Source organism: Musa acuminata, chromosome BXJ3-5 (genome assembly GCF_036884655.1).
Source record: "Musa acuminata AAA Group cultivar baxijiao chromosome BXJ3-5, Cavendish_Baxijiao_AAA, whole genome shotgun sequence".
Classification (NCBI taxonomy): Eukaryota; Viridiplantae; Streptophyta; class Magnoliopsida; order Zingiberales; family Musaceae; genus Musa; species Musa acuminata.
Genome location: NC_088353.1, coordinates 11,529,068 through 11,667,500, shown reverse-complemented (window position 1 = coordinate 11,667,500; position 138,433 = coordinate 11,529,068). Strand labels below are relative to the sequence as shown.

The 138,433-nt window shown below is 39.7% G+C and overlaps 3 protein-coding genes across 4 annotated transcripts; all 3 read left to right on the top strand.

Moving 5' to 3' along the window:
* Positions 1–40,102: 40,102 nt before the first annotated feature.
* LOC103973978 (alpha-mannosidase) lies at positions 40,103–81,152 on the top strand. 2 transcript variants are annotated; one of them, XM_009388683.3, is made up of 29 exons: positions 40,106–40,411; positions 40,698–40,781; positions 46,627–46,715; positions 46,793–46,967; positions 47,356–47,475; positions 47,550–47,636; positions 47,720–47,791; positions 47,974–48,087; positions 49,412–49,512; positions 49,596–49,689; positions 49,779–49,946; positions 50,047–50,130; positions 53,627–53,692; positions 53,792–53,848; positions 54,403–54,622; positions 54,877–55,013; positions 68,965–69,030; positions 69,118–69,177; positions 69,262–69,333; positions 70,643–70,690; positions 70,806–70,925; positions 77,317–77,382; positions 78,222–78,334; positions 78,432–78,516; positions 79,653–79,763; positions 79,835–79,930; positions 80,007–80,054; positions 80,120–80,188; positions 80,814–81,152. In XM_009388683.3, the coding sequence occupies exons 1-29, from the start codon at positions 40,196–40,198 to the stop codon at positions 81,003–81,005; spliced, it is 3,030 nt and encodes a 1,009-aa protein (XP_009386958.2). In that variant the 5' UTR covers positions 40,106–40,195; the 3' UTR covers positions 81,006–81,152. The 2 variants fall into 2 exon arrangements, with proteins under 2 accessions (XP_065008115.1, XP_009386958.2); XM_065152043.1 differs by lacking the exons at positions 78,222–78,334; positions 78,432–78,516 and having other exon boundaries at positions 40,103–40,411.
* Positions 81,153–96,844: 15,692 nt separating this feature from the next.
* LOC135639218 (uncharacterized) lies at positions 96,845–98,659 on the top strand. The gene has a single exon (XM_065153018.1). The coding sequence runs from the start codon at positions 96,845–96,847 to the stop codon at positions 98,657–98,659; it is 1,815 nt and encodes a 604-aa protein (XP_065009090.1).
* Positions 98,660–98,662: 3 nt separating this feature from the next.
* LOC135639214 (uncharacterized) lies at positions 98,663–101,500 on the top strand. Its single transcript, XM_065153015.1, has 2 exons — positions 98,663–100,438; positions 100,544–101,500. Exons 1-2 carry the CDS (start codon positions 98,663–98,665, stop codon positions 101,498–101,500), a joined length of 2,733 nt encoding a protein of 910 aa, XP_065009087.1.
* The last annotated feature ends 36,933 nt before the right edge of the window (positions 101,501–138,433 follow it).

Sequence of the window (138,433 nt, the reverse complement as noted above, 5' to 3'; positions counted from 1 at the left end):
CTAGGCCCATGTAAGAACTATGTTGGGCCCAATAATAGGCCCAAATAGTGCCCCAAAAAGTCTCATCGTCGTGGCATAATCTTCGAGATTGTGTTAGGCGGTGGTACCGCTACTCTGGGCAGTTGTACCGCCCCTAGCAGGGTGCCAAGCGGTGGTACTGTTAGTATGGGCGGTGCTACCACCCAGCACTGCCCCCCAAGCGGTGGTACTGCCAGACTGGGTGGTGGTACCACCTAGGGCAGTGTTAGTGTAAGACTGACACTGGGCAGTGGTACCGCCCAACGCAAGCGGTGGTATCGCCCGTGCCCGGGAAACCCGGGATGGGAAAGTTTTAGGCTCGAAGTTTGAATCAACTTGAAGCCTATAAATACCCCTCTCATCCCTGGTTAAAGCACACAAGCATAGAGAGATCAAAAGAGAGAAAACGCTGTTGCAATCATAAGTGAATTCCCTCCTCTAGCTTAAACTTAGATTTCTGTTTAGAGAGGAGTGTGTGTGCTTGTAAGGGTTATCTCCTAAACCCATAAAAAGGAGAAGAGGGGTGTAAAAGATGGTTAGTCTTCACCTATTGAAGGAAGACCGTTAGTGGATGTCGGTAGCCTCGACGGAAGAGGAATTAGAGGAGTGGATGTAGGTCACGACGATCGAACCACTATAAACTATCGTGTTCTCTGCTTTGCATTTTATTCTTGCCATTTACATACTGCAAACTACTTAGATAGTCACTACGCTTCCAAGTTATTAACTTTTTGAAATTGATTTTTAATGTAAATGACTTTTATCGTATGAAGGTTTTTTAATTCACCCCCCCTACGTAGTTTTTACTGCTGCACTAATTCACCCCCCCTCTTAGTGCCGACCTCGATCCTAACAGTGGTCTCCTAATATGACATTTCACACATATACATATTTAATATATATCTATATCACATGCAAATATATATACATATATAGTAGGTATATAAGCAATCACACCAGATGATCATGGACCACAGCCTAATGTGATTAGGCCCGAGCTCGTAGGCTTAATCACTCATATCAAGATATATGTGTGCAATGATGTATCTCTCTGCCTTGTGATCATCCATCTCATTCTCGTCGGTTCCGTCAACATCTCGACGCATTTCTATGCATCGCGATCGTCCGTCTCATGGGTCTCATTATCGCTTCCAAGCTCCTACTACATCTCGTATGATTACAATTAATTATAGGCACGCAGAGTCAACAATAAACAAGAAATATAATGGAGGCTCGTAGGCTCCAATAATAATAATCACAAGTATACACATCATACAGTCTATGATCATCTGTCCACACATCATACATCACATGAATAAATCATCATCATGTAGGACTACTAGATAATAATAAAAATAATAATCAATCAAACCTTTTAATTAATTAATTTTTTTTAAATCAGGGACATGTAGGGAATTTTTTGAATTCTACACAGTATTTTCATAATTTGGATAAAAAGAGAGAACTAGAATTTCTCAAATTCCGATGGGCAAAACTATCTTTTGCCCAGAAAACCTTAAGCCCCTTTCTCCCTTTCCACTATTGCAATTGCCACCACCACCCTGTCGACGGTCGGCTGTGCGGTAGAGGGGGGCATGTTGCCCCTACGAGTGTCGCCGCCTCCATGTGTGGTTCTGCCCGTGGGCGCAGCGACCACAAGCGCCGCTGCCCTACGACGCCTCACCCTACGGGAGAAGCGATCATAGGTGCCACTGCCCCGCAAGCACCACTACCCCGCGGGCGCAGTAGCCGCAAACACCTCTGCCTGCGGGTTGCCAGCCTCGTCGGCTGCAAGCCTACTACAAGCAGGATGCCGACCGACTACTACAGGCACAGCACTTGCGTATACATTGGCGTTGTGCTGCCTGGCTGTGGCTGCTGTTGCAGGTGGCTGCAGGCACACAGATCGCGGGCAACAACTGTTTGACACCGGAGTGTCTAATTTGCTATAATATGCTAATATGAACCTTTTTGATGTTATGGTTTTTTTTTCAGCCAACAATGTTACCTCTTAGTCTTCAACTCAGCCCACTCAAACATGACAGCTCAACTGCATATTCCCTACATAAAGTTAAAGCTATTTCAAGGTACTTTTCTTCTTGACTAAGGAATGCATTAAAGGAGTTGATAACAGCTGTAAAACACTTAATTTCGAAATTCCCTATGCATGAAGGGTTATTTCATGTACTAGTATTTATTATGGTGTTTAGAGCTTGAAAGTACTTTAGAAATTGATAATATCTTGGTAGAAGCTCTCTTGGAGAACTCCCTTAAATTCTGTATCTCTTGGATGCATCCTTGAGTGGTGAGTTTTTTTATTTCTATTTTGTATCCTTATTTATAATCCTTGGGGTGGTGAATTTCTATATCCCTTTGTGATTTTAACTTGGTGGTGAACTATTTTTCAACCTTCTTTATGTTTTATCATGAGTTCGTGCCTTTTCTATTCAAAACACTCATTCAAGCAAATACAATTGTACTGCAACTTTTCTTTAAGAGTTCGTTCTTTATCGATTGTGACATTTTCTATCTGAGAAACTGTTGCATCGGTTTCCTTTTGAAATCCATTCTGCATTTTACCCTCCCAAGTATTAGTATGGTATCATAGCTAAAGGCTAGAGATCATAGCAAGGCGGAGTGAAAAAGATATAGTTGGTAAAGGTAGCGACCATGAAGATGATGCTAAGTCATTAAGGCTGCAACTACGAAGATTGCTGCATAGTCTATAAGAAAAAAATAAAATAATTGAAGAACTTCAAAGTAGAAATGACCAGCATGAAAATGAAGTCAATGAATTTATTTTTTATGATTATACACCTCCTCATCCAAGGGAGTTGAGAAGATTTCGTGCAAGGTATGGAGTTCAAGATGAGTGGTAGAATAAATACAACCCAAGATTGGATATTCCATAATTTGAAAGTAAAATCAATGTTGATGACTTTATCAATTAGCTTAATACAGTAGAAATAATTTTTGATTTTCATGAACCACCAAAACAAAAGAGAGTAAAACTTATGGCATTCAAACTTAGACGGAATGTATCTTTTTGGTGGAAAAATATGGAGAAACAAAGAGAACGTGAGAGGAAGAGTAAAATCATGACATAGGAAAAAATAAAAAGAGAGTTAAAGAGAAAATATTTACCTCACAATTATAGACAAGAAATCTTTCTCAAAATTCAAGATTTCAGGCAGAAGGATCTTAGTGTAGAGGAGTATACTACAAAATTTGATAATCTGATGTTAAAATGGGAGCTTGTGGAACTAGAAGAGCAATCCATTGCAAGATACTTAGGAGGTCTGAAATATGAGATTGCTAAAGTGGTTCAACTGCATCCATATTGGTCTTTAAATGATATCAGTTGGTATTAAAAGTTGAAAAGCAATAGAAGTTTGAAAAGAGTTCTCGATATAGTTCAAAAGACGGCTATACAAAAGGAGAAAGTTCCAAGCCTACTGTCCAAAGCAAGGTGATATTGAATGTACAAGAAAAGGGTGAAGAATCTACTAACAGCAAAAAAAGACCTAATTCTTCTACCCCAAGTGGCCGAAAATGCTTCAAATGTCATGATTTTGGGCATATTGCTTCATATTGTCCAAATAGGAGGATTGTAACTTTGGTTGAAGATCATAGTGATGGAGGAGAAGATGAAGTCGACGACGAACCAAAATATGATGAAGATGAGGAAGAGGTTACATATGCATATTATTGTTTGTCTATTGTATTGCAACATAGCTTACAAGTCTCTTATGTTGCCGATGATGAAAGTTGGGTGAGAAAATTACAGTAGTTTTGAGAATGTGGTATTTTTGGAGATGGTGCAGAAGCTAAAGTTGGGCACAATCCCTCATCCACATCCATATCAATTATGTTGGTTGCAAAAAGGAAATGGCATCAAGGTAACTAAAAAATGTTTAGTTTATTTTCTATTGGTAAATATTATAAAGACGAAGTATGGTGTGATATTGCTCCTATGGATACTTGTCATTTGTTGTTGGGAAGACCTTAGCATTATGATAGAAGGGTATTGTATGACGGTTACAAACATACTTATTCTTTTAAGGTGAATGAAAAGAAAATTATCTTAGCTCCATTACAACCTTCCAAAATCAGTGCACCAAAGAAGGAAGTTAGTGCTTTTATGTCTTATGGTGAATGCAAAGGTGAATTAGACAAGAGTGGTCATGTTTGGCCCTAATGATAGTCAAGGAGAACGAACAACATAAGGAGACACCGGCAATCATAAAACCAATCCTAGATGAATTTCAAGATGTTATACCGGAAGAGATTACACATGGTCTTCCACCTTTGAGAGACATCTAGCATCATATTAATCTTATTTCGGGGGCTATTCTACCTAATAAGGCAGCATACAGAATGAGTCCCAGGGAGCATGAAGAACTTCAAAGACAAATTGATGAATTAGTGAAAATGGGGTTAATTCAAGAGAGCATGAGTCCTTGTGTGGTTCCAACCTTATTGGTGTCTAAGAAGGATGGAACTTGGAGAATGTATAGGGATAGCCGCACCATCAACAAAATCACAATGGACTATCATTTTTCTATTCCAAGGATGATTTACTTGATCAATTATGTGGTGCTTCAATTTTCTCTAAAATTTATTTGAGAAGTGGCTATCACCAAATAAGAATGAGGCCCGGAGATAAGTGGAAAATATCATTTAAAACTAGAGAAGACTTATATGAATGGTTGGTTATGCCATTTGGGCTATCTAATACTCCTAGCACTTTTATAAGATTTATGAATCATATACTTAAGTCATGCATTAGAATATTTGTTGTAGTTTACTTTGACAATATATTGGTGTACAGTAAAAGCAAAGAGGAGCATATGAATCATCTGAAAGAAATCCTTTTTATTTTGAGACAACAAAAGCTTTATGCAAATCTAACGAAGTATGATTTCTTTGCTTCTAGTGTTGTATTTTTGGGGTATGTTGTTTTAAAAGATGGAATCATGATAGATCAAAGTAAGGTAGAAGCTATTCTCAATTGGCCAACACCTATTTCATTGCATAATGTGAGGAGTTTCCATGGCTTAACTTCCTTTTACAGAAGATTCATCAAGGGTTTCAGCTCTATTATCGCTTTAATCACCGAATGTCTGAAATATGATAAATTCAAATAGACTAGTGAGGCTAATGATGCTTTTAAGCTTTAAAAAAGAAAGGTGACCGAAGCTCCTATTTTAGTTCTTCCAAATTTTGACAATGTGTTTGAGGTTGAATGTGATGCTTCTAATATGAGAATTGGTGTTGTTTTGAGTTAAGACGGAAAACCCATTATATTTTTTAGTGAAAAGCTGAATGATACGAGAAAGAAATATTCTACTTATGATAAGGAGTTTTATACGATTTATCGAGCTTTGTCTCATTGGAGTCAATATCTTCTTGCCAAGCCATTTGTCCTATATTCTGATCATGAGATATTAAAGTTCATTAATCATCAGCATAAGCTAAACAAGAGACATGCAACTTGGTAGAGTTTTTACAATTTTATAACTTTACAATCAAGCATAAATCTATTGTTCAAAATGTAGTTGCTGATGAATTAAGTAGAAAATTGTTAGAACCCTTGCATATTCTAAACTTCGGGTTGATCTCTTTAGGGGATCGGCCTCCTTGGAACTCTATAGGGGTTCCTCCCTCCAAGTTGCTGCTCAAAGGCTGCAGAAAAGATTCATCTATTGCATATCAAAAGAGAAGGAATACATGGCTATTTATAGGGCTTCTAAACCCTAACTCCGAATAGGACTCCTACTTAAGACTCTTACTTCTAACCAACTCCTAATATGACTTCTACTCAAGACTCCTATTCCCTTACAACTCCTAATTCTTCTCTAAATAAAAACCTCATAACAGAATGTCCCTCTCAATTATGACTCTCCTAGTTAGAGTCATAATAGAGTGTCCCTCTCAATTAAGACTCTCCTAGCTAGAGCCCTAACAGAATGTCCCTCTCAATTAGGACTCTCCTAGCTAGAGTCCTAATAGACTCGCCCTCTTCAAATCAACCTTGTCCTCAAGGCTGAGATTTCATGAACTCAGGGAACCGGGTCTTCAGCTCCTTATATGGTTCCCATGTGGCGTCTTCAAGTGGTAGATTATTCCAAGGCACTAGTACTTCAGTAGAGGGATGTCAGCGACGCATCACGATCCTGCGATCGAGGATAGCCTGTGGTTGGGCTTGAATAACTCCATCCTCAATTGTGTTGGGCAGTTGGATCTGGGGTGACTCGTGTTCTCCCAACTTGGGCTTTAGGCATGATACGTGGAAGACAGGGTGAATTTTGGCATCCTCATTTAAGTCTGTATGCCACGGCTCCAATATGCTCTGTGATCTGATAGGGCCCATAAAAACGTGGGGATAGCTTCATGGAGGCTCGAGTGTTGATAGAGAGTTGCTTGTATGGTTGTAGGCGAAGATAAACCCAATCTCCCACTGAAAATTCTCTTTCACTTCATCGTGTGTCGGCTTGCTACTTCATTCTGGCTTGAGCGGTAGAGAGATTATCTTTTAATAGTTGTAAGAGTTTGTCCCTATCAATCAATTCTTGGTCAACCTGATCTACCTTGGCCGAGCCAATTACATACTTTGGAATCACAGGTGCTGGTCGACCATACAATGCTTCATAAGGGGCACATTTTGTAGATGAATGATATGTAGTATTATACCACCATTCGGCCTAGGGAAGCCATTTCGCCCACTCTTTTGGTCGATCGCTAGTGAAACACCGGAGGTACGTCTCTAAGCACCTATTTACCACCTCTGTTTGGCCGTCAGTTTGTGGATGATACGCTATGCTCATCTTGAGTTTGGTGCCTTGTAACTGAAATAACTCGGTCCAAAATTTACTAGTGAAGATCCTGTCATGATCACTTACGATGGACCTTGGCATCCCATGCAATTTAACAATATTTTCTATGAAAATCTGGGCAATACTAGCAGCAGTGTAGGGATTTCTCACAGCACAAAAATGAGCATATTTCGTAAGTCAATCAACTACCACGAGAATCATGCTTTTACCTTTGGAAGATGTCAGCCCTTCAATAAAGTCCATGGAGATGTCAGTCCACACTGAGTCTGGTATGGGTAGTGGTTGTAGCTTCCCTGGATTTGCCACAGTTTCACCCTTGTGCTGTTGATATATATCACATTGTGCCACATATTCAGCAATAATTTTTTTCATCCCTCTCCAATAAAAATTTTGCTTCACTCTTTTGTAGGTTCTTAGGAATCCAGAGTGCCCTGCTGATGGTATAGAGTGCATTTCATGCAAGATGATTGAAGGAAGGCCTCTAATAGACGTCGGTGACCTCATCAAAGGAGAAAGCCAAAAGTGGATGTAGGTCAAGATTGATCGTACCACTCTAAATCTCAGTTTGCATTTACATTATATTCTCTATCTTAACTGCAAACTACCTCCATAGCTTTACTTTAACTACACTTCTCCTAATCTTAAGTTAAAGTAGTTTTTGAATCAATTTTCTTATCGAAATTATTTTTATCGTACGAACGCAGTTTTAATCGTCGAAAGTTTTCCGCTGCACTAATTCACCCACCCACCCCCCCCCCCCCCCCCCTTCTTAGTGCTCTTGATCCTAACAATTGGTATCAGAGTGGGGTTAACTCTCAAATGGATTAAAACCCAAGAGAGATGGCATACGCCGGAAACTAAGAGGGCCACTCTATTACACGTCTACCTATGTTCAATGGGACGGACTACACCTATTGGAAGACCCAAATGAGGATCTTCCTTATTTCAATGGATTTTGAACTTTGGAATCTTGTTAAAAATGGATTTTCAAAGTCTTCTCTTCCAATGATCGATTGGAATGAATTGGAGAAGAAAACTTGCGCTCTTAATGCAAAGGCTATGAATGTCTTATTTTGTGCACTTGATAAAAATGAGTTCAATCGTATTTTAGTTTGTGAAACCGCATTTGATATTTGGAATACACTTGAAGTGACTCATGAAGGCACAAGTAGAGTGAAAGAGTCAAAAATCAATCTTTTGATACATTCTTTTGAACTTTTCCGAATGAAACCGAGCGAGACTATTAGCGACATGTACACCAGTTTCACGGATGTCATCAATGGTCTAATAGGACTCGACAAAAGTTTTTCAGATTTTAAGCTCGTAAATAAGATTCTAAGATCCATTCCTAAGAGTTGGGACCCTAAAGTCACTGTTATTCAAGAGGCTAAAGATTTAAATAACTTCCCTCTTGAAGAACTAATCGGGTCATTAATAATCTATGAAATGACTTGCAAGAAGACATCTTTCCAAAGAACAGGAAGGATATATCATTTAGAACTTTAGATGACCACTTGAGAGAAAACTTAAGTGATGAGAACTGTGACAATGACTTGACACTTCTAACAAGGAAATTCAAAAAATTTATTAAGAGAAACAAGTTTAAAAATGACAAAAAATAAATTTAAACCCAAAAATGACCAAGTTATTTGTTACGAGTGTAAAAAGCTGGCACACTACAAAAGTGATTGTCCCCAAGCCAAGAAGAGAATATCAAAGAAGAATGCGCTCAAAGCAACGTGGGATGACTCAAGTCCATCCGAAGAAGAGGAGTCCAACACCGAGCAAGTTGCTCATTATGCCCTAATGGCCATCGGAGAGGAGGTAACAAATTTAATTGATGCAGATTTATCATTTGATGAATTATTAAATGCCTTCCATGACTTATTTGATGAATACAAAATAATTAGTAGAAAATATAAATTATTAAAAAAGGAGCATAATAATCTTATTAGTAATTTTAATAAATTAAAAACTGAATATCATGATAGTTTAGCTCCATGTATAAAATGTCATGATCTAGAAACTCTCCAAAAAGAGAACTTGCTACTTAAGGACACCTTGAAGAAATTTGAGGTTGGTAGCAAGTCTTTGAACATGATCCTTACAAATAAGGGTCACGGTCCCAAAAGAAGTGGAATCGGATTTGTGAGAAGTCCTCACCAAAATCCAACCACCTTCATAAAAGGCCCTATCTTATATGTTCGGCACCAAAGCAAATGCAATTTTTGTTATAAACATGGACATAAAATGTATCATTGTCCATTCAAAAAAATTAGCCCGAACAAACTGATTTGAGTTCCTAAAGGAACCATGATAAACTCTATGCAACATAATAAATAATGTAGATCAGTTTTTTAGGTACCCAAAAGTAAATGGGTACCTAAAAATTATCCTTTCTTGTAGAGACATACACCATCACAAACTAGGAGCAAGATATGGTACCTTGATAGTAGATGCTCAAGGCATATGACTAGAGATCCATCTCAATTCTCTAAGCTTACTAGCATAGATGAAGGCTATGTCACCTTCGGAGACAACAACAAGGGTAAAATCATTGGCAAAGGCACCATAGGTAACAAATCCAACTTCTTTATTGAAGATGTTTTGTTAGTTGGTGGTTTAAAACATAACCTCTTGAGTATTAGTCAATTATGTGATAAAGGATATATCGTCAAATTGAATCTAATGCTTGCATTATTGAAAAACCACACAAAAACACATCTATGATTGCATTAAAATAGAATAACGTATACACCATTGACATCAATGATCTTTGCAATAAAATGTGTTTCTCAATTTTAAATGAGGATGCTTGGCTTTGGCATAGGAGATTAGGTCATGCTAGCATAAAACTAATCACTCAAATATCATCCAAAGAACTTGTACGAGGAATTCCTCATATCAAGTTTATCAAAGATAATGTGTGTGATGCTTGTCAATTAGGAAAACAAATTAAGGGTAGTTTCAAATCTAAGAATCAAATAAGCACCTCTAGGCCTTTACAATTGATCGATATGGACTTGTTCGGACCAATCTCTACATCAAGCCTAGGAGTTAGCAAATACGCTTTCGTCATTGTAGATTAGTATAGTAGATACACATAGACTTATTTCTTAAAACACAAAAATGAATGCTTTAGATATTTTACCAAGTTTTGCAAACTTGTTCAAAATGAAAAGGGTTATATGATTTCATCAATTAGAAGTGATCATGGTGGTGAATTTCAAAATCATGATTTCCAAGAATTTTATGAATTTAATGGATACAATCACAACTTCTCTACTCCAAGAAATCCTCAACAGAATGGAGTAGTAGAAAGGAAAAACAGAAATTTACAAGAAATGGTAAGAACCATATTGAATGAACATAGCCTACCTAAATATTTTTAGGCCAAAGCCATAAACACTATATGCTATATTTTGAATAGAGTTCTAGTAAGACCCTTACTCACCAAAACTCCCTATAAGTTGTGGAACAACAAAAAACCCAATGTTTTATATTTTAAAGTTTTTAGGTGTAAGTGTTTTATCTTGAATGAAAAATATACCTTAGGAAAATTTGATGCTAAATCCGATGAAGGAATTTTTCTTGGTTACTCTTTGGTTTCTAAAGCTTTTCGTATCTTCAATAAAAGAACTTTAATTATAGAAGAATTCATTCATGTTGTTTTCAATAAGATTTATGAAATCAAGAAAAATAATTTTTGATGATGATGTTAAATTTGATTCTTTGAATTTAAATGAAACCCCTTCTCCAACTAGCAACTTGGATGCATCCACTTCCGAAACATCCTTACCCAAGGATTGAAAGTATGTAGATGCTCATCCTAAGGATCTAATCCTAGGAGACACATCTAAAGGTGTTCAAACACATTCTTTTCTTAAAATTTTTTGTGTCAACGCCGCTTTTCTCTCCCAAATTGAACCTAAATGTATTGACGAAGCCATGAAAGATGATTCATGGATTATCGCAATGCAAGATAAGTTAAATCAATTTGAAAGAAATGAGGTGTGGAAGCTTGTTTCTAGGCCAAATGACTATTTAGTTATTAGTACTAAATGGGTCTTTAGAAACAAGCAAGATGAATATGGTATCATGGTTAGAAACAAGGCTAGATTAGTGGCCAAAGGTTTCAACCAAGAAGAAGGTATCGATTATGAAGAAACCTTTGCTCTTGTGGCTAGATTAGAAGCCATGAGGATGCTCCATGCCTATGCTAGTAATAATAATTTTAAATTATTTCAAATGGATGTTAAAAGTGCTTTCTTAATGGCTTTATTTCTGAAGAAGTTTATGTTGAACAACCTCCCGGATTTAAAAATAATAGCCTCCCTAATCATGTATTTAAATTAACTAAAGCTCTTTATGGTTTAAAACAAGCCCCAAGGGCTTGGTATGAGAGACTTAGTTCTTTTCTTATTGAAAATAATTTCACAAAAGATAAGGTCGATACTACATTGTTTATCAAGAATTTTAAAAATAATTTTCTTATTATTCAGATTTATGTTGATGATATTATCTTCGGTTCTACGAATGAATCTCTTTGTGAATCTTTTACTAAAACCATGAGTCTTGAATTTGAAATGAGTTTGATGGGAGAATTAACATTTTTCTTAGGCTTACGAATTAAGCAACTAAGCAATGACATCTTTATTAGTCAAACTAAATATGCTTTAGATCTGCTGAAAAGATTTAATATGGATAGCTCAAAAGCTATTAATACTCCTATGAACACCTCCATTAAGTTAGAAGTTGATGAAAGTGGAGAAAGCTTCGATCAAAAAACTTGGGTATGATAGGAAGTTTACTTTACCTCACTACAACTAGACCAAATATCATATTCAGTGTAGGACTTTGTACTATGTTTCAATCGAACCCTAAGACATCTCATCTTAAAGTGGTTAAAAGAATACTTAGATATCTTAAAGGTACCACAAATCTTGGATTATGGTATCCAAAAATCAAGAATTTTGAGTTAATTGCTTATGCTGATGCGGATTTTGCTGGGTATAGACTAGATAGAAAAAGCACATCAGGAACATATCAATTTTTGGAACATTCCCTTGTTTCCTGGTCATTTAAGAAACAAAACTCGGTTGTATACTCAATAACCGAAGCTAAGTATATTACAGCTAGTGCATACTGTGTGCAAGTTGTGTTGATGAAAAACACCTTAGAATATTATAAAGTCCATCTTAAAAATATTCCCATTAAATGTGATAACATAAGTGTAATATGTTTAATAAAGAATCACATTTAACACTCAAGAACAAAACATATTGATATTGGACATCACTTTATACGAGATCATGTCACTAATCATGATGTAATCATAGAGTTAATTGATACTAAGCATCAACTAGCTGATATTTTTATAAAACCTCTGAGTGAAGAATAATTTAATTTTATTAGAAGAGAATTAGGAATATTAATGTGTCCAAATGCATGAACTTGTTAAGATTATTTTTCGGACTTTCTTGATTTAATGATCAAATCACTTAATTACCATGATGATTTTACATAATTACATGCCTTAATTATATGTTGGAAATTATGTGTTTTGGATACAAAAATTTCCATGATAATAAGCATATTTTATCTTCATGATTGAATTTGAAAATCTATAGCAAAACCTCGTCCGAATGCATGAAAGTGTTAAATTTCATTTTCGGATCTTCTTGATCCTAACAATCAGATTTTCTCGATACATTATTCTCTTCCGGACTTAATAAACATATGTCATATCGAGTTTGATTCACATTATTGATTTTTGACATATAGAATCAATTAGCAAATGCATCTCTCATAAACTTATCATGTGAAAAATATCTTTCGAGAAATGGATTTGATGATTCCTTCTTATATCTTTTGAGAAATAGTTTTACGTGCAAGGATTTGATTCACACACATATCTTGATCCTTGTAAAAATGAAGCGTGCTTTAATATCTTATCAAATTTAACTTCATTCGAGTAAGCTCACAAATGGCTTTCCTCCTTCATGCAAAAAGATAATAACAAATAAAGAGGAAGAAGTAATGAAAGTTATCTCTGTATCATGTTTTGCTTGAGATGTTTGTATAATTGATATTCTATCACTTATTATTGAAAAATGACATAAACCTAGTTAAAATTTGCTTATATCGTTCTCCTTTTTGTCGATGACAAATGGGGAGAAATATATGAATTGATACTATGAGTGCCATATTTGAATTTAATGCTATATGAATTGATGCTATGAGTGCCATATTTGAACTTGAATTATGTTAAGATATCAAAAGCTTGCATCGAAATATATGATAAATTGGTGATAAAATTGTTATGATTGCCATAATTGCATTATGTTATTGCCATATTTACACTATGTTAAGATATCTAGAGCTTACATCGTAATTCTACAAATTGATATCTTGTCATGTGATGAAATGCTATGATTGCTAAACACTTGAAATGTTTATATTATGTTAAGATATCAAGAACTTACATCAAAGTTTTACATGTTGATATCTTACCATATGATGAATTGCTACGATTGCTATCTTTCACATTTGAAATGTAAAACCTAAAAATGGATGTCAAGCCTTGACATCATTTTCAGAGAGATACATCATGATAGGAATCATGATGGGAGTATTGATAAGGTTAAACGATCTTAACTTATCAATATGTCTCTTGAATTCAAAGGCTTTGAATTCAAGAATGACTTATCTCAAGTATGGCATATAGATAGGGGGAGTTAACATTAACTCCATTATTAATTGATTGTCATCATAAAAAAGGGGGAGATTGTTGAATCTCGGATTTTGATGATGAAATCAATTATCATTTGTTATCTAATACATATGTTGAGATAAGTGTGCAGGATTAACTACAATGGAAGTAAGACATGCAGCAGGAGTTACGCCGGAATCAAGACCATGATCACGTTAGGGGTTCGAGAGTTCGACGGAAGTCCCGATGGTCGTCGGAGGTTCTACGGGAACAAATCCGAGAAGTCTAGGAGCTTGCTAAAGAAGCTCATCGAAACTCGAAAATTGGATCGTCGCAAGTCCAGGAATTTGCCGGAAGTCCGCCGGAGCATTGCTGAGGGTTCATCGGATATTCGCCGGAAGTTCGCCGGAAGAAGCGATTGACGCACTAGAGCAAGTTGTAGTAAATGTCTTTAGGAATGAGGGGTGATGTCATTAACTTAATCTGGGGGTAATTGAGCCCTTGACAAACCCAAATTGGGCCGAATGGATCAACCCATTCATACCCAGATTTTCTGGCTGGCGGTGGCACCACTTGGGTCGGCGTTGGCACCGTCCAGGAGCTCAAGAAAGTTGGGCGGTGCAACCACCCAAGTCAAGTGGTGGTACCGCCTGGGCTCAGTCTTTGAGCGAGATTGGGTGGTGGTACCGCCTGAGCTCGATCTTTGAGCGAAGTCAAGCGGTGGTACCGCCGCTGTCAAGTGGTGGTACCGCCTGAGCGACCGTGACCCTCTAGGCCTAATATCAAGCTAGCCGTGAGTCATACCTATCAGAACTTCTTTTGGCTCAGTGAATTATTATCTCCATAATAATTCACTTGACTTATCGACTACAAACGTACTAGATCACTACGTCATAGTCCTCAGACGATACAGGGGAATCTAATCCATTGGACCTATCTGTCCTCAGTTACCATGTACCTATAGTCCCTCATCCATATAATATCCTAGAGACCATATATTGGGTATGGTGCTGTCAGACCCATATGTTTTCTACTCGAGTCTCGCTCTAATCGGATTCTCCTGGAGAACTCTTTCTCTCTCAATCTAAATGACCCTAGTTAGGGATTTGTCTGAGCAAGAATATATAGAATAATTCTCTCATGACGCCGAGAGTGGATGATCCTCTATCGACACTCAATAGCCCTCGTAAGGTTGATTGTCACTCCCAATGATCGGTTATACTAGATTTGAAACATCCAAACCTATAAGTCTGATATCAAAGAATGGAGTACTCATACAGGACATTCTTAGTGTCTCAAGTCTAAGAACTAGATACACCATTGGGACTACGAAATCGTTGTCTGACAATAAGGCATCATTAGCCATCCAGCATTCCGTAAGTAGATCAATTAGTGAACTCATTCTCCAATAAGCACTTGTACTGTATCCCTAGTATCCCCACACGAGCAGCTATAAGACTAGTTGCATCCATCATATGGATGGATATACAACACACTAGTTTGTTTGGTTATCTCGATGTCTCTCTCGATTAACATATGATTGGGATTATTTAGGATCTGTGTTTAAAGGCAAATTGGTCTCATTATCGTGATCTCATCACGATCTGATTCTCATTTCACATATCCAAGGATATCACAATATATATATGCATATATGCAATAGTCAATATAAAGTGATAAATATTAAAATATAATGAGCAAAAAAATTCTGTGTTAAGTCACACGTGCCAACACTTACATGATTGGCTTGCTGGGCACCTATGACTAGCAAAAACAACCTTCCAAAGAATAAGAAGGATTTAACACTTAGAACAAATAAAGATCATTCGAGCGAAAGCTTAAGTGATGATAAACTTGAACTTCTCTCTATAAAATTTGAAAGGTTTATTAAACAAGAATTAAAGAATAAAAATGAACTTAAAAAGAAGTTGCCAAAGAAGAAGAGAGCACTTAAGGCGGCTTGTGATGAATCAAGCTCATCCGGTAATGAGGAGCAAACCGATGAAGACGAAACGACGAACTTCGCCTTAACGGCTCTTGACGATGAGGTAAATGACTCACTCAAAACCCCCTTAATTTATTTTAAAATTACTTGATGCATTTCATATGTTATTTTTAAATTAGTATATAAAATATAATAAATAAATAAAGAAGAGGGGATCATGCTAGTAATTTTGAAAAAGAAAATAAAAATTATATGTTTTATGATAAAGGAATAAAATGTTAGATTTAAATATAATGATAATCCTATGTATATTTTTTAAGAAAAAATAATATGTATCTTGATGATTTCCGATTTTGATTGGAAATGCTTGATGTCTTAATGAAAATGTTAAGAGGTTTGATATCATGCTAAATGTGAAATTGTGCATGTTGTACCTTAAAAAAACTTAAACCATGTTTTGATATCATGCCTAAAGTAACGATGCATAATGATCATGGTTGATAAGTTTATATTTCAAAATTATGCATCATGATTTTTGGGTAATTTATGGTTTATTGATCTTGATAATTTCTATGATGAGATTTACTCTTTCGATTTTAAATTATGATGTATGGTTTTTATACGAAAAACTTGAGCATACTTATATAAAATCAATCACGTAAAATGAAACACATAAAAAAAATGCATTATCATTGGAATTAAAATGATAAATCAAATCTCTTGTTTAAAGAAGTCTTATGTTTAATGTGTTATATTTTTTGTCATGAAAATTTTGTAATGAATCAAGTCTTTATCTTTGTCTTTGTCTTTTCGTTTTAAACGATGATATATATTTTGATTTGGCATAAAAGACAAAGACATACTTGTACGAAACAAACAACTTCAAATGAAATATATAAAAAGGGAATACATTTTCCATCTCTATCTTATTGATTTTTCGATAAAAGATTAATAAATCCATGTATATTATACTTTTATGAATATCTTGGACTATGAAAATGGTTTGATAAATTTGAATAAGTTTTATCAAAATTATAATTTCTCGAGACTTATAACATGAAATCTTTTATGAATCAAGATCGCTTATTTGATCTCTTATGCTTCTTTTTGTCATTTACTAAAGAGAAAAATTTTGTAGATAAATCATGAATTTTTTAGAATTATAAATATTTTTTTTGAATTGAAACATTATGCATGAATCAAGTTCTCATGTGAATCTATCTGTGTTGCCTTCATTGAATTTTCCGAAAAGTGATTTTGATGATAATTTTGGATCTATTTTCATATGACTAATGAGATAATATATCCAAATAAATCATTTATCGTATTTACGACTTGTGGTATATTCAACATGAAACATCTTTCTTGATGCATGTATGATTTAAGAGAATATTTATCAAATCGTGATAAGATAAGATTCTCTTTATATTAATCAAGATTTTTCATGATCTCCTAAGAATTCTTTTCATTATTTGTTTAAGAGAAGATTTGTTAAAATGAATCATGGTTTCTCTTGATTTCTTAGAATTATAACTTGAGAATTATTTTTATAAATCAAGATTATTTACTATGAGTCTTTCTTTTTTCTATTTGAGTTATCCGAAAAGAATCATAATAGATCTCTTGATATTCACAATTTGTCTTCATGATTTGTATATCTCATCATCAAATTTTTCTTGTTATTTTTCATGTGATGATATGAAATTATACATGAAATACTCATGAATTTATGTTGATGCATACAAATGAGAAGTTATGATCATGCATGGTAGGATGTAATGTAATTTAAAATTTTGATACCATCATGATTTGAAATACTTATGATTTGGAATGATACATGCAATACTATATTTTTTTAAATGATATTTTATCTTTGTCATAATTTATAAATTGATATAACGGGAAAAGAATTACAAAATTATATTCTTTCCTTCTCTTGCACAATGACAAAGGGGGAGAAAAGTTGCTAGTTTGCACATCATAAAGAGAAGCAAAAAGCATGCTAATCTCAAAATATGCAAAACTTTGCCAACTTTCATATGTGTAAAAATTACTAGCTTGCATGTTCTAAAATGTTATAAAATTCACTAGCTTGCATGATATAGAACTTGCTATCTTGAGCATCACCAAGAATTGCTATCTTGCAATCTCAAGAGAAGTAAAAGTGTTATCTTGCATATCTCAAGAAGCAAAACTTGCAACTTGTACATTGCAAAAGAAGCAAGAATTGCTAGCTTGCACACTTTAACAAGAGGCAAAAATGCTATCTTGCATTCTTTTTCGAAAACTTGCTATCTTTAACATTGCAAAGAAAAGCAAATATGTTAAACTCTACACATCTCTAAAACTTGCTAACTTGTATATTGATAAAACTTGAGATTATGTTTATTATACAATGATTTAAAATTATGTCTAAACACTTACTAGTTGAACTTCTCCTTTTTGTTGATGATAAAGGGGGAGAAGTGTGATGTTATATATGATTTTATCATGATATGTTGCTTGGATTTTTGAATCCAAGAGTTCTTGTTAGGATCAAGAGGTCGGTACTAAGAGGGGAGGGGTGGTGAATTAGTGCAGTAGTAAGATAACGACGGTTTAAAAACTTTCGTATGATAAAATCGTTTCTGATGTAAAACCGTTTTCGGAAACTTAACTTGAAAGCGTGTTCATAAAATTATTGAAGGCAATAAGCACTTAAAGATGTTTGCTGAAAAGACAAATTGCACAAATATAAATAAAAACCATATTTTAGAGTGGTTCGGTCAACGTGACCTACATCCACTTTCGGCTTCCTCCTCCGACAAGGTCACTAGTGTCCACTAGAGGCCTTCCTTCAATAGGTGAAGGCTAATCACCTTTTACAACTCAATTCTCCTTTTACTGGGTTAGGAGATAACCCTTACACCCTCACTCACTCCTCTCTCAATTTATTCTAATACTTAGAACGTTGAGAGGAGCTCACACAAGATTGTAGTAGCATTTCTATACTTTTTTACTCTCAATACTTGTGTGTTTTAATTAAGGATGAGAGGGATATTTATAGGCTTCAAGTTGATTCAAACTTGGAGCCTAAAACTTTCCTATCTCGGGTTCCCCGAGCACGGGCGGTACCACTGCCTACGTTGGGTGGTACCACCGCCTAATGTTAGTCTGACGCTGACATTGCCCTGGGTGGTACCACTGCCCAAGTCTAGCGGTACCACCACTTGGGGGGTAGTGCTGGGCGGTACCACCGCCTAGACTGGCGGTACCACTACCTGGCACCTTGCTAGGGGCGGTACAACAGCTCAGACTAGCGATACCACCACCTGACACAATCTCGAAGACTATGCCATGATGGTGAAACTTCTTTGGGCACTATTTGGGCTTCTTATTGGGCCCAACATAATTCTTACATAGGCCTAGCTGGCCCCTAATTGGGTTGGCCCAAATCCAAGCCCAATTACGTGCTACCGCAGAGGCGGGTCTTCCGAGCGTGCACCGAATTTTGCATCGGATGAAAACCTTGGTCATCAGCATATGGGGGCTGGGTTCCACCAAGGGAAGAGTTCGAATGCAAGTACCAGTGAGTTCCATGGGAGGGACTTGATCATGCAGAGGTATGATCGAAGCAACTGGAGAGTTGGACTGCTCCAGAGCTCATATTCGCTTAAGAGAGCCCGACAAGTCAGAGGACAAGGTCGAGTAAGCGAACGTTGCTACCAAGGAAGCTAAGGAGAATAGAATCGCTGCAAACTCTACAACGTGATGGCAGAGACCATGCATGGGAGTTGCGGTCTGTCTTTCCATCGACCAAACGGACTGCTTGGAGAACACAGTGGTGTTGAAGCAGGGGGTCGAAAGGGGCGAGGAAGCGACGACGAGTCCAGAGGGACTTAGCTACCCAAAATCAAGCATCAGTTAGAATGGAGGTGGACTCAGAGGAGTGCCACGGAGACATCTCTACTGATTGTGAAGAAAAGGGATACAGAGGCGAGGCGACGGATAGTAGGGCCATGGGCATGGCAGCGCCATGGTACCGTAGAGGCGGGACTTCCGTGCAAGTCATTGATCCCTTGCTCTCATGGGGGGAGAGCGCTTGGTTGTGAAAGGGGCCGAGGAGGTGGAGCATGCAGAGGCAATCTCCAAGTACCGAGACAAGGCTGAAGGGCAGAGGCCAAGAAACTTCGTAAGACTGGTGTCAACAAGTTTCTCATCAAGATAGCCGTAAGTGAAGGACTTCAGGTCATGCAAGGGTGCACGACCAAGGAACGAAGCAAGCAGTACACGGTGTTGTACCTTTACTACTTAGTGGAGTAGGCGGCAGGGTTGATGGAGAAGACGGTACAATCCCAGAGGCGACCTCATCTATCAGAGAATTACTCCAAGTTGGGGTGAAAACTTCTTGCATTCCAGAAGTTCAATGGCATTGAGAAGGTGAATCACAGTAGCTAACTCAATGCAAGGAGTGCAAACACTTCAAGTGCTTCAGAAGTGTGAGCAAAGAGCAGGCGAAGGCCAGTAACCAGCTCGATGCATGAAGTACAACCTCGAGGAGGCGGGCGAAGTCAAGTAACTTTTGCCTTCTCAACTCTTAAGAGAATGAGCGAAACTGAGTACCCCAATTCTCTTATCTATCCAGCAGAGGAGCGCTGCACAAGTTCAAAGACCCTTCGAAGATAATGGAAGACAATAGTTGTCAAATCCTCACCAACGGTGATCAGTGCTACTGAGAGTAGATTGTCCGCCTCATTTCCCTACGAAATGCCAATCGAAAGCGGAAGTGATGTGAACCTACTTGGATGTGACAACTAACTGAAAGAAGAGTCAATGAGCAGATTTTGTGGAGGAAGGACCCAAAACTTCGGAAGTTTTCGAGGCGATGCTCGTTAAAGCTCCAACAAGCATCCACCCAGTTCAAGCAGTATGGGGAAATTTTGAGAGACTGGCGCAGTAAGGATGGTCTTTTCCTTCATTTGGTGGATCCGCAGGAATCAACGAGGATCAATACAACTCAGCCAACCCCACACCAGAGTCAGAGTCATTGGCGAGTTGAAGCAGCATGGCGGATCAAAGGTTCGACTACTCAGAAACAGCAGCGGAGAGCAGCTGGGAGCCAGGAGGTGCATTGCAGCTGGAGCAGAAGATTGAAGACTCAGCAAAGGCGAAGAGTTGCAGTGTTCACAAAGGCTTCGACGAGGACGTCGAAGGGATAAGTGGGGGAGAATGTAACGGACAAACTTCTAAACAAGATGTTGGATGTAATGCTTATGTATGTCCGTTGTCTTTTGGCATGTTCATGCCTTGTACAGCAGGTAGAGGGGCGGCCGAAGGCTTATAAGTCCCATTTTAGTTGGGTTGGTGGCCTCTTTAGGCTTGTAAATAAAGGTTATGTCATGTGGACACGTGCGAGAGCTTTTCGGTCTGTAATGGATCATTTTACCCTTTGTTGTGCAACTGTTCAGAGCTTGTAAAGTCTGTTTGTAATTTGCATTGTCTATGAAGTGTTTTTCGGACATGTTTGCTTGTGGATCCCGATTGAGGCGTTCTTTTTAACCCGTTCTCTCTTTTGTTGGTCCTAAGGGACAATGGGAGGCTTCGGGGAGGCTGACCTTTGCGGACGGACGCGCGAGGGTGCCGCACGCCTTAGGCAAAACTAGCTAAGGTCGTGACAATAAATGTAACGGACAAACTTCTAAACAAGATGTTGGATGTAATGCTTATGTCTGTCCGTTGTCTTTTGGCATGTTCATGCCTTGTACAGCAGGTAGAGGGGCGGCCGAAGGCTTATAAGTCCCATTTTAGTTGGGTTGGTGGCCTCTTTAGGCTTGTAAATAAAGGTTGTGTCATGTGGACACGTGCGAGAGCTTTTCGGTCTGTAATGGACCATTTTACCCTTTGTTGTGCAACTGTTCAGAGCTTGTAAAGTCTGTTTGTAATTTGCATTGTCTATGAAGTGTTTTTCGGACATGTTTGCTTGTGGATCCCGATTGAGGCGTTCTTTTTAACCCGTTCTCTCTTTTGTTGGTCCTAAGGGACAATGGGAGGCTTCGGGGAGGCTGACCTTTGCGGACGGACGCGCGAGGGTGCCGCATGCCTTAGGCAAAACCAGCTAAGGTCGTGACAATATGGTATCAGAGGTGGATCCGCAGGAATCAACGAGGATCAATACAACTCAGCCAACCCCACACCAGAGTCAGAGTCATTGGCGAGTTGAAGCAGCATGGCGGATCAAAGGTTCGACTACTCAGAAACAGCAGCGGAGAGCAGCTGGGAGCCAGGAGGCGCATTGCAGCTGGAGCAGAAGATTGAAGACTCAGCAAAGGCGAAGAGTTGCAGTGTTCACAAAGGCTTCGACGAGGACGTCGAAGGGATAAGTGGGGGAGAATGTAACGGACAAACTTCTAAACAAGATGTTGGATGTAATGCTTATGTCTGTCCGTTGTCTTTTGGCATGTTCATGCCTTGTACAGCAGGTAGAGGGGCGGCCGAAGGCTTATAAGTCCCATTTTAGTTAGGTTGGTGGCCTCTTTAGGCTTGTAAATAAAGGTTGTGTCATGTGGACACGTGCGAGAGCTTTTCGGTCTGTAATGGACCATTTTACCCTTTGTTGTGCAACTATTCAGAGCTTGTAAAGTCTGTTTGTAATTTGCATTGCCTATGAAGTGTTTTTCGGACATGTTTGCTTGTGGATCCCGATTGAGGCGTTCTTTTTAACCCGTTCTCTCTTTTGTTGGTCCTAAGGGACAATGGGAGGCTTCGGGGAGGCTGACCTTTGCGGACGGACGCGCGAGGGTGCCGCACGCCTTAGGCAAAACCAGCTAAGGTCGTGACATTATGGTATCAGAGCGGGACAAGCACTCATAGAAACACTTGACATGCAAACGTGGGGGACCTAGTGGGGCTGCGTTGAGGGCAGTCAGCACACGCGCGACCATTTGAGGGAAAACGGGCATGGAGATGTAGGGAAAAGAGTCGCTCAGAGGAGCGGGCATCTAACATTGGCATTCAGTGGAATGGCCAACCCTTCGCGCAAGAGGCACCACGAGAACAGGCAAGCTTGGAAGAATTCGGAGCGCACAAAGGTTGGGATGGCTGAGTTTGAGCTACGGCTCAACGTTGACAACTATACTTGATGGTGCTCTAGGCAAGCGAGGCGCTTGGCAAGAATGAGACCATCCAAGGTGGAATGAGTTGCTCAACGACCAAAAGAGTTATGCAAAGCTCACAGAGGTGAGGGGAATTGCTAACTCGAAGAATTTGGCACTCATGCATGGGCTTGTATGCGGACGATGGAATGTTCGTGGCCATCCCAAGGCGACCGAGACTCGGCGCCATGGAGCATTGAAACTTTCTCTTCGGCGGGCGAAGGATACGTCCGGAGGAGGCTGAAATGTGCAACGAGTTCAGCATGTTGCTAGGCCTTGAGGGGTGCAGCGGTGGTTGTATTGACGTGGAGGCGCAATCTAGCAAGTGCATCTGCAGGAGGCAGAACAATGCACAGTTTGTTCAGCAGATCGGAGTAGTCCAAGGGGATGGTGGTCTCCGAAACGAAGAGAGATGTTGCTCCAACGGGACAATTATCCAGGAGGGATAAGTCTCGGCACTCCAGAGGGAGAATCATGTGAGACGGACTTCACATGTTGAGGAGGAGTACCTCACAAACAACAACTTCACGAAGCTCGATGGACCGAGCAAGCGGCGAGGAGTTGTCGCTTGATCTCGCTCGAGAGAATGCATTGGTGGATGCATTGCGAGATCAAGTGGGGGAGCGACCTAAAGCAACTTATGAAGGTACACTTGGAGTCGATGTGGAGATCGGACTCAAGGGAGGGCTGACCCGTGGAATGGTGGGCGCGAGGGCCACCATCGACTCAATGCAAAAACGAGGAGCGGAGCAACTTGGGTGTAACTTGGCGAAGTACCCAAGCCGCATGAAGGGAGCCAGCATAGAAGTTGGAACATGGAGCAGAGGCATAGTGCTTTCCTTAGACAGAGGTCAAGGACATGAACCCTTGCAGAGGCAAGAGTAGGATCATGTCGTTCCATGGGTCCTTCTTTCTGACGGAGCGGACTCATCTTGCATGGTGCCAAAGACGAAGGGAGCTTCGCGGCACATGCACCTTAACTCGGAGAAGCATTTAATGGAGAAACTAAGGTGACTCAATTTGCGGAGGCAAAGTTGGGTTCAGAAGGGCCTTAGCACGGGGCAAGGGGACGCAGAGGCGGGTACTCTTGAAGAATATGCCACAGTGTTGCCATTCAAGTTGCCATGAAGGAAGCAGTGCGCAGCGGAGATTGTGCTGGTAGGGGCAGAGGCCTAGGATCCAAACAATGGTGCACAAACTATAGTGAAGTCGGTGGACTTCGGGAGCTACTAGGCGACGGACTGTCCTAGAGCGGTGCTTCATCTAGGTGTGACTCAAGAGTGGGTGGATGAAGGTCGATTGCCAAAGGAGCGAACAAATTCGAAAGTGGAGGAGACCCTGCGATGTATTGGCAGAGGCCACACATGGAGGGTTCACAATTCGAGTTTATTCCACAAGGATCAGAATGCAATGGAGATGTCACCAGGAGGCGACATGGTAAACAAAACATGGTAAACTACGAATCCTAAGACATTTGCTAAACAAAACAAGTCTCTATGTCTATTCTTCTAGCGAGCTTCCGGCGATCTTCCGATGAACTTCCGACGGACTCTTGGTAAGCTCCTGGACTTCACGATAATCTTCTTGGTGAGTTCTGACAAGCTTCTCTGGCAAGCTCCGAGACTTCTCGGTTGGTTCCTTCATAACTTCCGACGAATGTCCGAACTTCCGACGAACTCTCGAACTCCCAACGTGATCGCGTCCTTGACTCCGGGACTTTCTTTTGCTCCATGCCTTGCCATCATAGTTAATTCTGCATATGTAAAACATACTTCGATCTAGATAATTAATACTAAGAATTAATCAAGTTGTTTGGCATGTCATTGGTTCCTCGACGCTTCATCCGATCCTTTGGCGCATCGTCCTCTCTTGCGGCCTATTTCCCAATCAGCCAGTTGACTCCAGAACTCTAATATCCTTAGCGTAATATCTGCTCTTCTTGGCCCGATGCTCGAATCCATGGCCCGAAGCCTTCTGTCGATATATCGACCGATCCACCAGCTTGACGTCTAATCTTCTGATATGTTCCTCCGGCCCAACATGATTTTTTTTGCTTTAATTATCTCATCCTGATCGAAGCATCATGCGTTACTCAAAACACAGATTAAAATATAAATACATATCAATTGGTTTTATCATTAAAATATGAGATTCAATAGTTCTATCAATATGGCATATTGATAGGGGGAGTTAAGGTTAACTCCATCATCAATTGGTTGTTATTATTTAAAAGGGGGAGATTGTTGAATCTCATATTTTGATGATGAAACCAATTGATAATGTTTATCTTATTTGTGTTTTGAGTGATGCAGGGAGCTTTGTGTTGAATCTCGGATTTTGATGATGAAGTCAATTGTCATTTGTTATCTAATCTATGTGTTGAGATAAGTGTGCAGGATTAACTACGATGAGAGTAAGACAAGCAACAGGTGTTGCGCCGGAGTCAAGATCATGATCACGTTGGGAGTTCGAGAGTTCGACGGAAGTTCGGACGGTCGTCGGAGGTTCAGCGAGAACAGATCCGAGAAGTCCAGAAGCTTGCCAAGCGAAGCTCGTCGGAACTCGCCAAGTGGATCGTCGCAAAGTCTAGGAGTATGCCGGATGTCCGCAGAAGGATCACCGAGGGTTTATCGGATGATCGACGGAAGTTCGCCGGAAACTCGCCGGAAGAAGCGATTGACACATCGGAGCAAAGCTGCAGAAGTTGTCTTAGAGTTAATCGTAGTTAGCACGATGATTAAGCTTGAAAATGGGAGGTGATCCCATTAGCTTAATCTTGGGGCAATTGGGCCCCTGAAAAGATTCAAATTGGGCCGAATGGAGCGAACCATTCGGACCCTGATTGCACCAGGCGGTGCAACCGCCTAGGCCAGGAGGTGCAACCGCCAGGGCTGCGAGGCTGGGCGGTGCAACCGCCCCAGCCAAGAGGTGCAACCGCCCAGAGCTCAGTCTTCGAGCTAGACTGGGCGGTGCAACCTCCTCTGTCAAGAGGTAGCACCGCCAGAGCTCAAGTTTCGAGCTCTGCCAGGCGGTGCAACCACCGAGCTCAGTCTTCGAGCTCTGGCAGAGAGGTGCATCAGCCTGAGCTCAGTCTCGAGCTCTGCCAGGTGATGCAACCACCGAGCTCAGTCTTCGAGCTCTGGCAGAGAGGTGCATCAGCCTGAGCTCAGTTTCGAGCTCTGCCAGGTGATGCAACCACCGAGCTCAGACTTCGAGCTCTGCCAGGCGGTGCAACCACCGAGCTCAGTCTTCGAGCTCTGCCAGGCGGTGCAACCATCGAGCTCAGTCTTCGAGCTCTGGCAGAGAGGTGCAATCGCCTGAGCTCAGTCGTCGAGCTCTGCCAGGCGGTGCCACCTCTCTAGTCAAGAGGTGCAACCGCCTGATCCCAGAATTCTGGGATTTGATCGATTTGATCGTTTTGAGCTCCAAATTTGAACTGGGTTGGGGCCTATAAATACCCCACCCATTCAACACTGAAAAGATACAGATCCACACCGAATTCTTGATCTTTTTAGTGATTCTAAGAGCTCAAATTTGTGTAAAGTCCTAAAGTTCTCCTCCTTCTGTTCTTCAAGTCTTGAGTTGTAAAGAGAGGAGAGAAAGGATCTGTAAAGGTTGTCTCCTGAGCCTGTCAAAAGGAGAGAAACTGTAAAAGGGCAGTTAGCCTTCGCCCATTGAAGGAAGGCAGCTAGTTGACGTCGGTGACCTCGTCGGAGGAGGAAGCCAAAAGTGGAGTAGGTCAAGACTGACCGAACCACTCTAAATCTCTGGTTTGCTTTTACCTTGAGCACTTTATCATTACTGCAAACCTCCTACATTGCTACTGCCCTCTGCGCCTTTACGAACGAGTTTCTAAGCTCTGATCTTTCAGAATCTGCATTCAAACGTAAATCGTGTTTTCGTACGATCTTCACACTGCAGTTTACGCTTACATTCGGATTCCATTTATAACTGCAAAATTGCTTTCTACGTAAAACGCTTTTCAAGGTTCAAAACTGCTTTTAGACGCAAAACTACATTTAGACGTAAAATTACGTTTAGACGTAAAACTGCGTTTAGACGCAAAACTGCGTTTAAACGTAAAACTACGTTTAGACGCAAAACTGCGTTTAGACGTAAAACTGCGTTTAGACGCAAAACTGCGTTTAGACGTAAAACTGTGTTTTGACGTAAAACTGCGTTTGAACGTAAAACTGCGTTTAGACGTAAAACTGCGTTTAGACGCAAACTGCGCTTAGACGCAAACTGCGCTTAGACGCAAACTGTGCTTAGACGCAAACTGTGTTTAGACGCAAACTGCACTGTGATTCTGCTTTTATATCGAAATCATTTTTTATCGGACGAACGCAGCTTTAGCTTTTAAATTGCTGTAAGATTTCCGCTGCACTAATTCACCCCCCCCTCTTAGTGCTCTCGATCCTAACAATTGGTATCAGAGCAAGGTTAACTCTCTAAAGGATTAAAACCCAAGAGAGATGGCATACGCCGGAAACCAAGAGGGGCATTCTATTACACGTCCACCCATGTTCAGTGGAACGGACTACACCTACTGGAAGACCCGAATGAGGATCTTTCTTATTTCTATGGATTTTGAACTGTGGAACCTTGTTGAAAACGGATTTTCAAAGTCTTCTCTTCCAATGATCGATTGGAATGAGTTGGAAAAGAAGGCTTTCGCTCTTAATGCAAAGGCTATGAATGCCTTATTTTGCGCACTTGATAAAAACGAGTTTAATCGTGTTTCAACTTGCGAAACTGCATTTGATATTTGGCACACACTTGAAGTGACCCACGAGGGCACAAGTAGAGTGAAAGAGTCAAAAATCAATCTGTTGCTGCATTCTTTTGAACTTTTCCGAATGAAACCGAGTGAAACCATTGGCGACATGTTTACCCGTTTCACGGATGTCGTCAACGGTCTAAAAGGACTCGGAAAAAGTTTTTCGGATTTTGAACTCGTAAATAAAATACTAAGATCCCTTCCTAAAAGTTGGGATCCTAAAGTCACTGCCATTCAAGAGGCAAAAGATCTACGCAACTTCCCTCTTGAAGAACTAATCGGGTCATTAATGACCTACGAAATGACTTGCAAAGCTCATGAAGAGCAAGAAGACATCCTTCCAAAGAACAGGAAGGATATGGCACTTAAAACTTCTGAATGCCACTTGAGAGAAAACTCAAGTGATGAGGACTGTGATGATGACTTGGCACTTTTGACAAGAAAGTTTAAGAAATTCTTCAAAAGAAACAAGTTTAAAAACGATGTGAAAAATAAACTTGAACCCAAGAAGGACCAAGTGATCTGCTACGAATGTAAAAAGCCGGGACACTACAAGAATGATTGTCCCCAAGTCAAAAGAAGAACATCAAAGAAGAAGGCTCTTCAAGCAACATGGGATGACTCGAGCGCATCTGAAGAAGAGGAGTCCAACACCGAGCAAGTTGCTCATTACGCCTTAATGGCCATCGGAGAGGAGGTAACGGATTTATTAGATGCTGATTTATTTTTCGAGGAATTATTAAATGCCTTCCATGATTTATTTGATGAATGCAAAGTTATAAATAGAAAATACAAATTGCTAAAAAAGGTACATGATAGTCTTACTTGTGATTTTAATAAGTTAAAAATCGAATATCATGATAGTTTAAATTCATGTATAAAATGTCATGATCTAGAAATCTGTCAAAAAGAAAACTTGCTACTTAAGGACACCTTGAAGAAATTCGAGGTTGGTAGCAAGTCATTAAACATGATCCTTACAAACAAGGGTCATGCTCCCAAAAGAAGTGGGATTGGATTTGTGAGGAGTCCTCACCAAAATCCAACTACCTTTGTAAAAGGCCCCATCTTACATGTTCAACACCAAACCAAGTGCAACTTTTGTTGCAAATCTGGACACAAGACACATTGTTGTCCATTCAAGAAAATAAGTCCAAACAAATTAATTTGGGTTCCTAAAGGAACCATGATAAACTCTATGCAACATGATAGAAAATGTAGATCTATTTATGAGGCACCCAAAAGCAAATGGGTTCCTAAAGATCATCCCTTCCTATAAAAACATTAAAAGTCTAGGCCGGAGCAAGAAATAATATTCTGCTCCTTGACTCTCAATGGTCATAAACCTAGAATCAAAAAGGAACTCGCAACGCTTAAGTAACAAGTGGAAGTTGTGAAATCACAAATACGATACAACCTTATTAGAAACGTATGATATCCAAATTCACATACCCCCCTGATCTTCAAAACCCGTTCATCTATGAATTAATTCTTGTAGAATCTAAATATGTCATGATCTTAAAAAGGATACCAAACAAACATACGTATGCACGTTAAAAGATCTATCTTGATCGTACAAGAGCTTCCTCCTTAAATAAAAACTCATACGAAATCATGTAACAAACATTAATTGCTCTGAAACTCTCCTCAAGGCAAAGGCTCCCTAATCAAATCATATTAGGTGCTCACTGGCTGCAAGCGGTGGCACCTCTCCAGCTGGCGGTGGCACCTCCAGCTATCACGGGTTGCCAGAGGTTGCACCGCTCCAGCCAGAGGTGCAACCGCCAGCAGCTCTGCCCTTTAAACCCACACTAGGGCCGGCTATGGAACCGACCCCAACTCACCCCCATTTCCTCCTCTACTCTTCCAAGTCTCCTCAATTCCCATTTCACTCCTCTAAGCCTTCCAAATACCTCCCATTTCGGAGCAAAACATCAAGAATCCTTCCTTCTCTTGAAGATTTCACAAAGGTACTCTCTAAGAAGCTCTTAAATTCTGTTTTGTTCTTCATTTACTTTATCTCATCATCATCCCTCTAAACAGCAGTAGTTATGGGATCTAGAAGATCCTCAAGGGACAAGGGAAAGAGGAGAGTAGTAGAAGAGTTTGATCTCACTCTTTTTGATTCCAAAAACCATGCTGAAAAATTTCTCTCCTTCGAACTAAGAAGCATCAATAAGGGAAAATACGTAGATCTGAATGAACTAAGAGATGTAGAGACTATCCAATGGTTTGCAAACCTAAATCTACTTTCAATCTTGCAGATCAACGAACCCATCTATCCTAGACTAGTTAGATTGTTTTACAACAACATGCAAATAGATGATGAAGAAAGGATGTCAACCTATCTCTTAGGACAACACATCTCAATCACTGATAAATTCATTTGTGATATGATAGGTATTCCCATGAAAAGCATAGGACTTTACTTTAAAGGATTATGGGATGAAAAACCCATTGAAACATCCTACGTTGAAGCCTTAGGAACAATCCTTGCCAATCCTAACATAGAATCTGTTCCTAAAAGTTGTGAACATCTACTGCCTTTTAACACTAAGATACTTCATCATATCATGACTAGTATAATTCTTCCTAAACAATACCATCATGATGAAGTGAGTCAATTGGAATTAGGAATTATGTACCTAATCATGAAAGGACGTGACATTTGTCTTGGCTATCTGATCCAACAAAACATGTTAGAATTATCTACGAAAGATATGATGCTCCCATATGGTGGAATAATTACTAGAATAATGAAAGCTTACGACATTCAAATACCACTAGAAGAAGAAGTAATGAAAGTAGATAGATTCAGCATAATAAACAAAAATCTACTTCACCGACTAAGATGTCACTATAGAAACGGTAACTGGGTTAGAATGCCTAGAAGAACCGATCCCCCTCAGCCTGAACCTGAACCTGAACCAGAGCCGGAAACCCCAGTCTTTAGGAGTACCCAATCTCCTCCGATCTGTCCCTTTGAGGAAACACATCCGGTTGAGCAAACTCACACATCATCCATCGAAGATATCGGGATTCGGATGGACCAATTTGAACAAAGACAAGAACGGCTTGAACTTCGACAAGATCAAATCCTAACCGAGCTGCAGCAAATCTATCGACAATTTGACTCTTTACTTAGGCACTTTAATCTTCCACCCCATGAATAAGCTTGTATGAACATCTGCTATTTTTGATATGACATGTTGTAAACTCCTTATGTTATTCATGAAGGACTTTGTTTTTATGGTTACCTGATATGCTGTACATATGTTACCCTGATATGGTTATCTTTGTTTGTGTAAGCATATTTGCAAACATCTCTTGTTGTTTATCTCGGATTTTGCACTGAAACTAAAAAGATTTAAAAGCCTATGCCTTGAAAAATATGAAGCAACATACCAATGTAGTTGATAAGTCAGCAGTATGACATCGATATGGTTGCTATTACTAATATGATTGCTATCATGCCCTTGTATCCTGGTCATCTAAGAAACAAAACTCGGTTGCTCTATCAACAACCGAAGCTGAATACATTGCAGCAAGTGCATGCTGTGCACAAGTTGTATGGATGAAAAACACCTTAGAAGATTACAAAGTGAATCTTAAAGATATTCCCATTAAATGTGATAACACAAGTGCAATATGCTTAACTAAAAATCCTATACAACACTCAAGAACAAAACACATTAATATTAGACATCACTTTATACGAGATCATGTCACTAATCATGATGTAACCATAGAGTTTATTGATACCAAATATCAACTAGCTGATATCTTCACAAAACCCCTATGTGAAGAACAATTTGATTACATAAGAAGAGAATTAGGAATGTTGATGTGTCCGAATACTTAAAAAATTATTTTTCGGATGTTATTACTATTACATGCCTTTACATCGCATGTTGCAAATTATGTGACAAATATTTTTAACCAAATGCATGTAAGAAGTTCATTTTTTGGTTTGTATGCTAAAAATGGGATTTTCCTGTACACTCTTATGAAAACTTTTTGAAAAATGACTTTCCTCCTTCAAGCAACAAACAATAAAGAGATATTCAAAGTATTATATGTGTCATGACTTCCTTTATGTGCTTGATAATGCTATCATGCTTTTTGTTGATGACAAAGGGGGAGAAACATATGAATTGATAAACACTATGTCATAGCTGAACTGCCATAATCATGTCTATGTCATAGTTGCAAATACTTGAGTGATGCTATAAACAATGTTATAGTTATGCCATCCTTGCATCACCAAGAGATATGTGAACATGTGCTATAGTTTGCATCATGTCTTGATTTGATATTCTATATTGTGAAGAAAATGCAAACTTGCTAGAAAATCTCAAATGTGTGCATCATGTAAAAAGTCCTTCGTAGCTTTATATGATTACATGATGAATAGTTACAAACACTATCATACAAACTTGATGATGTATGTCATGCCTTGACATCATTCTTGAAGAGATACATCATGATGGGCATCATGATGGGAGCATTGATAAGTTTAACTGATCTAACTTATCAATACGTCACTTGAATTCTTTGGTCTTGAATTCAAGGTTGACTTATCTCAACTATGGCATATAGATAGGGGGAGTTAAGGACAACTCCTTTATCAATTGATTGTCATCATCAAAAAGGGGGAGATTGTTGAATCTCGGATTTTGATGATGAAGTCAATTGTCATTTGTTATCTAATCTATGTGTTGAGATAAGTGTGCAGGATTAACTACGATGAGAGTAAGACAAGCAGCAGGTGTTGCGCCGGAGTCAAGATCATGATCACGTTGGGAGTTCGAGAGTTCGACGGAAGTTCGGACGGTCGTCGGAGGTTCAGCGAGAACAGATCCGAGAAGTCCAGAAGCTTGCCAAGCGAAGCTCGTCGGAACTCGCCAAGTGGATCGTCGCAAAGTCCAGGAGTATGCCGGATGTCCGCAGAAGGATCACCGAGGGTTTATCGGATGATCGACGGAAGTTCGCCGGAAACTCGCCGGAAGAAGCGATTGACGCATCGGAGCAAAGCTGCAGAAGTTATCTTAGAGTTAATCGTAGTTAGCACGATGATTAAGCTTGAAAATGGGAGGTGATCCCATTAGCTTAATCTTGGGGCAATTGGGCCCCTGAAAAGATTCAAATTGGGCCGAATGGAGCGAACCATTCGGACCCTGATTGCACCAGGCGGTGCAACCGCTTAGGCCAGGAGGTGCAACCGCCAGGGCTGCGAGGCTGGGCGGTGCAACCGCCCCAGCCAAGAGGTGCAACCGCCCAGAGCTCAGTCTTCGAGCTAGACTGGGCGGTGCAACCTCCTCTGTCAAGAGGTAGCACCGCCAGAGCTCAAGTTTCGAGCTCTGTCAGGCGGTGCAACCACCGAGCTCAGTCTTCGAGCTCTGGCAGAGAGGTGCATCAGCCTGAGCTCAGTCTCGAGCTCTGCCAGGTGATGCAACCACCGAGCTCAGTCTTCGAGCTCTGGCAGAGAGGTGCATCAGCCTGAGCTTAGTTTCGAGCTCTGCCAGGTGATGCAACCACCGAGCTCAGACTTCGAGCTCTGCCAGGCGGTGCAACCACCGAGCTCAGTCTTCGAGCTCTGCCAGGCGGTGCAACCATCGAGCTCAGTCTTCGAGCTCTGGCAGAGAGGTGCAATCGCCTGAGCTCAGTCGTCGAGCTCTGCCAGGCGGTGCCACCTCTCCAGTCAAGAGGTGCAACCGCCTGATCCCAGAATTCTGGGATTTGATCGATTTGATCGTTTTGAGCTCCAAATTTGAACTGGGTTGGGGCCTATAAATACCCCACCCATTCAGCACTGAAAAGATACAGATCCACACCGAATTCTTGATCTTTTCAGTGATTCTAAGAGCTCAAATTTGTGTAAAGTCCTAAAGTTCTCCTCCTTCTGTTCTTCAAGTCTTGAGTTGTAAAGAGAGGAGAGAAAGGATCTGTAAAGGTTGTCTCCTGAGCCTGTCAAAAGGAGAGAAACTGTAAAAGGGCAGTTAGCCTTCGCCCATTGAAGGAAGGCAGCTAGTTGACGTCGGTGACCTCGTCGGAGGAGGAAGCCAAAAGTGGAGTAGGTCAAGACTGACCGAACCACTCTAAATCTCTGGTTTGCTTTTACCTTGAGCACTTTATCATTACTGCAAACCTCCTACATTGCTACTGCCCTCTGCGCCTTTACGAACGAGTTTCTAAGCTCTGATCTTTTAGAATCTGCATTCAAACGTAAATCGTGTTTTCGTACGATCTTCACACTGCAGTTTACGCTTACATTCGGATTCCATTTATAACTGCAAAATTGCTTTCTACGTAAAACGCTTTTCAAGGTTCAAAACTGCTTTTAGACGCAAAACTACATTTAGACGTAAAATTACGTTTAGACGCAAAACTGCGTTTAGACGCAAAACTGCGTTTAGACGTAAAACTGCGTTTAGACGTAAAACTGCGTTTAGACGCAAAACTGCGTTTAGACATAAAACTGCGTTTAGACGTAAAACTGTGTTTTGACGTAAAACTGCGTTTGAACGTAAAACTGCGTTTAGACGTAAAACTGCGTTTAGACGCAAACTGCGCTTAGACGCAAACTGCGCTTAGACGCAAACTGTGCTTAGACGCAAACTGCGCTTAGACGCAAACTGTGTTTAGACGCAAACTGCACTGTGATTCTGCTTTTATATCGAAATCATTTTTTATCGGACGAACGCAGCTTTAGCTTTTAAATTGCTGTAAGATTTCCGCTGCACTAATTCACCCCCCCCCCTCTTAGTGCTCTCGATCCTAACACTTTGATCAGGGAGAGACAATTGAAGTAGGAAAAATCATGTTGGGCTAGAATGAAACATGTCAGAAGATTAGACATCGAGCCAAAGGATCGGTCAATGTGTAGGCAGAAGACTTTGGGCCAATAATTTGAGTATCGGGCCAAGAAGAGCAGAAATTACACCAAGGAAATCGGAATTATGGAGGTCAACTAACCGATTGGGCAATAGGCCGCATTAAGGGAGATAGTTTTGCTAGCTTAGATAAATTGGTGTAAAATTTACTTGATATGCTTTCAAACACTTGCATTGTTGAATGACTCTCCTTTTTGCCTATGATAAAGGGGGAGAAAGAACTAGCTTGCATGGTGCAAAATTTGTTAGCTTGCTCTGATACCAACTGTTAGGAATGAGTCGGCACTAAGAGGGAGGGTGTGAATTAGTACAGCAAATAAAAACGTTAGGGTACGGGCGGTACCACCGCTTACAGCCTGACACTGGGCGGTACCACCACCCAGTCTAGTGGTACTATCGCTTGGGAGACTGTGTATGAGTGGTACAACAATCCAGACTAGCGGTACCACTGCCTGACAACCTCGGAGACCGGGGTTTTCGAGTTTTCCAACTCACAGGTAGTTCTACCGCTAATTCTGGCGATGCCACCACCTAGCCTAACATTTGGGTAATTGAATGGGCCTCCCAATGAGCCCAAATTACTCCCAATTTAGACTCAATTAGTCCCTAATTGAGTTGGCATTGTTTCACCCCAATACTGACTCAATTAGATCTAAAACCTATTTCGATCTAGACAATTATTACAAAGCTCATCAAATGTTGTCTAGTCTTGTCATTGGTTCGACACTTCATCTGATTCTTCGGTGCATCATCTTCTCTTGTGGCCTATTGCTCAATCGGCCAGTTAACCTCCGTAACTCCAATTTCCTTGGTGCAATTTCCACTCTTTTTGGCCCGATGCCTAAATTATCGGCCCGAAGTCTTCTGCCGACATGTCGACCAATCCTCTGGCTCGACGTCCAATCTTCTGACATGTTCTACTCCGGCCTAGTATGATTCTTCCTGTTTTAATTGTCTCTCCCAGATCAAAGCTTCCTATGTCACTCAAAACGTAAATAAGATAAATACTATCAATTGGTTTCATCATCAAAATCTAAGATTCAACAGTAATTATACTGAGTTTAAAAAGATATTCATAAATAAATCCTATTCCAATAAACACATCTTCCTTAGATGTTATAACTTTATATGCTTCTAAAATTAATATTATAGCCTAATTGTAATATAAAAAGGCATTAGTTAGGTTCCATTAGTTACTTGGTACGTGCATCACATTATCAAGAACAAGTATTTTTCTTTAAGTTAGCTTCAAGTGGATGCATATAGTTCTTAGCACATTCGTAGATGTCCCACTCATGGTCACACTTCTACTTAGATTTGATAAATGGAAAACTAGTCTCGACTAGTATAAACATAGATGATGACACCAAAATCTAATTACCATTTAGAGTCATGATAGGGATGGTTCAGTCAGTCATATTGACTTAAGGTCAAGGGTTGAGGGTCAACTTTTTCGTCTTTTAGTAAAAGTTATTCTCCGGGTTTGCTTATGTTGACTCCCTAAGGTCCATTTATTATACTGACAATGTTATTTTCTTTAGGTGAGTGACTGAGGTCAAGTAGTACTATCTTGATTCTCATCTATCATTTCTTAATTCTCCGATTTATGAGCTAGTGGAACTAAAAACTTGATCTTCATAGTCTTTAAACAATTGTCAACGTCAAAAGTTACATAGAGGTCAATAGTCTCAAGTGGGATGATAGAATGCCCTATGAAGCCTATTAGGGTTGAAGATATTAGTTGAAGATCTCTTATTGTTAGATCAAATTTTGAAAGGCATCATAATATATGATGTCTGCTGAGCTCTCAATATCAATTAGGATTCTTTTCACTAGGGCATTTACAATAGGAAGGGAGATTACCAATGTCATCGTGCTTAGGATCCAGGTGCTCTACCTTCTCTTCTCTAAACATGATCAACGAGTCCCTGTTGAGGTAGAACCTCTTTACTTGGGACTCCCTTCCATACATCTTTCAAGCGAAAGAGCTAGTCCCCCACCCAACAGCTAGTCCTAACAATCATTCCCACTTACTACTTGATAGGCTCTCGAGGCTTTGGTGATATCTCTTAGACATTGGAAAGGAGCTTATTAAGGTGTCCCCTTTGGATTAACTCTTCGATTTATTCTTTCACAGTATAACAATCTTCAATGTCATGCCCTTGATCTTGGTGGACGCAATAGAACTTTGCCATGTTCCTCCTAGTTATCAAAGCTCTCAAATGACAAGGCATATGAAAGAGATTATTTTCTTATATTTGCGTAAAGACTTATGTATGGAAAGTGTTCAAGGTGTAAAGACATATCGGGGAGAGACACGATCACTCCTTAGTCGATCACTGCACGACCTTTTTGGAGGGTTCTAATGTGAAGCACTTTCTTCTTTAGCTCGCTTCTTCAACTCAATCTTTCTTTTCCTAGCAATTATAGATTCAGTAACAATATGTTGATTGGATTCTTATAGAAGCTCTAGGAAGTTTAATGGGAGTTGAGTGATGACTTTGTAAAAAAAAATCTTTGAAGGTTGTAAACCAATAATATAAGTGTTTATGAGAACAAAAGGGGTTGGGCCAGCCACTATCTTGACCTCTTCATTAAACCTTCTTGATAACTCTCTAGCGATTCCTTTTCTTCCTGTCATATGGCCAAGAGAAAGGTAGTGGACTTTTTAGAGAGTCTAAAGTTGAAGTTTATTTCGAACTCTCTTGCAAACTGTCTAAATAAGAAAATTAATTCAGGAAGAATCTTTGCAAACCATTCTTGAGCCGCACCGTCAAGGTTATAGGGAAAGTCCCACATATGAGTAAATTAGTGGTCTCATAAAGCATCATTTGAGAAGTGAATACCAATACATGCTCAGATGGCTCAGACTTTTTATCATATATATCTATGTTTGGGGGTTGAATGTCTTAGGGAATTGGCTCATCATTTATGATTGTCACAAAGGGAGATCATATATACAACTCAGCTTCTAATTTTTTTCCTTGTTTTATCTTTTTATGAATGTCTTCTAACTTTCGATCTATTTCATTGAGGTCATCCCGAACCTTATCTTCAAGTTCGACCAAATGAGCAACTAACTTGTTTTGGATTTCTCGTTCTAATGGAGGATTTGGGATTTGAACTAGTTGTGGAGAGTGTGCTACTTGTGATATGTTCGCTCGAGTTGGACACGATTCTATCATAAAATTAGAAGATGGAATGAGTGATGGGATTAGAGGTAGGAACTGTGAAGTGAATAGAGTAGGTTGTGTTTGTTAGGTTAATTGGGCCAGCTAAAGAAGGTATGAAACTATAGTTTAGACTATCTTGATTAAACCTAAACTTATTGGACTAGAGTGTGTAAGGTCTCAGTTTAGACTATATTGTGGAAGCTAAAGGAACATATTACTGGGGAGAAAGTGGTTGATTGAAGGTTGAGTCCTAGAAAAGTCATCGAAAGAGAGTGACATTGGGAATCTGGAGAGGAGTGTTCAGGCGCTGGTCGACACCCCGAGTTGCCTAGGTCCTAGGATCATCGGGATCGGGGAATTCGATAATGGTGCATTTGGAGCCGTTGAGCTTGGCCCATTCGAGTTCAAGTCTTTAAAATTCAATCGAGACGGTCTAGTGAAGTTCCCTTGAGATATTTTGGTTAATTCTCATTCTAGTATTAAATTGTTATGTCCATTTTTAGTTGTCTGAGGTGAAAGCCGACTCGTATCCAACCTGGTCTACTTCTCGAGTTTGTCTCAAGCTGATCTCCTCTATCTATCATTTAAATCTTGTAATAACTATATTAGGGTACTGTCAACAATGTTTCTTCAATACTTAAGTCAATAGACTAGTCAGATAAGTTAGATATATCTATTTAGTGTCTTATGATACACATATGAGCCCTTTTTTGCGGTGGGTGATTTGTGCTATTACTTCCTTATGAAGTGAGGCTCATGTAATCCTAGGATATTAATTTTGGATGTATCTACCATCAATTTATGTTGAACTTGGGATTTTATCATCTCTTAACACGTGACGGCATGGATCGAATAGTGGGGGTAACAAGTTAGCTAAAGAACGTGAATTTTTAGAAAAACAATATGCACACCATGTGAGATCCATATGTTTCTAGCATACTACTCCACGAGGTAAAGGATTTTGTCATGTGATATTGACATGACAAATTATTATGTCGATGACATGGCTTGAGTACAGCTATCACGTGGGTCTGAGTCATCAACCATATGACATCAACAAGTTGGATGACACGTGGTCTCGATGTTGGTCACGTGGTCTCGATGTTGGTCATGTGGTCTCGACGTATTAACAAAATGTTGTTGGTGGTATGGTATCACTGTATCGATCTTGTTATGTCCATACATTGGGCTCGTGGTTTATTATTTTTCTATAATATATGATTATAATAAAATATTTAGAAAATGATCAAACCATCTAGAAGATTTAATTCGACAACTCTTATAAAATTAAGCTAGATCAATTTGACGTGCACTAATGTTCGTACTAACATATGGTTTATAAAAGAACTTTATTGCTATGAATTGGATGGAAATCTTTATCATTTTTTAAAATATCAAATTCACCCTATTGAACCGTACATCAAACATCTCAAATTTTCACAAAAGATTGGCTCACATTTCAGCGTGGGCACGTGTTCTATCGAGATGGGAAACGATAGATTAATCATGGGATAGTCTTTTGATCCTGATAGTCATGGGATAGTCTTCCCGTTAATCATCCCGTTAGTCATGGGATAGTCTTCCCGTTAATCATGGGATAGTCTTATGATAGTCTTCCCGTTAATCATCCCGTTAATCATGGGATGACTAAATGGGAAACGACAATCATGGGATGGGAAACGACAAAAGAAGGTCATCTCGTTAATCATCCCGTTAGTCTTCCCGTTAATCTTTCCGTTAATCATCCCGTTAGTCTTCTGATAGTCTTCCCGTTTCACATATCGAGATGGGAAAAGATAAAAGAAGGTAATCCCGTTAATCATGGGATAGTCTTCTGCTCCTGATCGTAGTCGCATCATTGGTAATTTAATAGGATGACAGATTAACGGGATGACCTTCGATTGGAGTCCCAATCGATCTCCTGCCCGACAATAAATGTCTGAAACAGACTAGCAGTGACATATTGACGGGCCGGCATAAGGTTCAGCTAAGGAGGCTCTTTCCAAAGCTTGGAGATGTGGTTTTGCCATCATCGGTGATTCTAATATAGTAAAAATAAATTATATATATTTCTATAAAGATATATCATTTTAGCTAATATTGGTCATTAGCATAATGACATTAAAACTTGAGTTAATTAAAAAAAAACAAATAACTAATAAAAGAAATAAATGAAATATTTTTTTTAAAATAATTTATTAAGACTAATAATAGATAGTAGTTGATGAATGATAATGAGAGCGGGTATGTGAAATATTTAAATATTTGAAGACATTTGAAATTTAAACGAGCGAATTTGCTATTTCAAAAGGATAAATATGTAAAGCCGTAAAATATATTTCCCTTCAGTAAAGGATAACATTTGATCCAAAGAAAACTCACGTAAATCCTCATCTAGATAGTTTGAGTTAGCTCCATGAATCAAGGGCTGTAAGCGGTTACAACAAGCATTTTACTAAACTCGATCATATATATACTAAAATCAGGAAAATATATGTAATTTTCGAAAGAAACGTAAAACCCGCCCCTCGTTTTATCCTCTTCGGAAGGTGACAAAGAGTCAAAACAAAAGAGACCGGCGGAATTTTCTAATCTTGATTCCGTGCAGTGAGCATCTCCTAATCCCATCCTCCACTCCCACCTTGTCTTTTTCACCACCAACGCCCCTATCCCCTCCTCCCCCATTCGGCGCGATCCGGTGAGCAGCGATGGCGAGGCCTCCGACAGCGTCGGTGTTTCTTTGCGTCTCCTTGATGATTCTTGCTCTCGCTGGAGTCTCTCGGGGCGGATACATTGCCTATAACACCAGCGGTGGCACCGTGGTTGGGAAGCTGAACGTGCACCTGGTGCCGCACTCGCATGATGATGTCGGCTGGCTCAAGACGATCGATCAGTACTACGTCGGGTCCAATAATAGCATCCAGGTGTTAAGCTCTTCTTTTCGGAGGCGAATCGCCAAGTTTCTCTGGGTTTTAATTGGAAAATTTTTTCTTGGTAACCTTCAACAAAATGTGTTGCCAAGATAGTCTGCATTTTAGTGTACAAATAGTTTCTTGATAACCTTTAATGACGTTCTGCTCCAATTCCTTGTTCTTTCCAACATAATGTGTTGCCAAGATAGTCTGAGTCATAGTTTAATCACCTTTACTTAGTAATCTTTAATCTGGTCCGCTCTAATTCTTTCTTTCCTTTGAAATGGAACGTGATTAGGGTGCTTGTGTTATGAATGTGCTGGACTCGGTGGTGGACGCGTTGCTCAAGAATCCGACCAGGAAGTTTATCTTTGCTGAGCAGGTTTTGCATTTTTCATATTTGGTTTTATGATTTTGACGGTTGTTGTTATGTAAAGCGAGAATGAATTTTCTAGTCTTGTTACTTGCAGACTTTCTTATGACATGATCTTGTTGGACTCTATTTTGTTGGTATTATATTAAGAACCTGCTTAGATCAATGGTCTGTTAAGCCTCATATAACTAATTTCTGTAATGCTAACGAATGTTTTTGGAGTCTTCTTGTAAAAGGCGCTTATGCTGTGTTTGGTCGTTGTTAACTCTTTTATTGGTTTTAAATCTTTCATATTCATTGTCATATCTTTGTCATATACTCTTGGGATACTTTGCCCTGAAAAATATAAAGTATAAAACGGTACCATGTGTTGGCTCAATTTTCTTCCGGCATTTCTTCATCTTATCTGTGACACATAGACTTCTTCCATTTAATGTGGTTCTCTCCAGCAAATGCTTTTTGTGGGAGGTATAAGCACGCCTAAGAACACATGATCATTTGCCTTGCAATTACAAGTGCAGATATTGATCCACTTCTGTTTCTATTTGACTTGATTACCGCTGTCACAGAGAAAACACACATTTGTTGATGCTGTTAGTTGCTTTGGTTCTTTTCTCCTATGCATAATTTTTTTGCCATTCTGATGTATTATAATTTTGTACACAAGACTTCAAAATGACATTTAATCTTCTAAATGGAGAAAAGTCCAGGTGAAATTAGAACACTGTACAATAACTAAGACTGCTAAAAATTATTATTCCTAGAGGGCAAATATTCACTGTTTTTGCTACATGTTTGTTGTCAATTTCAAGCCAAATGGATCAATTAAACAGTCAAGGATTGATTGTTGCTAATTGACCCCTCTCTAATTGAGCTCAACTTTATTAGCGTCAACATGTACAACTCTTATTTTTGTAGGTAGTCCTCGTCCTAGTATGCTGAGAAGTGTTTCTAGTATGTGTTCTTTCATGATGAAAAACTTCTCTAGCATTTGCTTTAGGAGGAGGAGCTTTTATACCCAACTGTAAATATTTCATGTAGCAATGTCTTTGTGCTTAATTGAATTTGTTCCAAGCATTACACAAACTTGGAATCCTTGAAAGCTGACAAAGCAGACCCATTGGCTCCGAATCATGGATTTTGACAAGTGCAGATTATTTGCTGCATATTAAATATTCTTTGGTACTACTAATCCTCTCCCTGCTTGATGTTGACATGTTAAGCAAGCTACGTGAAACTCCTGACCTGTGACAGTGAGTTAAGCTGACCATCTAACTAATAAAAAAAAAATCTGGTACTACTTATGCAGTAAGTGCCAATAATTAATTTGTGTAGAGCAGGCCATTATCAATTATAATAAAGATCCTATATAATTCTTTAGGATATGTAAAAATCTAGGGGCTACAAGCAAGGATCGGAGGAGCTTAAGTGTAAATGATGGTGGAGGCAAGGTTTACCGTATCACAGTGTACCGCTCGGTATGGGTGGTATGTACCAATCCGATAGAGAACTGGTATGGGTATTACACCGATATTCCCCATATACCATATGTTAGTATGCTTAGTATGGCTCGGTACAACTCGATACATACTATACCGACGGTCGATAAGATAAACCATGGGTGGAGGTTTATATTTTGACTCAAAATATTTCCAACTTGACCTTGATAGATGAATGGTGGTGGAGGTTTTTCTATGGTTTTGTGTCAATTTGGAAGCGGCATATCTCCTTCAAATGCTATAAGAGGAAGCCTCTTTTGGATAACTCCCTAGCTAGTTCCTCCATTTCTACTATCTAGAAGGGCATAACACACATCCAGACATGCTTTCAAAATCTCATGTTGTTTTATCCTTGTTAGTTGACTCCATATTAGGCATTGGAAGGACAATGATTAGTTAGATACTTCTTTTGTAGGCAAAGCCTCCTTTGCTTGCAAAATTTGATTAACAATCCTAATTAAAGTATGAAGTATTGGCCTGATCTCGATAACCTATTGAATCAATAAGATACCGTTGCACCAGGTAATCTACCAACCTGTACTACCAAGTACCAAGTATTATTAAATAAAAGAAAAAAATTAAAAATGAGCGATAACGTATTGGTGTTGACCTAATGTGTAAAAGTACTTGATCAAATTCCTAAATATTGGTCAGTGTGTAACAACCCGATAATTATTAAAACCTTGATGGCTTGATCCCAGAAAGACACTGACTTTCAAACTGCATTTATGTGCCAAGGGAAGGAGGCCCTACTTAGTCCACATTAATTGGTATGTTTGGTAGTACATCTAAACCTGGTCATTCTACTTGTGTTATCAGTTTAGAAGTGAACATTTTGTAGTTTTTGATAGCTTCCTTACACATATTCCTCAACTTTAGACGTTCCTTATATCCACTCTACAAATCTAATAAGCCACTTGCATTCCTTTAAAGTGGTCGACCTTTAAGAATATAGTCAATTCCAAGAAAGTTAATTAGAAAGATTGGCTTATAAAGTCACGTATTCCTTTTGCTCTAAGCCATTGGAGACAAATTATCATATTCTTCTTCAATGTCTACTGACTCCTTCCATTAATGTCTATTGGAGTTGTGGCACCTTTATTCCTTCCCCTTAAAGTTGTAATGATTTAGTGATGGCTTAATCATGCTCCTACATTGATTCATTTGGAAGTAGCTACAGCATGTGAGTTTTTTGGGTGGCCTTTTGAGGAACCTTAATGAAATTCTAGATGGGTGTTAGTCTGGTTTGCTGATCTTACAAATATAGCTCTTGCCTTGGGATCTTTGATTTTTATAATTTTGTTACTTCAATCTCTCAAAGTTTGTTATTGAGATGAAGTTTCTCTTATTGCTACTTATAATATACTCTTTCTTCTTTATTTCTTTTTTGTTCTCATTTGCTTTTTTTCATCTATATTTAATTAATATTTTAATAAAATTAGTTTGCAGACTCGATGATTCGGCTTGAGAAAGTAAAAAACACAAAAAGCTGTGTTACAGGATTAAAAGATGATGTCCGTGTTACTTCTTGATCAGGAGATCATTGCCTAGTTATTTTGCATTATTTTGGACCACACTATTAATGAGTAGATCAATACACAGCTTTTACTTCTCTTCAAGTGAACCATTGTCGAGGTGACTCAACGTTGCCTTTTATGAAAATATTTATATATAAATATATATATAAATTTTTTTTTTTACTTTTATATATCGTTTTTCTAGATGACATCGCCGAATTTTTATTTTATTATATATGTATATATATGTATATATATGTATATATATGTATATATATATATCGAATGGTATACCGCTCGATATACAGTACCGTACTATACCGAGCGAATGTCGAAACTTCGGCATGGTACGATATTTCAATCCTTGCTTTAAATAATTCATTGGTCGTATTGACAAAAAGTTGACTATTATTAACAATGTTTAACATTCAAGAGAAAGAAAGGAGAGAGGAAGAAGCAAAGAGAAGGAGAAGGGGAGTTTGTCGATTGGGAGAATAGTCATTGGAGAGGGGGGTTATCAATTGGGAAGGAGGGGGAGGGTGGCGACAATAGGGGAGAAGAAAGACAGAGGGAACAACATGAGGGAAATAGAGGGGAGCAATGGTGGAGGAGGAGAAAGAGGGAGGGCAAGAAGCAAAGTGAATGAGAGGCGATAGGAGGAATGAGGTAGTGGGAGGAGGAGGTGGAGGTGGTGGAGGACGAGGAAGGAGAGGAGATGGGTGTTGTGAATAAAGTGGGCAGTGTGTATAAGTTCCGAGAACAAATTCATCGCTTTATGGTAGTGATTTAAAAAGGCGCTCGGGCGCTTGCCTAGGTGCTCGGGCGAGGCGAGGCGAGCCCCGAGCGCTTCTCTTCATTTCCAGACGCGCGCTTCAAAGAGGCGCCGCTTGGGCGCTCTCCCGAGCCCAAGCGCCGGGGGCTTCGGGCGAGCGCCTGGGTTAAACCAGGTGACCAAACCAGCGTTTGAGGTCTGGTTCAGTCTTCATTGCTTTAGTTGGTTCAATCGAACCAACTAAAGCACTAATATCAGCGTGACTTCCCCAACCCTAACCCTGCTCGCCGTTCACGCGACTGCCGCCGCTGCTGCTGTCGCCGCTCGCCGCTCTTGCTGTTGTCGCTCGCTGCTATCGCTGTCACTCCCACTATCGTCGCTCGCCGCTCCCGCTCCCACTCCCGCTGTCGCTGCTACCATTGCCACTGTCTCCGCTCGTTGCTTCCACTCTCGCTCCCGTTGCTCGCTGTTGCCGGTGCCACTGTTGCCGCTTGCCGCTCCCGCTGTCGCTGCTGCTACTCGTTGTTTTCGCTGCCACTATCGTCACTCGTAGCCATCGCTCTCGCTCTTTTTAGTCAACACCCTCGGTCTTCCGACTCTTCCTTTACACTCTTCTCCTCTTTCAATAGTATACTATTAACAATATACAATATACTGTTAATAGTATACTGTATGCTGTTAACTGTATACTAGTAATAGTATTTGTATTTATTAGATTAATTTAATAGCATATTTTTATTTAAAAAATTAAAAAATTATATTTATTAATTATATTATATATTTTTATATTTTAGCGCCTCACTTCGCTCGAGCGAGCGCCTAGCGCCTCGGGCGTTTTTGAACTTTGGTGCCTTTTGACGCCTAGCGCTTTTTAAATCACTGCTTTATGGCTGATCGATGATTACTAGCGATTCTGGCTTCATGTAGGCAAAGTCTAACCTTTAATTCAGCCTCAGGATGGGGTTTTGGGTTAGCTTACCCTTATGGGATCATGACCCTTTATCATAGCCATCGTAGCATATGTATCGCCCAGGGGTCTAGGTGTGAGTAGTCCACATCTTCATAGACATGTCTATTTCACTAAGCCTCTCCTTGAGATAGATCAAGATCAGTGTTCGAGGAGGCTTGGTTAGGGGAGAGGGGCTGTTGGGGAGGCTTGACAAGCAACGACAGTGAAGGAGGGGGAGGAGAAAGAGGGAGAGCGACAATGGGTGGGAAGGAGAGATAGAGTCATCACAAGAAGAAGACGCTGTCGAAGGTCGTCGTGTGAGAGGAGACCACTTGTTGGTCACTCAACGACCACCTTTGCTTGTGTCACGGGAGGAAGACACCACTAATTCATTGCTAGGTTTTCTAGAGGAGAGAAGGATAAGTCTCGTTTGAGGGGAAGTGGGTGCCTCCTATCTAGTTCGATCGAATTATAATCAATGCGAGTGGCTCAAGCTGGTTCAGGCATACGTCTGGGCCATGTGCTATTGCAAGCATTCATCTGAATCCAAATTGAGGCACTTGAGCCTTTCCCAAGCGCTTAGGCAAGCATAATTGTTCTTGGTGACCTCACTTGTTAGCATCTAAGAGTAAGAGGGTATTTTGCAACTGACTTCCTTGTTTCTTTCTGAAATTATTCATTAATTTTTTTCACATGCGAGGATTTAGTGAGCAATAAATTACTGGATGCAGATATATACTTGTTCATTAAAGGTGGTAGTTGCAGCCAAAATCAGTTTTTCTAACCAAACATGTAAATATGTTTGAAGGTGATGCATTATACTTTATTCTAAAGTCAATATGCCCAGCTCAAAAACCTGGGTGGAAAATTCTTGTTTAAAATTAAAATAAATGATACTTCTTATTGGTCAAATTTTATGTTGAGCACATTTTGGATTATGTAATGATGTCTTAGATGATCTAATATCTAACTAAAGTTCAAGGATCCTTTCAGATAAAAGAGAACAATGTAAATACCATTTCTGACTGAACACAACTTCAAGAGATTTGGGTTTGTACTTGTGCATTCATCCAAGTTTCAGGACTGATAATTATTCCTTTGCCTTTCACCTTTTCAGGCATTTTTCCAAAGATGGTGGATAGAGCAAAATGATAGGACTCAAGAACTGATGAGAAAGCTTGTAGATTCTGGGCAGTTAGAGTTCATGTACGCACTAATTACTTAAGTGTTGCTTCTGATTATCCTAGTTACAACTTTCATGTTCTAAGACTCTATTGATTCAGAAATGGTGGCTGGTGTATGCATGATGAAGCCACAGTTCATTACATTGATATGATTGATCAAACAACTCTTGGTCATTGGATGATTAAGAACCAGTTTAACAAGGTTCCTCGAGCTGGATGGCAGATTGATCCTTTTGGGCATTCTGCTGTACAAGCTTACTTGCTTGGGGCAGAGGTGATGCAAAACCCTACCTCTTTGCTCTCTGTCTATCTATCCCTCTCAATTTAGTTAAAGTTTAATAAATGTTGGTTGTTGCACCTTCTAAGATGTTAAAGTTATCAAGTATTGGTTACTCCAATGATATTTCTTTAGGTGCTTGCTGTGGAAAATGACTATATTTTCTAGAGCTTGAGATCATCACTTACTAAAATCTGTTGATAGTATAACCTAATAAAGAATTGATCCTGTAATTTGTCATAGACAAAGATCAGTAATTCATTTTGTTATTGTTATGAACTTTAGAAATTGCTACTTGAAGTTGTAGTTTCTTTACTATTAGTGACATAAAACTATGTACTGTCATCATCACACTTTATTTATTATGCTTATGCAAAATTTGCAGCTTGGTTTTGATTCTATGCATTTTGCAAGAATTGATTACCAAGACAGACAAAAACGCAAGTTGGACAAATCTCTTGAAGTTATATGGCAAGGGTCAAGAACTTTTGGTCCTTCCTTGCAGGTTGTCAACTTCCTTTTTCTTGCCCCTTTTTCTTTTTTGAAAGTTCTCATTTCTTGACATAAATATTGGTCCAGATTTTTGCAAATGCCTTTCCGGTTCATTATAGTCCTCCAACTGGATTTGGCTTTGATATTACTGATCAAAATACCTTGCCAGTACAGGTAAGAAATTTCAGGTCCAAGAACTTCATAGTGAAGTTTATAGTTAAATAGTAATTTCTAATTATTTAGTGGAAATGTTGCAGGATGATCATCTTCTTTATGATTACAATGTACAAGAACGTGTAAACGACTTCATTGATGCTGCTATGACTCAAGTAACCTAGGATACTTCATTTTTCCCATTATAAAATCTTCATTTTAGATTTTCTATTTTCTAAAAGAAAAGTTAGGTTCCCTATTTTCTTACAGTTCTAGTTTCTAATTAAGTATGCATCTTCTATTATTTTTCTCATCTGCTTAATTTCTAATTATCCTGATCTCAAGATTCATGTATTAGGCTAACGTGACAAGGACAAATCATATAATGTGGACAATGGGTGATGATTTTCAGTACCAGTATGCAGAATCTTGGTTCAAGCAAATGGACAAGCTGATCCATTATGTCAACAAGGTACAATTACAATATAAGCACTTTTTCAGGATATCAACAATAAACAAACTTGCATTAATTAGTAAAAAATGCTGTGATTTCTTTATTCAAGACAGTGAGAAATAAGCATGCATATTTTGTAATACTGAGAATTCAGATTTGCTCTAATTTTATATTATTTATTAATTAATTGTTTTGAGAATACATTTCTAGTTGATACTTGATTCATTAATTTTCTTATATTAGCATTCCAGTGTTTCATCTGAAAATTGTATAACTATTAGAGGTTTTGAGCTACCTCCACTTAACTGTTCAGCTTATGCAAGTGCTGTGATACTGGAGACAATTAAGCAAACAACACAAATTTTACAGCTAAACCATATTGGCATTTCACTACATTGTTTCAAGTTGGCACCTTGTTTAACTGCTTTGTCAAGGAGAAACTATTGCAAAATTGACATGATAATAATTGATTTGTGTTTTTCTTCTTTCTGTTTGTTGCTGTTGTTAAACTGTTAATCCTGGTTGCTTTGCAGGTTCAATAATTTAGTACACATTTCAGTGTGCACAATTGGCACAACTTGTACAGAAAAGATAATAATTGAAATATGGGTGTTGAGAATTACATTGTAATGATTACTAGTAAAAGTTACTTAATTTGGGTTGGTATGATATAAAGAAGCTTGGTATTTAATGTTTTACTTCTATAAGTATATCAAACAATGAATAATAGTTCTAACAATAAAATGTAACAAAATATTTACTACAATGAAATTGGAGTCCCCCAAAATCTCTTAACCTATGCATTTGTACTATGTCAAAATTTTGGCATGTGTACTTTGTGAACCATGCTGCAGCATTCCTAAAGGTATCATGTATCCTATTTGTGTAACTGTGTTGCAATACAAATATTTTGTATTATTAAAATTTTAAAACAATTAAAAAATATATGCTGTTCCCACAAACTTAAACAACCATGCTATTCCTAACAATTTTAAAATGGTAAAAGTAATCCTTGTGTGATTCATGTCATTAACTATGTATATATTGATGTTCAAGGATTGTTGTTTACATGATCTACTTTTTGGCAAAATCCTAGTACTTTGATGGTTAATTTATGGCTCGGCTATGTGGGATCATAGGGATGACATATGTTATAAGGTGTTGAAACCTTGACTTTAGTGATTAATCAAGTGTCTGGAACATTCCTAGCTGGCCTATATTGTATGGTTTATCTTTCTTTTAAATCTATCTAATTTCTCATTTGTTTATATAGGTCCAACTGTCAGAATTAGATTTCTGACAATTTGGTTTAATGAAACTATGAGTTATATTGATATTACAGGATGGTCGTGTCCATGCACTATATTCTACTCCGTCCATTTATACTGATGCAAAAAATGCTGAAAATGAGACTTGGCCACTAAAAACTGATGACTACTTCCCGTATGCAATCCTCACTTCATTACTTTGATAAAATAAAATTAACATTCTTATAAGTTATTAATAGCTTGCTCGACTGCTTGCAGATATTCAGATTCAGAAAATGCTTATTGGACTGGTTACTTCACGAGCCGACCAACATTCAAGCGTTATGTCCGCACACTGAGTGGATATTATCAGGTAGGCTGGTTACTTGGGTTACACTGCTTATAATATTTGATAACTGGTCTTGTTCCTTATTTGCTAAAATGCAATATATTTGTTGATAGGTAGCACGTCAAATTGAGTTCTTGGGAGGCAGGACACTATCTGGTTCATCTACCTTCAGCTTGGGAGATGCTTTGGGCATTGCTCAGCATCATGATGCTGTTTCTGGCACAGCAAAACAGCACACCACAAATGATTATGCTAAACGTCTTGCTTATGGAGCTTCTGAGGTTTACAGCTTTTCGAAAATCCATCTTTTTGTTCCCATTTTCAATGTTAGTTTTTTATTATAATTCTTCTTACTTTTATATGTTGGCTTGTCTTTTATAGGCTGAAGCAGTTGTCAATTTAGCTCTTTCATGCTTAACCAGTTCGAGCAAATCCTGTGAACCTACAGCGACAAAATTCAGCCAGGTTTTATCTCGTTATATTGTTGCCTCTATCTATTTCTACTAGCCATCATGGGCATTTCCATGGAAATCTTTATTGATTTGGTCTATGGACATGTACTCTTGCTTAACAGTGCAAACTAAATGATGTATAAATATATGTAGATGTCCTTAATAGAAAAGACACTGGTAAGGTTGCCTTCTTGTTAATGTGGGTAACTTAAAGGGCCTTAATATGTGTTATAAACAAAACTTTGGTATCTAATTTGGGCAGAACCTAGACATGATCTGATAGATGACAATATCAAGTTATCAACAAGATAAAAACACAATGAAAAGTTAACTAGAGTGTTCAATGATTGGTCGGGAAACAAAACTTTAGTTTGAGATCACTCTATGTGTGCATTTAACACAATGAGTAATAGATTCATATCATAGCTATTGAAAGTTAACAGAATTGACTTGAGAACTACAAAAGAAAAACAAGGTAAAAATTTAACATTCCATATCTTGAGATAAAGACGCAAGTCTCACAACAACTACTATTAGTCAGTTGCTTAGGCCAATCATGCAGATGCAGTTGATCTCAAAGACTGCCATTTCATGAACTAGCATATATTAATTGGTGTAAATCACAGGCCTTTTTCCACAAAGATTGCCATTTTGTGAACCAGTACATGTAAGTTGGTGGTAGGTCACATGCATCATTTCAATAAGTTCGATATTATCAAATTGTCAATGGTTTGTTTGTAGGCACAACCTTGATATGATATGACATCCAATTTGATAACCAGGTGGACTGGTATGGTGCTCAATGTGTCTTCATAATTTAACATGATTAGTTGGTCGTACATGATTAATTTCATATAATGAATAATGAAGGATGGACCTTTCAATAATTTAACATGCAGCACCATAGAGGAACAACTATTTAGTAAATAGCATTAGAATAAGTGCAACTATGAAGGATACTTGTACAGTCATTTAGGTGTAGTTTATACTTGGGTCTAAGTGCTAAAAGTTGTTATTGGCAAGGAATAAATGTTGAGCAAAAACTTGTTAATAGCAAGGAATAAAAACTGTCAACCTTCAAGTTAGGTGGCTTTCCAGGGGTTTGAGTACGAAAATCTCATGCACTCATCCTTGCTACTAATAAATTTATCACTTTATAACGCACATTCATATATAAACTTTCTTTCTATAAATGGCTGATGTTCATGGTATTGGAGTCACTCCAATGGAGTGGTAACAACAATTATAGGGTGAAGTACCTTCACAAGTTTGGGATTTGATCAATTATTTGATAGCTGAAGTTGTAACTCTAGAAATTTGGATCTTGTAGCAACAAGAATGATTCCTTCTGCACCTCTTTCAAGAGGACAGCATCTACTGAAGGCTGGAGAATATTGGCACTATCTTAATATGTTCCTGTTAGAATGGTCTTTGATGCTCCCTTTGCCGTCATCTTTGGAGGATCCTTACACCAAATGAGATCCTTGTTATCATGTGGTTGGTCCTTCACATATGATTCATATTGGAAGATCTCCACACTATCAAGTGTCAACCATTGGCTGTCAGTATGATCAACATTGTTATATCCGCCTCATTTCCTAATAGAATGTCAATCAAAAGCGGAAGCGATGCGAATCTACTTGGAAGTGACAACTAAATGAAAAAAGAGTCGATGAGCAAATTTTGTGGAGGAAGGACCAAAAACTTTGAAAGTTTACGAGGCGATGCTCTTTAAAGCTCCAACAAGCATCCACCCAGTTCAAGCAGCATAAGGCATTTGAGAGACTGGCGTATAGTAAGGATGGTCTTTTCCTTCACCTGGAGGATCCGTAGGAATTAACAAGGATCAACACAACTCAGCCAATCCCACACCAGAGTCAGAGTCATTGGTGAGTTGAAGCAGCATGGCGGATCAAAGGTTCGATGGTGTTCAATGGAAATAAATTGAAAGAATGGTGTTCGATGGAAATAAATTTAACTAATTCTTCATTTATTTTTTCAATAGAGAAATAGAAAGAACGATTAGTAGGGTACCCAAAAATTTGAGTCTGGCTTTTGTCTAGATTGGCTTGTGTGGGATGTTTCACCTCAACATGCTTTCTAAACATTCCATACTCACATCCTTTAAATTTGTAAATTTGAGAGCACTAGTTGTAAATCACCTGAAACGAGTCATCAGAATTTTGGATCTTTTTGTAATGAAGCTTAAGAATATCTGACTTTATTGCTTTGGTTGTTGTATCGGTTTCCTCCAGCTCCATTGTGAAGTGTTGTCTTTCTTGAGTAGGACAATCGGGCTTTCGAAGTTATCCTCGGCCATGAATATCGAGGTTGGGTGCATTGAGCTTCCACTTACTGTTGAAATTAGAAAGAAAGCTTAGGAGAGGGGGAGAATGCTATTGTAAAGAATATTGCAATTATAGAGCTTATGAGAGTATTATGATTGCTTGGTGAATTGGTCTGAGGAGGAATGAGAAGTTTAGGGTTATTTATAGATATTTTGAGGTTTTTTCTTCCCAAAATGCCATCTGACTAGCTATTATTTAGCTATGAAAAGGCAATATTTGTCTTTTTCTCATTTTTTTGTATTTTTTTGAATTATAAAATGACTAAAATACCAGTGAAATAGCCATTAATTGCATTATGATTGGGTAAATTCATCATTTGCCACCCCTTGGTCCAGTGCTGGGGCTACTGGGCCAACTGGTTGATGGCGTTGGGCCCAAAGGATAAGTTAACTGTCAATTTTGACCGTTGGCTATTTTCTTTTTATAATATGGCTAGTTTGAACCAGAATTGGAACCGAACTGGAACTACCAGTATTGGTTCTACTTTTATCCAGTTGGAACCAGAACTGAACCTCCTAGGCCTGGTTCCAGTTCTGTTCCAAATCGTCAAACTGCCAGGGTGGTTTGGTTCTGATTCCAACTCAATTTGGCTCTGGTTCGAATCAAAGTCAAGCCCATCTCTAGCCTTCCTCTCTCATCAAATCCATTTTCATTTTCCTTTACAGTTTTACCACCTTGCTGAAATTTTTTTAGTTCTATTAGTGAAATAAAGATTTGAGGCTATCCATTTCAAGGATTTAAATCTCAGTCCAATACCAGTAATGGTAACCTATTGGACTGATATGGTACCTGTATACCGTATGATACTGACCTGTACCATCTGGTCTCACTGAGAAAAATAAATGCCAACTGATACCAACCCATATGGTCCATAATGGTCCTAGGTTTGATAAATAAATATAGGCCTGTTCTGACAGGGACAATCAAAATTTGATTCTTGGTCCAGACTCCAGTCTGCTCAATATATATACACTGTACATGAGATTTCTAAGGGATTACATGATTGTCCTTTTGATCATTAAAATTAAACCTTTGGGGATTCAATGTGCCTATGCTGAAAGAAAAATTGTATATTCTATTATTTTCTCTGTTGTTCTGTGTACGAGATTTTTTCCTCAGATCCTGGATTCCCTTTATTAAGTTTGGTTGTTACTTCTGCAGTGCAATTTGTTGAATATAAGCTATTGCCCAGCAACTGAGGAAGATATATCAGCAGGGAAGAGCTTAGTAAGTCAATTTCTTCTCTTTTCTTTTTCCTTTATCATGATATCAGAGACAATTTTAGGTTTCTGAAGTCTTGTAAGTTATTCTTGCTGTTCTCTCCAGGTGGTAGTGGCATATAATCCTCTGGGATGGCACCATGATGACTTTATAAGAATACCAGTAAGTAAGATTGGTATTGATGATCGCCTAGGTTATTATGTAAGCATTTGTAGTAATATAGAGATTTACTAACTAAATAGCAGCAAGTTTATAAAATTAAGTTGAATCAGCCTTTTGTCTCATCAAGCTATCTTCATAATCAGTATTCTCATGATTCTGTTGCTCAAATATAACAGTATTCATGGACTTTGTTCAGTAATTTCTGACATGTTATTTTGTACTTGTTTTGATGCATCATTGATTGTGAAAAATATTCATTTTTTTTGCTAAAGAGAAACTTGTTAGATGTCATTACTATTCTTCATTATTATGTTGATGTAATTGGCCAAAACCATCATCATCCTGATTTTGTCTCCTTACAAGTATATCTGAAGAAAGCTGTATGTGGCTAATAGCCTAATTGAATTGCATGAAACACATAGAAACAGTATGTGCTATTATTTTATTTTTTATTTTTTTCCACATTTCATTTGTTTTTTTTATTAGATGCAAATAATTTCATGGTCACATATGTATGCTTTATGTTTTGTTGTTGAGTTTCTCTTTTTTGTCAGGTCAATGATGACCAGCTTGTTGTGAGGGATTCTGCTGGAAAATATATTGCTACACAATTTGTAGAGGTGGACAATATTACAAGTAATTTGAGGAAATTGTATGTTGAGGCTTACCTTGGAGTGTCATCAAACAAAACTTTGAATTATTGGCTTGTATTCCAAGTATCTGTGCCTCCAATGGGTTGGAACTCTTACTTCATTTCAAAAGAATCTAGAAAAGGTGGATTTCTATCATTTGGGCTTTATATATTTTTTGCCTTTGCTTTACATTGTAAATATTTTCTCTTTATGCAGTAAGCTTTTTCCTAGGGCAGATCAGAAAAAAGATGAATTCCTAACTTATTATTGACCTTGATTCTTGGTTTTTTGATTCACAAGTGGTTAAACCTTTATCATAAATACACATATTTAACTCTGTTAGCATGAATGGTTAAGATAATTTCTGATTGTCCATTTTTCTTCTTGTGAACACAGTAACGACTCCGAATGCATACACTTCTACTCATGCTGTTTTGGAGAATGAGACAATTGAAGTAGGGCCAGGACCTTTTAAAATTCAGTTTTCATCGATTAATGGACAAATGGAAAGAGTGATTAACCACAGAACAGGAGTGAGTTTGCCTTTTCTACATTCCAACTGTTTTAGTTTTAGCATGAGTTGTTCACCTGTCAAGTTCTTCATTATGGTAAATGTTAAAATGTGTTTATTTGTTACATTTCTTAACCATGGTTTTCTTCCTCATTAATTTGTTTTCACTATCTACTTCCATCGATGTCACATAACTAGTGATGTTAGTAGGGCCCAAGAACCTAAAAAATCTAGAAGCAACTCAAAAAAATCTGACACCTTTCCTGAATCTGACTAGAAGTATGGATATCATGTGGATTTACAAGCTTATTGAATTAAAATACAGATCCTAGGTGGATTCGATACATAGCCAATCTCTTTGTAGAAACTGACTTGGTATCAGCGCCTATCTTTTTTTCCTCATCTTTTTTATTCTTCTAGCACATCTCTCTTTCCATGTCCTAACCATCATCTTAGTGGTGCCTAGTATATATATGAGAGTTTTAAGTTGCTACTTAGTTGATGTATGCTTCTGTAGCATGGACAAAGTGAGCATGTTTGAATACCATAAATAGTGTCAGAAATTTTAGAGCATGACCTCTATAGTTCAAAATATCAACTGGATCCATATGTGCTGGTCTGATCACACACCATGATGGAACCATGAGCTCCATGCCACATTGTCTATCATTTTTTTGGGTAATTTTCTAAGAAAAACATCAAGTTTTGGGTTTTTTCCGTATAGTGCACCTCACCAAAATGTCTAAAGCGAGCCCCTATTTTTAAAAATAATAAAAATATCCTTTTTGACAGTTGATATTTAGTTTTTTGTTTCCTAACTAGTTAAATTGTTTCAATGTTAAACCAAATCAGTTACAGTATTTTTGAATAGGGGGTTAGTATTTTTGAAAGAGATTATAATATTGTTTTTGGTTACTGGACTACCCTAATTGTAACTCTTAATTAATTAAAATGACCAGGTTTAGGATAAATTTTGGTTAAATTTGACATAAAAATAATGAGTGACAATGAATCAAAACATGTTAGGAATATGGATTACAAATTGTATATACAGAAAAAAGCCTAGAGGTACTTTAAAGTCTTGAACATGACATTTAACAAAAAATTAATGTTATATCCCAAAATGATAACCTTCATCCAGGAGAGATTGTTTGAAATCCTTGAGTTGATTGTGTTAGGATCAATACGGCACTAATTAGTGCAGCAATAAAAGTTTCGTTGATTCAGAAAATTTCTTTCGATACAATCGTTTCGACAAAGCCCGTATCGGAAAGTAATGAAAATAATGATTTAAAGTAAATGCAAAGTGTAGAATGCAGCTAAGTAGTGAAAGAAAGCAGTAAGGAAAGAATACACCAGATTTATAGTGGTTCGGTCATTGTGACCTACATCTACTTCCGATTCCTCCTCCGTTGAGGTCACCGACGTCCACCAATGGTCTTCCTTCAATAAGCGAAGACCAACCACCTTCCTACAAAGTTTTCTCCTTTTTATGGGTTTAGGAGACAACCCTTACAACTCTCACACTTCTTCTCTAATGATTATAAAGCTGAAGAAATAAGAGGCCTCTTAGCTCTTTTTACAACACTTTTACACCCCAGCACTTAAAGATTTTTTCACACTTTATTATAGCCTTTGTTACCCTTTCATGCAGAAAGGAGTGGGGTATTTATAGGCTCCAAATGTTTCATAATTGAATCCAAAAAGTATCTCTTCCCGGTTTTTCGGGGTACTGGCGGTATCATCGCCAGTATTGGGTGGTACCACCGCTTGACACTCTAACACTAGGCGGTACCACCGCCTGACAGAGCCTCGGAGATTGGGCTCTGGCGGTACCATCGCTTGATAGAACAATACCATCGCCTAATAGCCTTTATGGCTAGCGGTACCACCACCCAGTCTGGGTGGTACCATCGCTCAGTCCTCGTTGGAGGCTGAGCCTCAAGCGGTTCCACCACCCACCCTAGCGGTGTCACCGCCTGGCATGGCTCCAAGTGGCTAAGTGGTCCTTCCATCCTGCCCAACTCAGCCCTGTCTTGGGCCCAATTGGCCTCTAACTGAGTTAGTGGGATTACCTCCTAATCCTAGCTCAATCTAAGTTCTAAGTTCTAACTACGACAATTAAAGTATTAGCTAAGCAATCTTTGTTCGGTATATCAATCGTTCTTTCGGCGAAGTCTCGATGAACTTCCGATGAACTTTTCTGTATTCTTTTAGCAAACTCCTGACGAACTCTTAGCGAACTCCCGATGAACTCTCGGCGAGCTTTTGACAAACTCCTGACGAACTCTCGGTAAACTCCCGACAAACTCTCGGCGAGCTTCCGGCACATCGTTCGAATCTTCACCATATCATTCGATCTTTGACTCCGGCCCAATATCTTCTTTGCCTTATCCATTATCGTAGTTAATCTTGCAACACTTATCTCAATACATGGATTAGATTATTAATTTATCAATTGATTTCATCATCAAAATCCGAGATTCAATAATCTCCCACTTTTTGATGATGATAACCAATTGATGATGGAGTTAACTTTAACTCCCCCTATCTATATGTCACATCGAGATAAAGTAAACTTAAATTTATAAGGAATCACAACCTTTGAATTCAAGTTAAACACTTTCGATCATAGTGATTCAATGCAATATATCATATCAAAATATCAATATGTTATGCATTATTAAAATATGCACAAATTCAAATCATTACATTTCATCCTCACTTCATGCATGATAACAAAAATAAATCAACATCACTTTGGGCATATCATACATGATACTAACACATTAAAAATTTAAGCATTTATCACTTTATACATTAAATCAATATTTTGAACATGATACCATTCATCATTTCATGATACCAAACATTCATTATTTTTCATACTTAAATCAACATTTTGATACCAATAATTATTTCTTCCCCTTTGCCATTAACAAAAAGGAGCCATTCAACAATACAAGTGTTTAAAAATATATTAAGTAAGTTTTATACCAATTTATCCATGCTAGCAAAAATGAGAAGTTAAGTAAAAACTTTGCTTTAGATGTGCATGAGTTTTTTGGTTCTTCTTAAGATGTGCAAGTTTCTTTCTTCCTTTGTTATATAAAAAAAAAGAAGAACAGGAAAAAGAGTAAGGGAGGAATTCATTCTAAAAAAAATTAAGAACAAAATTCATGAAAAGATTTGAACCAAATGAAATCGATAATAAATGAGTTTCATTGAATCAAGCCTCTACTATCGCAAGGAGAAAGGATTCATTATAAAGGAACAAGATATGTTTTTTAAAATCAAATCCCTATTTTTGCAAATGATTATCACAAACTGAAAGTCCATGAATAAAAATTCTTCTTTCGTGAGTAAAGTAAGGAAGAATTCCTAGGAAAGGATCATCAAATGAAGAATCAAAAATCCATGAATAAAACTTCATAAATCAATTCTCTTTTCTTGTAAATAGAAGGAAAAAGGATTCATAGGAATTTATAAAAGATCAAGTTATTAATCAAAAATCCATGAATTAATGCTCTTCTTTTGTAAATAGAAAGACGATCTCGATTTAAAAAAAAAATTCAAGTTATGAAATGCTAAGAAATCCGAAAAAGGAATTCATGCATTTGGAAGATTTAGCATGCCTAATTCTCTTCTAATGAAATCAAACTGTTGTTCATTCAATGGTTTTGTAAAAATATCTGCTAATTGATGCTTTGTATCAATAAATTCTAAATATATATCATGATTATTAACATGATCTTTAATAAAATGATGCATAATATCAATATGTTTAGTTCTAGAGTGTTGAATGAGATTTTTTATTAAATATATTGCACTAGTGTTATCACATTTTATGGGTATGTTTTTCAAGTGAATTCCATAATCTTCTAAAGCGTTCTTCATCCAGATAACTTGTACATAACATGGACCTGTTGTTATATACTCAACTTCGGTTGTAGATAATACAGTCGAGTTTTATTTTTTGGAAGGCCAAGAAACAAGTGCATGATCTAAGAGTTGACATGTACCAAATGTAGATTTTATATCTATTCTACATCCACCAAAGTCGGCATCGGCATAGGCCATTAATTTAAAATTTTTTGATTTTGGATACTATAATCATAGATTATGAGTTCCTTTTAAATATCTTAAAATTCTCTTAACAGCTATTAGGTGAGATTGTTTGGGTTTAGATTGAAACCTAGCACGTAGTCCAACACTAAACATGATATCGAGTCTAGTTGTTATGAGGTATAATAAACTACCTATCATCAATATAAATTTGAATAATAAGAAAATCATTTTCAAAATATTTTACAAACAATAAAGTATCGACCTTGCCTTTCATAAAATTATTCTTAATTAGAAAGAAACTAAATCTCTCGTACCAAGCCCTCGGAGCTTGTTTCAAACTATAGAGAGCCTTAGACAATTTAAAAACATGATTCGGAAAAGTGATATTTTCAAATCCAGGTGGTTGTTTAACATAAACTTCTTCGGAAATAAAACTATCAAGAAAAGCACTTTTAACATCCACTTGAAATAACTTCAAATTATTATAACTAGCATAGGCAAGGAGAATCCTTATAGCTTCAAGACTAGTCACAGGAATGAAGGTTTCTTCATTGATACCTTCTTCTTAGTTGAATCCTTTGGCCACTAATCTAGTTTTGTTTCTAACCACGATACCAAGTTTATCTTGCTTGTTTCTGAAGACTCATTTAGTACCAATTATCAAATGGTCACTAGGTTTAGGAACAAGCTTCTATACATAATTTCTCTCAAATTGATTTAATTCCTTATGTATTACAATAACCTATGAATTATCTTTCAGGGCCTCGTCAATACATTTAGGTTCAATTTGAGATAAAAAGGCTGCATTCGCATAAAAATTTTTAAGAGAAGAACGAGTTTGAACACCTTTGGAAGGGTCTTCAATGATTAGCTCCTTAGGATGAACACCTACATACTTTCAATCCTTAGGTAGGATTCTTTGGAAGAAGATGCATCCAATTTGCTAGTGAGAGGAGTGGATTCATTCAAATTTAAACTATCAAAATCAAAATCATCATCAAAATTATTTTTCTTAGATTCGAAAATCTCATTGAAAATAACATGAATAGATTATTCTATAACTAAGCTTCTTTTATTAAATATACGAAATGCTTTAGAAGTAGAAGAATAACAAAGAAAAATACCTTCATCGGATTTTGCATCAAATTTTCTTAAGGCATCTTTTTCGTTTAAAATAAAATATTTACAATCGAAAACTTTAAAATATAAAACATTGGGTTTTTTGTTATTCCACAACTCATAGGGAGTTTTGAAAAATAATGGTCTTATTAGAACCCTATTCATGACATAACATGCCGTGCTAATGGCTTTGGCCCAAAAATATTTGGGTAGGGCATGTTTGTTTAACATGGTTCTTGTCATTTTTTGTAAGTTCCTATTTTTTCTTTAACTACTCCATTTTGTTGTGGGTTTCTTAGAGTAGAAAAATTATGGTTGTACTCATTTGATTCACAAAAGTTTTGAAAATCACAGTTTTGAAATTTACCACCATGATCACTACATATAGATGTAATCATAAAGCCTTTTTCATTTTGAACGAGTTTACAAAATTTTAAAAAATATTTAAACAATCACTTTTGTGTGTCAAGAAGTATGTCCAAGTGTATCTACTATAATTATCAACAATTATAAAGGCGTATTTACTATCTCCTAGGCTTGTTGTATCAATTGGTCCAAATAAATCCACATGGATCAATTGCAATGGTCTAGATGTGCTTATTTGATTCTTTGACTTGAAACTACCTTTTATTTGTTTGCCTAGTTGACATGCATCACATCTTTGACAAACTTGATGTTAGGGATTCCTCTTACAAGTTCTCTAAATGAAATTTGAGAGATTAGTTTTATGCTAGCATGACCTAACCTCCTATGCTAAAGCCAAACATCATTGTTTAAAACTGAAAAGCCAGTTTCATTACAAAACTCATCAAGATCAATGGTATAGACATTGTTGGTCCTTAAGGCAATTAAAGATCTATTCATGTATGATATTTCTATAATGTAAGTATTAGATTTGAACTTGATGTTGTAACCTTTATCACATAATTGGCTAATGCTTAAAAAGTTATGCTTTAAACCAAGAATTGAAATATCGAATCATATCGGTGTTTCGAGGTAGACTCGGTATAATACGATACCGTGTACCGAGTGGTACGCCAGGGCGTATCGAGCGGTACACCTATATTAGGCGTAAAATCCTCCGAAAATACCTAAAAAAAAAAGTTAGGATAGGGTTTTTAAATTAGAAATAAATATAGTAATAATATAAGTTTACCAAAATCAATGTAAATTAGGTAAAAATAGTATTATATATCTTTTTCGGACTTTGAGAAATAGTTTTGTGCAAGATTCGTATTTCAGTTCGTTACGAATTTTTCTTCTGTAAATATTGAAATATCTATATAAAAATCATTTGAATTATTAGACTATTTTATTATAATATAAACTCTAAAAATTAAATAAATTAAATAATCACATATGTAGATGTACCTGATTGTTGATTCTATCACCAAAATGAACGACGAGCCTCCACAGTTGGTGGATTGGGGTCCTCAATCCTATACATCTACATATCAATATGATATGTTTGTTGGACCCGATCATGAAATTGATCCCACGATATGGTGTATTGATACACTATATGCCATTGGTGCATCAATGTGGTGATGATTGTAGGCTGATCATCATGAATCATATTTGTTTGAGGTAGCTCCTGAGGTATATATTGGTGAATATCAGAGCTTTTACTTTCGCTATTGATCTACTGCTCTGGATCATACTATTTTTTGGAGAAGTATGACCAACTATCACCGTACTGCGATTCTTCATAATACGATTAAATTTTGATTAAATCATCATTAAAATGATTAATCGTAGCATTCAATAACTTTAATAAAACTTAATTAAATTTATTTTACTATCATAAATATCTTTCAATATTTAATATATATGGAATATAAATATTTGAGTTATTAAGTGTCTAATTTCGAATTACTCAATATTAAATACACTAATCATAATATTAAAGATATTAATTGCTCTCTAATTAAAGAAACTTCTTTCCCTTAGTCTTCCTAAATTAGCCTTCATTCAATTTACAAATCGTTGTTTTCTAGAGTTTAGAGAGTGTAAATGTGATAAAAAAAGAGTTTGAGATAGTTAGTATGAGAGTGAAATAGAATAAAATAATAGTGAAGAAGAGTTTAAAAATCTATGAGAAAGGGCTCCAATGATCAACTAATTGGTTGAAATCGGCCGTCAGTAAGCTGTGTCGGGCGGTAACGATCGAAATTTCGACTGTTACCACCCGATATAACCCTGTATCGTCTGATATGGGGCGATATTATGTGTTCCGCCCGGTAGCGGGCGGTCCGTGTACCGGTATCCTATCGTTCTGGTCCATACCGCCCGTACCAGATGGTATTATTCGAAACTGTATTCTTTGCTTTAAACCATCTACTAATAAAATATTTTCAATCAAAATGTTTGGTTTGTCATCTATATTTTCTTTTTTAATAATTTTTCCTTTGTTGTTGTCTTCGACGGTGACAAATCCTTCGTCTTGGCTAGTAAGTTTAGAGAAGTATGTTGGATCTCCGGTTATATGCTTTGAGCATCTATTATCAAGGTATCATCTCTTGCTCCTAGTTTATGATTGTAAACATATCTACAAGAAGGAGGGTTTTTTTGTAGGTACTCATTTTACCTTAGGTTTCTCATAAATAGATCTATCTAACTTATCATTTTTTATTGAGTCATTTAAGGTTCCTTTAGGGACCTAAATTAACTTATATGGATTATACCTCTTAAATGGACATTTATGAGCATAATGTCCATATTTGTAACAAAAATTATATTTGTTTCGGGGTGAAACATGCAAAGTTGGGCCTTTAACAAAGATGGTTAGGTTTTGGAGAGTGTTACTTACAAAGTTGATTTCATCTCTTCTATGAACATGATCCCTTTTTACAAGGATCATGTTTAAGGATTTGTTTCCTATTTCAAATTTTTCTAAAGTTTCATGTAGTAGCAAATTCTCCTTTTTAAGCATATTTAATTCTTCATATTTTGTACAAGTAGGCAATATTACATTATCATGCTTAATGTTCAATCTATTTAATTTACTAACAAGAGAAGAATGCTCATTTTTTAATAATTTATATTTTTTACTAACTAATTTACATTCATCAAACAAATCATTAAAAGTATTAGGTAATTCAGTATAAGATAAATGAGATTCGTTTAGGCCACTTACCTCGTCATTGAGTGCCATTAGAGCATAATTTACGACTTCTTTGTTGGTTAGCTCCTCGTCTTCGGATGCGCTCGAATTGTCCTAAGTGGCTTTTAGTGCTTTCTTCTTTTTTGATTGCTTCTTCTTCACTTGGGGACATTCACTTTTGAAGTGCCCCGGCTTTTTGCATTCATAGCAAATTATTTGATTCTTTTTAAGTTTATTTTTATTTTTAATGTCATGTTTAGTTTTGTTTCTTTTTATGAATTTTTTAAATTTTCTTGTTAGAAGTGTCAAATCATCATCATCATCATCACTTGAGTTTTCTCTCAAGTGGTCTTCTTGAGTTCTAAGTGTCAAATCTTTTCTGTTATTTGGAAGGTTGTTCTCAAGTTTTTCATGTGCATTGTACATCATTTCATAGGTCATCAAAGACTAGATAAGTTCTTCGAGTAGAAAGTTGTTCAAGTCCTTGATTTCTTGAATTGCGGTTACTTTAGGATCCCAACTCTTTAGAAGGGACCTTAATATCTTGTTAACAAGTTCAAGGTTAGAAAAACTTTTACCAAGTGCTTTTAGACCATTGATGACATTCGTAAACTGGGTGTCCATGTCTCCAATGGTCTCGCTTGGTTTCATGTGAAATAATTCATAACTATGAACTAAAAGATTGATTTTTGACTCTTTAACTCTAGTCGTGCCTTCGTGTATGATTTCAAGTGTATGCCAAATATCATAAGCCGTTTCGCAAATAAAAACTCGATTGAATTCATTTTTATCTAATGCACAAAACAAAACATTCATAACTTTGACATTCAAAGAGAAAGTCTTCTCCAAATCATTCTAATCGTTCATTGGAAGAGAAGACTCTTGAAATCCATTTTCGACGTAACGCTATAACTCGAAATAAATAGAAATCAAGAAAATCCTCATTCTAGTTTTCCAATAAGTGTAGTATGTTCCATTGAACATGGGAGGACGTGTGATAGAATGACCCTCATGATTGTTGACAAAAGCCATCTCTCTTGGGTTTAAAATAAATTGAGAGTAACCTTGCTCTGTTATCAATTGTTAGTATCAATACGACACTAAGAGGGGAGGGGGGAGGGGGGTGAATTAGTGCAGCGATAAAAATTTTGTTGATTCGAAAAATTTCTTTTGATACAATCGTTTCGACAAAGCCCATATTGGAAAGTAATGAAACTAATGATTTAAAGTATATGCAAAGTGTAAAATGCAGCTAAGTAGTGAAAGAAAGCAGTAAGGAAAGAACACACTAGATTTATAGTGGTTCGATCATTGTGACATACATCCACTTTTGATTCCTCTTCGGTTGAGGTCACTAGTGTCCACTAATGAGAAGACCAATCACCTTCTTACAAAGCTTTCTCCTTTTTACGGGTTTAGGAGACAACCCTTACAACCCTCACACTTCTTCTCTAATGATTACAAAGCTGAAGAAAGAGGAGGAGGACTCTTAGCTCTTTTTACAACACTCTTAAACCCCAACACTCAAAGATTTTTTCACACTTTATTATAGCCTTTGTTACCCTTTCATGCAGAAAGGAGTGGGGTATTTATAGGGGCCCTAAAGGTTTTAGAATTGAAGCCAAAAAATCTCTTCCCGGACTTTCGGGGTGTTGGAGGTACCACTGTTTGATACTCTTGACACTCGACGGTACCACCACCTAGTTTGGCGGTACTACCGCCTGATAGAGCCTCGGAGACTGGGCTCTGGCGGTACTACCGCCTGACAGCCTCTATGGTCGGTAGTACCACTGCCCAGTCTAGGCGATACCACCACCCACCCTGGTCGGTGCCACCGCCTGGCATGGCTCCAAGTGGCCGAGTGGGCCTTCTATCCGGCCCAACTCATCCTTGCCTTGGGCCCAGTTGTCCCCTAACTGAGTTAGTGGGATTACCTCTCAATTCTTACTCAATCTAAGTTCTAACTACGATAATTAAGGTATTAGCTAAGCAATCTTTGTCCGGTATGTCAATCATTCTTCCGGCGAAGTCTCGAAGAACTTCCGGTGAACTTTTCTGCATGCCTTTGGGGAACTCCCGACGAACTCTCAGCGAACTCCTGATGAACTCTCGGTGAGCTTTTGATGAACTCCCGACGAGCTTTCGGTGAGCTTTTGACGAACTCTCGATGAGCTCTCAGCGAACTCCCAACGAACTCTCGGCGAGCTTCCGGCACATCGTTCGAATCTTCACCATATCATCCGATCTTTGACTCTGGCCCAATATTTGCTTTATGCCTTAACCATTATCGTAGTTAATCTTGTAATATTTATCTCAACACAGATTGGATCATTAATTTATCAATTGATTTCAGTATCAAAATCCGAGATGCATGAAACTCTTCTTATGGTATTTGATGCTAGTAAATAGTGTGTTATTAATAGAATAACATGTTAGTAGTCAATAACCCGTGTTGCATCAGGCTCCTATGGCAAAAGCAACTATGCAAGTATGACTCTGCAGGATGTACTGCTGTAAAACTATGATTGTCATAACTGTACTAGTGTTGTGCCAAATGACATATCCGACTCCAAGAAAAATAATCAATTATCACCATGAAACCATTAGTTATGAAATCCGTGCTAGTAGAAAGTGTGAATATGAGTGTAAATTTTCATTTGAGGTCATATGAATTCTGTCTCATCTTCCATAGTCATCCATTGTCTTCCTCTTGCCCTTATCTTTTTGGCCATAAAAAAAGTCACATGGATCCATGTGCACCATGATCTTCATCGTGGATGATTGACATACTGTTCCTTAGGCCAAGCTCCACTTATCTGTCTACCGATAGTCCAAAGTATCAATTGACTGTGAGGAACAAAATTTTCTCTTACATGATGGCTAAATTAGTGATTTAATGTGCTCTGCCATGAGCCATGGAGGACTGATTTATATCATGTCCACAACCTGACATTGGATGTGCTCTTCTGTATCCTGAGCAGCCTCCTCCTATGACCTTGTCATTCCTCTTCCTCAATTGCCTTTGAAACAAAATGAGATGGACAATAGAAGTGGATCATTGACACTCTCTACTGCACATTCAATCTGTTATCAGTTCAAGTCATATACTATTAAACTCCTATTTCTTTGTCCAGTTCATGGGAGTCCAACTTGGGATTCCTGATAAACAAACATATGCAAGTTTCTCCAAGCATCTTTAAAAAAACCAGATGTTAACTTTGGTGTGCATCAAGGTGAGCATGTGTCAATTATATCTTGCATCTGCTGATGAAGTGGTCTATGATCGGATCCACATTGCTGCTTTCTTTGAGTTAAATATGGATCATCTAAGTTTGAGGCACCACTCAACTTCAAAAGGTAATTATTAAATTTATATTTGATATTCGATGTTAAGGTCAGATCCATTTAGATTAGGCCTCTAAATGCATAGGTATAGTTCAGATCTCAGCTGGGATTATATGGATTTTAGTTTGGATACACATGGATTTGGGCTAGATTAATGTGGATTGAAGTTAGATCTACTAATATATAGGTCCAATCTGTGCGGATTTTAGTCTAGATTTACGAATATCAAGGTCACATCTATGTGGATCTAGGTAGGATCGACATTTAATATATGTTAGATCCGAACAGATCTAGACAAATTTTTAACACATTCCTAATGAATGCTGATTGGATCCATTAGATATTGGCCAGAACTAAATGAATTGTCCTCAAGTTGCAAAAAAAAATCTCATTTCACATATGGTATTCATCCATAAAATTAACAAAAAACCTAAAATTCTAGTCCGAATCCACGAAATCATGACCTTAAGGAGAAGCTAAGAAGCATGGACATGTGATTTTGGTGGACGTGTCTGTGTTTGACACGTGTTGGACACATACATCATCGACATGGTTGGACACGTGTCCGTCACATGTCTAGTCATGACTTTTTTTATTTATTTTCATTTTTATTTGTGGGACACGACACCGCTCTCGTGCACTTCGTCGTGTGACCCTCACATGCAGTGCTATGCTTGTGTGGCCCTCATGTGAGGGCCATCTGCTTTGGATTCTACATGGAGACGGATCATCAGCATTGTAAGGAAACAAAGGTTGAGATCATTGCAAGGAAATATATATCTATTATATCTAGAGATTGTAAATATTATTTGAGGTACTCAATCTTTATTTTGGATACTTACATTTAGATGATTTTAATTGTTTTGATTGTATGATGATATTTATTTGTTCAAATTATTGAGTTTAAAAAAATTAAGTATAAATACCATAAAACTTATATTAATAGAGTATTATATATATAGATTAAAAAAATCCATGTGTTCTTGTCGTGTGATATCTTAATTTTTTTTAAAATGATGTGCCGTCATGTCCATGCTTCTTAGGAAGAAAATACATGAATATAACTTTACTCAACAAAATATAAGTGAATAATTTTAAATTTTGGATTTTGATTTACCTTTCTTGGGATAAAAGTGAGATGATTTCTTGAGAATGGATTTTCAATTGCTTGAGACTGGCCTCGAATTTGATAACTGAGTATGAAAGTGCGATTGAAAGTATTTGATGAAGAAATCAGAAAAGAAGAGGCTGAAATTGAGATGGGGTAAAAAGACTAAGAAAAGGTTTGAAAAGAGACTTAATGGCTGGAAAGATGGATTTGGAAACCAGGTGATATTCTGACTGTCCAGTTTCTTGGCTCTAATAGTCAAAAACTGGACTGTATGCATGGTAGGAGAAGCATATCTGCTGGCACACCTGGTATAGTAAGTATACTATGCGGTGTGCTCAGTTTCTTGTTGGATGGCATGAAATGGCCCAATCTTTATGCCTCTCCTTTGACGGATTGGTAAAAAATGGACTGTAATGGTGGTGCAGTTGTTATTTGAATCATTGATATTTACAGCAATATAAACAAAAACTTTAGATGCATAATTTCAGAACTTTCTCCAACTCTCATATTACAAATACACTTAGTAGAGCACTAATTTTGCTAGTACTGATATGTTCATAAAGCAGCTAATCTGGTTGTCAGTCCCTTAGCACATGTTTGTTTTATGAACTAGTGAGATTGTGCATACCAGACATCATCCAGTTAATTATCATTCTATAATGGACAGGCAAGAACTCCAAAAGTATTACTGAAGCCAAGAGATATAATATTTAGTTCATAGATTTTTCAATCAGGAATTCTAGCATTGCATCGTAGTTCACATTGCCTTGCCATTTAATTCATGCAAGCCATCTTTGTTCTAGATGGAAAGTTGGAGTTACTATGAAAAGCAATTTAATTTTAGCTATTTATATGCTTAAAACCTCAATAAAATCTCAAGTGGTTCTGGAAAATTTTATAGGATCCCCTCTTACATGATGCTGAAAACTAAATGTTGCAAAAATGAGAATCTTAAGGTCTCTTAGGTAGCTATTCCCTTATCCTAATCTAGACAAAAAATCTTTTATTTGGTTATAAGAAACTATATTTGCTATCCTGATAGCCAATAAATCTATTCCTTATCCTTTTTTTCTTCATTGTTTATTGTATTAATGTGAATGTTTATTCCTAATTCCTTGATACATATGTATTCTCAGGTAAAGCTTCATTGTGTTGTTTGAAAGTTGAAACTTCAGTCAAATTAAATCTTACTGTTTGTACTTTGTCCAATGTTTTTTTCTACATAAGGTGGATATATCCATACAGCAAAACTATCTGTGGTATGGAGCAAGCAGCGGGGACACAGATCCACAAGTATATTACTTGATTTTATTGATGTTGAGAAATCATGTATGCAACTTAATTGTTTGATATCTTTCACATGCATGATGATCTTTTTAGGCATCTGGAGCATATATTTTCAGGCCAAATGGGGCTCCACCGGTCCCTTCATCAAGATCGGTATTTCAATTTACATATGCATTTATTACCAAATATTTGTTAATATACAAAATTAATCATGACAGATTTGTATGAATATTTTAGGTACCATTAAAGATTATGCGTGGACCATTAGTGGATGAAGTCTACCAGCAATTCAATTCATGGATATATCAGGTAGTAAAATTTCACTTTCTTTTAAAGAATACACTAGTGAAAAAGTTTAGTTGCTCAATTAGACTCTCCCATGATGTTACTATAATCATTGCTGAGTATCCAGATCAACTCTATGTATTTTTCCAGATCATTTAATAATGGAATTATGGAAATATGCACTTATGACTTATCTTACCAAGCAATGTAGTGAAATATCATAGAATTTTCAGTACACATGCAGAAGCCAATCACCCATAGAGCTGCATAAAAATATTTTGCTTGCAAACAAAATTTACAATATAGAGACCAACTTTTTAGATGGACTGACTCTTAAGGTGCACTTGCTTCTCAATGATTTTAGCAACTTGAAGTCTTGAAGATGTCTACACCGCTCACCCAACACTCATTCTGTCTCTTGCTTATTTACAATGATTGCAGAAATAATGTCACTTGATCAATTTTTAAGCTCCTAATAGAAAAGCCCAAGTACTTAAAATAGTCAACTTATCAGGTCATGATAAGTATTATGCTTTTGTTTGTCACTTATTCAACCTGTGAAAATATTGTTTTTAGGAACACAGTATGTCAAGCTTATAAAAAAGATGACAAGAATTGATAAATAAAGTAAAATGTCTTTCCATTATAGTCACATGTTTAATCCAAATAACTTATGAACAATCTACCTAATTATATATCCACCTGTACAAGTAAAATAACAATATTAAATTACAACAAAATTCTTCCAGAAAGTATGAAAGAACCTACTGTCCCCGAAGTATCCTAAAAGTATCTAATATTTTTGAATGATTATTTTAAAAAATTGAATACTTCAAGAACATATCTGATGTCTCTAAGAAGTATCCTAGAAGTATCATGATTTACATGCATTCAGTATGAATACGATAGGTAATTAGAATCATTCATGCTTCACTGTCTACATTGTACAGGATTCAAACGGTGATTACTTATGTTGTTTAATTCATTTTCTAGAGCTTTAAGTTATTTATATATTTACTCAAAAAGGAAAATGTCAAAAATTACTATAGTCACAGGTGCAAAAATACTTGATCTTGCAGTTGGTTAAACCATGCTCCCATGCATGCCCAAAAACAACCATGCATTCATCACTTTCATCAGTTGATCCCAAAAATGCACAAAATTGTTACCACATCCAGGCATGCCCACCATAGTTTAACTAGTTATAAAGAATAGCATACCTAGTATGGCTGATGTATATCAAGGCTATCACAATTTGTTACCCTTTTTTATCATACAAGTTGGATTTTATTGTTTTTCTTAGTCGAAATCATTAAAACTCGATTTATTTCAGGTTACCAGACTATATAAAGACAAAGAGCATGCAGAAATAGAATATACGGTAAGTTAAGCAATGGTACTTTACAGTTTCATTACAAAGGTAATGTCTATTATATTCTAATAAATGTAGTATATATTTATGTTCACTACTGAGTTATCTACTACTTCTAATGAAGATTGGGCCAATTCCTACTGATGATGGTGTGGGAAAGGAGGTCATAACCCGATTGACAACAAATATGGTCACAAATAGGACATTTTATACAGATTCTAATGGGAGGGATTTCCTAAAACGGGTACTTCTGATCCTTTACATATAAAAATAAATATAATGCATATTGTTTTTTGTGATTCTACTCATTTGTGTTTACACTGTCATTTTGCCTAAACTAGATTACTCAGTAAGAATGGTTTTTGCCTTTTTGGTACAATAAATATTTTTAATTGGGACTTATGGCGTTGTTGCTGCATATATTTTTAATTGTAAAAACTTATTTCTGGAGTGGCTGGTTTAACATATTCTCAAAGGTTAATTTGGGAAAATATGGGTTTGCTTGGGCTGATGCTTTTGAACCATTTCTTAGTAGCATTTCTAGTATTTGCACATGGGTTCTTTCTTACTAGCATTACTGGTCTATTTTGCTTAACATAAACTCATGTCTTATGCTACATGTTTTATGGTACATGGAACAAAATTACAAAACAAGAGCCTCTAAGAAAATAATGAAGAACAAACTGCATGGAAATGCTTGGGAACATAAGTATTACCAAGGTTAGCAACATTTTATGATCTAGCTTTAACCATTAAGTTTGTATAATTTAGATGTTTTCTTAGAGAAGAAATATTCATGGTCTGCCATACCGGATCGTACCGCCCAGTACGGGTGGTATGTACCAGTCCGACAGGCCAGCGGTATGCAGACCGCCCGGTACCGGTCCGCACTGTAGCAGTGCTACAATGCTCGGTGCACCTGAGTGTACCGCTCGGTACACCTGGGTGTACCGTTCGATACACCGTACCATACCGGTACCGAGCCCGGGTCGAAATGCTGGTATGGTACAGTACGACAGACCCTGAAAATATTAGTGAAAATTGTGGGAAATAGGAAAACATCATTTGTCATGATCATCGCATCCTTATTTTTTGAAGTTACTAGAACTTCTAGAACTAAAGTTGATAAGATAAAGATTGACAGCAGGCCTACCATTGTCTATCACTTCATCCCTCTCCTTCCAGTAGGACATTCTTCGCTGAAGTGTTTAGGGTGTCACTTCATCCCCAAAACATGATCGTGATTTTACTGCTTCCCTTTTAAATGGCATAAATACTCATTTTGTTGTTGCCTTGTTGGTTAAATTTCATTCACCATTTTACCTGACTCTTAGTCACCTTGAATCTGTTGAGCCAATTTACCATTCTAGCTCTTTTCCAACAGACTCCTAAATTTCTGTTCGATCCCCATCATGATCTATCTAAATTTATTTTGCTCCCTCTGAAACCATACATCTGTTAACATCAAATATGAACTTCCACATCTGGGTTCATTAAGCTCACTTTCACATTTTAAAAACATTTACTGATTGTGATTAATTGCCTTTTCTAGGTTCTTTGTTCAAAAAGCTCATGTAGATCCAACTTTTCGAGAACACTTGATGTTCTTCTAGTCATCTTTTTCTACCTTCTTAGCTTCCTCTTTATACCCACTTTCATGTATGCCTTGCTGTTCAACATCACATTAGGTTACTGTCCTATACTTTTGCCACTTAAGCAATATGCACATCATAACTCATGTTTTCCTTCGGCCTCATCAGCTCTGTTCATGCTTCCCAAAGACATGTTCTTTGGGAGCCTTCTTGGATTCTCCTTTTCTTCACTTATATACATAAAGTGGACTTGGCCTATTTATCCAGGATTTGTCAAATCCTATTCCTAATGGACTTGGGTCAGGCTCCATTATTGGAGGATGCTATAGAACAAACAACTTAAATGGTCCTAGCTCTCCCATTATGACATGTCAATACTAACAATGAAGTGGAACACAATTAATTGGGTCTTAGGACATTATCCATTAGATGCCCCTCATTGTGCAAAATTTATTCTGGGTGATTTGATTGACTCTTAAAAGTTCTGCCAAGCACATATGGGTCACTGTTCATATTTTATCTTTCTTCTTTCCCCCCAGATGTTTCATTATCCTCTTATAAGGGCTCTATCTTTAGTTTTGTAAAGCCTTTTTCAACTTCTCAATGAGCCAAACCTATGATTTCATAAAGATTTTCTTGGAATGTTGAAGGTCTGAAAGAGCAAGAAAAGGAAGGCTGTTGGGAAAATGTTTATTACACTGGAGAAGCTTGATATCATTTCCATCTATGTATCCCAACTAAATCGTTTGAAGCTCTCTTTTCTTATGTCATAGCAAAAACATATATTTATTTCTATATATTGCACTGTGGAACCAATATAATGACTCTCATCAACTACTATGAATTATATGGCTAAAAATATGATACATGGGCCACTTCTCTTGGGAAAACATTAACCTATTGAATCATGAACTACCTAGTGAGTGTTGGTTGTGAGGTTTTATATTTTACACGTGGGTTGCATGCCAGTGATGCCTAACATGATACATGCAAGAACAATGCCAAATTCCTTCTTACTGCATAGACAATTATATAGATACCATATCATCATGATATGATACAATTGGCAAGTACTGATATGGATCGGAACTCAAATCTGTTGTTCAATGTTCTTCAAATTATTGGTGGTTGCAGGTTGCAACATCAATATAGTACCTCAAAATAAAAATGGAAATTTTTAATATTTTCAATAGATAGGATGATTTGGTCGACCTTTGTATTTTTAGCAGGACCTATATTAGAGAAATATAAAAAACAACTGTTTCTCAATCAGATCACTGCCATTTGTCATTTGATTAGAAAATATACACAATGACCACATTCCAATCTCCTTTGCGCTTCCAAGTGTTTTAAATTATAAAAAAAGGCAAACTCAATGTACGTGGCTCTCACTAATATGGGGTCCCTTCACAATAATCTAGTAACTATATTCATCTATAAGTATTTGTTAGGATCCCTTTTATTTTCTGAGCTTTGAATAATATTTTATTGAGTTTATCTAGTTTAGTAAGAGTTAGATAGGGGCTTATTTGAGATTTATTTATTTATTAGGAAGTCCTGATGGGCTCAAAGGTGGAACTCTATAAATATGAATGTATCTGTTTTTTTTCATCTATCTATAAAATATTATTCCACCTTTTGGCTTCCTTGATCACTTCCAAGAAAAATTCCAAGAAATATCAACCAGGGTTGATAGTCATTCAATTCCAAGCACCACTTCGAAGTCATCTAATGGTAGCAAAAAGAAATCCACAAGCAACTCTTGGCCCTGTATAATCAATTTTATCTTCAAACAGTTGTTATCACAAGTTAAAATCTGTCCATCAACGACTTTTACTTCGAATTTGTCATAGCCTTCAATGTAGTAGGCCAATCGGTCAGCAACCTTACTGTCCATAAAATTGTTAGTACTACCGGTATTAATCAAAACTGTAACAGGCTGATGTTGGAAAATTCCTACAACTTCCATTGTTTACGGGTTAAAGTAGCCGACTAATGCATGCATTGTATGTATAATAGGCCCAACATCTTCATCAGAATCCATACCTTCATGATCAAAGTTCACATTATTAGCTTTTGGTTTCTCCTCGATTGGTTCAATCATCAGCAGTTGCCCCTATTTACATCGGTGCTCCTTACTCCACTTTTCATCACATTGTCAGTACAAACCCTTCGCTGATCTTTCCTTGAGTTCTTCTTGGGTTAGTTTTTGAGTGTTAGGGCCTCGGTTGGGGATAGATGGGGTGGGTGGCTTGCTGATCATTTGTTTATTGTCACTTCTATTTCGACAATTCTCTCTATTGATTTTTTCGTCATTCAAATGTGTAAATGAGATTGCGATTGTTATAATATGTGGTTAGCGAGCTTTGGCTTCACATTGGATATTTGGATTAAGTCCTTCGATAAATGTTCTCACCAGTTATCGTTTCAACCAGTCTCTGGCTTGATTTGACAATTGTTCAAATCTGCATTGATATTCTAATATTGTAGAAGTCTGACGAATTTTAACAAGCTGCCTATCAACATTCTCATATTCAGTCCTCTCTTGAATTGCTCACATGAGGGGACTTCCTGACAGGTTTCATACCAATCATACCATTGGATTGCATCTCCATCTAGTTAGATTAAAGTTATTTTCACCTTGGATTCTTTTAGAGTTCTTTGAAAACGAAAAAAAATTTTCTGCCCTAGAGATCCAACTGGTCAGATCTCCATCTTCCCATCTTGGGAATTTCACCTTCGTGCGGGGTTAGCTTGTATCCTATTCTTGGTTCCTTTTTTCGGTATCTCCAGATTGGTTCAACGTAGGACTTGAACTTTCATCTTGTTGAAGCTTGCTGAAGCTCTCCAATAGGCTCATTTTGAAATCATTAAGTGTTTCTTGCAACTGGTTCTGAAATCTAGTTTCCAAGGCTTCTAGTTGAGCTTTCACTGAATTATCGGCAGCTATTGCATAGGATTGTAGATCTGTAATCCCTGATTCTTATTTCTGGTGTCTAGTCAAGGCCATCAGCACTGCCCTATTCGGTGTGGCTGCTGTGAAGTTTGGCCCGAGGCAACGTTAAGGGCGTGAGGGATCGCGAAGCTGCCGAGGAAGCGGATGCCGAGAGTAGCATGAGGGCTCGCTGTGGTCACTGCAAGGAGGACACTGCAGCCAAGGATAAGAGGCAGCGGTGGTGGCGCATCTGGGAGCAGCATTGTGGGCATGAGGGATCGCTGAGAGGCTGCCGAGGAAGCGGACGCCAAGAGCAGCTTGAGGGCTCGCTGCGGTTGCTGCGAGGAGGATGCTGCTACTGAGGCTGCCCTGTTTCTGTCAGTGCATTAAGGAAAGGCTGTTGCCGAGGCTGAGAGGCAGCGGTGGTGGCATGGCTAGGAGCAGCAAGAGGGAGGTCCGCTGGCTGGGAAACAGCGGCGATCGGCGTGGGGAGTTGCCCTGTTTCTGTCGCTGCATGAAGGAAGACTGCTGTCGAGGCTAAGGAGAGAGATGGTGGTTGTGGCGGCTGGAGTGTGAAATGGTGACGGAGAGGGTTGTAGATGCCAATCGTGCACGGTCGCTGCATGCGCGGCTGCTGTTGCGACCCAAGGGGAGGTAGTGAGGGTCGCGGGCGATGCTGGGAGTTACTGGCGGTGGCATCTTTGGTGGAAGAAACAGTCTCCTTCTCCGCACCGATCGCTTGGCAATAGCTGAGAGAGATGGTAGTTGCGGTGCACATTATTCAAAGCGCAGAAAATAAATTGGATCCTGACAGTATTATCCAAGAAGATCTCTTTTGCAACTGCAGGATCACTGAGATTGACAGGCTTGAAGGGAGCTTTGGTTTCCTCACTAAAAACCATATAGAGGACCTAGTTCACAAAGACAGTTGATGTAGAAAGTGGTCCATGATCAGCTGGTTCAAAATAGGATTACCTCAGCACTGAATTCTTTGGGTGAATTGGGATTTTTTTTTTGTTTTTTGTTTTTTAGGCAAGGGAAGGAGAATAAATTTATTTTAATTTTTTTTATTTCTACTATGATGATAATTGTCCATTAAAGTCATTATCTATAAGCTCTTCAAGCCTCCTGAAGTTCATTGGTAGCTGATTAGGTCTCTTTATATTTTTTTTATCACATCCACCAGCTCCTATACTTGAAAAAATCTGTAGGTCCTGAGCTTTTGCAAAAACAAAGCTTTGGCCCAAATGATTTGGTCTCTTCTTCTTTCAACTGTTCAAGATTGCAGATTTTTGTTCTTTAGAATGTATTATTGACTATGACAAACGAATAGTGGACGTTATTAAGTTTGACTGCTCTATCAATCTTCTTCCTAAATTCACATTCATTTCTAAGGCCTTACATTATGCTTGTTGTGAGACTTCTCTACCTCTCTTTTCCTTTGAAATTTAACTTTTTCTCAGAGGAATTTTGAATTACATGGTGGCATTGTGAATTTCTCTGAAGATTAATTTTGAGCTACATGGTGGCATTATGAAATTTCTCTGCAGATTAATTTTGAACTACATGGTTGCATTATGAAATATCTCTGTACAGCAGAGTTGCTCCAGTATCATTCATAACAATGATCTACTAAATAAATGTCATGCAATGAACTGGTCTAGTCACTTGCCATAAATTACTGAAATACAAGTAATTGAACATAGTAGAAGCATTGAAATGCCATAATTTGTCCCCATTAATTCTTTAAGGCACCAGTATTGCACCACAGGTAGCTTAGAATTGTTCTTTCTGGTTGGTGGAGGATAAAAACCTCTTTGCATCAGAGTCCATCCTTATTCTTTGAATGATGACACTACTTAACCTGCATTGAATTCATATCTTTGGCTTCTACAACTTGATTGGATTAAATATAATCTAAATGTTAATGTGATACATAGTTGCAAGTGCGAAGATTCTACTCTCGTAGGCTTACTTTTATTTGTTTTTGTTACATGCATAGTAAAACCAAGTGTCATTAATGATGTAGTATGAATAATTTTAAGTTTAGCATTATACTTACCTTTTAAAGATTGCTCAAAATCATGGTTTACTAAAATCTGTTTCAGGTCCGAGACTATCGAGAGGATTGGAATCTTGAAGTGACTCAACCAGTTGCAGGAAACTATTACCCGGTATTTCTTCAGTGCAGGAAGCACTTCTATACTGCAAAGAGACTATTGGTGCTGATGTGAAAAACTACAAACTATATGTGACTGCTAGTAAAGTTTATCAAACAACCTAAATCCAGAATAAGTAAATCCCTTTAAGAACCTCATGTTTAATAATGTGACATGTAAACTGGTTTAGCTAACACATAATTTTATCATAATCATAAGGTTTGTCCCAGCATTTTGCATTAATTCTAAAATTCGATCCAACAGTTAAGCCATATAAAGTTTGCTCCAAAATTTAATGTTGACAATAAAGTTCTCCCCAATATTTAACTTGGCCATAAAATTTTCTAGTTAGTTTTCCCACTTGATTAGGATTAGGGTATGAGAGTCCTGTTTTTCTGACCATTAAGGAAATAAAAGAGTCTAAGGTTGTTCATCTAGATACTAGGCCAAATGCAGGCGATTTATCTCTTTAAAACTTGCTTCATAAAGGAATAGTCTGTCAGTCAGACGTTATCTACTCTAGGGCCACTGCCAAGATCTTTTTACTGGATTCAAAACTCATTCATCTTTTTGGGATTTTCTAAATCATTTTTTTTTAATATGACTTCACACTCCATTGACACACCATCTATTCTTCTTTATATTGCATGTTGACAAGATTCTGAATCATGGAGTCTTTTGATCATTTGGTTCAAAGAGAATTGAAGAGCTTTTATATTTTTTTTACAACTTGTACTGGCATAATTTAGCTTATTTACAGTTTACTATGTTAGTTTTTTCTTGATTTTCTTGTGTGAAGTAGCTTGGAACTTGTTTATAGTGTCTATCAGTTATTATTATTTGTTAAATTACAGCTGAACCTTGGAATATATATGACGGATGGTAAATCTGAACTCTCTGTTCTTGTGGATCGTGCTGTTGGAGGTTCCAGCATTCAAGATGGGGAAATAGAAATTATGCTTCATAGGTTCTAACCTAATATATGTACATTGGTTTCTTGATCAGTACTTGTTTGAACTTCTTTTTTTCATCTTCTGTAGTCCCCTAACTAATTATTTTTTTAGGCGCTTATTGTTTGATGACTCTAGGGGTGTTGGGGAAGCACTTGATGAACAAGTTTGTGTGAGTAATGCTTGTGAGGGCCTTACGGTATGGTCTACATTATTATTTAGTTACTATAGGATATTGTTTTGTATCTTTGTCTGCTCTCTTTCAACTGTATGAATTTTTGTTTTCTAAATGTAGCCATCTTTGTCTCCTTTGAGTGTTCAAATTGTCACCATTGCTCTTAACAACAGATACAATTTTATGTCAAGTGGAACAGCTATATAAGTTTAGAAGTCATAAGATGGACAATTATAATAATACAAAGTCATAAGAAAAAGGGAAATAAGTTGAGCAGATTTCCTTAGTTCTATCTCATTTCAGAGGGTTCTATTACATGTAGATGAAAGAAGTCATTAATCAGATGACCATCTTTGAGGTCTTTTATCATGGTACCTTTGATATTAACAGGCTTAACAACTCTTTTATTTCATTATTCCCTGACAGAGAGGAGCCAACACTATCAAAGACTACAGTCTGGTTAGCTTTTTAAGTTGCTTTTTCTTAACATTGTTTGGAAGATTGGTATCAACACTAGGATGGGGGAATTGACAGGATTAGTCAAACTATAGAAATCAGTTGAATTAATAAGATGTGAGTAAAATGTCCAAATCAGTCAATTTGACTGCTGAGAAATCTTTTTAACAGATGAATGATTCTGCCTAAGTTGGGTTTGAGGCAGAGAGATCCTTTATCTCCCTTAGTTTTGTATCCCTCAACTAGGCTAAGGTAATCTCTCTGGGAGAGAACCACGTACCTCTCCAATTGTCTCCTTGCACTTTATAGATGATCCATTACTCTTTCGTGTAACTAAGTTACAAGTCATTTAAAATCTTATGGCAATCTTCTCTAGTATCTGGGTTTTCCATCGACTCCAAATGTAAAATTATATATTTATCCCAAATAGGGACTTTAGCTAGTCCTTGGCAAATGTTCTTGATTGTTCATTTTGTGACCTTCCTAAACCTACTTGGGCTTTTCCACCTGCTTGGCCCACTAGTAAAACTCCAGGTCAATTGATTATAAATAACTAATATTTTAATCATTATTTCTTATTGTCCTTATATAAGATTTAGCTTTTATTCCTTTTTTTTTTTGGCTTCCCTCAAATTAATTTTAGGAATCAGATACACTAAACGGTATCCATGCTTAAGTTTATGCTAATATGAAAAACATAATAGGCACGAGGAAATTACTATATAAGTGTCAACAAATTTGGTAGTGGAGCATATTGGAGGCGAACATGTGGACAACAAATTTATTCTCCACTTCTTCTGGCATTCAGTCAAGAGGTACTCTAGGTTTTGATATATTCTTATGACTATAATTCTCTCCGTCATTTTGTGACATCAGGATTTTGTAGGATGAGGAAAGTTGGAAGTCATCTCATGTGGCAAAATCAACTTCAATGGACGTTGGGTATAATCTGCCTCCGAATGTTGCAATTATCACACTTCAGGTATCATTATATTTTCTTGAATTCCCATTTGATCTTCGAAGAACACTTTTACTAAACGAATGAGATTGATCTTCAGGATCTGGATGATGGAACTACCCTTTTCCGTTTGGCACATTTGTATGAGGTATGATGTGAATTAGTTGTAGGATATATTTTTCAACACATATTGAATCCTTTGCATTTTCATAGGCTGCAGAGGATCTTCAATATTCAACGATGGCTGTGGTCGAATTGAAAAAGGTCTTCGCAGGGAAAATGGTATATTCATCACTTTCCTAATCATATAAACTATTTTGTATCATCCATAAACACATAGGTTCTTATCAAAGGATTATAGTCTTTAATGTCTCAATATTAGATTTAAGTAAAAGGATTATAGTCTTCAATGTCTCAATATTAGATAGGTCCTTATCAAAGGATTACTTACCTTTTTACAAAGGTAAGTAACAAATAAGGGATTCAATCCCAGTACCTTCCTATTAAGAGTCAAGATCTTTAACAGACAAACTTGTGAACACCATCACATTCTATTCCATATATTATTCATTTAAGCTTTCTTAAGATTTGATAAAAAAAGAATTTTTCTTCTCGGATTTTAGAATGAAATTTTGGTTTGTCAGATATCGACATAAACATCGGTCTGTTAATTATAGGATATATCTGCCCTCTATTAGATTAGCTATTGGAATTTGATTAATAATATCAACAAAGGATTATTTTAGTCCAGGCATGATGTATTAACTGTGATGGCCCAATATCTCACAATCGAAGATACAAAGTGTTGGTCTCATACCATAACCAATAAAGCAGCTTCCATCTCTTCATACGCCACTTGGAAAATGTTAACTTTAGATTGTTGACTTCAATGTTTTCTGGATTGCAGATCAAAGAATTAAGAGAGACGAACTTATCAGCAAACCAAAATAAGACAAACATGAAGAAGATGAAATGGAGAACCGAAGGAGATGTTGGAACTGTTTCAGCTCCTATCATCAGGGGTTCCCCAGTCGACAATACTACACTTGTCGTTGAATTGGGACCGATGGAGATTCGTACCTTCTTGATAAAGTTTTGATTTACAATTTCCCCTATAAATTAGTCTCTTATTTGAACTTATCAGTTGTTGGTTGTGCTCGAAAATAAAAGAATAGATGAATCATTGTGTTGCATTCAACCTCATTGTAATCTAATTTTGTTTCTAGTTGGGAAGTCTTTCTTTTAATGCTTCTTCTGCTTCTGCTTCTGCTTCTTTTAATGAATACGTTATTTAATAATTTTGATACTAGATAATGTTCAATTTTCATCCTAGAGTGAGTATTAATAGTCTCCCTCAAACTGCAGGTGATAAGTTATTACGAAAAGATCCCTTCCGTTGACTAATGTTTTACTTGGTGAGTTACTAAGTAGCGGGTGATATGAGTTGAACTATATGATTTACGGGCTTGATGTTAAAGCTTACGTGCAACATGCATTTATAGGATATGTTGAGACCTCGAAAGCAATCCCATGACGGTCTTAATTTCCAATGTTTTTTTTTGTTTTTGTTTTTGTTGACACATTCATCTTCGGTTAGCTTTGCCTTTCATCGAAGGCTCATCATTATCTTTCGTTCCTGTGTATAATTTTGCTGTTTTACTTTCTACAATGTTAATTTTCTTTTTTTCCCCCCTCTTTACTGGGTTTTTCGCAAGTTGTTCTGCTGTCGGCCGGCCCATCATTATCTCTTTGGACTTTCTGCCTTGTGGAAATCATCGATGCTTTATTAATTTCTCCAATTGATAATATATTAGATGTTCTCCATCTTAAGGAACATCTTCATTAATTTAAGGATTACATCAGGTATCCCATCCCATCCCATCCCATCCCATCCCATCATATCATGGATCAACAAACTCTCTAAATGCAATAATGGAGAGGAATTGACTGTCAACGCCCTTCTTCAAGTGAACAAAGCCATCAAATGCAATAATGGATTCAAATGGCCAAGCAACGTACATGGACAATTACTTGCTATTGCACCAACACAGTCTTACCTAATTAATCAATGGAACCAACACCCATGCAATGCAAAGGCATGGAGATCACTCTGCAAGAGGTTATCAAATTAATGTAATCTTTTTATAGAAATGAAATTTAAATGACAGGTAAAATTTGACATGCTTCATAGAATTGTTGTAGCGTGTTGGCTGTGGCTACTAAAGGGCTCTACAAGTCAAGATATATTGCAGGTATATTCAAATAAAATAAAACCAAGGCATTTTAATTGTCGTAATATTCATACGAGCTCGAAATCAATAAACTTTATGGTGTTAGAGATTTGTTTCATCATCTTCATCATCGGCATACCAAAACTCTACAAGAGATTGGAACACGTTTCAAGGAAACGGTCTTCCTTGAAATCCTTGTATAGCAAGTAACAATCATTTGTGTATTTGCAAATAAGTTAGTAGTTGGATTTTCTTTATATATATATATATATATATATATATATATATATATATATATATATATATATATATATATATATATATATATATCAATTTGAAATGATGTACGTCAACTTTGAACATTAGTTTGCAATCCAACTTAGATTTGGTTTTGTGCAATATTTTTTCACATGTCGCTTTTTTTTGTCATTCTCTACCTTAGTCTATACAACTGTCATCCAAAATTCCACCTCAGTTTATAATTATCTACAACATAATACCCTTAAAAGAAAATAATTTAATATGCATTGCCGCTGGAATTTAATGAGTCATAATAAAACAATCATATTGAATGAAGTTTAAGTCTCATTAAAAGTTCGACGTAGTTTGTATTCATTAATTTAATATGCTAATTAAGTTCCTTCCCTTTATGGTTATTGGAATAACTTTTAATATAATAGGATGGTATTTTTACGCGTGACGGTCTCTCCCTCTCCTCCCCACCCCCCATGTTCCACCGAAACCTCTAGATTCGTGAGATGGCCATTGGAAGCCGACTTTTTATCTCTTTCATTTTAGTTCTGATTCAAACGCCCGATGGCCCTTGGAATCTCCGAGGGGATGTACTGCAGTTAACTCCATGGAAGCTAAACTTCCGACTAACGGCCACCAAAATTGATACAACCCCTATTTGGGTTTGTAGTTATCGAAGTTATTTTGAGGGGAGATTATAAGAACTAGATTTAAAGGATATTCTAGAGAGAATATGAAAATAAAAAAATATATCTTATAATCACATTAGAGTCTTTGGGTGTCAAGCATTTATTCATATTCCCAAAATGAGAGGTCCAAACTTGATAATAAGGGAAAATCATGTATCTTCTTAGGATATGATCATGAAGAGTTTGAGTATAGATTATGGTATCCAATGAACAAGAAGATTATTAGAAACAGAGATGATGTGTTTCTTGAAGTCCAATTGTTTGATGTGATGATAATGTTCAGAAGCCAAAAATCTCTATTTATATTTCTTGGAGTTTGGGTCCAGTTCCTTCACCTGTAGTTTATGATGATCATGGGGGAGATGAACAAGAAGATTGTGGTGAGAATGCCAGTAATGATACTCCTATAGTTGATGATATTGAACCAACTAAACAAGCACCTCCACCATCAGTTGAGATTCCATTGAGAAGATCCAAAAGAGAGCAATAACTATTACTAGATATCATCCACATGAGTATGTTATGCTTACTGATAGGGAAGAACCAAAAACTTACCAAGAAGCTATTCTACATGAGCATAAGAATGAGTGGGTTAAACCCATACAAGAAGAGATGAGATCCTTGCTTGAGAACAACACTTATGACTTGTAAGTTACCTAAAGAGAAGAAAGCTTTTAAGAATAAATGGGTTTACAAATTAAAAATCGAAAATAATAGTTCACAATAAAGATACAAGATACGACTAGTTGTAAAAGGATTCAGTTAGAGAAAGGTATTGACTATAAAGAAATATTTTCTTCTATGATGGAAATATCCTCTATCAGAGTTGTTCTTGGTTTGGCTGCTCACTTGAATTTAAAAGTTGAACAACTTAATGTGAAAACAACATTTCTTCATGGTGATTCAGAAGAAGAAATTTATATGGAGTAATCAGAAGGTTTTAAAGTCTAAGGGAAAAGAAAATCTAGTGTGTAAGCTTACAAAAAATTTATATCGACTCAAATAGATACCTAGATAGTGGTACAAGAAGTTTGATTTCTTTATGATGAGCCAAGGATATAATAGAATCACATCTGATTATTGTGTATTTATGAAGAAATTTTCAGATGATGATTTTATTATTCTCCTACTATATATTGATGATATGCTGATTGTTGGCCCATGATGCTGGTAAAATTAAAAAGCTTAAAAGAGAGTTAAGTAAGTTTTTTATTATAAAAGACTTGGGATCGGTGAAACAAATACTTAGCATGAAGATTCTTTGTGATAGGAAGAAAAGGAAGATTTGGCTATTTCAAGAGAGTTACATTGAAAAGATTCTTGAAAGATTCAACATGAGTAAAGCCAAATCAGTTTGTTCTCCACTTGCAAGTCATTTCAAGCTTAGTTCGAAATAATGTCTTACAAGTGAGAAAGAAAAAGAAGAAATGTCCAAAGTGTCTTATTCATTTGTAGTAGGCAATTTGATGTATGCTATGGTTTGTACTATGTCAGATATAGCTCATGCAGTTGGAGTTGTCGGTCGATTTCTTTCTAATCATGGTAAGGAATATTGGGCAGTAGTGAAATGAATATTACGATATCTAAGAGGTACTTCCAAGTTATATTTATGTTTTGGCAGTGATGAACCTGTGCTAGAAGGGTACACAGATGCAGACATAGCAAGTGATACTGATTTCAGGAAGTCCACTTCGAGATTCTTGATGACATTTGTAGAGTGAGTAGTCTCTTGGTAATTTAAGTTACAGAATTGTGTTGCTCTATCAACCATAGAAGCAGAATATATAGTATTTATTGAAGCTTGTAAGAAAACTTTATGGATTAAAAAGTTTCTACAAGAATTGAGCTTGAAATAGGAAGAATATTCATCTCTCCAAGAATTCAACATACCATTCCAGATCCAAGTATATTGATGTGAGATATCACTGGATTCATGATGTGCTTAAGATAAAAGAATTATAGTTAGAAAATATACATACCAATGAGAATGAATCAGATATGTTGATAAAATCTTTGCCTAAGGAGAAGTTTAAAACATGTAAGCAAAGAGCAGGCTTAGTACAACCCATCATATGAGCTAGAAGGAGAGAATTGTTGGGTCCAACCCATATGTGGGCTTGGACTAGACAATTGGACTTTTTAAACCCAAATCAACAATGAAAAGAAAAAGGGGAAGAGACGTGCACGGTGCATGTAGTGAGAAATAGTGAAGGGTTTTGATGCGTGCAGCGAACGGTGGCGATAGACAGAGAGCGAACGGTAGTCAAACATTATTAATTTTAGCCCAAATTATATGTGGAGAATTCTTGCAGTAAGCTCTACAATCCTAATGGTGCTGATTTGAAGTTTATTCTCTCTGAGATATTTTTCTGCTATACCCACTTTGTGAGACCTAAACTCTTTTTTTTATGAGATCCATTCATGTGATGATGATATAGTCTTGATGTTATTATGATCCTCTTGTTATTTTAGAGAAGACTTATTGTAAGCATCTTATCATTAGTATTGATAGTGAAAGTTTGAGGTGGAGTATGGTCCCATGATTTTTTCCGAATTAGATTTTTCACATTAAAATTCAGTCTCATTTTATGATTGATTCACTGTTATGTTATACTGTTTATGTTTCTGGTTCATATATGCTTTTGATATTGATATTATGTTAAAGAATAGATAAAGAGGGAAAAGAATTATTCCGTTTTAACATATTTTTCCCAACACATGATGATATTATTAAAAAGATTAATTCTCACTATCTTTACCAGGCGGGTAGACTTGTCTTAATTAAATCTGTTCTTACCTCTACACCAATTGATACCTTGAGAGTCACTTGGATGCATGATTCAATTATCAGAAAGATTGAATCCTTGATACCTTGTAATACCATTAAGCTAAAATGACAGAAACCAACTGTGGGTTGGTATAAGCTGAACATGGATGGTTCTTCTTCTTTGCAAGGGAGAGCTAGCTGGGTTCGTGCTACAGGATTCTACGGGAAGCAACAATGTTGTTGGACTGAAGTATTTACCAAATAAGATACCTTTTTAGTGTGAAGCAATGACAGTGGAGGCTGGTTTGCTGTATGCTCTCAACAAAGGAAGGCATCACAAAGCTGCAAATTGAAACAGACTCTTCAATCCTAGTTGACTTCCTCAATTCAGATAAGCAACCTCATTGGCTGTGAAGCATCTTATTTCAGATATCAAGCACTTATTGTTACAGCTTGGTTGTTTTATAATATTGTAATTGGTGAATGTAATCAGGCAGCCAATTGGGTTGCCAAAAAATTCAGGATGGATAAACTTACAACTGTTTGGGAAGATTCCTTCTCCGAGGACCTCTGTAACTCTTTAAAATGACGACTTCTTCAGGTCTTTTGATAGAGTAATAAGATCTTAATGAATTTTCTTTTGCAAAAAAATAAATAAATAAATAAATATATATATATAGTAGGATGGTCAGAAAATTAGATAGTAGAGCATATGATAACTAACAATAACGAGATTAGACAGGGAGAAACTAAAATATTTTTTTCAAAACAAAACTCCAACCCAACACTCTTTAACTTTGAACCTATTTTCATCGATTATAGAGAGTACGTCTTCACTATTAGGATACAAATCCATAAAATTATTATCACAATGCAATGCATGAAAAGTACAAGCATGAGATGAGGAGAGGGAAGCCAACCATCCACTTCCCTCGAGCCATTTGTTGCACCCACCAACACTTGACCGATGAAGTATAACAGTATATATAACTCCCCGCATGGATTGGAAATGGCAAATTCGGATTTAATGCATCGAATCTGTCTTATATATTTATATCACTAAAGTAAAACAGTAAAAAAAGGGAAACCGAATTGAAGAGAGAAGAAGAAAGATTACTTCCTTTTTCTTGTTCTGAAGGTGGCATTACCTTGCAGTGGCGGAATCTCCTATGAGCACAGAAGGCAGCGTCACCATAGAACTGGCTGAATATAAGATTGGAAACGGGCCTGCAGTTTCTTTCAGAGTGAATTTTAAGCTGAGTAATTAGTCATTTTTAACACATCATTCGTACAGAAGAAAGTTTGACATTCTTCAAAAGCACAATTATTTTAGCAGTATTTTGCTGGCATTATCAAAATAAGATAATAATAAACATATTTAGTCCCATATGAGAAATAGTGAGAACCAATAACTTAGCCATTATTGTTGTTGTTCCATTTGATGCGCATCCTACGTATTCCACTAGAGTTAGAGGAGGACTTGATCGGCTCAAAGGATTCTCCCCAATATGACGGGAGGAGCCTGATCGTCAGCTTGAGCTAGTGAGGTTGCTTCATCAACCCGTCAACATTGAGTTGGTGGTGGTGGTGGTGGTGGCGCTAGAGGATCCGATCAATATTTGTTTGCAAGAAGAGCCCTCTTCTCTTCTTCAGGATGGTTCCCGATCCGAGGGATAAAAGTAGTGATGCTACTCATAAGGTTAGTCACTAGCCAAGCAATAATTAATTTAAACTTAATTAGAATTATACATAACCTCCAGATGTAATCTAGGTCGAAGGCCAACAATGTGTCTAGCCTACTATTCATAGGGGACCCTCTAATTACTCTGAGCAAGGCCCTTAAAGATATTATGTAAGGAGGGTGTCAAAGTTATCATTGTGAAATGTGAGGAATCAAATTTGGGCAGATCCCATGGAATGGCCAAAACCACATGCATGCCAGGGAAGATGGTGGTATCGAAATATCATTTTGGCATGATGAATAAGGGAAACTACTTCACTTAGAGGGACACATGCACCATCGAAAGGCCAAATTGAGTTAGAGAATTGGAAGTTGTATCGAAATATCATTACGTCAAAACTTAGTTGTCGAGCCAAAAGATTAGTAGATGTAGATGTCGAGCCAAAAGATTAGTAGATGTACCAGATAATATACTTTATGCTAGAGGTTTAAACATTATATCAGAAGGAACAAATATAATGTTAGAAGATAGGATGTCATGATAAAGTTGACATGCTAGAGGATTGGATGATATATCAAAGGATAAGACGATATGTTGAAGGTTTGGATGAGATGCACTAAGATTAGATGACATACCGGAAAAGTGGACAACATGATGAATACTTTAAAAATGTGCCAAACGAGTGGTTATGAGCCAAGATCTTAGTTGAGATCATTTTGGAATAATTTGATTCGGTATCAAGTTGAACTAGAGCCCAAGTTTGTAATGGTTATTGGGCTTGAAGTTGAACTATTATTAGACTTATTAGAAGGCCAAATATGTGGTCTAAAAATTTCTAGAGTAGTGGTACCACTAGGCTTAGGCAGTAGTACCACCTGAGTCACCCGACAAGCATTGCTTATGTTTTATTAACATTTATAATAGTAGTACCATCAATATCGATAATAAGCAATAACGGTAGTAAGATAGCCATAGTTCAAAATGGCATCTTTGTTTCAAAGTTTGTGGTGATAGTACTACCTAAAGTCAATAGTAATATCACTTTGTACTTTAAAATTTTGAGAATTTAAATTTTTGGTTGTGTTTTTTAAGCCTTTTGGAGGCTATAAATATCTCACTTGAGCTTGGTTAATGGAGCATCTATTTTTGAGTTTAGAAAGTATTGTGGCTCTCTCTTTGAGTATTCTCTCTTGAGTTTAATTATAGTACTAAGTGATAGGAGGTGTGAGGTCTCTTAAATACGAGCAAGTGAAAAAGTTTTTTCCTAAGCCAAAAAAAGGAAAAAATTATAACAATGGTAGTTGATCTTCACCGGTTAGAAGGAAGTTCGTTAGTATAAGTCGATGGCAGTTCGTTAGTAGAAGTCGATGGCCTCGAGAGAAAAGAAATCAAGATTAGATATAGATCAAGAAAATTGAACTACAGCATCCATTTAACTGAATTAGCCCTAAGCATATATTAATGACATGTGTAACTAAATTGGCTCAAAATATATTTTAATGGCACGTATAATCGAATAAGCCTAAAGCACATTTTGATGGCACATGCAGTCGAATTATTCCAAATTGCAGATCAACGTCATGTTCAACTGATCAACCCAAAGCGTATTTTGATGATATGCATAGTTAAATCAAATAAAAACACATTTTGATGACATATGTAGTTGAATTGACCCAAGCATATTTTGATAGATGCATAACCGAATCACCTTAACATGCATCTCAACTATAGACACGAACAAGATGGTTTGACACATGAAAGAACTCATGGTTTGCTTCAATGTCAACCGATCAATATGGGTACTTAGGGCAATTGCTATAAGGATAAAGACACAACCGATACCTTAACATCGTATGACTAACACCTTGGTGCCATATGGTTGGTACGTGCCCGATAGTTTAATTGTATATAGCTGACACCTCAATGCTTGGTCGAATCGATAATTATTCCCCATAATCAATATTGGTTATAGGTGTTGATATGGCAAAAAATGGCAGACCTCACTTCTGGCAACGTCCCCCGCACGTGGACAGGCACGGCGCCCCAGGAAGAGCAGCGAGGGTGACGGTCTGCGTCCGGACATCAGCTTCGTTGAAGCCACAGCCCCTCAGTTGACCCAACACAGTAGGACAAGACAGAAGTAGGTAGCGGTTGAAGCTCGCCCATACCCTGCGATTCCCCGGTCCCCTACGCAACGTCCTCGGCGATGTCGGACGCTATCAGAAGTACGGCCCCGACTGATGGGATGGCGCGCCCGGTAATGCCGAGTCCCCCTATAAATACCCCTGAGCCAGAAGGAGAAAGGGGGGCGACCTCTTGGAAGAAAACCGACCTCCACGTCACTCTCTAACTTGATCGTCGGAGGGGTCGGGTGGAGCATCCCGACTCGACCTTTGTGCAGGTATCGAGCCAAGGCCCCCGTCCGGACACGCCGAATCCCCGCCCGGAGGAAGTCGCAGCGTCGCCCCGAGACCAAAGCCGCACCCGACCGCCTTGGCAGAAACGAGCAACGCCACAGGGAGATCCCCGCCATTCGGACCCCCGAACGAGCCGAGACGACCCCCCGGGTCACGGCTAAGAAAAAGGTGTTTACCCTAACATAATGGCGCTAGAAGGAGGGCCGGTCCGAATGTCAAGCGATCAACAGGCTCACCCCGACGAACCCCCAGCCGTCAGGCCGCACACGATCGACGCAACGGAAGAACATCCCCAATAGGAGGGGGTTCGGGACGAGCGCCCCGCTGCAATCTCGGAGCGCTATTGGCGATTGTTCAACGACCTTAGTCTGTCGCCCCCCATCGCCAATCCCGGTGGCCCGTCCCCCGTGCCACCTGAAGCCTTCTACGACCTCACACACCAGGTCCGGGCTCTTACGGGAGTAATGCAGACCATCATCCCGTTGGTCTCTCCTCCGACGTCTTCACATTCAACCCTACCTCCACCACGGCAATGGTCCGCCGCCCAAAACCCCGCACCGCCTCTCGAGTCTCCCGCTTCGCCTCCGGGCCAATCGACCCAGCCCGGGAGCCAAGGAGCGGAGGACCTAATGGCGCACCCGACGCCCGTGGCCCCGCTTTCAGACTCGACGGAGGGCCTACGGGCCCAGCTACGCCTCGTAGGCCGCCGACTGGACGAGGTGCAGCGTGAGGTTCGCCGGACCAGGGGAGACTCGGGGGCCGAGCAACATCAGGGGTCCCCTTTCACCCCCGAGATTCAAGAGCAAGCAATCCCGCCACATTTTCGGCTCCCTTCATTAGATCCCTACGACGGCGCCACCGACCCGGCGGACCACGTAGCCGCTTTCCGCGCCCAAATGGCACTATACGGGACGTCTGATGCCTTGATGTGCAGGGCGTTCCCGACAACCCTACGAGGCCTAGCCCGAGCGTGGTACAGCAATCTGAAGACCGCGACCATCGCCTCTTTCGACCAGTTGGCCAGGGACTTCGAGCTTAACTTCCTGGCTCACACCAAGCCGAAGCCGTCAGTGGCAATGCTCCTCGGGCTCAACCAGAGGGAGGACGAGCCCCTTTCTCACTTTGTGAACCGCTTCACCACACAAATTCGCGGGCTGTCTGATGCTCACCCTTCTTTGATGATGCAGGCATTCATGATGGGCCTGCGCCCTACCCGATTCTTTTGGTCTCTGGTGGAGCGACCCCCCACTTCGGTACCCGAAATGTTGCAGCGCGCGAACCAGTTCAACGCTGTTGAAGCATGGATGGTCGGGAGGCGCGACGGACAGAGAGAGAAATAAGATTTTGAGTTTTTGTGTTTGACGATCGGTAGTTAAATATTGTCAATTTTAGCCCAAATTATATGTGGAGAATCTTTACAGTAAGCTCTACAATCTTAACGGTGCTGATTTGAAATTTATTCTCTCTAAGATATTTTTCTGCTATACCCACTTTATGAGACCTAAACTTTTTTTTTTTTATAAGATCCATCCATTTGATGATAATATAGCCAAGATATGTAGTCTTGATGTTATTATGATCCTCTTGTTATTTTAGAGAAGGCTTATTGTAAACCTCTTATCATTAGTATTGATAGTGAAAGTTTGAGGTGGACTATGGTCCCGTGATTTTTTTCATATTGGATTTTCTACGTTAAAATTCAATATCTCATTTTATGATTGATTCACTGTTATACAGTTTATGTTATTCTGGTTCATATATGCTTTTGATATTAAGTTGGTATTACGATAAAGAGAGAAAAAAATTATTTACTTTAACATATTTTTCCCAACACATGATGATATTATTAAAAAGATTATTTCAAAGTTTGCTGATTTGAAACCTCACTATCTTTCCCAGGCGATTAGACTTGTCTTAATTAAATCTGTTCTTACCTCTACACCAATTCATACCTTGAGAGTCACTTGGATGCATGATTCAATTATCAGAAAGATTGAATCCTTGATACCTTGTAATACCATTAAGCTAAAATGACAGAAACCAACTGTGGGTTGGTATAAGCTGAACATGGATGGTTCTTCTTCTTTGCAAGGGGGAGCTGGGTTCGTGCTACAGGATTCTACGGGAAGCAACAATGTTGTTGGACTGAAGTATTTACCAAATAAGATACCTTTTTAGTGTGAAGCAATGACAGTGGAGGCTGGTTTGCTGTATGCTCTCAACAAAGGAAGGCATCACAAAGCTGCAAATTGAAACAGACTCTTCAATCCTAGTTGACTTCCTCAATTCAGATAAGCAACCTCATTGGCTGTGAAGCATCTTATTTCAGATATCAAGCACTTATTGTTACAGCTTGGTTGTTTTATAATATTGTAATTGGTGAATGTAATCAGGCAGCCAATTGGGTTGCCAAAAAATTCAGGATGGATAAACTTACAACTGTTTGGGAAGATTCCTTCTCCGAGGACCTCTGTAACTCTTTAAAATGACGACTTCTTCAGGTCTTTTGATAGAGTAATAAGATCTTAATGAATTTTCTTTTGCAAAAAAATAAATAAATAAATAAATATATATATATAGTAGGATGGTCAGAAAATTAGATAGTAGAGCATATGATAACTAACAATAACGAGATTAGACAGGGAGAAACTAAAATATTTTTTTCAAAACAAAACTCCAACCCAACACTCTTTAACTTTGAACCTATTTTCATCGATTATAGAGAGTACGTCTTCACTATTAGGATACAAATCCATAAAATTATTATCACAATGCAATGCATGAAAAGTACAAGCATGAGATGAGGAGAGGGAAGCCAACCATCCACTTCCCTCGAGCCATTTGTTGCACCCACCAACACTTGACCGATGAAGTATAACAGTATATATAACTCCCCGCATGGATTGGAAATGGCAAATTCGGATTTAATGCATCGAATCTGTCTTATATATTTATATCACTAAAGTAAAACAGTAAAAAAAGGGAAACCGAATTGAAGAGAGAAGAAGAAAGATTACTTCCTTTTTCTTGTTCTGAAGGTGGCATTACCTTGCAGTGGCGGAATCTCCTATGAGCACAGAAGGCAGCGTCACCATAGAACTGGCTGAATATAAGATTGGAAACGGGCCTGCAGTTTCTTTCAGAGTGAATTTTAAGCTGAGTAATTAGTCATTTTTAACACATCATTCGTACAGAAGAAAGTTTGACATTCTTCAAAAGCACAATTATTTTAGCAGTATTTTGCTGGCATTATCAAAATAAGATAATAATAAACATATTTAGTCCCATATGAGAAATAGTGAGAACCAATAACTTAGCCATTATTGTTGTTGTTCCATTTGATGCGCATCCTACGTATTCCACTAGAGTTAGAGGAGGACTTGATCGGCTCAAAGGATTCTCCCCAATATGACGGGAGGAGCCTGATCGTCAGCTTGAGCTAGTGAGGTTGCTTCATCAACCCGTCAACATTGAGTTGGTGGTGGTGGTGGTGGTGGCGCTAGAGGATCCGATCAATATTTGTTTGCAAGAAGAGCCCTCTTCTCTTCTTCAGGATGGTTCCCGATCCGAGGGATAAAAGTAGTGATGCTACTCATAAGGTTAGTCACTAGCCAAGCAATAATTAATTTAAACTTAATTAGAATTATACATAACCTCCAGATGTAATCTAGGTCGAAGGCCAACAATGTGTCTAGCCTACTATTCATAGGGGACCCTCTAATTACTCTGAGCAAGGCCCTTAAAGATATTATGTAAGGAGGGTGTCAAAGTTATCATTGTGAAATGTGAGGAATCAAATTTGGGCAGATCCCATGGAATGGCCAAAACCACATGCATGCCAGGGAAGATGGTGGTATCGAAATATCATTTTGGCATGATGAATAAGGGAAACTACTTCACTTAGAGGGACACATGCACCATCGAAAGGCCAAATTGAGTTAGAGAATTGGAAGTTGTATCGAAATATCATTACGTCAAAACTTAGTTGTCGAGCCAAAAGATTAGTAGATGTAGATGTCGAGCCAAAAGATTAGTAGATGTACCAGATAATATACTTTATGCTAGAGGTTTAAACATTATATCAGAAGGAACAAATATAATGTTAGAAGATAGGATGTCATGATAAAGTTGACATGCTAGAGGATTGGATGATATATCAAAGGATAAGACGATATGTTGAAGGTTTGGATGAGATGCACTAAGATTAGATGACATACCGGAAAAGTGGACAACATGATGAATACTTTAAAAATGTGCCAAACGAGTGGTTATGAGCCAAGATCTTAGTTGAGATCATTTTGGAATAATTTGATTCGGTATCAAGTTGAACTAGAGCCCAAGTTTGTAATGGTTATTGGGCTTGAAGTTGAACTATTATTAGACTTATTAGAAGGCCAAATATGTGGTCTAAAAATTTCTAGAGTAGTGGTACCACTAGGCTTAGGCAGTAGTACCACCTGAGTCACCCGACAAGCATTGCTTATGTTTTATTAACATTTATAATAGTAGTACCATCAATATCGATAATAAGCAATAACGGTAGTAAGATAGCCATAGTTCAAAATGGCATCTTTGTTTCAAAGTTTGTGGTGATAGTACTACCTAAAGTCAATAGTAATATCACTTTGTACTTTAAAATTTTGAGAATTTAAATTTTTGGTTGTGTTTTTTAAGCCTTTTGGAGGCTATAAATATCTCACTTGAGCTTGGTTAATGGAGCATCTATTTTTGAGTTTAGAAAGTATTGTGGCTCTCTCTTTGAGTATTCTCTCTTGAGTTTAATTATAGTACTAAGTGATAGGAGGTGTGAGGTCTCTTAAATACGAGCAAGTGAAAAAGTTTTTTCCTAAGCCAAAAAAAGGAAAAAATTATAACAATGGTAGTTGATCTTCACCGGTTAGAAGGAAGTTCGTTAGTATAAGTCGATGGCAGTTCGTTAGTAGAAGTCGATGGCCTCGAGAGAAAAGAAATCAAGATTAGATATAGATCAAGAAAATTGAACTACTGCATCCATTTAACTGAATTAGCCCTAAGCATATATTAATGACATGTGTAACTAAATTGGCTCAAAATATATTTTAATGGCACGTATAATCGAATAAGCCTAAAGCACATTTTGATGGCACATGCAGTCGAATTATTCCAAATTGCAGATCAACGTCATGTTCAACTGATCAACCCAAAGCGTATTTTGATGATATGCATAGTTAAATCAAATAAAAACACATTTTGATGACATATGTAGTTGAATTGACCCAAGCATATTTTGATAGATGCATAACCGAATCACCTTAACATGCATCTCAACTATAGACACGAACAAGATGGTTTGACACATGAAAGAACTCATGGTTTGCTTCAATGTCAACCGATCAATATGGGTACTTAGGGCAATTGCTATAAGGATAAAGACACAACCGATACCTTAACATCGTATGACTAACACCTTGGTGCCATATGGTTGGTACGTGCCCGATAGTTTAATTGTATATAGCTGACACCTCAATGCTTGGTCGAATCGATAATTATTCCCCATAATCAATATTGGTTATAGGTGTTGATATGGCAAAAAATGGTAGACCTCACTTCTGGCAACGTCCCCCGCACGTGGACAGGCGCGGCGCCCCAGGAAGAGCAGCGAGGGTGACGGTCTGCGTCCGGACATCAGCTTCGTTGAAGCCACAACCCCTCAGTTGACCCAACACAGTAGGACAAGACAGAAGTAGGTAGCGGTTGAAGCTCGCCCATACCCTGCGATTCCCCGGTCCCCTACGCAACGTCCTCGGCGATGTCGGACGCTATCAGAAGTACGGCCCCGACTGATGGGATGGCGCGCCCGGTAATGCCGAGTCCCCCTATAAACACCCCTGAGCCAGAAGGAGAAAGGGGGGCGACCTCTTGGAAGAAAACCGACCTCCACGTCACTCTCTAACTTGATCGTCGGAGGGGTCGGGTGGAGCATCCCGACTCGACCTTTGTGCAGGTATCGAGCCAAGGCCCCCGTCCGGACACGCCGAATCCCCGCCCGGAGGAAGTCGCAGCGTCGCCCCGAGACCAAAGCCGCACCCGACCGCCTTGGCAGAAACGAGCAACGCCACAGGGAGATCCCCGCCATTCGGACCCCCGAACGAGCCGAGACGACCCCCCGGGTCACGGCTAAGAAAAAGGTGTTTACCCTAACATAATGGCGCTAGAAGGAGGGCCGGTCCGAATGTCAAGCGATCAACAGGCTCACCCCGACGAACCCCCAGCCGTTAGGCCGCACACGACCGACGCAACGGAAGAACATCCCCAACAGGAGGGGGTTCGGGACGAGCGCCCCGCTGCAATCTCGGAGCGCTATTGGCGATTGTTCAACGACCTTGGTCTGTCGCCCCCCATCGCCAATCCCGGTGGCCCGTCCCCCGTGCCACCTGAAGCCTTCTACGACCTCACACACCAGGTTCGGGCTCTTACGGGAGTAATTCAGACCATCATCCCGTTGGTCTCTCCTCCGACGTCTTCACACTCAACCCTACCTCCACCACGGCAATGGTCCGCCGCCCAAAACCCCGCACCGCCTCTCGAGTCTCCCGCTTCGCCTCCGGGCCAATCGACCCAGCCCGGGAGCCAAGGAGCGAAGGACCTAATGGCGCACCCGACGCCCGTGGCCCCGCTTTCAGACTCGACGGAGGGCCTACGGGCCCAGCTACGCCTCGTAGGCCGCCGACTGGACGAGGTGCAGCGTGAGGTGAGGTTCGCCGGACCAGGGGAGACTCGGGGGCCGAGCAACATCAGGGGTCCCCTTTCACCCCCGAGATTCAAGAGCAAGCAATCCCGCCACATTTTCGGCTCCCTTCATTAGATCCCTACGACGGCGCCACCGACCCGGCGGACCACGTAGCCGCTTTCCGCGCCCAAATGGCGCTATACGGGACGTCTGATGCCTTGATGTGCAGGGCGTTCCCGACAACCCTGCGAGGCCTAGCCCGAGCGTGGTACAGCAATCTGAAGACCGCGACCATCGCCTCTTTCGACCAGTTGGCCAGGGACTTCGAGCTTAACTTCCTGGCTCACACCAAGCCGAAGCCGTCAGTGGCAATGCTCCTCGGGCTCAACCAGAGGGAGGACGAGCCCCTTTCTCACTTTGTGAACCGCTTCACCACACAAATTCGCGGGCTGTCTGATGCTCACCCTTCTTTGATGATGCAGGCATTCATGATGGGCCTGCGCCCTACCCGATTCTTTTGGTCTCTGGTGGAGCGACCCCCCACTTCGGTACCCGAAATGTTGCAGCGCGCGAACCAGTTCAACGCTGTTGAAGCATGGATGGTCGGGAGGCGCGACGAGCGCAAGAGGGTCAAGCCAAAGCAGTCCCAGCAACAACAGCCCGCTACCTCCCTGCGTAGGGCTGGCGGCCTCAACGAGGCGGTGCCTAGGTCCCCTCCCCCGGGCCTGAACTCCTCTCGGACCGAAATATTTCTCCACATTAAGGAGAAAGGCCTTCTCAAAGACCCCCACCCGATGAGGAGCCCGCGCGAACTCACGGACCGCTCTAAATACTGCCGTTTCCACCGACAGCCCGGTCACGACACCGAGGAGTGTCGAGAATTAAAAAGGCAAATTGAGGAGCTCATCCGCCGAGGGCACCTCGGCTCATACCTCCGGCCAGATAAGGAGCTCTCGCCACGCCCGGAGGGGCTCAACGAGTGGCACATAGATGTCATAACCGGCGGGCCAGCGTCCGGAGGGAACTCCATGGCGAGCGGAAAGGCATACGCCAGGGCCTCCCGAGCCGAAGCTTCCAAACATGAGAAAGGCCCCGAAGTCACCTTCCCGACCGGGGAACCCGAGCCAACCGAACATGACGACGTGTTGGTGATATCTACCAGAATCGCCAATGCGCAAGTAAGAAGGATCATGGTCGACACTGGAAGCTCGGCCGATATACTTTATTGGGACGCCTTCCAAAAGCTCGGCCTGGTAAAGGAGAACATGAAGCTGGTATGCTCAATGCTCACGGGGTTCACCGGCGCCTCGATCTCGTCACTTGGGGTTGTCACCCTGCCCCTAACTTTGGGAGTTTTCCCGAGGGCAAAAACAGTGATGACCCCCTTTCTAGTGGTCGACCTCCCCACGGCATACAACGCCATCCTCGGACGGCCAACCCTCAACAAGATCCGAGCCATCATCTCAACTTACTACCAAACCATCAAGTTCCCGACCCGCGATGGGGTCGGAGAAGTAGCGGGCAACCCCCGGGAGTTCAGGCATTGCTACTTAACCGCTGTGTCGCTAAACAAGAGAGCAAGGGTCCAATCCCCGCTGGAGGACCCCCGGGAGGGAAAGAAACCGACCCCCCGCCCCGAGCCGAAGGAATCCACCATCGACTTGCCGCTGATCAAAGACAGGCCCAACCAAACAGTCAAAATCGGGTCAGGACTGCCCGACCAGGAGCAACAGCAGCTCATCGGCCTTCTGCAAGCCAACGCCGACATCTTCGCTTGGACGCCATCTGACCTGGTGGGAGTCCACCCGGAAGTCGCGCAACACCACCTAAACATCTCGTCCGATGCCCGACCGGTAAAACAAAGGCCCAGGCGGCAGGCCCCAGATCGGCAACTTGTCGTCCGAGAAGAGGTAAGCCGACTTCTGGCGGCCGGTTTCATAGCAGAGGCCAGGTACCCACAATGGCTCTCCAATGTAGTCCTTGTCAAAAAGCCTAATGGAAGCTAGCGGATGTGCATTGACTACACCAGTCTCAACAATGCTTGCCCAAAAGATTGCTACCCCCTACCGAAGATCGACCAGCTAGTCGACGCCACAGCCGGCCATGCCCGTCTCTCATTTATGGATGCCTTCTCCGGGTACAACCAAATCAGGATGGCACCCGAAGACCAAGAACACACAGCTTTCCTCACCGAGCAGGGGATATATTTTTACAAAGTCATGTCGTTCGGGTTGAAAAATGCCGGGGCCACCTACCAGAGGACGGTGAACAGGATGTTCGCCCACCAGATTGGACGGAACATGGAGATATACGTCGACGACATGATCGTGAAGAGCCGAACAGCCGACACTCATTCTTCCGACCTGGTTGAAACATTCGACACCCTACGAAGGTTCGGCCTGCGCCTCAACCTTGCCAAGTGTGCCTTTGGCGTAACCTCTGGAAAATTCCTCGGGTTCATCATACACGAGAGAGGGATTGACGCCAACCCAGAAAAGGTCCAGGCTATCATTGACATGCAGCCCCCTCGGATGATCAGAGACCTGCAGCGCCTTAACGGGAGGCTGGTCGCCCTATCACGTTTCCTTTCCCGATCGGGAGATCGCTGCCTCTCCTTCTTCAAGGCCCTGAAGGATCCGAAGAACTTCCGATGGACGACGGAATGTGAGAGGGCCTTCGAGCAGATGAAGCAACACCTGGCCAACCTCCCCCGACTCGCCTCAGTCTCCCAAGAGGAGAAACTGAGTCTCTACCTCGCCGCCTCCCAGCACGCGGTCAGTTCGGTTCTGGTCAAAGAAAACTCCGGCGACCAACTGCCGGTCTACTATGTCAGCCACATGCTGAGCAGGCCAGAAGGACGCTACCCGCCAATCGAAAAGCTGGCGCTGGCGCTCGTCCTGTCGGCACGAAAGCTCCGCCCTTACTTCCAGACCCACCCGATAGAGGTAATAACTGACCAGCCGCTTCGGCTCGTTCTGTCTAAATTCGACGTTGCAGGGCGCCTCCTCAAATGGGCAGTGGAGCTCGGCGAGCACGACATACAGTACACGCCTCGGACCGCCATTAAAGCCCAGTCCGTGGCAGACTTTATCGCGGAGCTGACCCCGAGTACAGGCGAAGAACTCGAGCCACCGCGTGACACGTGGACTCTCCACGTAGACGGGTCGGCCAATGCAAAGTGCGCCGGCGCAGGGCTGGTGCTGGTGACACCCGACAACCGCTCGATTGAGCGCTCCTTCCGCTTCGGGTTCAGGGCCACCAACAATGAAGCAAAATACGAGGCTCTCCTGGCGGGGCTCCGATTGGCACTGGAGATGCGGGTGACCGACATACGCGTAACCACCGACTCGCAGCTGGTGGCTAGGCAGCTCGACGGCGAATACAAAGCCCGGGACCCGACCATGGCGAAATACTTGGCACAGGTAAAAAACCTTGCCACCAAGTTCGTCCATTTTGAATTGTCGAATGTTCCCAGAAGCGAGAACCAGCGAGCCGACACCCTGGCCAAACTGGCGTCCGACCCGGCCCCCAGGGCTCGACCCGAGACCGAAGAGCTCCCTCACCGAGCCATAGAGATCGTCGCCACAGTCACGGGCGGCGCGCCGGCCACTTGGGTACAGGAGATGCTACGCTTCAAGCGGGACGGAACCCTACCCGACAATAAAACTACGGCTCGACGCTTGCGTCGAACGCAGGCATGGTACTCTGAAGAAGGAGGACGGCTGTACAAGCGGTCTTTCTCGCACCCCTTGTTACGTTGCCTAGAGCCGAACGAAGCCCAGACAGTTCTGTCCGACATGCATGAAGGGGCCTGCGAGGAACACATAGGCGAACGAGTCCTGGCGCATAAGATACTCCGACAGGGATACTACTGGCCGACCATGCGCTAGGACGCGAAAGCTTTCGTGCGGCGATGCAGCTCATGCCAGGAGCATGCCCGCACCGCCCGACGGCCGGCGGTCTTGTTCACCCCCGTCGACTGTGCTTGGCCATTCGCGCAGTGGGGACTGGACATACTCGGACCTCTCCCGCCCGCTTCCGGGCAGCGGAAATACATCATCGTAGGAGTGGACTACTTTACCAGGTGGGTCGAAGCCAAGCCCCTAGCAACCATCACGGAGACACAAGTGCAAAGGTTCGTGTGGAGAAACCTCGTAACTCGGTTTGGTCTGCCCCGGTCCATCGTCACCGACAATGGACCTCAGTTCGCCGGCAGGAGGTTCCAAGAGTTTTGCGCCAAGCATAAGATTCAGCTGAGGTTCAGCTCGGTGGCTTACCCCCAGGCGAACGGACTAGCTGAAGTAACCAACCGGTCCATCATCGACGGTCTCAAGAGAAGAGTGTCCGCTGCCCAATCAGCCTGGATCGACGAGCTCCCGAGCGTCCTATGGGCGCTGCGCACTACCCCTAAGACCCCAACGGGGGAGTCTCCCTACAGCCTCACGTTTGGGACCGAGGCCGTGTTACCATCCGAAGTGGCTGTCCCGACTCCGCGGACAGCAGGCTACGGAGAAGAGGCCTTGGGCGAAGGGCTCCGATCCAACCTGGATTTGCTCGAAGAAAGACGGGCCGACGCGCACCGGAAAACCCTTTCTTACAAAAGAGCCGTAGCAAGGGTCTACAACCGGAGGGTACGACCCCGATCGATAAAGCTAGAAGACCTGGCCCTGCGCAAGGTTGAGGTCAGCCACCCGACCCGAGTAAGGGGGAAACTGGCCCCGAAATGGGAAGGACCCTATCGAGTCATCGGAGTGTCCCGACCAGGGACGTTCCGACTCGCAACAATGGATGGCGACCCCATACCCAGGACTTGGAACATACAGAACCATAGGAAATACTTCATCTGAAGAATGCAGACACTACGCAAACACAGAAATCGGAAGAAAAAGAGCGTTTTATTTCAAAAGGGGGTACAGAAACATAACAGTAAGGAACAGACAGACCCCTCACACCCTCGACCCTGACTCTGACATACAAAAACCAAACTCATCACTCTCCTGGAGTCTCTGGGCGATCGTCGAAAGGCACGTCCTCCGGCATGTCCACCTCCAGGTCCACGGGATGAGAGGCGAACGGGTCCCTTTCCACCGCGGAGCCAGGAGGGCACGAGCCAAAGCGACCTAGGGCGATTCTATATCCATACTCGTAGGATACTCGCCCCATTCGGGTCAGTCCGAGCTCAAAGTTCTCGGACTTCTTATAAACTTCGACCGCCTCTTTATCTTTTGACGGGCGAAGGTGAACCTCCTCGGCTAGCGCATCGGAAGCGGCACGGGCCTCAGCTTCAGCCTTCTCCACCCTCTTGGTGAGGCCAAGCGCCTCCGACTTCAGTAGGCGAAGCTCGGCCCGATCCAAGCGGAGAAACTCTTGGAGTTCCTTGACCGAGTTGCCCGACTGCTCGAGCTCTGCCTTCAGACGTGCCACCTCCTCCTCGGATTCAGTCGCACGCTTTTCCGCGGCCGCTACTGCCTCTGGGCCCGAACTGGCCCGAACTTCCTCCAGTTGGCGGCACAACTCGAAGTTCTGCTCGCTGAGGGCCCAGATTACCTGGCCAGCGTCACGCACTCGGTCCATCAGCGCCGTCGAGTAGTGGAGGCCCTGCCACAGAAAAAGGAGGGTCAGCGCACAGTTACAGAGACGCCCGAAGTTAACAAAACCCTCACCAGTGTCAGAAACCTCCCCGCCTTGTTGAGCATAGCCTCCGAGGGCAGGGTATACAGGTCCCGAGCCAGATCGGGGTGGAGCATGCCCCGAAGAAAAGCAGCCGAGGGATCTCCCCCGGCCCACACCTTGTCCCCTCGGGACAACCCCTTCCAGCGGGCGACTAGCGGGTCGGAAGCCTCCCTCGGTGGAAGCTCGCCCATCACCAACGACCATAGGGGCTCGTCGGCCCCCGGATGTAGCCCGCACAGGTCATCCACCATAGGCAGGCTCGACCTCTTCCCGGCCGCCCCTTGGCTAGGCCCATCAATTCGGGAGGGCCCTTCATCCCGAGCGGTCCGCTTTGCGCCCATAGTTGTCGAAGGGGTGGCCCCCGCCTTGGCTTTCCCGGGACCGGCCGTCTTCGCCTTCTTTGACGGGCGCCCCTCCGGAATCTCTAATGGAGCACCCGCCGAGCCGGGTAACGGGTCGGCTGAGGAGCGCGGAGAGGAAGCAGCGGACGGGCGTGGGGAAGGAGCCGACGATGAGCGCCCACCGCGGAGTGACAGAAGCTTCATTCCTACAAAGGAAACAAGCAAACTATCACAAACTACGGAAACAAACAAAACACGGGGAACACCCGCTATAAACATACCCCCGAAAGCCGGGCTAAGACCCGCCTCGGCCAGCCACTCCTCGGTCATAGCTCGGATGGCCTGAGAACCGGGAAGGATTGCCCGAAGCCTCTTCAGGTCCCGACGCTCCTCGTCGTTCAAATACGGGACTGTGTTATCTATCACCCTCGCTGCCCAACGAACTCCGAAGCCCCAATCCTTCGACCAGCTAACATAGAAAAACCGCCCCTTCCACCCTTTGTTGTTTGAAGGGGCTCCCCCGACGCGAAAGCCAACCCGGGCTGACACGAAATAGCCCCCCGGCCCCTTGAGAAGGCGGAAACAAGAGAGAAAGAGGTTTCGGGTAGGGGTGATGCTAGCATAATGACATTCCCCTAAGAACGCTACTAGGTAACGCCATGAGTTAGGCGCCACCTGGGAAGGTGAAATCCGCCACAAAGAAAGACAGGAGACAATGATAGGGTGAAGGGGGAGGCGCAACCCGGCCTCTAGGGCATCTTGAGTCAGCGCGAAACCTCGGGGGATCGGGTCGTATGACCGCTGCCCCGGATTAGGCGCAACTAGGACAAACTCCTCCGGGATGTGATAACGATCCCGGAGCTTTTCCAGCGACGACCCACTCACCACTGAGTCAAGGTCGTGCGGCCACATTAGAGCCTCAAGGGCTCACGCCGCCTCCTTGTCTGGGGAGGGCGGAGGCGTGCTCTCCCGGGCTCTACCGCGGGACAAAGGTGAAGAGGCGGGCGAGAGGGACATCCTTACCGGCTTCGAAACGAACAAGAGGGACGACGAGGGAGCGACTGGGGAATGACGGCACAGGAGAGGAGAAGGTGCGATGACAAAAAGGACGACGAGGGCCGAAGGCTCAGCAGCAAGACTCATGAAACGGGCCGAATGCGCCATTTATACAGGAAAAATCCAGCCAAGAGAGACGTCCCTTCGTCTCCCCATAGCGGCCGACAGCTCATCCGCACCCTCGCTCGGCGCGTCAGGGAAGTCCAACGAACACCCTTTCATAAATGCGGACCTAAGGTCACTGCAGGGGAAGGCCAACGGACTCCTCGGCCGCATGTCCCCGAGGCCATCTCCTCGGCACGGCCAGCCCGCCCGAGACGTGCTCCTCGGTCGCACGCTCCCGAGACCACCTCCTCGGCGCGGCCAGCCCGCCCGAGACGTGCTCCTCGGCCGTATGCCCCCGAGGCCACCTCCTCGGCGCGGCCAGCCCGCCCAAGACGTGCTCCTCGGCCGCACGCTCCCGAGACCACCTCCTCGGCGCGGCCAGCCCGTCCGAGACGTGCTCCTCGGCCGCATGTCCCCGAGACCACCTCCTCGGCGCGGCCAGCCCGCCCGAGACGTGCTCCTCGGCCGCATGTTCCCGAGACCACATCCTCAGCGCGGCCAGCCTGCCCGAGACGTGCTCCTCGGCCGCATGTCCCCGAGACCACCTCCTCGGCGCGGCCAGCCCGCCCGAGACGTGCTCCTCGGCCGCATGTTCCCGAGACCACATCCTCGGCACGGCCAGCCCGCCCGCGACGTGCTCCTTGGCCGCATGCCCCCGAGGCCACCTCCTCGGCGCGGTCAGCCCGCCCGAGACGTGCTCCTCGGCCGCACGCTCCCGAGACCACCTCCTCGGCGCGGCCAGCCTGCTCGAGACGTGCTCCTCGGTCGCATGTCCCCGAGACCACCTCCTCGGCGCGGCCAGCCCGCCCGAGACGTGCTCCTCGGCCGCATGTTCCCGAGACCACATCCTCAGCGCGGCCAGCCCGCCCGAGACGTGCTCCTCGGCCGCATGTCCCCGAGACCACCTCCTTGGCGCGGCCAGCCCGCCTGAGACGTGCTCCTCGGTCGCATGTTCCCGAGACCACATCCTCGGCGCGGCCAGCCCGCTCGGGACGTGCTCCTCGGCCGCATGCCCCCGAGGCCACCTCCTCGGCGCGGCCAGCCCGCCCGAGACGTGCTCCTCGGCCGCATGCTCCTGAGACCACCTCCTCGGCGTGGCCAACCCGCCCGAGACGTGCTCCTCGGTCGCATGCTCCCGAGACCACCTCCTCGGCGCGGCCAGCCCGCCTGAGACGTGCTCCTCGGCCGCACGCTCCCGAGACCACCTCCTCGGCGCGGCCAGCCCGCCCGAGACGTGCTCCTCGGCCGCATGTCCCCGAGACCACCTCCTTGGCGCGGCCAGCCCGCCTGAGACGTGCTCCTCGGCCGCATGTTCCCGAGACCACATCCTCGGTGACGTGCTCCTCAGCCGCATATCGCCAAAAGCACCTACGCAGCGCGACCGAGTTGCCCCGGACATGTACCTCAATCGTGAACCGCGAAGGGAACCATCGCTTACCGATCAAAGCCACGCCTCGAATCCTCGCCGTCCGATGCCGAGCCATGGCTTCCTTTGGGGGGGGGATATGATATGGCAAAAAATGGCAGACCTCACTCCTGGCAACGTCCCCCGCACGTGGACAAGCGTGGCGCCCCAGGAAGAGTAGCGAGGGTGACGGTCTGCGTCCGGACATCAGCTTCGTTGAAGCCACAGCCCCTTAGTTGACCCAACACAGTAGGACAAGACAGAAGTAGGTAGCGGTTGAAGCTCGCCCATACCCTGCGATTCCCCGGTCCCCTACGCAACGTCCTCGGCGATGTCGGACGCTATCAGAAGTACGGCCCTGACTGACGGGATGGCACGCCCAGTAATGCTGAGTCCCCCTATAAACACCCCCGAGCCAGAAGGAGAAAGGGGGGCGACCTCTTGGAAGAAAACCGACCTCCACGTCACTCTCTAACTTGATCGTCGGAGGGGTCGGGTGGAGCATCCCGACCCGACCTTTGTGCAGGTATCGAGCCAAGGCCCCCGTCCGGACACGCCGAATCCCCGCCCGGAGGAAGTCGCAGCGTCGCCCCGAGACCAAAGCCGCACCCGACCGCCTTGGCAGAAACGAGCAACGCCCCAGGGAGATCCCCGCCATTCGGACCCCCGAACGAGCCGAGACGACCCCCGGGTCACGGCTAAGAAAAAGGTGTTTACCCTAACATGTGTAATAGTATTGGAGTCCACTATAAAAGGGTTCCTTAGGCTCATCTCTAAACACACTTCCAATATTGATAAAAACATTGAAAAACATTGATTGAATCCTCTGAACACAAAGCTAACTTAAGCATCCGAAAGGAATTATCAAAGATACCCCTGACGTAGTTTTGTAGAGTTCAACACTATTAAAATGAGGCAAGTGCAGCTAAGATTGATTGAGAATAGCACAGAGGGACCTCGGTTGGCTCTAAATTAGCATCTTGAATAACAAAATTTTGAGTTAACAAGTGGAAACAAAAAATATTTGATAGAGATAGAAGCAATAATAAATAAAAGAAATATAATTTTTAGGGCTAAAAGAGTGATGATTGGTTCATTCTAGCATCAACAATCTCTAATACTTATATGTTCTTTTATGACCAAGATTTTACTAATGTATAATTTAATAAGAACTCTAGCTATCTAGCTCATCAAGCCCTTAGTTTGATGAGTAATTGACTTGTTAATTTGATGAGTTTCAACTATTAACCAAACATATATGTCCTTCAAGCCCTTAGTTTAACTTCACTAATGTAGATTTTGCTTGTCTAATTAGAAAGGTGATTTAGAGCAAATTGAGGTCCTATTCTATATTTATCTCCGGCTAGTGTTGGGAAGATGTCAAATATCTTTAGTTCTTCTAGATGTTGAGCCTTATCAAATTGCATCTATTATGCTTAAATATTCACATTGATGTAAGGGATGGCGGACATGGTTGGTAATGTCCAAGAGATAGTAGCCATGGATGTGATTTGTAACGTTTGGAGGATGGGCCCATGTCAGTCACCTAATGTCAAGATGTTAGGCATGCGATGTCAAGTTGTCGACATCAGACGCAAATAATTATTAGAATTATCTTATTAGACTCTTATAAGTTAATCTTAGTCATTGCTCACTTCTGATATGAGACTAATTGGAGGTGTTACAGTAAGTATCAATCACGTAATGCTAGGGTGTTAGCTAAGTGACAAGTAGGCGTCGATCATATTTTGTTATCAGTCCCCTATCATGTCTTGGTGAGTGCAATGGAGTTGGGCAAAATTCTTTTTTGACTATGATATAAAAAAAAAGATTATTTAATTATCCAATCATCAAGGGACTGAATTAAGTTGACTTATTAGTATTATCATTAAAATAAATTATTCTTGTTGTACTGATCAAGTACTTCAGACAATTTTAAACAATTAATATATGTCAAAAAGATGCTTTAGGCTACCTCAATCCTATTATTAGATTTAAATTATCAAAATGTCTTAGGTCAACAAGCCACTTAGGACATCAATTTGATGGAAAAGTGGATGGGCCACCTGCTGATTCGATTGATGAATTTCATCGGCATGTGCGAGGTGTCATTATTGCCTCTTCAGCTTGGAGGTGTATTATTTCAGCACTTACATCATATCAGCACGTCTTATTCCTAACATCCTGTAATAATAGCCTGACACCTTTCACATGTGGCCTCGATTTGCTAAATTGTCGAACGATCTTGAAAGATTGTAATGTTGTGTTGATTTGCTATTTGCATGCTACCACAAATGATTTCTCGAGCAACCCAAAAATCGTTCTCAGCCCTTATAAATAGTGGATCACTCTCACTCATCCACCTCGTACTTTCAAATGATTCAAAGCTTTCAAACTTCTTAGGTTCAACATCAATTTTTTTCCCTTAGGTTCAGCCTCCTTAGAGCCTTAGCTTCTATCTTTTCCCTTAGTTGAGATTTGTATGGATCATCAATTTTGTCACTATCTTCAATATCAGTGAGGAAAATATGGTTTAATTTGATGGAGGCTGAACCCTCGAGATAAATTCATCGGGCAATAGGACTCCGCCATCTTCTACAAGATTGCTCAACTCTCTAATCTTCACTTTTGGTTCCACTAATGAAGTTTTATATAAATTATTTATCAAGTATATGAGTCAAGAATTTAAAATAAATTTAATTGATAAATTAATATTTTTCTTAGGATTATAGTTCAAATAATCTAATGATAAAATTTTTATTTATAAGACTAAGCACACTCAAGACCTACTTAAGAGGTTTAACATTAAAAACTCTAATGTCATCAATACACTAATAAGTATATCCACAAAATTAGACATTGATAAAAATGATGATTTTTTTATCATAAGACCTATGAAGACATAATAGGAAATTTATTATATTTTACTACTATCATACCTAATATTATGTTTAGTATATGTCTTTGTATTATGTTCTAATCAGATTTCAAATAGTCTCACCTTAAGACTGAAATTATTTTAAAAATATTTAAAAGAAACACTTTATCTAGGACTATACTACTCCAATTCTGACATTGATTTGAATAATTAAGTGGATGAAGATTTTGCGAGATGTATAATTTTGTGGTTATCCAAAAAGCAAAATTCTGTGACACTTTATACAACTGAAGTTAAATATATTATGGTAGACGCACGTTGTGCATGGATAATATAGATGAAACACACTTTAGTAAATTATGGATTCTATTTGAAAAATATTCTTATAAAGTATGATAACACTAATACAATATACTTGATAAAAAAAATTATTTAACATTCTCAAACCAAATATATTAATGTTGAGAATCATTTAGCTAGTGATTATATCAGTAATCATGACATATTATTGGACTTTGTTGATATAAAATATCAACTAATATATATCTTTACAACACTCCTCAATGAAGAATAATTTAATTTTATTAAAATATAATTAGACCTAAATGATTGTACATGACCTTAATTAAGATTTTAGGTTTGGAATTAAAAAAAATCATCATCGTCAGCATATTGAGAGTTTTGATGAATATTTTCATACTTTGTTTAGGTATTTTGAACTACAACCACTCGAGTAGCTTAAGTTAGTCTTATGTATATATTCTTTCGAAGTAACTCATGCTTTGCTTATGACATATAAATTTTAGTGGTTATACAATTTATGTTTGATTTATTTTATGCAAATGGTTAACTTGTATTTATCTTTTGATTGATCTTATACATTGATAGTGGTTGAATATTATTTAGGCTTAATTGTACCTTGATATTTAGACTTGAAATGATTAAACCTTAATATCGACAAGATCAAATTTCATCAACTTGAATTCAACAGAAGCATTTAAAAAGATATATACTCTTTTTATTTGGAGTTTAAGTTTATCATAACTTTTATTTAAAAGAAATATAGATAATGGGAGTCTTGTTAAAATATCATCATCAAATGATTATTATCATCAAGAAGAAAATATTATTCAATCTCAAATATTGATAATAAAATCAATTGATGAATTTGATAAACTACTATATTGTTGACATAAGTGACAAATAAAATATTTTAATCATAAACTCAGATAATTAAAGGTCCAAATGTTGAACTTGATAGTCACACATTATGTCAAAAATTGGATATTGAGCTGGAGAATTGGTCCATGTGTCAGAGAATGAACTTCATGTTAGAGGCTTAGATATCGTACTGAAAGGATCAGATATCATATCGAAAGATTAAATGTCATAGTAAAGTTGATATGTCAAAAAATTGGACGATACTATAGCATAAGATGATGTGTCGAAGCTTCAAACAAATATTGAAATATCGAACTGAAAGAGTGGACAATGTACCAAAAGCTTTGAAGATGTAACAGATGAGTGATTGATGAGTTAAGGCTTGGTCATGATGATTTTTGGGCTAATTTAAGTTGATATTGGGCTAAATTAGAGCCCTAAGTGTGTAGCAACTTTTGGGCTTGGGTTTGGACTCATCGGAAAGCTAGACACATGGCATAAATTGCTTGGGGGCGACAATAACACTAGGCCCAAGTAACAATACTACCTAGGTTAACTGATAAGTATTGTTTGTACTTTGTTAGCCTTTGGACTGTGGTACCACCTAAGGTAGCAATGGTACCACCTATAGTGGTAGTAGGACCATTGGAGTCCAAATTTATGACTCTATTTTAAATATTACGATGGTAGTATCACCCGTATCCCAAAATGTTATGAATTTTAATTTTTAGCTCTATTTTTTAAGTATTTTATGGGCTATAAATACATCACTTAGGCTTGACTGATGGAGCATCCATTTCTAAGTTTATAAAATATTATGCATCTCTCTTTCAACATTGTTTGAATTTTTTTCTCCATCTTAACTTTAGTTGTGATCCTAAGTGGTTGGATATAGGAGATCTCTTATAAGAGAGTTAGTGTGAAGGTTCTCTCCCAAGCTTAAAAAAAGAAAAATATTATAATAAGGGTAATTGATTTTCGTCCATTGCAAGAAAGATCACTAGTGAAAGCCGATAGCCTCAAAAATAAAAGAATCTGATGTGGGTCAAGAAGATTAAATCAATATAAATCAGTTTATCATTCCTTATTTTCATTATGATTTTCGTTTATAATTGGCTACTTATCTATCATTAGTCACACTCGTAATTCTTATTACACTCATTTTTTATTAATCATATTTTTTTTTTCTTGATCAAAATAAAAGACAATTAAAATTTATGTACATGTCATAATTATTGAGTAGTTAAGGAAAATTTCATGTGCCACTACTTGTCATCGAAACATGATGGTGTAGTTTTACACTAAAACTAACTCATCTAATCCTTAATGCAAGTTGTCATCTTTTCCGTTCATCTTTTGAGTTGCCCCATGTCACCTCTTCATCATCATAGTATTATATATAAGCATTCTACTATTTTAGAGCATGATTAATCAACTTTAGTCATATAGTATTATATCGAAGTTTCGATCTTCTTACGATATATATATATATATATTTATATATTTATTTATAAAAAAATTAAGAGGGGCGAGCGATGTCACACACATACAAACAAACACACACACACACATATATTATAAATAAAAAAATATCGTTTGGTAGCGAGCGGTCCGCGTAACGATTTATTATCGGACTGGTACATATTGTCTAGTATTATTCGAAACTGTATACCTTGTAGGTAAGTGTGACTTTGTCTTTGCTACTACACCCACATAAGATAAAATATGTGTCAAGTTTTTTGAGTCACACATCTAACATCTGTATATGATAGATCCATCATTTGAGGGGATGTCAATCTTAGCCTCAACACGAAAATGTTTAAATCTTAATTTTGCCACTGGTTCTGCAACATCATCATCAGTGTCGGTGCATCTTTGGTGAACCGATTTGTAGTGTCGATGCATCTTTGGTGAACCGATTTGTATGTTTGATGAAGATGGTTCATTCTCCTTAGGTACAATACTCTTATCTCTATCTTCTTTTGTTGTTAGGTTAGATTGAGATTGGAACTAACTCAACACATTCTCCATCTTTTACAAGGGCACTGTGACTTGAGCAGCAAGGTTCGCTGATGCCGTTAGGCTACTTGCTGCCATGACATCATCTCCTTTCATAGGAAAGGATGCTTTAATACTACCTAATCCATTTAAGGGAAGGATCCAATGATTTTGATCCCTTCATCGAGTAGTAAAAGGGATCAATCAGCCATTGCCTGCCATGCAAATGTCACATAAGGTCTATGGGAGAAAAACTCTAAGGGATAGCTCGGGGCGGATACAAATCACCTCTCCCATAAAATCTTCATGGGAATATTTTATCTTTTCAAGGTCAAGTATAAAAATACACCATTAACTCTAGGTAGGAAGTACTGAAATCGAGAACATACACCCATAAAAGTTGACATCGGGACTAATTTGAGTATCGGAGAGACCGGCTCGAGAAGCCTCTCCCGACTTCGGTCTTTGTGTAGCTAACACTCTCAAAGCATAGTATGTCCACCTTAAGAGTATGATATTTTCATCATGAGAGGATATGCTTTCCACCTCGGATGACTTTGTGTATACGGATCAGTGTCACATCGGACTAATAAGGATATCAATGATGGGGATATAAAGCGGAATAACCTTTGTATATGAACAAATACTAGTAGGCCATGATATGTAGCGAAATTAAATAAAATCACAATCAAATAGAACACCAAGATATACGTGGAAAACCCCTCCAATGTGAAGGGTAAAAATCATGGGGAAAACTAGAGATAATCCACTATGAGAATAATGAATATACAAATCACAATCTCTTGCCCTAAACCCTAGTAACAATCATAAGAGAATAACTGGGATACAAGGATCACGTCACTGTCCACGATATCTAAAACCTTCCCAAGTAATTACAGCAAGAGTCTACTGTAGATTTGATCTAACCAGAGATGAGAACACTGCTAGATGATTGAGAATAGTTTCTTTGTGTTGTCCTTGTTTTCTTCCTTTTCTTTCTCTTATTTTTCTACCTTTTTCTTCTCCTCTTTGTTGCTACGAAGGTCTCCACGTTGCTACCCTTTTATGCCAAAAAATACAGCCACCTTCTTGCCAAAACGCAACCACCACACCCCCCTTATATTGATCTAGGGTTAGGTTAAGAGGGGGTGTGGGTTGTAGGCTGATAAAGCCCACATGGGCTGAATATGGGCTATCAACCCAACAACCTCCCACTTTAGCCCATAAGGGAGGTTGTCCCATGACTCCTTAATGTGAAGCCATGTCGATCAGCTGTCGGCATATCTCCTGTCTTTCTTTTGGTAAAGTCTTTATTAACATATCTGCTTCGTTGTCATATGTGTGAATTTTCTGAAGTTGCAATTGCTTTTCTTCAAATACATTTCAAATCCAATGGTATCTGACATCTATATGCTTTGACTTGGAATGAAACATTGGATTCTTACACAAATGGATGGCACTCTGGCTGTCATAATGCACCACATAATTTTCCTGTTTCAGCCCTAATTCTTGTAAGAATTCTTTCATCCATAACATTTCTTTGCATACCTCTATAGCAGTAATATATTCCGCTTCTATGGTGGAGAGAGCAATACACCTTTATAACCTGGATTGCCATAACACGACTCCCCCTATAAAAATAAGTACATAACTTGAAGTAGACTTCCTTGTATCTATATCTCTTGCCATATATGCATCTGTGTAACATGTCAACACATGTGGTCCACCTCCAAAGCTTAAGCAAACCTTAGAGCTCTCTCTAAGATATCTGAAAATCTACTTCACTGCTGCCCAGTGCTCTTTGCTTGGATTTTCAAGAAATCTGCTAGTAACACCAACTGCATATGCGATGTTTGGCCTCGTACATACCATTGCATATATTAAACTTCAAACTGCTGAAGCATAAGGAACCTTTTGCATTTTCTCCTTCTCCTCATCACTTGACGGACTCTATTTTGGGTACAACTTGAAGTAATCTGCAAAAGGAGAACCAATTGGTTTTGCATTGCTCGTACTGAATCTTTCCAATACCTTCTCGATGTATTTCTCCTATGACAACCAAATCTTCTTATTTTTCCTATCATAGGAAATCTACATACCTAGTATTTGCTTTGCTGGCCCCATGTCCTTCATTGCAAAAGACTCACTCAGCTCCTTCTTCAATCTGTCAATTTTAGACATATCTTTCCCAAGAATAAGCATATCATCAACATAAAATAAGAGAATAATAAAATCCTAATCAAACCATTTGATGCACACACAATGATCTGAAGCCATTCTTTTGTATTTATTTTCTGTCACAAATGAATCAAACTTTCTGTACCACTGTCTTGGAGCTTGCTTTAGCTCATACAAGCTCTTCTTCAATTTGCAAACAAAGTTCTCTTTACCTTTGACTTTGAAGCCTTCTAGTTGCTCCATATAAATTTCCTCCTCCAAATCCCCATGAAGAAAAGTTGTCTTCATATCTAACTGCTCAACCTCTAAGTTATGTCTAGCAGTAATACCAAGAGCAATACGAATAGAAGACATTTTAACAACAAGAGAAAAAATATCTTCAAAGTCAATACTTTTCTTTTGACCAAAGCCTTTCATAACCAATCTAGTTTTGTACTTTGGTTGAGAATAATATTCTTGAGTCTTTAACCTGAAAACTCACTTGTTCTTCAAAGCCTTCATTTTATTTGGTAGTAGCACCAAATCATAAGTATAGTTCTTCTGAAGAGCATTCATCTCTTCATACATAGCAACTAACTACTTCTCTTTCTACTCACTTTCAATTGCTTCCTGGTAACTCTTTGGTTCACTTGCATTAGTAAGCATTACATACTCATTTGTAGAGTACCTTCTGGAAGGTTGACATTGTCTAGAAGATCTTCTCAACTAAGGTTCTGCGGGAAGTTGCTCTCCAACTTCTTCTTGCTCAACATGTTCTGCAAGTAGATCAACATCAGGCTCTACACTATCTTCCTACATATCTCCCCCATCACCTTGATATACTGGAGGAGTAATTATGTCACAATATGCTAATCATTCTATAGAAGTATTGGCTAGTGCCTTCTTCTTCAAATCTTCAAAAGTTTGATCCTCAAAGAAGACTATGTCTCTGCTTCTAAACACCTTATGCTTTTTTGGATCCTAAAGCCTATAACCAAAATAATCATGTGAGTAGCCAAGAAAAATACATTCTTTAGATTTACCATCTAGCTTGGACCCCTCATTGTTTGGAATATGTGCAAATGCACGACAACCAAACACTCTCAAATGCTTGTAGGAAACATCATTCCCTGACCAAACACTGCAACATCACTATCTAGGATTATACATGGTGATAAGTTGATCACATCAATTGTAGTCCTCAAAGCCTCATCTCAAAACCTTTTGGGTAGCTTGGCCTATGAAAGCATACATCTGATCTTTTCCATGATGGTGCAGTTCATCCTCTCTACAATAGCATTATGTTGAGGTGTACTAGGAACTGTCATCTTATATTGGATCCCATGTGACCTGTAATAATCATTAAATAATCCTATCATCTCACCACCATTATCTGATTTTATGTATTTCAATTACCTTTCTGTCTCCCTTTCAACCCTAGCATGAAACTCTTTGAAGACATTAATAACCTGATCTTTGGTCTTTAAAGTATAGGCCCAAACTTTCCTGAAAAAACATCTATAAAAGTAACAAAATAAAGTGCACCACTTATACCAAGAATATCAACAGATCTACCAGGAGTTTTTATCCTTGAAGGATCACATACATCTGTATAAACACGGTCTAAGGCATGCATTTTTCTAGATAAAGAAGGACTAGCAAATAAAACTCTATGTTGTTTACCTGCCAAACAATCAATACAAGGGTTCATATGTATACCTTTGAGGTCTGGTAATACCTCTATCTTGGAAAGAGCTTGCAGCCCCTTCTCACTCATGTGTCCCTGTCACCTATGCCACAACTCCACGTTGAAGTCTTTTTCTATAGCATTTAACTGCTTACCATAAGCTTTAGCCTGCAACCTGTATAAAATATAATATTTCTTTCCATTAGCTATAACAAGAGAACCCTTATTGAGCTTCCATTGCCCTCTGTGAAATCTACTATCATAATCTTCATCATCTAGCCTTCTAACTGAAATTAAATTCAACCTCAAGTCAACCACATGCCTTACATCCTTAAGCATCAACTTACAGCCAAGGTTGATCTTTAAATGGATATCACCCATACCTATGATGTCTGATGTGCCATAGTTGCCCATCTTGACAACACCAAAATTTCCAAACATATATATAGCAAAAAACTCCCTCCGTGGTGTAGTATGATAAGAAGCACTTGTGTCAATCACCCACTCAAGATCCTGATACATATAGGAAAAAATATCATCAGAAGGAGACAAAATTAAATAATCACTACCTTGCACTATAGCTGTGATATTATCTTTTGACTCTATAGACTCCATTTCTTTTTCCTTTTTCTTTCTCCTTGGGTTGCTTACATTGGTTCTTGTAATGTCCTTTCTCACCACAGTTATAGCAAACAATATCTTTTCTTGATCTTGACTTGGTCCTACTCATACGTGAACTGCTTCTAGACTTTGACCTTCCTCTGTTCTCTGAGATAAGTGCTTGTGAATCATTCTGAGATGTTGCTGAACTCTTTCTTTTCAACTCCTCATTCAACAAACTGCTTGTTACTTGACTCATAGTGATAACACCATCTGGCGCAGAATTACTGAGGGAAACCATTAGTGTCTCCCAACTTTCTGGTAATAAACTGAGAAGTAACAATGCCTGCAACTCATCATCAAGAGATATTTTCATAGAGGATAACTGGTTAGTAATGCTTTGCATTTCATTCAAATACTCAGCAATAGAAACACCCTCTCTATATTTTAGGTTCACAAGTTTTCTTTTCAAAAAAGCTTTGTTTGTTACCAGCTATTTTTCTTTCATAAAGACTTTCCAACTTTTTCCAAAGAGAATATGCAGAAATTTCAGTAGAAACATGATGAAAGACACTATCATCAAGCCATTGTCGAATAAACTCAATTATTTTTCGATCTAACCTCTTCCACTCATCTTCTGTCATAGTTGTGGGTTTTGCACTATCCCCTTATAAAGGTCCATACAAATCTTCGCAATACAAAAGATCTTTCATTCTTGGTTTTCATATCATCCAATTGTTTCCATTTAAACTAATCATGTGAGAAACATTATTGGCCTCCATGTTTAAATACAAAAATTAAATCACCAAAACCCTTGCTCTGATACTAGTTGATGGGGATATAAAGCGGAATAATCTTTGTATATGAACAAATACTAGCAGGCCATGATATGCAGCATAATTAAATAAAATCATAATCAAATATAACACCAAGATATACGTGGAAGACCCCTCCAATGTGAAGGGTAAAAATCATGCGGCAAACTAGAGATAATCCACTATGAGAATAATGAATATGTAAATCTCAATCTCTTGCCCTAAACCCTAGCAACAATCAACTTTCTCTTTTTACAGGTCCTTCGGGACCTGCGAGAGGTTATAAGTGGGCTGATCCTTGCGGAGCAATATCGCAAGGGCGAAGCATGACTTAGGCAATGCAAGCTAAGTTCGCGTCTTTGTCGCAAGGGTGACTCGCGACTTAGGCAATGCAATCTAAGTTTACGTCTTTGGCCGCAAGGTTGCCTCACTCCTTAGGCAATTCCAGCTAAGGCCATGACATTGTGGTATCAGAGCGGGTAAGCACTTCGAGCGAGCAGCGAACGAACTTCGCAACTTCGCCATGGCAAAGCATCGTGGCGAATCTAGCAAGACGGGGCAAGCCGGACCCTTGCCCCAAGTAGCCGCAAGTGGGCTGCATGTGCACACTCACTCTCATGATGTTGGAGCCGCTCAAGAGGAGCGCGACAGCGAATATGATGAGCGAGAAGTTGGCTACTCTCTGCGAGCGGAGGAAGCAGAATCTGGAGCGCTAATTGGGAAAAAGAGTCATAAGGAGAGACTCACGACGGCGGATACCCGCTTGGATGTTCTTGAAGTAAGCATAGAGGAACTCTACCATGGCCAACAAAGGCTTGTTGGGGTAGAGAGCTCGCAAGAGGAAGCGGAGTCCAGGATCGACAAGGTCGAGGCCCTAGTCGACCGACTGTCGGATGACACCAAAGACTCCGTGCAACACTTACAGGATGTTGTGGCGGAACTTACTTCAAATATGGCCATGCTCACAAGAACACTAAATGCGGGAGGAAGCAACACCCGCGTTACACCAGCACAAAACTTGAGGGCACCCGAGCCTCATGGATATAAAGGGGCCAGAGATGCCAAATAGCTCGAGAACTTTCTGTTCGACATGGAACAATACTTCCGAGCTACGAGGCCCGATTCTGAAGATACCAAAGTTTCTATAGCAACAATGTATCTGAACGGAGATGCGAAACTTTGGTGGCGAACCCATTGGGAGGAGATCCAACAAGGGCGGTGTCGAGTCGACACATGGGAGGACTTGAAGCGGGAGTTGAGAACTCAGTTCCTACCAGAGAACACAGAGTTCGTCACAAGAAGGAAGGTGAGACAACTCCGCCAGAGTACCACCATCCGAGACTATGTGAAACAATTTTCTGCACTAATGCTGGACATATAGGACATGTCTGAGAAGGACAAGTTGTTCAGCTTCCTCGATGGTTTGAAGCCATGGGCTCAATAGGAATTAAATCGAAGGAATGTTACCGATGTGGTCGGGGCAATTGCTGCTGCAAAAAGACTCACCGACTTTATTTCCTCCGAAGACCTAAGGAGAAGGAAACAATCTTCAGGCAATCGCCCTCCAAAACATTCTCGAGGGAAGGAGCTCGGGGGCGAACAAAAGAAGAAGAGTTCTCACAAAGGGCCAAACCCGAAAGGCAAGGCCTCCAAACCTGGATGATGTTTCTTGTGCGGAGGACCGCACATGGTGAGGGAGTGCCCACAAAAACAGGCACTCAATGCTTTGACGACTTCCATCTACCCCCCCCCCCCGATCGGACAAGGGCAAAGCTGTTGCTCTTAGTTCGAGCAGTTCTGAATCTAGCAGTGACGACGAGGAGTCGCAAGGACCCAGAATGGAGCAATGCGTTTGTTGAACACCATACGGTGTTAAGTGGGGGAGAACATCAAAACAAAGCTACAAAAAGCAGGAAGTAGTGAGCTGATGTATGTGGACATCAAGCTAAATGGCCAAATGACCCGTGCAATGGTGGACACGGGCACTACCCACAACTTCATAGCCGATCGAGAAGCACAACGACTTGGGTTGATCTTGGAGAAGAGCCCAAGCCGAATGAAGGTGGTGAACTCGGAGGCCAGGCAAATCTCCGGGTTGGCGAAGGGTGTTCCCATCAAAATGGGGACATGGAGTGGGAACACCAACATGATGGCCGTGCCACTGGATGACTTCCAAGTGATTCTTGGAATGGAGTTCATGCACGCGGCGAAGTTGGTGCTAATGCCATTCTTGAACTCCCTATGTATAATGGGAGGCGATGACCCCTACGTGGTTCCCGTCTCTCGGAGAGGAACCAAGGAGCCCCAACACATATCGGCATTACAACTGAAGAAAGGGGTGCGAAAAGGCGAATTGACATTCGTGGTTATTATGAAGCTAGAGCTACTCAACGAGAAGGCCATTTAAGAACCTGCTGCGGTGGCGAGCGTCCTGAAAGAGTTCAAGGACGTTATGCCACCCGAGTTACCAAAGACTCTTCCACCACAGCATTCAGCTGGAGTCAGGAGTGAAGCCTCCAGCGAGACCACCCTACCGCATGCCCCCGCCAGAGTTGGCAGAACTCAGGAAGCAGTTAGGTGAACTGCTAAGCAGTGGTCTCATCCATAGCTCTAAAGTACCTTTCGGAGCTCCAGTTCTCTTCCAGAAGAAACAAGATGGGAGCCTTTGATTATGTGTCGACTACCGAGCCCTCAACAAAGTGACAGTGAACAACAAGTATCCTATCCCGCTCATTGCGGACTTGTTCGATCAATTGGGCAAAGCTAAGTATTTCTCAAAACTCGACCTTTGGTCGGGGTATTAGCAGGTGCGCATTGCTGAAGGCGACGAAGCGAAGACTACCTGTATGACCAGGTATGGAGTGTTTGAATTCTTGGTGATGCCTTTCGGCTTAACCAACGCTCTGGCTATATTATGCATTCTCATGAACCAGCTATTCAATAAGTATTTGGATAAGTTCGTGGTCATCTACTTGGACAATATCGTAATCTACAATCAAACACTCGAGGAGCATGTCAAGCACCTTCGGACAATTTTCAAGGTTCTCAGGGAGAACACTTTGTTTGTGAAAATGGAGAAATGCTACTTTGCCCAAACTGAGATATTATTCTTGGGACATCGGATCGGTGATGGCTCCATTCGGATGGATAAGTCGAAGGTGCAAGCGGTTGCGGAATGGCGAACTCCAAAGAAGGTGCCAGAGTTGAGATCCTTCCTTGGTTTCGTCAATTATTATCGACGCTTCATAGCGGGATATTCAAAGCGTGCAACCCCACTGACGGAGTTGCTGAAGAAGGAGCAGCCTTGGAAGTGGTCTGACAAATGTGAAAGAGCATTCCAAGATCTGAAGGCTACTGTTTTGGAAGAACCAGTGCTCAAATCGCTAGACTATGGGGAGCCTTTTGAAGTCCATACAGATGCTTCAGACTTCGCTATTGGGGGAGTACTCATGCAGGAGGGTCATCCGGTGGCCTACGAGAGTCGTAAACTCAACGAGACCGAGCGGCGGTATCCAGTGCATGAGAAGGAGATGACAGCAGTGATCCACTGTCTACGAGTTTGGCGACACTATCTCCTCGGATCGCGATTTGTGCTAAGGATGGACAACATCTCTCTGAGCTATTTTTAAACTCAGAAGAAGCTCTCCCCAAAGCAGGCGCATTGGAAGGACTTCCTGGCTGAATTTGATATGGAAATGGAGTATAAGACTGGGAAGGCAAATGTCATAGCCGATGCATTGAGTCGGAAGGTGGAGCATGTGAATGCCGCGTAATTGGAGGGCGGAAACCAAGCAAGTCAATTGCACTCCAACTTCCTTTCCAGAATCAGGGATGGATTGTATAGTAACCCCCAAGCAGTTATCCTGATGCAACTCATCAAAGAAGGCAAGACACGACGATTTTGGGTCCAAGAGGGACTTGTTTACACAAAAGGGAATAGGGTTTATCTTCCCCGAGTGGACAATTTGAGGCGTGAGCTCTTAAAAGAGTGTCATGATTCCCTTTGGGCTGGACACCTAGGCATTTACAGAACATTGGCTCTCGTGGAGAGGGCCTTCTACTGGCCGAAGATGGGGACTGATGTGGAGGAATATGTTCGAACATGCCTTACTTGCCAACAAGACAAGGTGGAGCAGCGGAAGCCGGTGGGACTTTTGGAGCCGTTGCCCGTACCAGAAAGGTCGTGGGAGAGCATTTCCTTGGATTTCATATCAAACTTGCCAGTTGTAGGGAGATTCGGATCGATACTCATGGTGGTCGATCGGTTTTCAAAGTATGCAACTTTCATTGCTGCTCCCCTACACTGTTCAGTAGAGGAGGCGGCCAAGCTGATGATGAAGGATGTGGTGAAGTATTGGGGAGTCCCACACAATATCATTAGTGATCGAGATGCTCGATTCCTGGGACGATTCTGGACTGAGCTTTTCAAATTGTTGGGGTCGAAGTTATACTTCTCTACAAGCCTCCACCCCCAGACGGATGGCCAGACTGAAAGAATAAACTCGCTCTTGGAGCAATATCTCCGGCACTACGTGAGTGCCAACCAACGAGATTGGATGAAGCTGTTGGACATTGCCCAATTCTCCTACAACTTGCAGCGGAGCTCTGCATCCAATAAGAGCCCTTTCGAGATCATCACAGGATAACAACCGTCGACTCCGCACACTATGGCAATTGGGTATACTGGGAGTAGTCCATCAGCCTATCATTTCGCAAAGGAGTGGCATCGAAATGTAGATATTGCACGAGCTTACTTGGAGAAGGCGACAAAAAGAATGAAGAAGTGGGCAGACTTGGGAAGGCGACCGCAAGAGTTCAAAGTTGGCGATTTGGTGTTGGTAAAGCTCCAACCGGCATCACTCCAATTCTTTAGGAACAAAGTCCACAAAGGATTGGTGCGCAAGTATGAAGGGCCCTTCCCAATTATCAGCAGGGTAGGCAACGTCTCTTACAAGTTGCAGCTGCCAGCGTGGTTCAAAATTCACAATGTTCTTCACGCTAGCAACCTAAAAGCCTACCACTCGGATCCGCAAGATGCTTCCCGAAGTGTTCCAACTTGGCTACCTCCCATCACAGCCTCCTACGAGAAGCGAGTTGAAACCATTCTAGCAAATTGCAAGATAAAGCTACCCAACGGAGCTGAGCAGACAGAGTACTTGGTAAAGTGGCGAAAGCTTCTCTGAACTTAAGCCAGTTGGGAGCCTAAAGATGCCCTACGACATGAAGAAGAAATCATCAACAACTACTAACAAGCGTCGACGAGGGCGTCGATAGTTTAAGTGGGGGAAAATGTCACAAACGGTCGTCACGCTCTCGTAGCAACTCCGTTCGACGAATCGTTCGTCGCTCACACCTACATGTACAACTGCTTGACAGCATATTTTCTCTTGGTTTTGAGTCATTTTGCTTGTAAAAATGTAAGTTCGTACAAGCTGCAGCGTTACAAAGCGACCGCTCACCGAACCGAGCAAAACAACCTCAAAACAGCCCAAAATAGCTCCATTTTCGCTTGCCGCGGGCTGATTTCTAGAATCTACCTTTGCTCACCAAAACATCAGCCATCTCAGCCCCTTTGAACCCCTCGGGTGGCATAGGGTTGGATGGGGCTTCGAATATATACTGGGCGTTGAAGAACATGTTAGGATCGAGAGCACTAAGAGGGGGGGGGGGTGAATTAGTGCAGCGGAAATCTTATAATAATTTAAGAACCAAAAGCTGCGTTCGTTCAAAAACTATTGTGATGCAAAAGCAAATTCTCAGTTTGTATCTAAGTGCAGTTTGCGTCTAAGTGCATATTGCGTTTAAGCGCAGTTTTGCGTCTAAGCGCAGTTTTGCGTTTAAACTCAGATTTACGTCTAAATGTAGATTTACATCTAAACGCAGATTTACGTTTAAACGCAGTTTTACGTCTAAACGCAGTTTTACGTCTAAACGCAGTTTTACGTCTAAACGAAGATTTACGTCCAAACGCAGTTTTAGTCTAAACGCAGATTTACGTTTAAACGCAGTTTTACGTCTAGACGCAGATTTACGTCTAAACTTTGAAACTCGTTTGTATACTCACAGAAGGCAGTATGCAGTTGAAATCAAGACGTAAACGTGAACTGAAATCAGATGATTGAGCGAGGAAAGCCGATTTACGTCTGAATGCAGTTTTACGTCTAAATGTTGAAACTCGTTCTTAAAATCGTAGAGGACAGATTGCAGTTATTAATAGGATTAAAATGTAAGCGTAAACTGCAAGGAAGCTCGTTCGTAAAAGCGCGGAAAACAGTTCTGCAGAATCAAACGTAAACGTAAGCTGTAATGTATGAAAATATGAAGTTACGTCTGAATGCAGATTTGGAAGAACAGCTCTTAGAACTTGTTCGTGAAAGCGCAGAGAGCAGTAGTGATGAGGGAGGTTTGCAGTAATGATAAAGTACTCGAAATTAAACGCAAACCAGAGATTTAGAGTGGTTCGGTCAGCCTTGACCTACTCCACTTTTGGCTTCCTCCACCGATGAGGTTGCCGACGTCAACTAGGTGCCTTCCTTCAATGGGCGAAGGCCAAACTTCCCTCTTACAATTTCTCTCCTTTTGACAGGCTTAGGAGACAACCTTTACAGACCTTTCTCTCCTCACTTTACAATTGAAAACTTGAAGAACAGAAGGAGGAGACTTAAAGGCTTTACAACACTTTTGAGCTCTTTAGAATCACAGAAAAGATCACGATTTTGGTATAGGTCTGTTATCTTTTCAGTGCTGAATGGGTGGGGTATTTATAGGCCCCAACCCAATTCAAAATTCGAGCTCAAAACGATCAAATCGATCAAATCCCAGAATTCTGGGATCAGGCGGTTGCACCTCTCGACTGGAGAGGTGGCACCGCCTGGCAGAGCTCGAAGACTGAGCTCTGCCGATTGCTTCTCTCTGCCAGAGCTCGAAGACTGAGCTCGATGGTTGCATCACCTGGCAGAGCTCGAAGACTGAGCTTGGTGGTTGCATCACCTGGCAGAGCTTGAAATCTGAGCTTGGTGGTTGCATCACTTGGCAGAGCTCCAAACTGAGCTCAAGCTGATGCACCATTCTGCCAGAGCTCGAAGACTGAGCTTGGTGAATGCATCACCTGGCAAAGCTCGAGACTGAGCTCAGGCTGATGCACCACTCTGCCAGAGCTCGAAGACTGAGCTCGGTGGTTGCATCGCCTGGCAGAGCTCGGAACTTGAGCTCTGGCGGTGCAACCTCTTGGCTGGAGCGGTTGCACCTCCCAGCCTTGCAACCCTGGCGGTTGCACCTCCTGGCTGGGGCGGTTGCACCTCCCAGCCTTGCAACCCTGGCGGTTGCACCTCCTGGCTGGGGCGGTTGCACCTCTCAACCCCACAGCCCAGGCGGTTGCACCTCCTGGCTGGGGCGGTTGCACCTCCTGGTGCAATCAGGGTCCGAATGGTTCACTCCATTCGACCCACTTTGAATCTTTTCAGGGGCCCAATTGCCCCAAGATTAAGCTAATGGGATCACCTCCCATTTTCATGCTTAATCATCGTGCTAACTACGAATATCTCTAAGACAACTTCTGCAGCTTTGCTCCGATGCGTCAATCGCTTCTTCCGGCGAGTTTCCGGCCAACTTCCGTCGATCAACCGATAACCTTCGGTGATCCTTCTGCGGACATCCGGCATACTCCTGGACTTTGCGACGATCCACTTGGCGAGTTCCGACGAGCTTCGCTTGGCAAGCTTCTGGACTTCTCGGATCTGTTCTCTCTGAACCTCCGACGACCGTCCGAACTTCCGTCGAACTCTCGAACTCCCAACGTGATCATGATCTTGACTCCGGCGCAACTCCTGCTGCTTGTCTTACTCTCATCGTAGTTAATCCTGCACACTTATCTCAACACATAGATTAGATAACAAATGACAATTGACTTCATCATCAAAATCCGAGATTCAACAATCTCCCCCTTTTTGATGATGACAATCAATTGATAAAGGAGTTGTCCTTAACTCCCCCTATCTATATGCCATAGTTGAGATAAGTCAACCTTGAATTCAAGACCTAAGAATTCAAGTGACGTATTGATAAGTTAGATCAGTTAAACTTATCAATGTCCCCATCATGATGCCTATCATGATGTATCTCTTCAAGAATTATGTCAAGGCATGACATACATCATCAAGTTTGTATGATTGTGTTTGTAACCATTCATCATGTAATCATATAAAGCAACGAAGGACTTTTTACATGATGCTCACATTTGAGATTTTCTAGTAAGTTTGCATTTTCTTTACAATATCAAATCAAGACATGATGCAAACTATAGTACATGTTCACATATCTCTTGGTGATGCAAGGATGGCATAACATTGTTTATAGCATCACTCAAGTATTTGCAACTATGACATAGATATGATTATGGCAGTTCAGCTATGACATAGTGTTTATCAATTCATATTTTTCTCCCCCTTTGTCATCAACAAAAAGCATGATAGCATTATCAAGCATATAAAGGAAGTCATGACACATATATTTTGCTTGACGAAGGAAAGTCATTTTCCAAAGAGTTTTCATAAGAGTGTACGGGAACATCCCATTTTTAGCATACAACCTGAAAAATGAACTTCTTACATGCATTTGGTTAAAAATATTTGTCACATATTTTGCAACATGTTATTTGATCAAGCGTTGTCAAGGCATGTAATAGTAATAACATCCGAAAGATAATTTTAACTAGTTTAAGTATTCGGACACATCAACATTCCTAATTCTCTTCTTATGTAATCAAATTGTTCTTCACATAGGGGTTTTGTGAAGATATCAGCCAGTTGATGTTTGGTATCAATAAACTCTATGGTCACGTCATGATTAGTGACATGATCACGTATAAAGTGATGTCTAATATCAATGTGTTTTGTTCTTGAGTGTTGTATAGGATTTTTAGTTAAGCATATTGCACTCGTGTTATCACATTTAATGGGAATATCTTTAAGATTCACTTTGTAATCTTCTAAAGTGTTTTTCATCCATACAACTTGTGCACAACATGCACTTGCTGCAATGTATTCAGCTTCGGTTGTTGATAGGGCAACCGAGTTTTGTTTCTTAGATGACTAGGATACAAGGGCATGTCCTAAAAATTGACATGATCCTGATGTGCTTTTTCTGTCTAGTTTACAGCCAGCGAAGTCCGCATCAGCATAAGCTGTTAATTCAAAATTTTCTGATTTTGGGTACCATAATCCTAGATTGGTAGTTCCATTAAGATATCTGAGTATTCTTTTGACAGCTTTGAGATGAGATATCTTAGGGTCTGATTGAAATCTAGCACAAAGTCCTACACTGAACATAATGTCTGGTCTGGTGGCAGTGAGGTAAAGTAAACTTCCTATCATACCCCTATAGGTTTTTTGATCGAAGCTTTCTCCATTCTCATCAATTTCTAACTTAGTGGAGGTGCTCATAGGAGTGTCAATGGCTTTTGAATTATTCATTTTGAACTTCTTTAGCAAACTCACAGCATATTTGGTTTGACTAATAAAGATGTCATTGCTTAGTTGTTTGATTTGTAGGCCTAAGAAGAATGTTAACTCTCCCATTAGACTCATTTCGAATTCATGACTCATAGTTTTTGAAAAGGATTCACAAAGAGATTCATTTGTAGAACCAAAGATAATATCATCAACATAAATCTGAACAATGAGAAAATTATCTTCAAAATTCTTGATAAATAATGTAGTATCAACCTTGCCTTTAATGAAATTATTTTCAATGAGAAAAGAGCTAAGTCTCTCATACCAAGCCCTTGGGGCTTGTTTTAAACCATAGAGAGCTTTAGTTAATCTAAACACATGATTAGGGTAGCCATTGTTTTCAAATCCAGGAGGTTGTTCAACATAAACTTCTTCGGAAATGAAACCATTTAGAAAAGCGCTTTTAACATCCATTTGAAATAACTTAAAATTATTGCAACTAGCGTAGGCAAGGAGCATCCTTATGGCTTCCAATCGAGCCACAGGTGCGAAGGTTTCTTCGTAATCGATACCTTCTTCTTGGTTGAAACCTTTGGCCACTAATCTAGCCTTGTTTCTAACCACGATACCATTTTCATCTTGCTTGTTTCTAAAGACCCATTTAGTACCAATTACTAAATGGTCATTTGGCCTAGGAACAAGCGTCCACACCTCATTTCTCTCAAATTGATTTAATTCATCTTGCATTGCGATGATCCATGAATCATCTTTCATGGCTTCATCAACACATTTGGGTTCAATTTGGGAGAGAAAAGCGGCGTTGGCACAAAAGTTTTTAAAAGAAGATCGTGTTTGAACCCCCTTTGATGTGTCTCCTAGGATTAGCTCCTTAGGATGAGCATCTATATACTTCCAATCCTTGGGTAAGGATGTTTTGGAAGTGGATGCAACCAAGTTGCTAGTTGGAGACGGGGTTTCGTTTAAATTCAAGGAATCAAAATTAACATCATCATCAAGATCATTTTTCTTAATTTCTGAAATCTCATTGAAAACAACATGGATGGATTCTTCAATAATTAAGGTTCTTTTATTGAAGATGCGAAAAGCTTTAGAAACCGAAGAATGACCAAGAAAGATTCCTTCATCAGACTTAGCATCGAATTTTCCTAAGTTATCCTTTTCATTCAAGATAAAACACTTACACCCAAAGACTTTAAAATATGAGACATTGGGTTTTTTGTTATTCCATAACTCATAAGGAGTTTTGGAGAGTAAGGGTCTTACTAGGACTCTATTTAAAATATAACATGCAGTGTTTACAGCTTCGGCCCAAAAATATTTGGGTAGGCTATGTTCATTCAACATGGTTCTTGCCATTTCTTGCAAATTTCGATTTTTTCTTTCTACTACCCCATTTTGTTGAGGATTTCTTGGAGTAGAGAAGTTATGGTTGTATCCATTGAGTTCACAGAATTCTTGGAAGTCATGGTTTTGAAATTCTCCACCGTGATCACTTCTAATTGACGAAATCATAGATTCCTTCTCATTTTGAACAAGTTTACAAAACTTGGTAAAATGTCTAAAGCATTCATTTTTTTGTTTTAAGAAGTAGGTCCATGTATATCTGCTGTAGTCATCAATAATGACAAAGGCGTATTTGCTACCTCCTAGACTTGATGTAGAGATTGGTCCGAACAAGTCCATATGGATCAATTGTAAGGGCCTAGAGGTGCTTATTTGATTCTTAGCTTTGAAGCTACCCCTAATTTGCTTACCTAATTGGCAAGCATCACATACATTATCTTTGATGAACTTGATATGAGGAATTCCTCTTACAAGTTCTCTAGATGATACTTGATTGATTAGTTTCATGCTAGCATGACCTAATCTTCTATGCCATAGCCAAGCATCCTCATTCATAACGGCAAGGCACATTTCATCACATAAGTCATTGATGTCAATAGTGTAAACGTTGTTTTGTTTTAATGCAATCATAGATATATTTTTGTGTGGTTTTTCAATGATGCAGGCATTAGATTCAAATCTTATAATATATCCTTTATCACATAATTGACTAATGCTCAAGAGGTTATGTTTTAGACCATCAACTAGTAAAACACCTTCAATAGAGAGGTTGGATTTGTTACCTATGGTTCCTTTGCCAATGATTTTACCCTTGTTGTTGTCTCCGAAGGTGACATATCCTTCGTCTATGCTAGAGAGCTTAGAGAATTGAGATGGATCTCCGGTCATATGCCTTGAGCATCCACTATCAAGGTACCATTTCTTGCTCCTAGCTTGCGATTGTTTAGTTTTCTACAAGAAAGAATGATGTTTAGGTACCCATTTGCTTTTGGGTGCCTCATAAATAGATCTACATTTTCTATCATGTTGCATAGAGTTTATCATGGTTCCTTTAGGAACCCAAATTAATTTGTTTGGACTTATTTTCTTGAATGGACAGCAATGTGTCTTGTGTCCAGATTTGCAACAAAAGTTGCACTTGGTTTGGTGTTGAACGTGTAAGATGGGGCCTTTTACAAAGGTAGTTGGATTTCGGTGAGGACTCCTCACAAATCCAATCCCACTTCTTTTGGGAGCATGACCCTTGTTTGTAAGGATCATGTTTAATGACTTGCTACCAACCTCGAATTTCTTCAAGGTGTCCTTAAGTAGCAAGTTTTCTTTTTGTAAAGTTTCTAAATCATGACATTTGATACATGAATTTAAATTATCATGATGTTCGACTTTTAACTTATCAAACTCACAAGTAAGATTATCATGTTCCTTTTTTAGCAACTTGTATTTTCTATTTATAACTTTGTATTCATCAAATAAATCATGGAAGGCATTTAATAATTCATCGAAAGATAAATCAGCATCTAATAAATCCGTTACCTCCTCTTCGATGGCCATAAATGCGTAATGAGCAACTTGCTCGGTGTTGGATTCTTCTTCCTCAGATGCGCTCGAATCATCCCATGTTGCTTGGAGCGCCTTCTTCTTTGTTGTTCTTTTCTTGACTTGGGGACAATCACTTTTGTAATGTCCCGGCTTTTTACATTCATAGCAGATTACTTGGTCCTTCTTGGGTTCATCGTTTTTAAACTTGTTTCTTTTGAAGAATTTTTTAAACTTTCTTGTCAAAAGTGCCAAGTCATCATCACAGTCCTCATCACTTGAGTTTTCTCTCAAGTGGCATTCAGAAGTTTTAAGTGTCATATCCTTCCTGTTCTTTGGAAGGATGTCTTCTTGCTCTTCATGAGCTTTGCATGTCATTTCGTAGGTCATTAATGACCCGATTAGTTCTTCAAGAGGGAAATTTCGCAGATCTTTTGCCTCTTGAATGGCGGTGACTTTAGGATCCCAACTCTTAGGAAGGGATCTTAGTATCTTATTAACAAGCTCAAAATCCGAAAAGCTCTTTCCGAGACCTTTTAAACCGTTGACGACATCCGTGAAACGGGTAAACATGTCGCCAATGGTTTCACTCGGTTTCATTCGAAAAAGTTCAAAAGAATGTAGCAACAAATTGATTTTTGACTCTTTCACTCTACTTGTGCCCTCGTGGGTCACTTCAAGTGTGTGCCAAATATCAAAAGCAGTTTCGCAAGTTGAAACACGATTAAATTCGTTTTTATCTAGTGCGCAAAATAAGGCATTCATAGCCTTTGCATTAAGAGCGAAAGCCTTCTTCTCCAAATCGTTCCAATCGATCATTGGAAGAGAAGATTTTGAAAATCCATTTTCAACAAGGTTCCATAGTTCAAAATCCATAGAAATAAGAAAGATCCTCATTCGGGTCTTCCAGTAAGTGTAGTCCGTTCCACTGAACATGGGTGGACGTGTAATCGAATGCCCCTCTTGGTTTCCGGCGTATGCCATCTCTCTTGGGTTTTAATCCTTTAGAGAGTTAACCTTGCTCTGATACCAATTGTTAGGATCGAGAGCACTAAGAGGGGGGGGGGTGAATTAGTGCAGCGGAAATCTTATAATAATTTAAGAACCAAAAGCTGCGTTCGTTCAAAAACTATTGTGATGCAAAAGCAAATTCTCAGTTTGTATCTAAGTGCAGTTTGCGTCTAAGTGCAGATTGCGTTTAAGCGCAGTTTTGCGTCTAAGCGCAGTTTTGCGTTTAAACTCAGATTTACGTCTAAATGCAGATTTACGTCTAAACGCAGATTTACGTTTAAACGCAGTTTTACGTCTAAACGCAGTTTTACGTCTAAACGCAGTTTTACGTCTAAACGAAGATTTACGTCCAAACGCAGTTTTACGTCTAAACGCAGATTTACGTTTAAACGCAGTTTTACGTCTAGACGCAGATTTACGTCTAAACTTTGAAACTCGTTTGTATACTCACAGAAGGCAGTATGCAGTTGAAATCAAGACGTAAACGTGAACTGAAATCAGATGAATGAGCGAGGAAAGCCGATTTACGTCTGAATGCAGTTTTACGTCTAAATGTTGAAACTCGTTCTTAAAATCGTAGAGGACAGATTGCAGTTATTAATAGGATTAAAATGTAAGCGTAAACTGCAAGGAAGCTCGTTCGTAAAAGCGCGGAAAACAGTTCTGCAGAATCAAACGTAAACGTAAGCTGTAATGTATGAAAATATGAAGTTACGTCTGAATGCAGATTTGGAAGAACAGCTCTTAGAACTTGTTCGTGAAAGCGCAGAGAGCAGTAGTGATGAGGGAGGTTTGCAGTAATGATAAAGTACTCGAAATTAAACGCAAACCAGAGATTTAGAGTGGTTCGGTCAGCCTTGACCTACTCCACTTTTGGCTTCCTCCACCGATGAGGTTGCCGACGTCAACTAGGTGCCTTCCTTCAATGGGCGAAGGCCAAACTTCCCTCTTACAATTTCTCTCCTTTTGACAGGCTTAGGAGACAACCTTTACAGACCTTTCTCTCCTCACTTTACAATTGAAAACTTGAAGACTCACTTTACAATTGAAAACTTGAAGAACAGAAGGAGGAGACTTAAAGGCTTTACAACACTTTTGAGCTCTTTAGAATCACAGAAAAGATCACGATTTTGGTATAGGTCTGTTATCTTTTCAGTGCTGAATGGGTGGGGTATTTATAGGCCCCAACCCAATTCAAAATTCGAGCTCAAAACGATCAAATCGATCAAATCCCAGAATTCTGGGATCAGGCGGTTGCACCTCTCGACTGGAGAGGTGGCACCGCCTGGCAGAGCTCGAAGACTGAGCTCTGCCGATTGCTTCTCTCTGCCAGAGCTCGAAGACTGAGCTCGATGGTTGCATCACCTGGCAGAGCTCGAAGACTGAGCTTGGTGGTTGCATCACCTGGCAGAGCTTGAAATCTGAGCTTGGTGGTTGCATCACTTGGCAGAGCTCCAAACTGAGCTCAAGCTGATGCACCATTCTGCCAGAGCTCGAAGACTGAGCTTGGTGAATGCATCACCTGGCAAAGCTCGAGACTGAGCTCAGGCTGATGCACCACTCTGCCAGAGCTCGAAGACTGAGCTCGGTGGTTGCATCGCCTGGCAGAGCTCGGAACTTGAGCTCTGGCGGTGCAACCTCTTGGCTGGAGCGGTTGCACCTCCCAGCCTTGCAACCCTGGCGGTTGCACCTCCTGGCTGGGGCGGTTGCACCTCCCAGCCTTGCAACCCTGGCGGTTGCACCTCCTGGCTGGGGCGGTTGCACCTCTCAACCCCACAGCCCAGGCGGTTGCACCTCCTGGCTGGGGCGGTTGCACCTCCTGGTGCAATCAGGGTCCGAATGGTTCACTCCATTCGACCCACTTTGAATCTTTTCAGGGGCCCAATTGCCCCAAGATTAAGCTAATGGGATCACCTCCCATTTTCATGCTTAATCATCGTGCTAACTACGAATATCTCTAAGACAACTTCTGCAGCTTTGCTCCGATGCGTCAATCGCTTCTTCCGGCGAGTTTCCGGCCAACTTCCGTCGATCAACCGATAACCTTCGGTGATCCTTCTGCGGACATCCGGCATACTCCTGGACTTTGCGACGATCCACTTGGCGAGTTCCGACGAGCTTCGCTTGGCAAGCTTCTGGACTTCTCGGATCTGTTCTCTCTGAACCTCCGACGACCGTCCGAACTTCCGTCGAACTCTCGAACTCCCAACGTGATCATGATCTTGACTCCGGCGCAACTCCTGCTGCTTGTCTTACTCTCATCGTAGTTAATCCTGCACACTTATCTCAACACATAGATTAGATAACAAATGACAATTGACTTCATCATCAAAATCCGAGATTCAACAGAACACTCTTTCGCAAGTTCGCACGTTGCCTTGACGGGAACTTATTGTCGCGCCCGGGACCAGGTGAGCGGCTGTTTGTGGGCTTGCAGCTGTTCGTTCAACCTTCTAAAGCCGTTGTTTTCTCCCTCTCCCTCTTCTCTTGTGCATGCAAGGTGCTCGCTGAATTGCTTGTAAAGCTTCCCCTTTTCGCGAGACGTCGGGACTTGTCCGCCGCTCGTTCTTTCGAACTAATCAACTTTCTCTTTTTACAGGTCCTTCGGGACATGCGAGAGGTTACAAGTGGGCTGATCCTTGCAGAGCAATATCGCAAGGGCGAAGCACGACTTAGGCAACGCAAGCTAGCTTCGCGTCTTTGCCGCAAGGGTGACTCGCGACTTAGGCAACGCAAGCTAAGTTCGCGTCTTTGGCCGCAAGGGTGCCTCACGCCTTAGGCAATTCTAGCTAAGGCCGTGACAGTAAGTTAAAGAAGAAACTGATCTCCCTTGTGGTTGATTGGAGGTTAGAATTCTGATCTCTCCTCCGAGCTAGTTGGAAGCTGATCTTTTTGTTATTGATGTTTCCATAGGCCGCTCTGATGTTTCTAGGGTCGGTTGGGCTCTCTAGGTTGCTCCTTGATGTCCCCCTAAGGCTGCTGCACACCTTTGTTTTATAGTCTTGGAAGAGAGAACTCCTAGCTAGGGTTGGACTCTCAATCAGAGTCCAACTCAACTTCTAATTTGAGACAAACTCGCGATGGGCTGAGTTGATTCTTTGCGATGACCAAATATGATCCTTGAGCTTGGGTTTGTGCTTGGACTTAGTTCGGCCAAATTGGGATTGAATCGGAGTTCATTTGAACTCGATTATATGACTCAAAATGGGGTTGAGCTAAATTGGAGAATGGCACAAACTAGGTTTGTTTGCCCCTGATCAGCAGCAACCCTTAACACAATAGAATAGAGGGAAACATACAATATGAGTCCTTTAATAAATAAAATCTATTTTTATTGAGTGTTACTACTCATTCAACGGATTCCTTTTTTTCTACGAACATTACTTTATTGGCAAGAAACATATTTAAAGATTTGCTATCAATTTTAAATTTATCTAACATTTGTTGTTATAATAATTTTTTCTTTTTGTATGAATCTAATTCTTCACATTTAGTGCAATAGTTTAGCATGCCATTATCATACTCATTATTTTAATTTTTTAAAATTACTAGAAAGAGAAGCATGATCATTTTTTAGTATTTTATATTTCTTACCAACTAATTTAAAATCATCAAACAAATCATGAAATGCATCTAATAATTTATTATAAGGTAAAGAAGTTTTGGTTAAATCATTTACCTTATCGTCAAAGGCCATAAAAGCAAAGTTCGCCACTTCATCTTTATCAGTTTGCTCTTCATCTTTAGATGCACTCGATTCATCCCATGTCATCTTGAATGTTTTCTTTTTCTTTAGTAGCTTCTTTTTTTTTAATTTATTTTTATTCTTAGTTTCATGTTTTATGAATTTTTTGAATTTTCTTATGAAAAGTTTAAGATCATCATTACTGGATCCTTCCTGTTCTTTGGAAGGTTGTTCTCAAGTTTATCATGTGTCATATAAGTAATTTCATATGTCATTAATGAACTAATGAGTTCTTCCAACATAAAATTATTTAAGTCATTTGCCTCTTTTATTATAGTTACTTTTGAGTCCCAACATTTTGGAAGAGATCTTATAATCTTGTTTACAAGTTTAAGATTAGAAAAATATTTGCCAAGAGTTTTCAAATTATTGACAACATCCATAAAATAGGTGTACATGTCAACAATAATTTCGCTTAGCTTCATTTGAAATAATTCAAAATCAAGCATCAAAAGATTTATCATAGATTCTTTTACTCTATTCGTGTAGTTACTTCTAGTATGTGTCAAATCTCATATGTAGTTTCGCATAACAAAATACGATTAAACTTATTTTTGTTCAAAGCACAAAATAGAGCATTCGTAGTTCTAGCATTCAAAGAAAAAGTATTTTTCTCCAAATCACTCTACTCATTCATTGGTTTGGAAGAATTTTGAAAATCGCTTTCAATAATATTTTATAAATTAAAATCTATAGAAAGCAAAAAGACTCTCATTCGAGTTTTTCAATATTTGTCGTCCGTCCAATTTAATATAGGAGGATGAATGATAGAAAGATCATCTTAATTGTTGATAAAAGTTATTTCTCTTATATGTTAAACCATACGAGAAAAACCTTCACTCTAATACCAACTATTAGGACTATATCAACACTAAGAGGGGGGCGGGGGTGAATTAGTACTTTCATAAAACTTACGTCGATTCAAAAATTTTGTTCGATAAAGTCATATCGAAAAGATGTTTAACTTAAAAATATATGAAAGTGTAATGAGTGTAGTGAGAGTAAGAATCAGTTTGCAATGTAAATGAAAAGCGTAAAGTAAATGCAAACTAGATTTTATAGTGGTTCGGTCATCCCAACCTACGTCCACTCCTGATTCCTCTTCACTTGAGGCTATTAGCTTTCACTACCGATCTTCTTTCCAATGGATAAAGATCAACTACCCTTATAACTCTTTCTCCTTTTCATATGCTCAGGTGAGAACCTTTAAACTTCTCTCTTTTAGATCTCACTCTTCTCTTAGAAATCTTCTAACTATAAGAGGAAGAGACTCACTAATTTTAGAGAGATTATAATACTTTTTTCTCAAGTATATTTTTTCCCTTTTCTACTCAATTATGTGCTCTTTCAAGCATAAATAATTGGGATATTTATATACCCCAAATGGCTTCAAAAATGGAACAAAAAAAGGTCTTATCTCGGGTTTTTCGAGTCCTGGTGGTACCATTGCCTATAGTACTGACACTGGGTGGTACCATCGCCCAGATTATGTTTGGGAGACTGTGTCTAGGTGGTACCACCACTCAGTCTAGTGGTGCCACTATCTGATAGCCTAAAATAATATGCTTTTGCCTTTTTCAGCTCATAGATAGTTCCACTTAATCTTGGGTCATCAAATAGGCCTTCCACTTGGCTCAAAACAATTTTAACTCAAGCTCAATGGGCCACTATTTGAGTTAGTATGGTTACATAAAAACTAACTCAATTACGACCTAACTATAACCAATTAAAACATAATCGATTACAAAACTAAAATTTTATGTTGTCTAGCATGTCATTGGTTCATCCGGTGCTTCGTCCGATCCTTCGCCTCATCGTCCTTCCTTCGACGTATTGCCCAATTAGCATGTTGACCACCCACAACTTTCGATCTCCTTGGCGTAATGTCCGATCCTTCGGCCTGATGCCCGAACTCATGGCATTAAGTTCTTCTACCGGCACGTCGACCGATCCTCCGGTTCGATGTCCAATCTCTTGACATGTTTCATGCCGGCCTAACGTTCAATTCTTCCTACTTTAATCAATTTATCTTTTATGATCGAAGTTAATCCTCCGTTACTTAAAACGTAAATTAGATCATTAAACTTATCAATTGATTTCATCATCAAATTCGAGATTCAATAAACCATACTTTAATTATCTTGATTTTCTTCCTTCATAAGTACTTCATAAGTACTAATTCATTAAAGTATGCATAGTACAAGATTGAACAAAAAGATTTAAAAAAATTATTTTTATATTCCCAATCTAAAGACAGAAGAAATTAGAATTATTTTTCATTTGGAGACAATATTCTTATTGTGGGTTAACCAAAGTTATTTATCTCTTCCTTAGGATTAAAAAAAAAAAAGTAATGTAACAGACAACTCTGCCAATTTCTATTATACAATATTAACCTTAATTATTTATCTATAGATGAAAATATATGATAGGAGAGTTGTTTTCATCGATAGAATTCCTATATTTAATTTCATGTTTCGAGAGTCCTGCCGATTCAAACCGAACCGATAAGAGTGAAACTAGACCAAATCATCTTTTTAGTTCTGTTTGATCAAAATAAAAATAGTCGGAATCGGAACAATTAATTCGATATGATTAACATATTAATCAATTTATAATTTTAAATAATTAAAAAATATATTTATCAAATTAATCAGTTCAGTTGAACTAAACTAAAATTTTAGTCTAAATGGGCCAACGAGATAAGATTTATGAAATTAAACTTATTTCATTTGTAAGATTGAGCTTGAGCCTTTTGATTGGTTTAATTAATGCGGCGGTGAAATCAAATGGATTGATATTTTTTAAATTAAAATCAATTCAATATATTTTTAATTGATTAATCGAATAAAAAAATATCCTAAACTAAAATTGTTTATGATCTTAAAAACTAATCCAGTGATGAATTGATTTGGATCGAGCTAGTTTTAATTTAATTTTTTGATTCAATTTGAGTCAGCCACCACAAGTTGCTTCCGAACCCACGCTTGCAATACGACAAATGTATCCATAGTTGGGTGTCACACATTGCCCCACATATTGCATGCTAATACAAACATAAGCCTGCTTACAATCTCGAGCCCAAGTCAAGTATTTGTATTATTATTATTACACATGAGCGCACGACCCACATCTATAGACGTCGTTGGACCTGAACAAGACTCCGCAACTCTATATATATAGCTTTCCACGACGGTGAGCATTATCTTGTCACAGTAGCATGTAACTCGAACATAGAATAGCTTATTATAGCATGCAATTCGGTGAGGACATCTCAGATAACCAAACATAATGCCACTTATGATGTATGTCTGTGATGATTCATCCAAACATAATATTACTTATGATGCATGATTGTATAAGATAATATTATTACTTGATATGCACCATTCATTGATTAATGCTCCATTTTCTGACTCTTTGTCCATGCATAATATATATAATTGATTTGTACGATTGATATTTAACTACCAGCATAAACTCGGATTCTTCGATTTTCCTACACGGTATTTGTACAATGTATTTTTATTTTTCATGTTGCAGTCTAGACACATAAAGGATTCTTTGGGGAATTGAGTTAGGATGTGATTGAAGTATTATATAAATATCGAATAGAGTACGAGGATGTTTGCTCGTTAATTATTGTAATATATATATATATATATATATATATATATATATATATATATATATGGAGAATTATGTATTAAAAATGATATACAATTATCAAAAATGGATTTTGAAAGTAGTGATTATACATGGTATAATTTCTCAATATGCCAGTATAATCCTATCAAGGCATAATATGTGGAGCTCTTGATGCTTCAAGGAGAGGATTATCCAATAATGAGAATCAAACAATTAAGGTAGATAAGTCATGGTCATCACACAGTTGCTTAGATTATATCAAGTGAACGTTTCGTCTGACTCTTTTTCAAGGACATCTAATTTGAAGGCTATGTTCTTGGATTTTTCTGTCCTTGGAAGTTGCAAGATTGACTTTTGAACTAGTACGAAAGGCTGATAGTAGATCATCTCACCTGATGTCTCTTTCTATGTTCTCTACCCCGGTCAACCTGATAGCAAAAGGAAAAAGATGGCTAGGTTGTGGGTGACTTTTTCGGAGGATGATGTAGATATCTTATTTTTAATTATATATAATATTATTATTTGCATCATAATCATTTACAAAATATGAGAGACTCATCAATTTGTAGGCAAAATAAAGGCTAAAATATCAATTGATTTATTAATATAGGTAAAAAAAACCAAACCTCCTCGATAGCAATTATTGAATTATCAGTAACTTGTGGATCAAGGCGAAGAAAGCTAAAATATCAACAACAAAACTATAGGCGAGGGAGAAAGCTAAAATATCAGCAACGTGTGGATAAGGGGGAGAAAGCTAAAATATCAACGACTAATACCAGCAACAAAGCTATATGTGAGGGAGAAGGCTAAAATAGTTACTGAATTATCAGCAACTTGTGGATCAAGGCGGAGAAAGCTAAAATATCAACGACAAAGCTATAGGCGAGGGAGAAAGCTAAAATATCAGCAACGTGTGAATAAGGAGGAAAAAACTAAAATATCAATAACTAATATCAGCAACAAAGTTATATGTGGGGGGAGAAGGCTAAAATAGTTACTGAATTATCAGCAACTTATGTATGAAGGGGGAGAAAGCTAAAATATTAACGACAAAGCTATAGACGAGTTGTGGTTGAAGGAGAGAAAGCTAAAATATCATCGACTAATTATGTAGGTGTACGTAGAGAAGAACTTGAGCTATTGGTAA

What these genes read in the sequence shown, in the direction of transcription:
- LOC135639218 (XM_065153018.1), top strand. Translation starts at nt 96,845, where the DNA reads ATGGCGCTATACGGGACGTCTGATGCCTTGATGTGCAGGGCGTTCCCG.
- LOC135639214 (XM_065153015.1), top strand. Translation starts at nt 98,663, where the DNA reads ATGTGCATTGACTACACCAGTCTCAACAATGCTTGCCCAAAAGATTGC. An exon ending in AGCCGAACGAAGCCCAGACA is followed by an intron (nt 100,439 to 100,543) that starts GTTCTGTCCGAC and finishes ACCATGCGCTAG; the next exon opens with GACGCGAAAGCTTTCGTGCG.
- LOC103973978 (XM_009388683.3), top strand. Translation starts at nt 40,196, where the DNA reads ATGGCGAGGCCTCCGACAGCGTCGGTGTTTCTTTGCGTCTCCTTGATG. An exon ending in AAAATACCTTGCCAGTACAG is followed by an intron (nt 47,637 to 47,719) that starts GTAAGAAATTTC and finishes GAAATGTTGCAG; the next exon opens with GATGATCATCTTCTTTATGA. An exon ending in CACTGAGTGGATATTATCAG is followed by an intron (nt 49,690 to 49,778) that starts GTAGGCTGGTTA and finishes ATTTGTTGATAG; the next exon opens with GTAGCACGTCAAATTGAGTT.